The 144,179-nt window shown below is 38.1% G+C and overlaps 8 protein-coding genes, 3 long non-coding RNA genes, 3 other non-coding genes and 1 pseudogene across 15 annotated transcripts; 7 read left to right on the top strand and 8 right to left on the bottom strand.

Moving 5' to 3' along the window:
- Positions 1–32,494: 32,494 nt before the first annotated feature.
- Positions 32,495–35,880, top strand: LOC110911302 (UDP-glycosyltransferase 85C1-like). The gene is made up of 2 exons (XM_035979436.1): positions 32,495–33,064; positions 34,770–35,880. The coding sequence occupies exons 1-2, from the start codon at positions 32,557–32,559 to the stop codon at positions 35,705–35,707; spliced, it is 1,446 nt and encodes a 481-aa protein (XP_035835329.1). The 5' UTR covers positions 32,495–32,556; the 3' UTR covers positions 35,708–35,880.
- A 4,160-nt stretch (positions 35,881–40,040) lies between these two features.
- Positions 40,041–41,913, bottom strand: LOC110886480. Its single transcript, XM_035980298.1, has 2 exons — positions 41,013–41,913; positions 40,041–40,654 (listed from the first exon to the last, which is right to left on the bottom strand). The coding sequence occupies exons 1-2, from the start codon at positions 41,911–41,913 to the stop codon at positions 40,041–40,043; spliced, it is 1,515 nt and encodes a 504-aa protein (XP_035836191.1).
- Positions 41,914–42,685: 772 nt separating this feature from the next.
- Positions 42,686–44,976, bottom strand: LOC110902269. Its single transcript, XR_004871753.1, has 3 exons — positions 44,848–44,976; positions 44,255–44,308; positions 42,686–42,819 (listed from the first exon to the last, which is right to left on the bottom strand). It is a non-coding gene; the product is annotated as an uncharacterized LOC110902269 (long non-coding RNA).
- A 1,402-nt stretch (positions 44,977–46,378) lies between these two features.
- Positions 46,379–52,311, top strand: LOC110886470 (annotated as a pseudogene).
- A 3,875-nt stretch (positions 52,312–56,186) lies between these two features.
- On the bottom strand, positions 56,187–87,486 carry LOC110886461 (NADPH-dependent oxidoreductase 2-alkenal reductase). Its single transcript, XM_035979435.1, has 5 exons — positions 87,256–87,486; positions 57,962–58,139; positions 57,313–57,479; positions 56,791–56,873; positions 56,187–56,697 (listed from the first exon to the last, which is right to left on the bottom strand). The coding sequence occupies exons 1-5, from the start codon at positions 87,481–87,483 to the stop codon at positions 56,316–56,318; spliced, it is 1,038 nt and encodes a 345-aa protein (XP_035835328.1). The 5' UTR covers positions 87,484–87,486; the 3' UTR covers positions 56,187–56,315.
- Positions 87,487–95,815: 8,329 nt separating this feature from the next.
- TRNAS-UGA lies at positions 95,816–95,897 on the top strand. Its single transcript has one exon. It is a non-coding gene; the product is annotated as a tRNA-Ser (tRNA).
- A 44-nt stretch (positions 95,898–95,941) lies between these two features.
- On the bottom strand, positions 95,942–101,568 carry LOC110936079 (CBS domain-containing protein CBSCBSPB1-like). The gene is made up of 15 exons (XM_022178428.2): positions 101,412–101,568; positions 101,128–101,317; positions 100,022–100,190; positions 99,807–99,939; positions 99,555–99,725; positions 98,985–99,063; positions 98,752–98,865; positions 98,597–98,663; positions 98,388–98,493; positions 97,618–97,676; positions 96,902–97,011; positions 96,691–96,821; positions 96,470–96,555; positions 96,295–96,384; positions 95,942–96,220 (listed from the first exon to the last, which is right to left on the bottom strand). The coding sequence occupies exons 2-15, from the start codon at positions 101,274–101,276 to the stop codon at positions 96,032–96,034; spliced, it is 1,653 nt and encodes a 550-aa protein (XP_022034120.1). The 5' UTR covers positions 101,277–101,317; positions 101,412–101,568; the 3' UTR covers positions 95,942–96,031.
- Positions 101,569–102,566: 998 nt separating this feature from the next.
- On the top strand, positions 102,567–102,638 carry TRNAH-GUG. The gene has a single exon. It is a non-coding gene; the product is annotated as a tRNA-His (tRNA).
- A 916-nt stretch (positions 102,639–103,554) lies between these two features.
- On the top strand, positions 103,555–103,956 carry LOC110934525. The gene has a single exon (XM_022177509.2). It carries the CDS (start codon positions 103,632–103,634, stop codon positions 103,839–103,841), a length of 210 nt encoding a protein of 69 aa, XP_022033201.1. The 5' UTR covers positions 103,555–103,631; the 3' UTR covers positions 103,842–103,956.
- A 530-nt stretch (positions 103,957–104,486) lies between these two features.
- Positions 104,487–109,233, bottom strand: LOC110865355 (CBS domain-containing protein CBSCBSPB1). Of its 2 annotated transcripts, none has more exons than XM_035979433.1 (11): positions 109,074–109,233; positions 108,789–108,980; positions 107,672–107,840; positions 107,458–107,590; positions 107,206–107,376; positions 106,624–106,702; positions 106,394–106,507; positions 106,239–106,305; positions 106,054–106,159; positions 105,287–105,345; positions 104,487–104,706 (listed from the first exon to the last, which is right to left on the bottom strand). In XM_035979433.1, exons 2-11 carry the CDS (start codon positions 108,935–108,937, stop codon positions 104,665–104,667), a joined length of 1,089 nt encoding a protein of 362 aa, XP_035835326.1. In that variant the 5' UTR covers positions 108,938–108,980; positions 109,074–109,233; the 3' UTR covers positions 104,487–104,664. The 2 variants fall into 2 exon arrangements, with proteins under 2 accessions (XP_035835326.1, XP_021970288.1); XM_022114596.2 differs by having other exon boundaries at positions 104,487–104,690.
- Positions 109,234–125,807: 16,574 nt separating this feature from the next.
- LOC110926656 lies at positions 125,808–128,652 on the bottom strand. The gene is made up of 3 exons (XR_002585332.1): positions 128,510–128,652; positions 127,223–127,322; positions 125,808–126,009 (listed from the first exon to the last, which is right to left on the bottom strand). It is a non-coding gene; the product is annotated as an uncharacterized LOC110926656 (long non-coding RNA).
- A 2,780-nt stretch (positions 128,653–131,432) lies between these two features.
- LOC110926655 lies at positions 131,433–134,340 on the bottom strand. Its single transcript, XR_002585330.2, has 3 exons — positions 134,198–134,340; positions 132,919–133,018; positions 131,433–131,709 (listed from the first exon to the last, which is right to left on the bottom strand). It is a non-coding gene; the product is annotated as an uncharacterized LOC110926655 (long non-coding RNA).
- A 966-nt stretch (positions 134,341–135,306) lies between these two features.
- On the top strand, positions 135,307–135,378 carry TRNAH-GUG. Its single transcript has one exon. It is a non-coding gene; the product is annotated as a tRNA-His (tRNA).
- A 908-nt stretch (positions 135,379–136,286) lies between these two features.
- On the top strand, positions 136,287–136,753 carry LOC110926654. Its single transcript, XM_022170384.2, has one exon. It carries the CDS (start codon positions 136,392–136,394, stop codon positions 136,599–136,601), a length of 210 nt encoding a protein of 69 aa, XP_022026076.1. The 5' UTR covers positions 136,287–136,391; the 3' UTR covers positions 136,602–136,753.
- Positions 136,754–137,337: 584 nt separating this feature from the next.
- LOC110926652 (agamous-like MADS-box protein MADS4) lies at positions 137,338–140,604 on the bottom strand. Its single transcript, XM_022170382.2, has 8 exons — positions 140,346–140,604; positions 139,804–139,885; positions 139,472–139,539; positions 139,290–139,389; positions 138,871–138,912; positions 138,739–138,780; positions 137,938–138,098; positions 137,338–137,564 (listed from the first exon to the last, which is right to left on the bottom strand). Exons 1-8 carry the CDS (start codon positions 140,528–140,530, stop codon positions 137,483–137,485), a joined length of 762 nt encoding a protein of 253 aa, XP_022026074.1. The 5' UTR covers positions 140,531–140,604; the 3' UTR covers positions 137,338–137,482.
- Positions 140,605–144,179: the final 3,575 nt, after the last annotated feature.

Here is a 144,179-nt window from a genome sequence, read left to right as displayed (position 1 = left end):
GGTGTTGTGTTCGTGAAAGACCAAAACAGGAGGACGTCTTTTCAGCTTTCGAATCCCAACTTTGTAATGCACTGAGCATCAACTTCACCCTAGGGTACGGGTGATCTAGCGGTATACCATGATGCTTCGAATCAGGATCCCAGTTACACACGGATGCAACGCGAGAAGGTTATTGCTTACGCCTCTCGACAACTTAGGACGCACGAAAGGAACTACACAACGCTTGATTTGGAACTGGGAGCAGTGATCTTCGCACTTAAGTTATGACGGCATTACCTATACGGAACCAAGTGCGCCACCTACACCGACCACAGAAGTTTAGAACACATATTCAAGCAGAAGGAACTGAATATGCGACAGCGACGATGGGTCGGACTGCTGAATGATTACGAGTGCTCTATCAGGTATCACCCGGGCAAGGCCAATGTAATGGCAGACGCCCTCAGTCGGAAGGGCACTACGCCTAAGCGCGTAAGAGCTTTACAACTCACGATCCATTCTAGTCTACCTTCGCAAATACGAGCTGCTCAGATAGAAGCACTGGAACCAGAGAACGTTAGAGCTGAAGCCCTACGCGGGTCAAGGCAACGCTTAGAACAGAAGGAAGACGGTGCTTATTATGTAACAGGACGCATTTGGGTCCCACTCTATGGCGACTTACGAGAACTTGCGATGGATGAAGCGCACAAATCTCGCTACTCAGCACACCCTGGTTCGGACAAGATGTACCACGATATTAAGACTACGTATTGGTGGCCTAGCATGAAGGCCCACATAGCAACTTACGTCAGCAAGTGTTTGACTTGTGCGCAAGTCAAGACGGAATATCAGAAACCCTCAGGCCTACTCCAACAACCAGAGATACCACAACGGAAATGGGAGCAAATTTCCATGGATTTCGTTACTGGCCTACCTAGATCACAGCGCGGAAACGATACTATCTGGGTGATCGTGGATCGACTCACGAAATCCGCACACTTCTTGGCAATCAAAGACAACAGATAAATTCTCCACTCTGGCGGAGATATACCTCAAGGAAGTTGTTCGAGGCACGGGGTGCCCACCTCTATCATCTCTGATCGAGATGCACGTTTTACTTCGGAACTGTGGCAAGCAATGCACAAGTCTTTTGGCTCACGTCTAGATATGAGCACAGCGTATCACCCACAGACGGACGGGCAGTCCGAGCGAACTATTCAAACCTTAGAAGACATGCTTCGCGCTTATGTAATCGACTTTGGCAACAGCTGGGAAAGGCATCTGCCACTCGTGGAATTCTCGTACAATAACAGCTACCACACCAGCATTAAAGCTGCCCCGTTTGAGGCATTGTACGGACGTAAATGCCGGTCACCTCTTCGTTGGGCAGAGGTGGGGGGATAGTCAAATCACTGGTCCAGAACATGTGGTAGACACTACTGAGCGGATTGCTCAAATACGACAACGCATGGCGGCCGCTCGTGACCGTCAGAAGGCCTACGCCGATAAGGGCAGGAAACCACTTGAGCTCCAGGTTGGGGAGCGGGTATCACTCAAAGTTTCACCCTGGAAGGGTGTGGTTCGTTTTGGTAAACGAGGCAAACTCAACCCACGGTACGTTGGACCTTTCGAAATCCTTGAGAAAATAGGCAAGGTGGCCTACAGACTGAACTTACCAGCAGAACTCGGTGTAGTTCACAACGTTTTCCATGTGTCGAATCTGAAGAAGTGTCTGTCAGATGAGACGCACGTAGTTCCTCTGAAGGAACTCACAATCGACGAACAGTTGAAATTCGTCGAAGAACCTGTCGAAATCACGGACCGGGATGTTAAGGTCCTCAAGAGCACTAGAATACCTCTTGTTCGAGTTCGTTGGAACTCACGTCGCGGCCCAGAGTTTACCTGGGAGCGGGAGGACCAGATGAAGTCCAAGTATCCCAGTTATTCCCAAACGAAAACCCCAGCACTGAAGCTACAACCGAATTTCGGGACGAAATTCCAAACTAACGTGGGGATGATGTGACACCCCGTTAAAACACGCTAGCTTGGCAGTGGCTGCTTCAACTTTCGGGACGAAAGTTCTTAAAACTTGGGGATAATGTGACACTCTAGGTTTTTCCGAACGAACACCTTGTAATATTTTGTGTATATAAATATTATTAAATGGAAACGTGATCTTTATTTGCTTAATGTGTGTTGAATGTACGTATTATATATAAATGTACGTGAGTCGAGACCATGACTCGCAACCGGGCGGTTGCGAGTGGGCCTTTGGGCCGTAACCGGTTTGGGCCGAAACCACCCTTAGCCTATTTGATGCTTGTATATAAATCCCCACTTTCCTTCATTTCCTTCATTTTACACAACACACCAACACATACACTCCTTATTTTCTCTCAATTAAGAAAACCCTCAAACAACATTACCATCTCCTCCAATTTTCGGTTCAAGCTCAAGGATCTCGGACAAGGACTCGGTCAAGACCATCACTCGGACACTCCATCTTCTCGGTTCCTTTCTCTTTGTTTTCGGCTCCTTCTTCTTCTTCACAACCGGTTAGTATTATCCTTGTGCATAGGATTTATGTTATGTTGAATGGACTTGTATGCTTGGTTCATAGTGTTATGTATGAATTTAGGATGATTTGTGAAGTTGAATATATGTGATAACATGTTTAAATGGCAAGAAAAAGGGTAGTTTAAAAGTGTTCATAGCCAAACATATTATGCTTTATTATTCTTGCAAAATGATGTTGCTAGACTTAAGATTTCGGCTACAAATAATATGTTTCTTGTTCTTACATGACAATCTTGTTTGAAATATATGATTTTTGGTTCAAAATGTGTGATTATGTTGGCATGAAAACCCTAGAAAACTAAGAACATAAGATGAACTTGTTGAATATGGTTTGAAGGTTTTAAAAATGGCAAAGTTTGATCTATTTGGTTTAATGGTCAGATTTGGAAAAGTGTTTGTAGAAACCTTATTGGTAGTTTCCTAATCTGGGTCTGATTTCATATGTACAAATTGGACTGTCATATCTGCATCATCACGTGTACATGAAAGGGACAGCTTCCGACTCGCAACCACACGATTACGACTCGAGACCACGCCGTTGCGACTCGCAACCAAAGCGTGACAACTCGAAACCACACGGTTGCGACTCGCAACCATAGCAGGACAACTCGAAACCACGAGATTGCGACTCGAGACTACGTCGGTTGCGACTCGCAACCACAGCATGATGACTCGAGACCAAACGGTTGCGACTCGCAACCATAACGTGACAAGCCGAGATCTCCTGGTTGCGACTCGAGACCTCATGGTTACGACTGGGCTGTCCATTTTGGTTATTGGGCCATTATGTGTTATGGGCTATCTGTTGACTGGGGTTATGTGTTACTGTTGACTGCTTAATTGTTTAGGCCGGCCCAATAACCCCATGACTGTTTGTATTGTTTTGCATGTTACGTGCCAGTTATGTGTATAGTTTTTACGCGATTGCTTGTGCACCAAACCTGACCTATACCGGTAACCATGTTAGGACGTGGTGACCAATGTGATTGACAAGTAACCTAAACCTACCGAGCAACCCAAGGTGAGTTCACAACTTAAAAGCATGCGTCCCGGTGGTTTGGGACACGAGACTAAAACAACCCTATCCCCTGGTAAAAGGGGATACCATTTACATACCTTCCCTGGTTATTGGGAACAAAACTACTTTTCCTTCCCTGGTTATTGGGAACAAAACTACTTTTCCTTCCCTGGTTATTGGGAACAAAACTACTCTTCCTTCCCTGGTTATTGGGAACAAAACTACTTTTCCTTCCCTGGTTATTGGGAACAAAACTACTTTTCCTTCCCTGGTTATTGGGAACAAAACTACTTTTCCTTCCCTGGTATTGGGAAACCTTTTGGTTAATTACTGTTTATACGGATTGCAACTAACGGCACTAAACGAAACTCTATCACTCAAGTCCCTACTACATAATACCGATTAGTCGCCGGGGCCAGGCGAACGGGTTATTAGTTGATAGCGCTATTTAGGTGTTTACCAGCCTCACACCGTGCCCTGGTTTGGGATCGGTCGTGAACTAATAGACTCAGGCATCCGTCAATGATGATAGAACATTGGCAACGGGGCATCCTGCGGATACGCAACGGTTACCTAGTGTTCGGTATTGGAAAAACAGTTTAGTCGCTAACTTTTGGGGTAGCTCCCCAGGGCATGTATAAACGGGTAAATTAACCGGTGAAACAAGTTTTTGGTAATTAAAACTGGACAACTAGTGAACTCACTCAGCATTATTGTTGACCCCTTACTGCATGCTTTGCAGGTAACCAATGATTCAGGAGCTGCTGCTTGGGGATGTGTAGTGTTCGTCAAACCCGTGTGTCGGGATAACTGTTTTGAACAATGAACTGTCTTTAAAACTATTTTGGTTTATGCTTCCGCTGTTTTGTTAAACTAATTACCGAATCTAAACTCTAATGTTGCTAATTACTCCGGATATTAAATACTTCTACTATTAATTAAATGCTCAGTATAATTGGTGGCTGGATCCTGGTCAGTCACGCCCTCGAAGCGGGTGTTATCCGCAGGAGGAATTTGGGGGTGTGACAGGCGGGCGCACCCCGGGGGAAAAAAAGTTTAGTGCTAAGTTCCGTTGAAAATCCCGTCCACACCCCTTGGAATTTTTCGTCCGTGAAGAAACACTGACCTTAACAACTCCAAAAGCTTCAATGATCAGTGACTCGAACGTGTGGCTGCAAAACAGAAACACCGTTAGGACTCGTTACAGGAATGGGGTTATTCCTGTAACCACCCTCCGGCGTGAGAATAAGTATTCGTTTATGGGAGAAGTATGTGAAGGGAAAAGTATATGGGAATTCGATGATCATACCTTATGTATTTGTCTCTATTTATAGGTTCTCCATTAGGGTTTCCCTTATTTTAGGATGCGTTCCGATAAACTGGAGATTTACACGATCTTCCCGAAAAGTGGGAGATTTAGTTGTGCACCTTCCTTATAGATATGGAAGGTTCTAGAATAAATCTTTGTATTTATGTTAATATAAAAGGTTGTAACCGGGTCGGGTGATCGATGCGGGTCACACCTCGTCATGTCCCCCCAGTCCGAGCTCATGGAGGGAGTCCATTAGGTCGGACTAAGAAAAAGAAAAAAGGTGAACTTATAATGATTTGTGTGACGACCTTTGGAAATTACGGCGAAAATATTGGATGTGACAGTTGGGTCATCGTGTCAATGACAGCTGTCTTTTCCCGTGGTTGACACGTGCGTCAGTTCGTACACATTTTTGAATTTGAAAAGTTTCCGTAGCTTATAAAGGACGATGCCTTAAACGGGGGTCAAGAAATCTCCCCCAAATTACTTCGTCGTCATCCTCTCTATTCCATGGCTTCGAAAACAACCGAATCATCTTCCGCCACTGCCGCCTCCACAGACGTACTACTTTGCAAATGGGGCGTGACATCCTTCAACAATTTGGTCCATGATTATGGCATTAGGGCTGAATGGAATCCCGTGTTGCCGTCAAAAACTGACACTGCCTTTCCCCTGAAAGTAGGTAAAATCACTTTATTTAGTGATTTTTTCAAGTTTTGCAACTTCCGACTACCCATCACCAAATTTTTGAAATTGGTGCTTGATTTCTACCGTATCCACATTTCTCAAGTACATCCCCTTGGCCTTGTGAAACTTCGACAATTCGAGTATGCCTGCATAGCTCTTGGTCATATCCCAGAACTAGTTGTTTTTAGGGCTTTCTTCGTACTTGTGTGGAAATCCCCTTTCTTTACTTTTGATCGGAGGGATACAGATGTATCGTGTCTGAGGGAGATCCCTACGAGTTCTAGAGACAAGGATTGGAAGAAAAAGTTCTTCTACCTGGACGCCGGTGCTATTCCCGGGGAAATGCATTGGCGAGAGAAAGGACCGAAGGATAAAGTGAAGGATGATGCTCCCCCTGCAGATTTGTACGCGTCGAACGCGTTGTATGTGAAATTGTGTGGCCGCCCCTTTGAGTGCACTATCATTCCAGAAGGGGCCCTAGTGATGGCCGGCATGAGCCTGTTATGGCCGGATATAAAGCGTTATCCCTCGTTTCACCGGGAAGATGGAGGTATGTTGACATTACCACGCCTGATGAACATGTTTTTAGCTTAGGTATGTATTATTATTTTTTAATCACTTATTTTGCGCAGGGGAGTGGGGGATGTTTGACTTTATCGATCCACCACGTCATCTTGCGTTGAAACCCAACGACCAGAGGCTTGATGATGGGGAGCCAAATGTGTTGAAAGTGCATCTGGAGCAATTTCTTCTACCGGCTGTGCCAGCGGATCCCTTGGAGTATATCGTTCCCTTATCGGGTATGGCGACAGCATCGTCAGAGAAAAAACCTATCCGACTAAAACTGTCTGGGAAAAAACACGCAACAACTTCTGTGAGTGTGCCCGCGATGGAGGAGACGCCCAACATGGGTCGTGAAGTTTCCTTGGCTACCGATCTGACCAGTCCTGGCCGTGTCTCGAAGAAGAGGAAAATTTTTGTGGCACCTACGCTGAGCGCGTTTCAGGCGGTGCAAGCCGCGTGTGCTATTTCACCAGGTATCTCATTTTAATTATCCTTATGACATATTGGTGTCCATACTGATAACGTCCATCTGGGCTTGTGGTGCAGGTACCTTTGTGGGAATATCATCCGGGGTTGTGACCTCCACTGTGGTTCCGACCGTGGCGGCGTCATGTTCTGGTAGTGATGTCAGCATATCTATAGGTCCACAATTTTTAGCTTCCGTTGCTCCCGCTATGAGCTGCGTCATGCCCATCCCTAGTTCCACAGTATCCATAGCTGTAACTTCCGAGCCGCTATCGTCGCTTCGGTCAGGCGGTCTTGACGCAGTTCTTCTTGACTCGCCCGAAGACATGTTTGCTGGTTTCGACACAAATGCTGCTGCTGTGTCGACCACGCATGAGGCAACTAGCGTGGGTGGAGGTGACAATCGTGCGTCGAGCAGCGGCATTGCTGACGATGGTGCTCGTTTGATTGACGACCTGTTTATACCTACCGTTTGTTGGGATCCTCATGCCCAGGATAAGCGTTACCAGCCTCAATGGAAAATTGCTGAATCTTCCCGACTGATCTTTCCTCCAGTTGTCCAACATTGGATTGAGAGGGCGTACCCACCCGCTGAAGGGGCGTATGTTGAGGGTTTAAACAATGAAGATTTGATGAATTCGTCCATATCAGACTCTGTGACCCTACCTCGCCGGTTGGTAGAGATACGGCGCCGATGGGTGCGTGATAACGCCCAACTTCATGAGGCCCGAGCCATTATCCAAGAGCTGAGGGATGACAAGCATCGCCTCGAAAGTCAACTGCAGACCGCTGGTTTGAAAGAGGCCCGATTTTTGTCAGAGAAGAATAAAGCCGAGGAAGATTTGCGAAGGGTAACTGAACATCTTGCCGAGGAGAGGATCTTATGGGCCCGCGATATGGCGGAAAAAGATCGGGTGTTGGCTCAGGCAAAAAATGTGCAAGAGGAGTTAGAACGTAAGGCTGTGGCGGAAGCTCAGAAGGTGAGACACGAGTTATCAGCCCAATTGGAAAAATTTCGTGTTGACACTGATTTTGTGTCCCAGGTGCAGGAGCGGTATCAGGATTTGACAGCTGAAGTTGAAGCCTGCCATACCAAGATCCGACTGATGCAAGGAGAGCTGGAGGAGCGTGAAGCAAAATTCAAGGAGATGCAGGATCATTGTGACTCCCTTGTTACCCGAAACAACAAGCTTGCCGCTTCGTCGTCTTCCAAGTTAAAAGAAGTGGAGAACGCGCTGGTACAATCCAATGCAGAGATTGATGATTTGACCAGTCAGCTGGCGGCTATGCGGGGAGACAGGAATTGGTTGATAACCAATGGGCTAGTGGGGGCGTTCGAATATCTGCGTGAGTCGCCCCATTTTACTAGCCTGATTGACCGTCTGTCCGCCGCGGCCTACCAATCCGGGCATCATGATGGTGTACTTAAAGGTTACATGGATTGCCAGCAGATGGAGAGAGTGCCGCCGGATTTCCAAATTACAAAAAATAAGTTGCAGGCTGATATGGCGAGTGCTCTTGAAGCGGCGTATACCGAACCTTTACCGTGTTATGGCGATCTGATGGATAAGGTAAATGAGGATGGCATAGAGTCCCTTCATCTGATGCTGGACCCCGCGGATGAATCTGAAGAAGAATGACTGCTCCGTTATTCACATTGTTGCTTGTTGTGTACTCTTGTTAACACTGTTTGAATTGGGTTTAGTGCCCATTTCCTGTTTTGATTTGACAGCTAAATTAATGCAAATGTCATGATTTCTGACACCGCCGGCTTGTAAAGTATGACTTTGTGGCTCGTGATGATTATTTCTAATTAATATATCTGATGTCATCACTGTCAAAACTTTTTTAACTGCTACTATAGATTTACCCTTCGTTTCCATTTTTGGTTATGTTTGTGCAATGGAAAGAAAACGATACAGGCAAAGACTTTCTGAAATTTTTCGGGTGCTTGATGCTGCCGACGGCCTGTTGATGCTACAGCATCCGGTAACAAAATCAATGCTTAGGGGCCGGAGACCCATCCCAAATGCTGCTCCGGTTCGTGCCAACCGAGCATGCCAAAGCCTTGTTGTTCTGGATCCTCCACCGGAGGATCCCGGAGTGCAACTGTCAGCTGACACACTAACTGGCTTAATTCCGGTGGACCCTGAACGACGATATCGTCTGACATACCAACGTCAGTCCGGTAGTCGGAGGAGGCAGCAGGTGGATGGCTCTGGCTTGGAGCCCCAAGTGGTTAGTGGTTCATCTGTCAACCCAGTGGTGGTGATGGACGACAGTGATGGTGATGATGTGGGGGTGCCTACCCCTGCAGTGGTGATGGCACCCAGCCTTCCTTAATAGGTGTTTGTGAACATGTTCTGTATTTTGGTTCCCTTATGTTTGGTTTTTGTAAAAACAGGGACAAGTACTTGGTTTGTAATTTTTTTTTTGAGATAGGTTATGTATATGTCACGATGCCTATCTATTTTTGGGGCGGTTTATGTATCTATGACCAAGATACCCGCCGTAAGCGCTTGTAGTGGTTACCCTATGACTTATAATGAAAAATATTTCGTGTTAAGGGTTGTGTTTTTGTTTTTACCGGTTAATGCATTCATTGTGCGATGGTAACTTTTGTAGCAGATGAACTTGAAACTTTATTGAACTTGCATTAAGCAAAACAGAAAAAATAAGTAGAAAATCCCTTGACGGGTTACAAATGCGAACTGGAAAAGGTAATTAACTCTTGCTGTTAGAAGCAAGGCATTACAGGTAGCATTTCTTCAGCTGGGCGATGTTCCAACTGCGTGGGATCGGCGTGCCGTCTAGTCGGGACAGGCGATAGGCCCCTTTGCCCAAGTCTTCTTGGATGACATAGGGACCTTCCCAGTTGGGGCCTAGTTTTCCCGCTGGTTCCATTCGACTTGCTTCGTTGTCGCGCATGACGTAATCGCCTACCTTGAAACTTAGTTTGGCCACCCGTTTGTTGTAATATTTTTCCAGAGCTTTTTTGTATCGTGCCTCGCTGATGGCAGCCGCCTCGCGCCTCTCTTCCAACAAATCTAGGCCTTCTCTCAGCGACTGGTCATTGTTGTCGTTTACCTTGAGGCGGCGTAACGACGGCAACCCTGCTTCAGCAGGTATCATAGCCTCCATTCCATAGGTAAGGCTGAATGGGGTTTCATTGTTGCTAGTCTTGGGCATTGTTCGATGCGCCCAAAGGACATGTGGCAACTCTTCCACCCACGAGCTTCCCTCGTGACCCAACCGTTTTTTGATACCATCTAGCAAGCTCCTATTCGTCCGCTCTACCTGCCCGTTACCCTGTGGGTGTGCTACCGACGTGAAGATCTGCTGAATGTGGAGGTCAGCGCACCATTCCTGGAAAATTCTATCCGTGAACTGCGTCCCGTTGTCACTCACCAGGTAGAGTGGTAAGCCAAACCTGCATACAATGTGTTCCCAGAGAAACTTTTTGGCGTTTTCTGCCGTTATCTTAGCCAAGGGTTTTGCTTCCACCCATTTGGTAAAGTAGTCAACCGCCACGATTAAATATCTCAACTTCCCGGGGGCTGGCGGGAAAGGTCCCACGATATCTACAGCCCATTTCTGAAAGGGCCATGCTGATGTCACTGGTATAAGGCTATTTTTGGGCCGAATTGTTTGAGGGGCGAACTTCTGACAGCTGAGGCATCTTCGCAATTCTCTGACGGCGTCTTCGTGCATCCCGGGCCAGTAATACCCCGCGTTATGAATTTTGGCAACCACTGCCCGAGGACCCGCGTGTATACCGCATATGCCCTCATGTATTTCGCTGACCAGATATTTCGCTTCTACCGGGGAGACGCATCGCAGTAGCGGACCTAGGTAAGATTTCCTATATAGGACGCCATCGTTGACCTCGTATTGCAACGCTTTTGTTTGTACTTTTCGTGCTTCGCCTTTGGCGGAGGGCAACTCGCCTGTTTTCAGAAAAAGTAGGATCGGGGTATACCAACAGGGCTCTTCAATTGTGACGGCGGAAACACTCCGTGGTTCGATTGAGGGGGTCTGTAATGTTTCAACTTTGACTTCCCTCTCCATGCCGGAAGTGGCGAGTTTGCTTAAGGCGTCTGCTATCTGATTCTTCCCTCTGTGCACGTGGTTGAGTGTGACTTTGTCGAAAGAATTCATGAGCTCTTTGGTTTTTGCCAGGTATTTTGCCATTGCTTCGTCTTTTGCTTCATATGTTTCGTTAACTTGATTGTTGACCAGCAGCGAGTCGACGTACGCGTCTACCCTGGCTGCCCCCATGGATTTTGCCATTCGTAAACCAGCCAGTAACGCCTCGTATTCCGCCTCGTTGTTAGAACACTCGAAGTCAAAACGTAAGGCGTACATTAGCCTGATTTGGTCCGGACTTATCAGCATCAGACCTGCCCCAGACCCTTTTCCACTAGACGATCCATCTGTGTACAACTTCCAAGTCTGCCTCGCTGTGCTGGTCTCTGGTATATCTTGGACAACCGGGTCCGTAACTATCTCTCCTTCTGGTATTTCGGCTAAGAAATCAGCAATGACTTGTCCCTTGACTGCTGTTCGTTTCTGGTACTCGATATCTAGGGCTCCTAGCTCGATAGCCCACTTGGCCAACCTACCCGAGACCTCCGGTTTGTGCAGGATCTGATGTAGCGGGTAGTTAGTTAAGATCTGTACGCGGTGTGCCTGAAAGTACCTTCTTAATCGCCTAGTGGCGTGTACTAATGCCAATACCAGCTTTTCCAGCGTAGGGTAGCGCGTTTCAGGCCCCGCCAGTACCCGGCTTATGTAGTATATGGGCGTTTGTTTTCCTTCTCGTTCGACCATGAGCACAGCGCTTACCGCTGTGTGGGCCGCCGCCAGATACATTTTTAGCACTTCACCGTGTCTGGGCGCGGTCAACGTGGGTAGCTTTTCTATGAAACGCTTCATTTCCTGCAAAGCTCGTTCCGCTTCATCGGTCCATTTGAAATTCTTTTTGTCGAGACAATCTTTCAGCGTTTTTATAAATGGCAGTGATTTTTCGGCATGCCTTGCTAGGAACCTGTTGATTGCGACCAATCGTCCGTTTAGGGCTTGAGCTTCTTTCAGCGTTCGGGGGGAAGGCATTCGCGATATGGCGGTTATCTTCTCTGGGTTAGCTTTAAAGCCGTCGCGGGTAACTACTACCCCCAGGAACTTCCCCTCTTCCACCCCAAAAGAACACTTTTTTGGGTTTAATTTTATGTTGTATTCTCTGAGCCGCTGGAAAGTTTCCTCTATGTCTGCCAGCATTTGTTTTTCTTCGCTGCTTTTTATTACCAAGTCGTCTACATAGACTTCCAGGTTTCGCCCGATCTGTGTTTCGAACACTTTGTCCATGAGCCTCTGATAGGTAGCTCCTGCATTCCGTAGCCCAAAGGGCATTTTGGTGTAGCAAAAGATGCCAACGTCGGTGTGGAATGCTGTTTTTTCTTCATCTTCTCGGGACATTTTGATCTGGTGGTAACCCTTATACGCGTCCAAAAAACACTTGTATCGATACGGTACCAGGGAGTCAACCTTTAAGTCAATTTCGGGCAACGGGTATGCGTCTTTTGGACACGCCTTGTTCAAATCTTTAAAATCGATGCACATCCGCCATGTGCCGTCTGGTTTCTTAACCATGACCGGGTTGGACACCCAAGTATGGTACTGCGTTTCTCTGAGGATTCCAGCTTCCACTAGCTTGCGTACTTCTTTAACGACCGCTGCCCGACGATCCGGGGCCATGCTGCGTTTACCTTGGGCGACTGGCTTAACGCCTGGGAGCGTGGCGAGTTTATGTTCTGCTTTATCACGGGGGACTCCCGTCATATCAGCGTGCTCGAAAGCAAAAATGTCTGCGTTTCTTTTTAGCAATTGCTTCAGATCGCTCTTTATCTCTGGGGACAGAGTGTCGCCAATGGTGACCATTTGGTCCGGGTGGCGTGTGCTCAGTACCCACCTTTCTGGTCCTGTGGCTCCCGCAGGCCCTTGGCGACATCGTTTAGTATCCAATATCTCTCCGATTCTGTCACGAAACACGGTGGCGATACCTTGTGGCGTTGGAAACTTCATAAAACCTCTTGCTGTGGAGACTATGGCGTCTAACTTCCCCAAGGTGAATCTTCCGATGATCACATTGTGATATGATTCGGCGCGGACCACAAGGAACGTAAGTAGTATTGTTCTCTCCTTGGGTGCCTGCCCGAAAGTTACCGGGAAGGTGATTTGGCCGATAGGATCCACTTTTTCGCCTGTGAAACCTTTTATAGGAGCATGCACTGATTCGAGCATCTTTTTATCCTCTGGTTGCATTCTATCAAAGCAATGCTCATAAATGATGTCCTCCGAGCTTCCGGTGTCGACCAGAATTCGCCTCATACGGTAATCTCCTACCGCCGCAGAAATGATCAGGGCGTCCGTGGTAAGATGCAAATCTTCCATTCGTGGTTCGATGGTCATTGTTGCCAACATCCAAGGTTCGAGGGTGGAGAAACTCCGCTTAGCCCCTCTTCCTATACTGGCATGAACCATGTTCAACTCGCGCGGCCTTTTTCCTGCCGCCTTGTCGTTCTCCTCCTTGACCACGGGTGGACCCTGCTTAATATCTCGCACCAGATGTGCCAACTTTCCTGATTTTACGAAATACTCGATCTGTTTCTTAAGCTGGAAACAATCGTTAGTGTCGTGTCCGCTTCCCTTGTGATACTCGCAATATTTGCTCGTATCCTTGTTCGGGTTGTCTTTTAGCGGTTTTGGCGGGTTGAGCCTGAGGTTTTCTGAGGCAAGAATTTCTGCCGGGGTCTTGCTTAAATTGGGATATTCAGACCGAGGTTTTGACGTCTCATTTCTTGAGTAGGAGCTCCGATGTTTGTCGTACCGCGAGTCTCTGTCGTTTCGCTGATATCGGTCTCCCCTGTGTTTGCTTTTAGACCCCCGGTTATCCTTTTCCTCCTGGTTTTTCAGGGCTTCTTTCTTTCTGTTAGCCGCGTGGCTGGCCGCTACCGCTTTTTCCTGTATAACGTATACTTTGGCAATCCGCAATATCTCGTCTATGGTCGGGGGTACCCCGTCCCTTCCGTGCAACGTTCTCAGTAACTCGTCATCATTAACCCCTTGGAGGAAAGCTCCGCATGCCAAATCATTGGTGACGCCTGGTATCGCCAGGCTTTCTTTGTTGAATCTGATGATGAAATTTTCTACTGTCTCGTTGTCTCGACGACGGATATGGAGTAGTTCGTTCCTATCTTTTGTATGTCGGCGCTGTTGACTGAACTGTAGGATGAACTTTGATTCCAGATCTTCAAAACTGTCTATCTCGCCCGTGGGCAAGCTGTCCCACCATACTCGTGCTGCTCCCACTAAGGTTTGCACGAACATTTTGCACCATAGGGGCATGGGCCAACAAGCCACTTCACCCGCGCTCTTAAATAAATTAAGGTGATCATCCGGGTCAGTGAGGCCATCGTACTTACCGACTGTTTGGGGCATCTTCGGTTTTTCTTTAATAGGGGCTTCGGCGATCCTACGTGTGAATTTGGATCGGAACGTTGCATCTACTGGCTTGTACGGCTTGGTTAACTCGTCATCTTCTACGTTCACTGTCTGTGCAGGTGGGACGTTTATACCCGGGGCGGGACCTGTTCCTGGACCAGAGGTTTCTAAAGGAGTAAACCGGGGTCGGACCGCGTTTTCTCTGTCGTGTACAGGTTCAGTTGGTGCTTGGGTATACATTGGTTGTGGACTCGGAAAGTTCCACCACGGCGGCATGTAAGCCGCGTATGGCGATTGTGAATTCCCTTGTGCCGTTCCCTGAGGGGGATAGGCTGTTCCCCCGTATGAGGGTAAATACCCGAAAGGGGGCGCATAGCAATATCCCGGGAAATACATTTGGTTGCCTGGTGTGACAGGGGCATTCATTACTCCAGTTGGCATGATGACCGGCTGATGAGGCGGGGTAGATAACGCCGCCGTAAGCGCGGCTGAATACAATGGTGGCATTGGACTGGAGACCAACGGTTGGTAGTATTGGGGAGTGTTGGTTCCAGATACTAAGATGCTGGGACTCGCCGAGGTAATGACTGGAGTGGAGTAAAGGCGTGAAGTCTGCGAGAAAACAGCAGCCCCTGGGACAGAGGTGTTACCACCCGTTCCCTCCACCCTTCCGGGTGGTGTTTGTGTGGGCATATAAAGGAAAGGGTTTGTAACCACGGCCTGGGAAGAGACGGTGGTGACGTTATCAAACCCCGGTGGTGGCCCTTCCGCCTCGAACTCTGGATCTAACGACCTGGTAACGGCCGGGGATGATAATGGGGCGGTTCCGCTTCCCGCCCCTAGCGCCAAGTTATTATTTGTCAACCTTTGACCAGCCATGTTCTGATCACTTGCCATGAAGTTCTTTGTTGCTCTTGACGGTCCCACGGATGGCGCCAATGAAGAAACACTGACCTTAACAACTCCAAAAGCTTCAATGATCAGTGACTCGAACGTGTGGCTGCAAAACAGAAACACCGTTAGGACTCGTTACAGGAATGGGGTTATTCCTGTAACCACCCTCCGGCGTGAGAATAAGTATTCGTTTATGGGAGAAGTATGTGAAGGGAAAAGTATATGGGAATTCGATGATCATACCTTATGTATTTGTCTCTATTTATAGGTTCTCCATTAGGGTTTCCCTTATTTTAGGATGCGTTCCGATAAACTGGAGATTTACACGATCTTCCCGAAAAGTGGGAGATTTAGTTGTGCACCTTCCTTATAGATATGGAAGGTTCTAGAATAAATCTTTGTATTTATGTTAATATAAAAGGTTGTAACCGGGTCGGGTGATCGATGCGGGTCACACCTCGTCAGTCCGCACCCCTTGGAATTTTTCGACCGCACCCTTGAAATTTTTCGTCCGCACCCCTTAGGTAAAAAGTGTTATTAATTTATATTTTAATTTTTTTAGTACTCTTATTTTAAAAAAAAAAAATACTACCTAAATTATATAACTTTTAATACCTAACTAACTAAACCCAAATACCCAAATACCCATACCTTTACCCACTTATAATTCCTAACTAGCTAGCCCACTAAGTCTTAGCCCATTAACCAAACCTAACAATATTTCAAACTATAATAAAATAATTAAAGCCCAAAACCTTTAGAAATTATCTCCCGCTCTCTCTCTCTCTCTTGCGTCCCTGCACTGCTGATGCGTGTCGGTGTGTTATATTTTTAGATATATATTTAAGCCCTTTTTACACTTTTAGCCAAGTTTTAAATTTATAAAACACGATATTTACTAACACTAAACACACATATGGGCAAGTGCACCCATCGTGGACGTAGTATAGTGTTGGTAAGATACCGAGGTCGTCCAAGGACACAAGAGCTTTTAATACCGGTTTATCCTCAACGTCTAATCAAATCAAAAAGTTAGAAAAATGTTTTAAACTAAGAAAAATAAAAACTAACTAAATGCTGAAAAATAAAATAAAATAAAAACAGATAGACAAGATGAATCACTTGGATCCGACACGTGTATTAGTATAACCTTTGATTATTTTCGCACTTTTGCACTTGTTTAAGAGATTATCTTAGTTATTGTAGTAGGCCCCTCTTTTGAAGGCGACGTTACCCTCAACCCAGTAGTTTGAGTCAGCAAGGATACAATCCTAAAGGGTCGGATTATTGAAAGATAATGAATTAAGTTATTAATGCAAATTATGGTAGGCCCCGCTTTTGGCGGTGACGTTACCCTCGGCTAAGTAGTCTGAGTCAGCAGGGATACAGTCCTAAATAGCCGGGTTATAGTATTAATAGTAGTTAGCTTATGAGGGGGTCAAAGAGTTTGGATCCCCGCCATCCAATACCTATGGGCATTGAAGGAGATCCTACTAAATTTGACCCAGGTCCCAAGCAGGACCTCTAAACGCTGAACAAGGGCAAGACCTTTACCAAACCGTTCCCTTAACCCCCGACCAGGTAGCCAACATACCTCCATATAGACCGTGGAGATATGAATGGTGAAAATCTTTTATTTTATATAGACAGTAAAATAACGCCAAGACACCACGGACAAACGATAAGGAAAGATCACCTTCAACATAAGTAACTAGTTATTAAAGTCATTAATACAAAACCAAATAAAAAGTGCAAAAGATTAAAAATAAAAAGTATTATACTAAACACTTGTCTTCACCAAGTGATGTAAGAGACTTAGGCAAACATGGCCTTGATTGTCAAGAACTCTTACGATCAATCTTGGATCCCGAGACGACTCACACACTCTATGATGGACAATGGATGATGGTGTTATGGTGGTGGTGGGTGGTGGATGAAGTGTGAGAGAGGTGGTGTGCCAAGGGATGAGAGAGAATGAAACCAAGCTCCTCTATTTATAGGCTGAACAGAACGCTGGACACGGCCCCGTGTTCGCTGAACACGGCCCCGTGCCCGTCTGACATTCTCTCTCTTCATTAATTGTAATTGCGAATTACAATTAATGCGCCTGCTGTACTTTCAACACGCCCCCGTGTCCGCTGGGCACGGCCCCGTGGTGAGCAATGGAAGCTTCTACTGGTTTGTCTTTTCTGCTGCTTCCTGGGCACGCCCCCGTGTTCACTGGACACGGGGCGTGTTCAGGCTCTGTTCTTCTTCTCTTTGTCTTGGGAGGTGCCGTTGAGGGTCCGGGCAGTTCACTTTTGTTCCTTTTCTTGTATTTATGGTAGATTTAGTAGTCTTTTTGCTTCTTTTGTGATTTTGAGCTCATTTCATCCTGAAAATACAAAAGGAAGACAAAAACACTCTTTTTCCAACATTAGTACTTAAAAAGGGTTAGTTTTATGCCTTAATTGATGTGTTTTATATGTTGCATTTTACACACATCAAATACCCCCACACTTGAACTTTTGCTTGTCCTCAAGCAAAACTCTTTTAATGTGGCTTACACTCCCAAATGGAATAGGTAGAAGAGAAGTTTTTTTTTTTTTTTTTTTTTTTTTTTTTTTTTTTTTTTTTCGTCACGTAAAGGGTATGTTTATGAAAAACCGAGTTTGTCACTAAAATAAAGGTGAAAAAATGAAAAAGGTTTTTGGTGGGTAGAAAATTGTTTTGGGGGTAATGAAATGAAAGGTTTAGGCTCAAAGGGGTTTTCTAGGGGGATTTTGGGTAGGTAAAAAAAATGAAAAATAATGGTTTTGAAAGAAAAATAGTTAGTCCTAATGCCTCCATCATTTACTTACTTGGGTTTAAGTTGGTAAGGACCGGGAATGTATCGTCGTGGCAAGTTCTAGATTTGTAAAGACCGAGCGGCTATTCACACAAGAAACGAAAAATGAGCATTTAATCTAAATATGTGTATTTTTATGCTCAATAAAGGCTCAAAACTCACTTTTTGTGGGAATGGGTTTTTAATGTAACCAAGCATATATAATCGAATTTTAGCTAGACTTGTTATACCGTTTCATAATTTTCTTATGTTAGTTCTTTTTATCACGACGCTATCGGTTGTAAGTTTGTAAAAATATAACCCTTTTATGACTTGTTATTCCCAACTTAAACTAAGACAAGTAAATAAAAAAATGAAAAAGTTTTTGAAAAAAAAAAAGTTTGGGGTGTTTAGCGGTTCCAATAGAGTTTTGTGTAAGGCTTGTTTTAGGATTTTGCAAAATTCCAAGGTTTTAGCATCCCCCCCACACTTAAATTACACATTGTCCTCAATGTGTCCAAAAATAGAGTTTTTTGGTTGATTAGAATATGTAAAAGTGTGTTTGAAAACAAAGATTTGTGTTACTGGCGCTCTGGACACGGCCCCGTGTTGACCGGGCACGGCCCCGTGGTCAAGTGCCAGTAACAAAAATTATAGAATTGAAACAGAAGCCTGGACACGGGGGCGTGTTCGCTGAACACGGCCCGTGTCCAGTTACCTGAACTGGGTGATTTCCTGCAGGGGGCTCAGCACGGGGCCGTGTTGGTTGGGCACGGCCCGTGTGGAGCCTTCTGTTATGGAGATTTTTGTCGGTTTGTTCTGTTCTTCTGCATGGTTCCATTTTTTTCTCGTTCCCTTTTTCATCCATTACCACCATGAGTCCATAAATCATAAAAACCATCATAACATTGCTAATAGAGAGATAATACATAAAGATAAAAGTTACATAGATAGTAAGCTTATGGAGTTCTAGCCCTATGTTTTATTTTAATTTTAGCAAAATTTCCAAGAATCTACTGATCCTGGTTAGATAAGGCTTTGTAGAGCTCCAACTTTCGGATGCGTTTTCTCCTCATATGTCGGCAAGCCACTCCTCTACCTCCCTTGGAAGGAGGAAGGAAGGCTCGTTCGCATTTGTTTGAGGAGTTTCAACTTCCGCCGGGACTTCTTGTGGGATTTCCATAGGAGGTTCCGCGGGGATGTCTCCCCACCCGGTAGGGTTGTTAATACCGAGTGCTAAGTTCCAGTCTTGTTGCGGAAGGACTGGTTCCATAGGAGGTGCCACCAAAATGTTTAACCTTTGGTGCAAAAGGTTAATCTCTTGGAAGCTGCTTTCCAATCCCATTGTAAGATCGTTGATACGGTCAATGAGGACCTCCTCTACGGACGTCATTTCGTCGAGAGCCTCTCTTAGTGCTATCACGTAGTGCACAAGTGTGGCTTCAACGGAGGGTCTCCTTCCCCTTCGGCTGTTTGAGGAATGCACGGATGATGTTTCGCTGTTTTCACTCGCCATTCTACGAAAAATAAACCAAAAATAGTTTATAAGACGAAACAGTTTCTGGACACGGCCCCGTGCTCACTGAGCACGGCCCCGTGTTCATCTTTCTGCAGAATTTTGGAGCAAGGAACCTTGGGTTTTCGAGTTATTTTCTGAGTTTGTGCAAGCTTTTTGACAGTAAATAACTCTAAACAATGTTACATAACATGTTTTTACCAAGATTCCATGATCAAAACTCCTTGTTTCCTACCATAAAGATTGAAAATTCAAACTTTTCATGGTGGCTTTTGAAGAAAGATGAAGAAGAAGGAAATGTCTAGAAGAGGAAAGGACAAGATGAGTTGTTGGAAACTTCTTTTAGACTTACCTAGGATTGTTTGAGAGAAGATTCCTTCAAATCTCTGTCCCCAAGTTGGTCCAAATGTGCAGGATTTTTGGCTGCATTTATAGAAAATGACAGCCTGCTGGACACGGCCCCGTGTTCGCTGAACACGGCCCCGTGTGCAGAGAAAATTCTGACACAGTTTGTCCGTATTCTGACGTCATGATCAGAAGGGAATCTTTCGATGGACACGGGGGCGTGTTGGCCGAACACGGCCCCGTGTCGGAAAGCTGATTTATGAAGTTTTGTCTTTATTAAGGAGCTAATTCTTATCGGGTGGCTCCTGACTTGTTGGAACAACCCCATAGTGCCTAAGATACCTTAATTGTCCTATACTAAGGCGAGAACGCAAGAGGTTGTCGGTGAGGGTAATTCCTATTTTCATTCTAGGTGGACAAGTCCAACCCTTTCCCGGGCTCTCGTTAAAGAAGGTGTATGCCGAATCGCTCAGGTCTATATATGCACCGAACGAGGTCGATGGGGAGTCCTTCACGGCACAATCGGCACAGGGACGACTATCGTCCATGTCTTGTCTAGGAAGAAAGGTATTTTTTGGAGCAACGAGGTTGTCAGAATGCGGTTCCAACATTTCCTCATGGTCATCGTCTTGGGATGGATCTAAGAAATCCTTCCTAAGTTCTTTTGACCAATTTAGAAGTAGTTCTTCTAGTTGAAATAGCTCGTCAAGGAGCATATCTCCTAGAATATCCGGTTGGGCGCATTCGAGGGAGAAATAGTGTTTATTTTTACTTTCGCCCCTCTTAAGGCTACAAGGAATTGGTGGGTCTATATAGTGTGGCCTATAAGTGAGGAAGAAACATTTTAATTCCTCGTGTTCGCCTCCACATATTTGACACCACAAACCATAAGAGTGCCGAAAGTAAAAAGAATCACTATTACTCATGTTTGTATCAGAAGTTACCAACCGCCGGGATCAAACGGTTCTGTTTTCAGCAACTGAATCTTGGGCACGGGGGCGTGTTGAGTGGACACGGCCCCGTGTTCAGCCTACTGTCTGATATAAAACAGGATTGCCAGTTCCAATGATTGGGCACGGGGGCGTGTTCAGCGGGCACGGCCCCGTGCTGAGCTCTGCAGAAGCTGAAAAATCTAAAAAAAATCCTAAAAATTAAAGAAGAAAAAAAAAATAAAAAAAAATATTAGGCCGTTGATTCCTAACTTTCTTAAAATCCTTGTGTCCCCGGCAACGGCGCCAAAAACTTGATGTGCGTGAAGTGTGTTATATTTTTAGATATATATTTAAGCCCTTTTTACACTTTTAGCCAAGTTTTAAATTTATAAAACACGATATTTACTAACACTAAACACACATATGGGCAAGTGCACCCATCGTGGACGTAGTATAGTGTTGGTAAGATACCGAGGTCGTCCAAGGACACAAGAGCTTTTAATACCGGTTTATCCTCAACGTCTAATCAAATCAAAAAGTTAGAAAAATGTTTTAAACTAAGAAAAATAAAAACTAACTAAATGCTGAAAAATAAAATAAAATAAAAACAGATAGACAAGATGAATCACTTGGATCCGACACGTGTATTAGTATAACCTTTGATTATTTTCGCACTTTTGCACTTGTTTAAGAGATTATCTTAGTTATTGTAGTAGGCCCCTCTTTTGAAGGCGACGTTACCCTCAACCCAGTAGTTTGAGTCAGCAAGGATACAATCCTAAAGGGTCGGATTATTGAAAGATAATGAATTAAGTTATTAATGCAAATTATGGTAGGCCCCGCTTTTGGCGGTGACGTTACCCTCGGCTAAGTAGTCTGAGTCAGCAGGGATACAGTCCTAAATAGCCGGGTTATAGTATTAATAGTAGTTAGCTTATGAGGGGGTCAAAGAGTTTGGATCCCCGCCATCCAATACCTATGGGCATTGAAGGAGATCCTACTAAATTTGACCCAGGTCCCAAGCAGGACCTCTAAACGCTGAACAAGGGCAAGACCTTTACCAAACCGTTCCCTTAACCCCCGACCAGGTAGCCAACATACCTCCATATAGACCGTGGAGATATGAATGGTGAAAATCTTTTATTTTATATAGACAGTAAAATAACGCCAAGACACCACGGACAAACGATAAGGAAAGATCACCTTCAACATAAGTAACTAGTTATTAAAGTCATTAATACAAAACCAAATAAAAAGTGCAAAAGATTAAAAATAAAAAGTATTATACTAAACACTTGTCTTCACCAAGTGATGTAAGAGACTTAGGCAAACATGGCCTTGATTGTCAAGAACTCTTACGATCAATCTTGGATCCCGAGACGACTCACACACTCTATGATGGACAATGGATGATGGTGGTGGATGATGGTGTTATGGTGGTGGTGGGTGGTGGATGAAGTGTGAGAGAGGTGGTGTGCCAAGGGATGAGAGAGAATGAAACCAAGCTCCTCTATTTATAGGCTGAACAGAACGCTGGACACGGCCCCGTGTTCGCTGAACACGGCCCCGTGCCCGTCTGACATTCTCTCTCTTCATTAATTGTAATTGCGAATTACAATTAATGCGCCTGCTGTACTTTCAACACGCCCCCGTGTCCGCTGGGCACGGCCCCGTGGTGAGCAATGGAAGCTTCTACTGGTTTGTCTTTTCTGCTGCTTCCTGGGCACGCCCCCGTGTTCACTGGACACGGGGCGTGTTCAGGCTCTGTTCTTCTTCTCTTTGTCTTGGGAGGTGCCGTTGAGGGTCCGGGCAGTTCACTTTTGTTCCTTTTCTTGTATTTATGGTAGATTTAGTAGTCTTTTTGCTTCTTTTGTGATTTTGAGCTCATTTCATCCTGAAAATACAAAAGGAAGACAAAAACACTCTTTTTCCAACATTAGTACTTAAAAAGGGTTAGTTTTATGCCTTAATTGATGTGTTTTATATGTTGCATTTTACACACATCAACTGCCAACGAACAACATCACCCAGCGACAACAGTCCAGCAGCCGGCGACCACCTTAATCAGCCACCATACCACGTTCGTTTGACATCAAATCTAACCGGAATCCGAACACGGGTAAGTTTCTTTGTTATTTTGATGATTTTGGTTGATATTATAGGAGAAAATGGGTAATAAAGTTGTTAAATAGGTTTGAAATTTTGTGTGTTTTGACGTTGTTTATGGTTGTTTAGATGATTTTTAGGGTGATTGTGTTGTTTATATATTTTTAGGGTGATTATGTTGTTTATATATTTTTAGGGTGATTACAAATTATGTTATGATTTCTAAGGCTAGAATAGTTGAAAATTAAAATTGAAACATTATGTTATGGAGCGATGAACTTATGTTATATAGAGAAAGAATTGCTTAAGAAATTAGTTTTAGATGATGTTTTGGATAGATTTCAAAAAATGAAAACCCGTAGGGCGTCGACGTTTTAAATATGTTTGTAACAAGGTTTGACATGTTTTTGATGATTATATAAATTTAGTTTGATGTTCGTTTGTTTTACATGACCCGACTCGATACGAACCGATTTTTATACTTATATACATAGGGGCCTAAATTTTTAAAAATGTTCCGCACCCCCATGAAAAAAACTGCCTAAAACTCCTATCATTATATCTTGGGTTGGGTGAAAAATAATCACTTATCAATAATTCATGTGCGGCGAACTGATCGCGTATTATATATTTCCTCCTTTTGGGTTGTGAACTCCCGTCATCTTCAAATATATACCGAACGACTTTCTGAACCAATGATATTATTAGTTCCTTCCCTTGTTAGATGAAGATAAAACAAACTTGTCAAGCGAATATGATGATTATGAAGATGATGAACTAATTGAGGATTGCATTTTTTTTTAAGTGAATGAGAAATTTAAGAGTGAAAGAAGTTGTTTGCATTGAGAAATAGGTTGAATAGGTTGTGTTTTTTCAAACAACTAGTCGTTTTATCATCGACCAACCACGAAGCGACACTCCTCATAGTGCCCCATGCCAGTGAAGATCTCCAAGCCCAAGCCTCCATGCCTCCTTCAAACCCCCCTCCTACCGGGCGGTGTTCCGGTCGTGGAGGGGCTTGCCACACCCCTTTTCCAGCCCCACTCCGGGCATTCTAAAAGATGGTATTCAAGTTAATTTACATCTAGGCCCCTCTAGTCTTAACATGGAGCTTCTTATGCCTAAACTAATCTAAATTTACACTAATGTCCCAACAAGACTTTCCATGGTGCCATGAGTCGCCTAATTTTGCAATTATCATAAGTTTACCAAAGGTTTCATCAAGTTCCATTACGAGGCAATTATTTCTCCATAGTTGTTTAGTCGACACGCCTCCGTAAATAGAAAAAAAAAAAGTTTCCCATCACCAACGTGTGACGAGTAACAGTCCACAAAGTTCTATCTTGATATGAGTTAGTAGAGAAGATTTGTCAAGATATGATTAATTCTAAGAGTTTCCAAATTGCCATATCTTTAAGCTTAAATAAGACCACATTCAATATAAGGCCTAGCATGTTGTAAGTTAAAATTTGAGGTGTTATATTTAAACTCTTCACTTGCACACCCTTTCCCTCAAGTAGATGATGATCCATATGCAGTTGGACTTGGTGTAGGACTGCACCATGACTCAACTAGAATTTGATCGACTACGACTTGGGGGACTCAAACAAACTTCAATACAAACCCACTTGTCACAAATCTCCGTCCAACACAAGTCGTACCTAGCTGGGCAGAAGGTACGAAACTGACATGGCTGAAGAATACGTACCTAGGACGAACGAAGAATTGGTTTATCAATCTTCTAATGACCCCAGACACCGTTGTTGTCACGAGGTGTTGGAAAGTCGTGATAGTGATCGTAGTGTGTCATCTCTTTTGTCCTTCCTAGGTGATTGGGATGAGATATATTAGCGCTAATGTGTGTTCAATTAGGATTTATTATGATAAAATAATGTTTTTGTTAGGTTAGTGTAATATTTTAATTAGGTTTCTGTAATATTTTATTTAGGTTTATGCAATATTTTAATTAGGGTTGCGTAATATTTTTAGGTTTATATAATTTTGGTTTAATTTAATTATATGTAAAGTTCTTTTTTAATTAAAACACAGAAAGGTTTTTGTTTTTTTTTATTTATTTAAAACACAATTTTTTCCAAACCATTTGGGGGGGGGGGGGGTTTGTTTTGGGCGAGGTGAAGGGTAGCATCGTTGGAGGTGCTCTTTAAGGCTATACGCCACATCAGAGCCACGTAGACCCACATAGGCGACACATGAGCGGAGGTTTATCGTTAACTTATACGTGTTGAATAAAGCCACCTATAACAATATCGATCAATATATAATTAGAAAAAAAACACAAAACTGATTGGTCCTTTGCATGTGGCCCCACCATTCTATTCTTGCGAAGCCAAAGATGGCGCCCTTGTTTGGCTGAGGAGGGGTGGTTTAGGGACGCCACCCATCTGATGTGGCTAGGATTGTTGGCCCCACAACGTATATCCTAAAATAAAAATAAGAGAGTAGATATTTTTTTTGTAGAAATTCAATTTATTTAATATGGAGGTTTTTTTTTATAAAGTCAATAGAAAATTAATACGGTGTTAGTAATGGGATTTTCTAATCGAATCTAATCTTGAATTTTTGAATTGTTCGAATCGATTTTTTCGAATAATTTATGTTTTGCTTGAATTCATATTTGAATTCAGTTCTAATTAGACTAAAAATTCGAAGTCGAATCGAATTCGGATAAATTCGAATAAATTCGTTTTGATTCAAATTCAGTTAAAATGTGTAACAAATTCGTTTAAGTTATGGGCTTTGTAATGGGTTTAGTAATGGGTTATTTTAATACTTCGAATAAATTTAGAGATTAATTTATAATATAGCCCAATAAAAGTTATATATGTAACAACTGTCACTAAAATCAATAATTAGGACGATAATTAGTCAATAAGAAAACCCTAATTGAGACACCCAATTAATTCTACACTAGCCCTAAAATTTTCAGGACAATCGGAATTAGGATCAGGGCCCCTAAAACTCAAGGGGGGTAAACCCTAATTGGATGTTTATCTATTAAAAACGTTGTTAACCTCTGATTGGTTAAAATTTTTGACTCATCCAAGCTACTCCCGTGCATGGCAAGTCTAGGACATTTAGGTGTCCCTTACGGACCGTAAGGGACCAGGCTTACGGTCCGTAAGCGAGGCCAAATTTTGGCTATAAATAGCCGACCTTGGGTCTTGCACAGAACCATTGAAACGACGCTCAAATACTGTCTGTACGTCGAATTAGCCTAGAAACAATACAATTAAACACACACGATCACGAGGTGCTGCCACAATCAGGGCAATAACTCGATCGCTATTACGATTCAACGTCCGATCGATTATAACTATCGAACGATTGTCCGAGTGCTGCTCAAATTGAGCTTATACTTTGATTACTCGTCGTGATTTCGACTTGAATAGTTGAGTGCTGTTCGAATTCGGACTATGCTCTATTATTCGTTGTGAATCCGATTGAACTATTAAGTATTGCACTTGTTAATCATTGTGAGGGTTTGATCTCGTGAATTGACGTAACTGCTGAATTAGTTACTAACCTATTGTGTGTGCATTATTATTAAATTAGGTTAAATCAAGGCTAATCAGTAAGCTTATACTTTGCCCGTTAAATCTGCAATGTGAGTCATTCCTCTTTTATAAACTCTTTTCTCACAGTTTGTGAGTCATTCTCTTTTTCTCAAAGTGTTTTACAATACTCCAAATTATTTTCAAAACGTTATAATTACAGGGATTAAGTCGTGGTTATCTTGACCGCTGGTTAGTGGGGTATTGTGCACATTACTAATTTCTCACCGTTAGGCAATAAGCCCTAACATGGGTTAGGCTAATAAGACCTAACAGTGACAAAACGTCACTAATTGGGTGACTGGACCCAATAGTGGTATGACCATCGTCACACGGGTGGCAAGACCAGATATTAATTAAGATACTGCCATAGTAATCGCTCTTATGCTGTAATTTATAACTATGTGTCATTTTTATCAAAATGAATGATTCACTCAGTATTTCACCGCTGACAAAACCTTTTTACAACATGTTTCAGGTGACCTACTGAATTAAGTACACGTGCTACGGAGCACTAACAAGCTTGAATAAATAAATAAACATGTTTGTAAAATAATGAAATTATGATACTTACGGGGTGTATCCCGAAAGTGTAAATAAATAATACTCGGGCATTTTTTTCAAAAGTAAAAACGATTCTGTTAAGACTTCCGCTATAAAAATAAATACCACGGGATTTTCTGTCCCGCGGCTCATGGACCAGGTCAAACCGGGTACGGGGGCCGTGAGAGAAAAAGGTGGTATCAGAGCCACTGATCAAGCCACTGATTTAAGCTTACTATTGATTTTAGCCTATTAAAGTAATTGAAAAATACTTAGGAACTTCTAATTGTTATTTGATGATTATGTGCTTTATTATCTGACTAATTATATACAGCATAGGGCAGATCTTTATATGCTAGCCAACATAGCAATTAATACAAATTTTAAATAAATTATACCAAAGTTTTAGTACCTTTATTATTCATAGTCTAGAAGTCTTATTCAGTAAGTAAATAAACTTACAAATAAAACCTAGGGTATTTTAAATTTTCGTTGTTTTGGCAGTATGAAATAATATTTCAAAGTTTTCTATCAAATTTGTTATAACTTCTGACTTAGTAACTATGTTATGTTAAACAGCATGAGTAACTTGTCTGACGCCCTTCAGAATTTAAATCTCTATCCAGTAAGAATAGAAGTTTTCAGAGATTTCAATAGATATATAGCAGAAAGAGAAGAACCTATAGAATTCAACGTTGTACCTCTCGAAAAACCCACACCTAAGAAAATAGAAATCGGGGAAAGCTCTAGGCAAATTGAGGGGTTACCATCCCAGGAAGAATTTGATTTTTCATTGACAGATTATAATTCTATCAAGTCTATTAATGAAAAACAACTAGTAATAGATGTAGAACCAGCTATTCCAAACCCTTCGATCCACTCGCAACCTTTAGGAATAGACGAATGGTTGACTAATGAAATACAGATTCAAAATTTTCCCTATAAGCTTTTTCCTCAGTTCGATCCAGAACCAAATCCACTAATAAGTAACCGAGAATATAGCTAGACTCCGCCATTTTGAATAAAGAATTAATGAATGTTGGGAATAGGATCCAAGAGATTGAGAAACAGATCCCCTGGAAATACGATCAGAGGAAACACCATTACTAGAATATTATTTGACAAAAAGATAGGAGATTTATAAAAATGATTGTATAATAGTAAATAGTAAAATTAGTATGTGTAAAATAAGTAATGGGACGGTTGTATATAGAAGCATAATACCATGAAAATTTTAGAAAATTTACAACTTTTGGCTGTTTACGTAATTATGTGCAATTAAGGGTGACGTTGAAATTACTTCTATACTAATTATTTATCTATAAATTAGTTATCCAATGGAAAACACTAATAATGAACCTGTCAACGAGGTCAATCAATCCGAGCAACAATCAGGAGATCAATATATGACTAGGCAGGATATAGAAAATATTGTTGCTCAAGGAATAGCTAACACTATTCCAACAATGATAGCTTAAGGGATAGCCAACGCTATTCCAGCAATCGTTGCTGCTGTTAAAAATCCAATAGAACCACAACAAATCATTCCTAGCAAACGTATTTCTGAAGATAACTTCAGTAATAGCGTAAATGGGGGCAATGATCATGTTAATCATGATGAGGGACTACGACAAGCTCCGCTCTCTAAGAAAAAGAAAACTGCAACGCCTGGTTGCACTTACAAGGAGTTCCTTGCCTGTAAACCTGTAGAATTCGCAGGCAGTGAAGGGGCAACAGCGGCACTGCGTTGGTTAGAGAAAACCGAGGCAGTGATCAGAATAAGTAAATGTGTTGAGGAAGATAAGGTTATGTACGCTTCGCACCTTTTCAAAGAAGAAGCGTTAGAATGGTGGAATACAGTGTTACAAGCTAAAGGAAGTGACGTGGCCTATCCATGAGTTGGGAAGAATTTAAGCAAATAATAGAACGAAAATTCTGTCCCGAATATGAAAAAGAGCAGATGGCGAATAAGTTTTTAAGTCACCGAATGGTAGATGTAGATTGTCGAGAGTATACTTCAAAAATCTTTGAGTATGCCAGAATTGTACCTACTTTGGCTTCGCCAGAACCGGTACTTATCTCTCGCTATATCTGGGGTTTGATTAGCGAAATTCGTGACATTGTCAAAGCTGCGAGACCCCGCACGATTGACGATGCGGTAGAATTAGCTAACACTCTAACTGGCGGATTGGTACGCACTCGGGAATAAAATAGGAGGAAGGATTTAGCCCAGAAAATTTCCCAAGAATTTCATATAGGTACTAGTAACAATTTCAAGAAAAGAGAAATTGGGAGATTTTCCACTATTCCATTTTGCAATACTTGCAAGGGAAAACATTTTGGAAAATGCAGAGGATGCTGCAATTACTGCAAAATTCCAGGACATCAAGAAGAGGATTGCAGGAAAAAGAAGGCAATAACTTGCTACAATTGTGGAGAACCCGGACACTTCAGAACAAGCTGCCCGAAATTAGGCAATCCAGCAAACGAAAAGACTGCAGAAGGGAGTACCAAGAAAAACGCAAGAACTTTTCAATTAACTACTCAGGAAGCTGAACTAATTCCTGACATCATAGTTGGTACGTTTTAGTTCACTAACGTTTATGCAAGTATTATTTGACTCTGGTGCAAACCAAAGTTTTATAAATACTTCATTCTGCCAAGCCCTTAAATTATCCTTAACCAGCCGTAGGCAGACTTTTACAGTTGAAACGATAGATGGAAACTCCGTTAGATTAAATAAGATTTTGCGAGAAGCAAAGATAAAATTAGGACACATGATGAATCATGAATGAATTCACTTAAGATCCTGCTAAGATAACAACAAATTACTAAATGGAAGATTCCGCAATTCCTAAAGAGAAATTAGGAATTATGTGAATTAAGACAGATGCTATAGGCAGTTTATTAGGAATATTTCTCAGATAGATATATCCCTAACTAAGCTAAAACAGTTAAGTTTAAATGAGAAACCTCAACCAGAAGAAACCCTTAGGATCTTAAAGTACAAATTAACAAAGGTTCCACTTCTAGCCTTACCAGAAGGAACAGAAAATTTTAAAGTATACGGTAATGCTTCAAGGCTAGAATTTGGATGCAACACAAAAAGGTAATTGTGTATGCATCAAGGCAATTGCAAAAGCACGAAGCAAGCCATACCATTTGTAAACCTAAACTTAGAAGCCATAAGTTTACCCTTAAAGATTTGGAAACATTATCTGTAGGGAGGTAAGTTTACTATCCATACGGGTCATAAGAATTTAAGATACATATTGAGTAACAAGAATTAAACATGAGGAAAAAGAAAATCCTAAGTAAATACGACTGTAATATTTAGTATCACGAAGGAAAGAAGACGGTTAGAAGAGTTATACAAATAATAAACGGAAGTCGTTGGAGTTCGAGTTGGAGACAAAAAGGCTATCGAAAGTATTTCCTTGGAAAAGAGTTATTAGAGTTGGTAAGAAAGGAAAGCTAAGTCTAAGGTACATAGGACCATTCCAGTAACTCAACGAATAGGACCAGTAGCTTATCAACTACCAGAAGAGTTAGCAAGAGTACATGATGTGTTTCATGTATCCAATCTCACGAAATATTTAGCAAGACGAATCCCTGCTAGTACCTCTTCAAAAGGTAGAGGTAAACGAAAAATTAAAGTTCGTAGAGAAACCACTACAGATAGAAAATAGAAGAGTTAAGTTTCTTAACCATAAACAACTAGTATTAGTAGGACTCAAAGGAAGGACCTGAATATATCTGAAAACTGGAATTAGAAATGAAGCGAAAGTACCCTCATCTATTTCAGTAAATCTCGAGGACGAGATTTTTCTTAAGGTGGGGAGAATGTAACAACTGTCACTAAAATCAATGATTAGGACGATAATTAGTCAATAAGAAAACCCTAATTGAGACACCCAATTAATTCTACACTAGCCCTAAAATTTTCAGGACAATCGGAATTAGGATCAGGGCCCCTAAAACTCAAGGGGGGTAAACCCTAATTGGATGTTTATCTATTAAAAACGTTGTTAACCTCTGATTGGTTAAAATTTTTGACTCATCCAAGCTACTTTCGTGCATGGCAAGTCTAGGACATTTAGGTGTCCCTTACGGACCGTAAGGGACCAGGCTTACGGTCCGTAAGCGAGGCCAAATTTTGGCTATAAATAGCCGACCTTGGGTCTTGCACAGAACCATTGAAACGACGCTCAAATACTGTCTGTACGTCGAATTAGCCTAGAAACAATACAATTAAACACACACGATCACGAGGTGCTGCCACAATCAGGGTAATAACTCGATCGCTATTACGATTCAACGTCCGATCGATTATAACTATCCAACGATTGTCCGAGTACTGCTCAAATTAAGCTTATACTTTGATTACTCCTCGTGATTTCGACTTGAGTACACGTGCTACGGAGCACTAACAAGCTTGAAGTGGTGGCTCAAATAAATAAATAAACATGTTTGTAAAATAATGAAATTATGATACTTACGGGGTGTATCCCGAAAGTGTAAATAAATAATACTCGGGCATTTTTTTCAAAAGTAAAAACGATCCTGTTAAGACTTCCGCTATAAAAATAAATACCACGGGATTTTCTGTCCCGCGGCTCCTGGACCGGGTCAAACCGGGTACGGGGGCCGTGACAATATATGTATTATATATAAAAATAATAAATAAATATGTATAATTTTAATTCGAATTTCGGATCGAACTTAATTTAAAACTAGTTTTTTTGACGTCGCGCGTTGCGGAACCGAGCAAATGATAATGTAAAACAAACGTGATTTGAAAATAAAGCATGTTGTTTAAAAATGCAAACCATTAGAACGATTTAGTATATCATTGTACCGTTTATAATACCAAATAAACACTTTATTTTGAGAACAACTTCGTTTTTAACAAAACTTATAATGGAATGTCGAGGGAAAAAATTAGGTACAACTGCGTACTTAAGTTTTTAGAAAAAAGTTATAAACGTAAATTATTAAAGAAGTATCAAATTATTTAATAAATTAATATGTGTTCTACAAAAAGAAATTAAAAATGGTAAAGGAGATATATGATTTAAAAAAAAAAGAAAAAAATTAAAATATGTTATTGAAAGTAAATGTAATAATAAAATATTATAATATATTAAATAAAAAATAATAAAAACTACATATTATTTTAAAAATAAAGTTACTATTCATCGTCACTCGTTAAATATATGTATAATTATAAATTCGTATTCGATTTACTGGACTCGAATTGAATCGAATTCGAATTTTTAATAATCGAAACAATTTTTTAATAATCTAATCGAATTTCGAATTTTTCGAATTCGAAACTAATTATGAAAAACTTTAGGTGTTATTGTGTTGGTAACTTGGTGTTAATTGTATTTTAATTGAAAAAAATAAATACGCAACCACCATGGTGAAGAAGTCAAATTAGAAGTTTTGGATTAAAAAGGTTACTTGATCCAAAATTCGTGGAATAAAACCTTGGTTTACTTTTTAAAATAAGAATTTAAAACTTTTCTTTTAATATTACACTAGCACGTTTTTTTCATTATTTTCTTGTAACACATTTTTTATATTAAACGTTTTTTTCCATCTAAACGGTTTTCTTTTTAAATTTATTTATATTTATTTTTTTCTATAAGAAAACATCCTCCTTTAAAAAAAAACACTGCCCCTCGTCATATATATTCACCTTCTATGGTATCTTATCCAAAATACACACATAAAAATGGATGCATTGCATAAAAATAACGAGAAGAAGCCTCATGTAGTTTTTGTACCATATCCAGCACAAAGCCACATCAAGGGTATGCTAAAACTAGCAAGGCTACTACACCACAATGGCATTCAAGTAACCTTTGTTAACACGCAATCGAACCACTACCGCCTCTTTAAGTCTACTGATCCCAATGGTCCTGGTTTTCAGTTTAAAACGATTCCAGACGGCCTCCCTTCTACGGGTGATGTAAGCGAGCATGGACAAAACCAAACCTTGCGTTGTGTCTCCTCGTATCTTCACATCAATTTCTTGGATTCTTTTCTTGATCTTGTGTCACGACTCGAAAGTCCAGTCACGTGTATCATTGCTGATGGCTTGATGACCTTCGCGAACACTAGTGACGCGGCTGAGAGGCTCGGAGTCCCTGTGATGCATTACTGGGCACTTGCTGCTTGCGGCTTTATGGCGATTTACCAAGCCAAAGTTCTCGTGGAAAAAGGAATTCTCCCACTTGAAGGTTAGTTTTTGGAGTCTCACTAAAGTTTTATTAGTAAAAAGAATTAAAGAATACAAAATTATAGGCAACTAATATTAAGCACCCCCGCGTTGCGGCGGGGGTGAACACCAATGTCTTACTACTGTCAGTGATCACCAGCATTGAAGTTGAGGCGTGTTAATGCGAAGAAGCTAAACCGAAACGTAAAACATATAAAAGAATAACTAAGTAGATCTAGGACCCTCACGTTACGATGAACCTGTCAAACGAGAAAAAAATAAATAGACGACGTAAGAACGTTTAACCACACACGCACTTTGCGCCGTTTTTACCCGCAAAATTTAGAACGGAACGTAAAACGAAAATTTTGCGAAAAATGAAAAGTATAGAGGAACAAAGTTCAAAGTAAAAAGGTTGTGAGATTAAACTGTAAAAGATGAAATGTTTTGGGTTAAAAATAAAAAAAAAAAAATCAAATAGTTTTAGGTTAAAAGTAAAGATAAAAAGTTTTAGGGTTAAAAGTAAAGAAAATAAAAAAGATTTAGATTAAAAGTAAAAAATCATTTTTTTAAAACTCTCAAAGCATAAGTTACAACACATATATACCTAAAAATGTTGCAAATTATACTTTTGGGTAATAATTAGCCCATTGGGGAAGAATTTTATTATTCGGACAAATTTTGACAAGTGACAAATACAGAATTACTCGGTAGGGGCGAAATATGTGTCGGATAAAACAGAACAAATGATATAATAAAATAATATTAAACTATGCCAAAATAAAAAGGTTAGTAGTGGTTAAAAGGTAAGCTAAAATAATTCTTTTATTGGTGTAAACTAAAATAAATTACCAAAAGGAAGCATAAGCACAATTGATAATATTAAACTATGGCAAAATAAAAAGATTAGTAGTGGTTAAAAGGTAAGCTAAAATAATTTTTTTATTGGTGTAAACTAAAATAAGTTAACAAAAGGAGCATAAATTTAATTAAGCGGTATATAGTCTCTAGTGGGGCCGTATAAGAATTAAGTTACTTGAAATTAAGCATTATATAAAGTCTAATTAGTACAATATAATAGTCTCTAGTGGGGCTCCTATAAGAATTAGGTTAGTTGAAATTAACTATTATATAAAGTCTAATTAGTGCTAAAGATGTTTGTTAACAGCCAAAAAACTCAAGTCATCCAGATAAATCCAATGGTGAAATGTTACCTACATCCGTGAACAAGCTTATAACCTAGCCCGCCACTATTTCAGATAAAATTATCGCCTGAATGCCCACTGTAGTAAAACCCTGACTCAACCCTAAGTATTTTGTTCTACACAAGACTCGAACACATGACTTTCACATTAGAAGGCCATGGGGGCACCAGAAGGCCATCGGCTAATGCACTAGTTAAGTAAGGTAATTATGCATAACTTGTGTTTTAAACCGATGTGTTTGTTCCATGCATAACAGTACGACTATGTATAAGTATGTGTAATGTTACGTTAAAGGGTTAACAGTGTACCTCCAAGTCCCTTAACTTTTGTTTATTGTGCCCCCAGTTCCCTAAAGTTAGACTAACGTTGAAAACTTCCACGCTTTACGTAGGGGCCAGGGTGCCTCTCACCCCTTGTGATGCATATAATATTTAATACCCTAAATAAAAAAAAAGTTCAAAATTTAAGAGATTAACTCATCAGGGAACATACGAATTAATCCTTGTTGTTTTGTTTTTGTAGATGAAAGTTATTTGACAAATGGGTACCTTGATATGGCGTTAGATTGGATTCCAGGAATGGAAGGAATCCGGTTAAAGGATCTACCAAGAAATATGCTAGTCACGAAAGATGATCCTCGGATAAATTTTTGTCTAGGAGCAGCTAGGATGGCTGAGAAAGTCTCACACATCATTCCTACTTTTTATGAATTAGAGGCTACTCTCATCGATGAGCTTCAATCCATTTTCCCTCATATCTACTCGGTTGGGCCTCTACAGTTACTTCTGAACCAGATTACGCAACCAAAAACCAAGAATTCGAGCTTGGAAACCTATAGTTTATGGAAGGAAGAATCCGAGTGTATCGACTGGCTCCAAGATAAGGAACCCAACTCTGTGGTGTATGTCAGTTTTGGAAGTGAGACAATAATCTCTTCACAAGAGTTACTAGAACTTGGTTGGGGACTTGTTAATAGTAACCATTATTTTATTTGGATCATCCGGGAGGATTTGGTTAATGGGAAGGCTGCGGTTTTGTTACAAGAACTTGAGGAGGCGATTAAGAAGAGAGGCTTTATTGCAAGCTGGTGTCCACAAGAAGAGGTACTAAACCACCACTCGGTTGGTGGGTTCTTGACACATTGCGGGTGGGGTTCATTGATTGAGAGCTTGTCTGCTGGGGTTCCGATGATATGTCGGCCGGGTGCTGCTGATCAACCGGTTAACTGTAATCAGATGTGTAAGAAATGGGAGGTTGGCATGGAGTTAAGGAACGTTATAAAGAGAGATGAAGTAGAAAAGCTTGTAAGGGAGTTAATGGGGGGAGTTGAGGGTGACAGGATGAGAAAGAAGGCTTTGGAGTGGAAGAAAATGGCAGCAATGGCATCAGGTCCCAGTGGATCATCATCTCTAGAGATCCAAAAACTTGTTGATGAAGTTACTTTCTTGTCAAGAAAGTAAATTCCCTTTCTTCTTTATGTAACCTTTTTGTCTCAAACTGGTTTATGTTGGTTGAATCACATTTTCTGTATTAATAAAGCTTGAAATATTAGTGTTGCAGAAGTGTAATTCAGTGAACATTCTTAGCCGTAGAGCGGATATCCTTCAACTATTAATAACAACTAGCAATGTTTCACATATGACTCTGGGTTTAGCTGAAAAGTTTATTAATAACTTATGATTAGATGTTTTGCCCATCTCCATCTCGAAGAAACATGTCATATATATATAACACTATTTTAAAAATATGCATATAAACATTAAGTATAGAGTTTTTAGATTCATAGCATCCACTAAAAACCGAAACAATATGCCAATAGTAAATTGAGACGATATAATCAATGGAAACAGTAAATATAATAGGCGTCATACGTGTGCTAAAGTCATAGCATCAGTGAATTCAAGCGGGTGCGATAAGAGTTGTAACATTCACATAACTTAGACCAACCCTTGATTATGAAAACCTTAGAAGAAATTGTTCTTACTGTGATAACCAAGAGCCAATGTTGAAATGACTCTACAAATGAAGCATGAAAAGGTTTTTAGGTGTTATGATAGTCAAATCAAAGCTTAGAATTGTCATTATATTAGACAAAAACATGATTAGATTTAAGTTGAAACACATTTTAAGGTCGGGTCACCAAAATATTTTATTTGTTAGAACAGGTCGGGCATTGAAAAATCTATCGGTTGAGCATAGAAAAACATACCAGAATAGGTACGATCTCCTTTCTACTTTTGTGCAACTTGAAGTTCTATTTTCACCGATATCTATTAACAGAACATGTAAAATGAATTTTAGACCATGACATACCATCAAAACAATTTCACCTAGAACATAAATATCAAAACAAGTTGACTATCATAAACACCGGTGGAACACCAGGAAAGATATAATCTGAAACACCCCTTCCATAGTCATGCTTGAAACGTCACAACACGACACTTAACCAAATCGCCAAAATAAAAATAAAAATTTGGGCATGACCCGTTCGCAAATTTGAACAATCTCCCTGTTATATGTATATCAAAATACTCAAATAACGACACCTTTAGAAAAACATACGAAAGACCATAACATTTAAACTACTGTTTCAAACATCAAGTTTAAGTTTTCACAAACATCTAGTTAAAACATAAAACTTCAACACTACTAACTTTGACAAAAGCCTTTAGCTAACAAGGTTACTACAAAGGTTGCAGAAGCGTATCACGGGTGATCAAGGTGTGTTCGTTTCCGAGCGACGCAATGACAATCATACGGGTGCTTTACCTACAACCATTCAACAAAATAAATTAGTGTGGTACACATAACGTTTTCATCCTATCACAATACATATTCTCGGATTTACAAGATAAGTTACCATTTGATCTTATTTCATGCCATTTCATTCTAGTCAAGTGATACAACTCTTTCTCATTCGCTTCCAATAACCCGTTTAGCACGGATCAAGGAGAAAACTTCCATTAAATTCCTTCTCATCCGAACCCGAACCGGCCCAATCACTATGGACCGATACGGATTCCTACTTTCACATTCTCATTTGAGATATTTACCTTAATTGAATATCAACTAACAAAAGAAACCATATCAATAACTCACAACTAAACATGTAAGTAACGAGCTTACCTCGATCTTGTGCCTTTGTTTGTGATTCGGAACTAGCTCCTTCTTCTTTCGATCCTACATGAATTCGTTCTTATTTAGATCATAATCCTTACAATCATAATCATACTTTCAAGCATCAATGTCACTTATATAACAATTAACATTGCATTAACTTTCAACATACAAAACCATTTGCTCATGATTTATTCAAGACTACTTAGATTGTCATTGAGGCATTTAATCAAACACCTAACATGCGTACTACTTATCAAGCCTTATGTACATGTATCTTATGCATAAATTCACTAGAATACATCACCTTTCACATAATCAACCACTCATGTTCAAATATTCATTCTACACAATATAATCTACCAATACTCTATCATTCATACAATTTTATTTGAAGATTTACTCAACTAATCAACAATCTATTCACTATCATGCTAGAACAAGTGGGTTTTTCCCCAAAATCTTTAGTAAATCGAATTCATGCACAATATACCTTCTACATGATGATTCTAACTCACATGCAATCTAATTTCATACTAATTCACGAATTGGTATGAACGCTAGTTCATCAACAAACATCAAATTGTGAGATTTTATCTTACCTTATGTTCAAAACACTTGGATTAGAGAGTATTTAGACACTAGCATGCGATTTATGACTCTAATCCTTCACAATCTTGCTGAATTTTGAGGTTGATTGATGCAATTAGGGTTCCCCCCTTTCTCCTTTCTCTGGTCGCGACCACACAACCCAGAACATTCTGGGTTTTTGTTTTACTATTTAATTTTTATTTCACATGTTATTAAAATGTTACACAAACAACCCTCAAGTTTGGTTTATGAACCCTTATAACCCATCCCATAGTTTTGTAAACTTTCTTTAGATTTTTAATACAATTACCACAACTTATTATATAATGCTTGTAAATGTTGAGGCATCCTATTTTATAAATTATGGGATGTTACAAATCTACCCCCCTTAAAAGAGGTTTCGTCCCCGAAACCTTAATACGTACCAAAAAGAGACGGGTAGTGCTTTCGCATTTCATCTTCAGATTCCCAGGTTAGATCCGATCCTTTCCGATGCTGCCATTGCACTAAAACTTGTCGAATGGCCTTGTTTCGTAGATGCTTTATTTTGGAATCTTTGATAGCTACCGGCCTTTCAATATAATTCATTTTATCATCCAATTCAATGTCATCAAGTGACACATGTGCTGTATCATCCGCGAGGCACCTTCTTAGTTGAGACACGTGAAACGTATTATGGATTCCATCCAGAGCTGGAGGTAATTCTAGCTGGTATGCCACTTTACCAACACGAGCCACTATTCTGAACGGTCCGATATATCGAGGACCCAATTTTCCCCGTTTGCGGAACCGTATTATTACCTTCCACGGCGAAACCTTTAAAAACACACGATCACCTTCTTGAAATTCAATAGGGCGCCTTCTTTTATCTGCATAGGATTTTTGCCTGTCTTGCGCCGCCTTCAAACGAGCCCGGACTTGATCAATCTTTTCATTCGTTATTGCCACAACATCTTTAGGCGCGAGTTCCCGTTGGCCGATTTCTCCCCAACATACAGGTGTTCGACACTTTCTACCGTACAACATTTCATATGGCGCCATTTTGATACTACTTTGATAACTGTTGTTGTACGCGAACTCTACCAACGGTAAATGGTTATCCCAATTACCCCCAAGGTCTATAACACAAGCCCTCAACATATCTAGCAACGTTTGTATAGTTCTTTCCGACTGTCCATCCGTCTGCGGATGGTACGCGGTACTCAGTCGCAAGTTTGTGCCCACATCTTCGTGAAATTTTCGCCAAAAACAAGACGTGAATCTTGTGTCACAATCCGACACAATAGACACGGGTACTCCGTGACGAGCAATTATTTCATTCATATAAATTTCCGCCAATTTTTCGGATGAAATAGATTCTCGTATGGGTAAAAAGTGAGCACTTTTTGTAAGTCGATCGACAATAACCCAAATAGCATCGTGACCTCGTTTCGTTCTGGGTAGCTTTGTAATAAGGTCCATGGTTATGTCTTCCCACTTCCAAACTGGTATTTCTAATGACTGTAATTTACCATACGGTTTTTGGTGTTCCGCCTTCACTTGGGAACATGTCAAGCATTTAGCCACGTACTTAACAATGTCGCGTTTCATTCCAGGCCACCAATACCCTTTCTTTAAATCTTGATACATTTTTGTAGCCCCCGGGTGTACCGTATAACGAGATTTGTGAGCCTCCTCTAGCAATAATGATTTCACCTCGGATAACCATGGTACCCAGATTCGGTCATACCTGGTCATGACGCCATCGGCATTCATCTTTAATTCCCCAATTAGGCCTTTCATTCTTTCCTTCTTTGGATCACCATTTAAGGACTTTATTTGGGCTTCCTTGATCAACTCCAAAAGTTTAGGGGTGACAGTCATTTTCATTGACTTAACTTGTATGGGTGATGGGTATTCCTTCCGGCTTAACGCATCTGCTACAACGTTGGCTTTCCCCGGATGATAAAGGATTTCACAATCATAATCCTTAATTAATTCTAACCACCTTCGTTGTCTCATATTCAATTCTTTTTGTTCGAAGAAATACTTGAGACTTTTGTGATCCGAATATATGGTACATTTAGTTCCGTACAAATAATGTCACCACAGTTTCAACGCGAATACTACCGCAGCCAACTCTAAATCGTGTGTTGGGTAGTTACTTTCATGTGGTTTAAGCTGCCTTGAAGCATATGCTATCACTTTACCCCGTTGCATTAAAACAGCCCCCAAGCCCTGATGTGAAGCATCAGTGTATACTACCAAATCTTCTGAACCCTCGGGTAGGGTTAGAATTGGGGCGTCAGACAGCTTACTCTTCAAGGTTTGGAATGCCCTTTCTTGCTCAACTCCCCACACAAACTTCTCATTCTTTTTGGTTAGTCTGGTTAAAGGTAACGATATTTTGGAAAAGTCTTGTATAAACCTTCGGTAATACCCAGCCAAACCCAGAAAACTTCTCACTTCACTCGGGTTCTTAGGAGGAACCCAGTTCACAACAACCTCTACTTTAGTTGGGTCTACCAAGACACCATCTTTATTAATGACGTGGCCAAGAAATTGCACCTCTCTAAGCCAGAAGGCACATTTGGAAAACTTAGCATATAACTTCTCTTTCCGAAGAATCTCTAACACTTCACGCAAATGATTTGCATGTTCGGCTCTACTACGAGAGTACACAAGGATATCATCTATAAACACTATAACAGACTTATCTAACATGGGCCGACATACTCTATTCATTAGATCCATGAAAGCGGCCGGGGCGTTAGTCAGTCCGAATGGCATTACTAAAAACTCGTAATGCCCATATCGGGTCCTGGACGCAGTTTTCGCAACATCTTCTTCCCGTACCCGAAGTTGGTGATATCCCGAACGCAAATCGATTTTTGAAAACCAACTTGCTCCTTGCAGTTGGTCAAAGAGATCATCTATTCGAGGTAAAGGGTATTTATTCTTCACGGTCAACTTGTTTCAAATCTCGATAATCTATACACATGCGCATCGTGTCGTCTTTCTTTTTCACAAAGAGCACCGGGGCTCCCCAAGGCGACACACTCGGGCGTACGAAACCCTTATCGAGTAATTCCTGTATCTGTGTCATTAGCTCTCGCATCTCAGTGGGAGCTAATCTATAAGGAGCTTTAGCCACTGGCTTGGCACCCGGGTTTAATTCGATTCGGAATTCCACCTCTCGCTCAGGTGGCAATCCCGGTAATTCATCCGGAAACACATCCGCATATTCATTCACCACTTCTACTTCTCCAATTTCAGGCACCTTCTGTCTTGTATCCACTACATAAGCCAAGTAAACCTTACCCTCATTCCTTGCATGCTTCACCGCCTCGACAATCGTGCACAGTTTTGTCTCTAACTTTCTTTCCCCACAAATGTTTATTCGAGCCCCACTAGGTGAGAATACATGAATGACTTTCGCCTCGCATCGAATTTCCGCGTGATAGCGGGATAACCAATCCATCCCTACTACCACCTTGAATTCCCCCAAAGTCATAGGAATGAGATCTATTTCAAATTCTTCGTTTTCTATGGTTATCTTGCAATTCTTACAAATTTCACATAACAAATAACTTTTACTATCCGCTACTTCTACTTCTAAGGGTACAGGCATTCGTTCCTTTCTAAAAGAGGGGTAACACATAAGTTCGTCTGACACGAAAGATTTGCTAGCACCAGAATCGAATAACACATTCATGGGTATTTGGTTGATTAAGAAAATACCTGACACGACATTCGGTGAGGCCTTGGCTTCCTCGGTAGTGATCTGAAACATTCTTCCCCGAGCCTTCTGATTCTCATTCTTCTTTTCATCCTTCTGCCCTTGTTGTTTAAGCTTTGGACAGTCTGCTTTTACATGACCGGGAGTGAAACAATTGAAACACGTCCTCACGGGACTAGGGCACTTAAAGTAAGGATGTCCCTCCTGACCACAGTTGTAACACCCCTTCTTTCCCATTAGACATTATCCAGTGTGAAGCTTTCCACAAGTTTTGCATGGGGGAATACTACCCTTAGATCCTCCTTTAGTTCTAGTGTCGTGCTGCTTAGGCTTCTTAGACGGATTCGTAGTTGACGGCTTTTCAGCAACTCTTTTCTCTCCTCTTTCCACTTGTCGCTTCAGTTCTATCTCCCTATCCCAGGCTAAATTGATAAGTTCACTTAGAGTTTCACACTTCGAAGGGGTAATGAACTCCCTATATTCGGCCTTCAACATTCCATAATACCGGTTTATCTTCATCCTTTCTGACTTGACGAAATCATCACAGAACTTTAACTAATCGAAGAATATGTTGGTAATTTCATCAATGGACTCATTCTGTTGGCGAAGATGCAAGAACTCATCTTGTATTCTATCAATTGCCGATTGCGGGCAATGATATTTTAAGAACAACTCTTTGAATTCCTGCCATGTTAAAGTTTGGAGTCTCATTTCCCCTATCTCTTTACTTTGGGTATCCCACCAATCTTTGGCTTGTTGCTGAAGTTGACCCGTAGCAAACATTACTTGATCTTCTTTCTCATATCGGCTACGTACAAATACGGCTTCAATGTTTGCTATCCATCTTTGACACTTTACCGGATCCACCTCCCCATTATATGAAAAGGGATTACATGCCATAAAATCCTTATATGTACACCTTCGTTCCTTACTTTTAATCCTGGACCCTTCAAGCATTTCTTTTAACTCCTCAATCTTGCTTGTCATCATCTCATCAACAACCCCCAAGACTCGGCTCTCGACTTCTTGAGCTAACTTGGGAAGGTTGGCATTCATCACTTTTTCTGCCGCTTCTATCATCTTATTATTGATTGCCTCTTGACGGGCTATTTCAGCATCATCTACATTACTTGTGTCCGTCATCTACATAAAACATTCATTCTATATATTAAAATTCTCTTTTTATACATCTCTCTTGACACATACGTATTCATTCTATCACGTATTTCATTCTGTTTACTATTCATACTTTGCACATTATCATATTAAATCATACTTTCTTTCTTATTAGACATTTTCTTTCAACCTTCTTGATGCAATATGACCTTAGCAAAGGATTACAGGGCCTTAGGAACTAATTAAAACAAACCCCGTACTCAAACAAACAACATAAAAAAAATTCAGCAACTTTAATAGTCACCGTAAGCTACGGTGAGCACCGTAGCTTACGGTGCTGAATTATGCTTTACGGTGCTTCCCTCCTGTCTTACGGCAGCATGATTTTTGCCCAGTGCCTACCGTAGCTTACGGTGGCCACCGTAAGCTACGGTAGTGCCCAGCGAAAATCACCCCAAACTTCATGTTTTTGACCATTCCGAATCGTTTTTCGCGCACGGTTTCAATTCTACTAACCCCTAATGTTCCAATGCACCATTTACTACTATTGCTATATTCAAAACTCATTCTAACACTTATAACTTATAACATTAATTACTATAAAACTTTCTTAAAAGTTCTTACCTCTATTTGCGTCTCGGAGCGAACACACCCATTCTTTTGAGCTTTCGGTTTGAGTTCGGGCACTACATTGTGTTCGAATCCCTCAAACCTAGGCTCTGATACCAACTTGAAACACCCCTTCCATAGTCATGCTTGAAACGTCACAACACGACACTTAACCAAATCGCCAAAATAAAAATAAAAATTTGGGCATGACCCGTTCGCAAATTTGAACAATCTCCCTGTTATATGTATATCAAAATACTCAAATAACGACACCTTTAGAAAAACATACGAAAGACCATAACATTTAAACTACTGTTTCAAACATCAAGTTTAAGTTTTCACAAACATCTAGTTAAAACATAAAACTTCAACACTACTAACTTTGACAAAAGCCTTTAGCTAACAAGGTTACTACAAAGGTTGCAGAAGCGTATCACGGGTGATCAAGGTGTGTTCGTTTCCGAGCGACGCAATGACAATCATACGGGTGCTTTACCTACAACCATTCAACAAAATAAATTAGTGTGGTACACATAACGTTTTCATCCTATCACAATACATATTCTCGGATTTACAAGATAAGTTACCATTTGATCTTATTTCATGCCATTTCATTCTAGTCAAGTGATACAACTCTTTCTCATTCGCTTCCAATAACCCGTTTAGCACGGATCAAGGAGAAAACTTCCATTAAATTCCTTCTCATCCGAACCTGAACCGGCCCAATCACTATGGACCGATACGGATTCCTACTTTCACATTCTCATTTGAGATATTTACCTTAATTGAATATCAACTAACAAAAGAAACCATATCAATAACTCACAACTAAACATGTAAGTAACGAGCTTACCTCGATCTTGTGCCTTTGTTTGTGATCCGGAACTAGCTCCTTCTTCTTTCGATCCTACATGAATTCGTTCTTATTTAGATCATAATCCTTACAATCATAATCATACTTTCAAGCATCAATGTCACTTATATAACAATTAACATTGCATTAACTTTCAACATACAAAACCATTTGCTCATGATTTATTCAAGACTACTTAGATTGTCATTGAGGCATTTAATCAAACACCTAACATGCGTACTACTTATCAAGCCTTATGTACATGTATCTTATGCATAAATTCACTAGAATACATCACCTTTCACATAATCAACCACTCATGTTCAAATATTCATTCTACACAATATAATCTACCAATACTCTATCATTCATACAATTTTATTTGAAGATTTACTCAACTAATCAACAATCTATTCACTATCATGCTAGAACAAGTGGGTTTTTCCCCAAAATCTTTAGTAAATCGAATTCATGCACAATATACCTTCTACATGATGATTCTAACTCACATGCAATCTAATTTCATACTAATTCACGAATTGGTATGAACCCTAGTTCATCAACAAACATCAAATTGTGAGATTTTATCTTACCTTATGTTCAAAACACTTGGATTAGAGAGTATTTAGACACTAGCATGCGATTTATGACTCTAATCCTTCACAATCTTGCTGAATTTTGAGGTTGATTGATGCAATTAGGGTTCCCCCCTTTCTCCTTTCTCTGGTCGCGACCACACAACCCAGAACATTCTGGGTTTTTGTTTTACTATTTAATTTTTATTTCACAAGTTATTAAAATGTTACACAAACAACCCTCAAGTTTGGTTTATGAACCCTTATAACCCATCCCATAGTTTTGTAAACTTTCTTTAGATTTTTAATACAATTACCACAACTTATTATATAATGCTTGTAAATGTTGAGGCATCCTATTTTATAAATTATGGGATGTTACATAATCAATTGAATATCATGATCGTACAAGTGACAATCACGTTGAGGCATTTAGTCGAACAACTAGTAGCCCAAATTGAAGAACCAATCTCTTCGCATCCTAAGTACAAGGGTTGTTCTGTAAATAATATATAGTTAGTTTGTATTGTAATTAGATTAAGTAAATTAGTGTGATGACCGGAAGTGACAAAGTGAAAGATAGTCACCTATAACTAAAGGAATCGACACAAGATGCATCGATTCAAAGGGCAGCAACATCACAGGATTCATCAGACGCGACGTTTCAAGAGGAGATACATTCATTCATCACACTTTTTAGATTAGTATAAATAGGGAATTAGATTTCTCAAATGTAATCACATTCATGTACAAACATTCAGATTATATGAAAATTATTTCCTTGTTTTGGAGATCAAAGATCGAGTTCTAGGCAACAGTTGGTATCAGAGCATTAGGCCCTAGACATCGGGAATCCCAAGGCAAGTCGCAGGAATCATTCACGATCAGGTTTTAATTTTTATTTGCAATTTCATTTTAGCTCTAGGAGTCAAACCAGGATTATGTTATGTTCGAAATCTAGGGTTTTGATTTCGTGGTTGTAGTGTGAATTAGATAAGTCACAGGAATTCGGTATTACGCATTTCAATTATTCGCGGTTTAAAGATTACAAGTTTTATTGAATTCAAGGAAATTGAATTTTACCGGTATAGTGGTTTATATTGGTGGTCAGGACTTTTAAGAAACAAGAAAGTAAGGTTGCTATTGCAAGTTTTGTTAAAGTGAAAATCGTTCGGTCAGAAATCATGTCAGGAACAACAGGACCAAATCAACAAATTGTAATTCAAAAGGAAGGAAGTTCGTTTTCCAAATTTCAATGCCCAGTTTTAAAATCTACAAATTACACCATTTTGGCAATTCGCATAAAAACCATATTAGAAGGGAATGGACTTTGGGAAACGATTGAACTGGCGGAAAATACACAACCAGATTTAAAGAAAGATAAGTCGGCAATTGCATTTTTGTTCCAAGAAATAGCAGAATATGTTTTATTGCAAGTTGTAAAACTGCAAAAGAAATTTGGAACATGTTGAAAACAAGACACATTGGTGTTGATCGGGTACAAAAGGCTCATTTACATACACTAATGCAAGAGTTCGAGTTATTGCAAATGACGGAAGACGACACTGTGGACTCTTTCTCTGCAAAGATAAACAGTGTTGTTACTCGGGCAAGTGAATTCGGAACGATACTGAGACAACCGACTCTGGTACGCAAACTCCTAAATGTTGTGCCAAATAAATTCACTCAAATTATCACCTTGATGGAACAATACTTCGATCTAGAAATAATGATGCTAGAAGAAGCTGTCGGAAGCTAAAGACTTACAAAGAGAGACTTAGGTTAAAGAAAGGAAACCCAAGAGATAGCCAAGACAGTTTGATGTTTACACATCAAGATAACAATTCTGGCAGAGGAAGACAGTTTGGAAACCGCGGCAATGGTAGGTTTAACCAACCACGTGGAAACTTGCGAGACAATAAAGACAAGCAAAGCACTAAGAGTGAGGGATCTTCATATATGCCTAGAGGTGGAAATTCTAAGAATTGGAGAACGTTTGCAAGGAACTAAACAGACCCAAGCAAGATCCAGTGTTTCAAGTGTCAGAAGTTTGGACACTTTAAGAAAGACTGTCCCCGAAAGGATGTCGTACAAGAACATTTATATCTTTTGGAGGATGATGAAGTACCAACACTTCTAATGGCAGAAAATATTGTTCAAGAAAGGGTTCTATTATACGAAGAACGCATAGAACCAGCAAGGTATGCTACAAGAGATGAAAGTCTACGGTACTTAGACAACGGGGCAAGCAACCACATGACAGGTGTGCGAAGTTACATTAGAATTAGATGAAAAGGTAACAGGTCAAGTAAGTTTTGGTGACTGGTCGCACGTACAAATTAAAGGCATAGGTTCAATACTACTGGAATGTTAGAACCATGAACAAAAAATTATTTCTCAAGTCCACTACATTCCAAGTCTGAAAAGCAACATATTGAGCATCGGACAACTCATCGAAATTGGCTGCAAAGTAATAATGGACGAAGACCTACTAACACTCCCTGATAGAAATAGAAAGTTACTTACGCGAGTCAGGAGAACAAAGAACATGTTATACAAGATGAAGTTGAAGATTGGGAAGCCAATCTGCCTGCTTTCAAACACTAAAGATTTAGCATGGTTATGGCAAGCAAGGTCAGGCCATTTACACTTTGATGCTATCAAATAGATGACTCGAAAAAACTTGGTACATGGAATTCCTCAAATAAACCATGATAGTCAAATATGTAATGCATGCTTATTAGGAAAACATGGTAGGACACCATTTCCACATCAGGTGAAATTCAGATCTTATAAAACCTCTGGATTTAGTCTATGGAGATCTGTGAGGTCCTATATCCCCACCAACACATGATAGGAAGAAGTATATATTTCTACTTGTAGAATATTGCACTTGCTACATGTGGGCATATCCACTAATTTCTAAGGATTAAGCATTCGAAACTTTCAAGGAGTTCAAAAAAGGTAGATGTCACGGCCCTTGCCCTAGTTTGACCAGGTCCAGAGCCGCGAGGCAGGAAATCCTGTGGTATTAAATTTTAAGTGACAGCGGAAGTATTTTTAAAACAGGATCTTTTAATATTAAAACTGCTCGTTTACATAATTTAAGGATAAAACCTTGTAATTTACAATAGGGTAATTTCACTGGGAAATCTTTATTTTACAAAACATGTGTCTTTTATTTATTTACATTGAGCCACTTTTCTAAGCTTGTAGTGCATCACGGCACCTTTCTTTGCTCACAACAGATCACCTGAAACATGTTTGAAAAAGGTTTTGTCAGCGGGGAAATACTGAGTGAATCATTCAGTTTACTGAAAACGACACATTTGTTATAATTTACAGTATTAAGAGCGATTACAATGTTTCTGATATCAAACCAACTACCCACGGTACTTTGTCACTCGACCCATTGGCCCACCTGTCCAATGGCGTCTGTGATTATGGTCATATCACCCATTGGCTGCCCCAATGGTGAAGATTATCAAGTAATGTATACAAAACCCCACATACCGGCTGTAATTTGGTGATTACAAAGACTTAATCCCTGTAATTATAACTTTGAAAATAACTTGGAGTTTTGTAAAACAGTTGATAAAAAGAGAATGACTCATATTGCAGATTTAATCGAGCAGAGTATAAGCCTACTGATTAGCCTTGATTAACCTAATTTAATTCACAATACACGCAAACGGGGTTAGTAACTAATACAACAGTTACGTCAATTCACGAGATTAAACCCTCACAACGATTAACAAAGTGCAATACTTAACAATTCAGCGGATTCACAACGAATGACAGAGTATAGCCCGATTTCGGACAGCACTCAAACATTCAAGTCGAAATCACGATGAATAACAAAGTATAAGCTCAATTTGAGCAGCACTCAAACAATCGTTGGATAGTTTCAATCGATCGGACGTTGAATCGTAATAGCGATCGAGTTATTACCCTGATTGCGGCAGCGTTTCGAGATTAGTGTGTTTTGTGAACGATTTCTGCTATAACTCAGTGTATATTGTGAATTTGTACGTCGAACGAACAGCAAACTGCAAGTGCCAGGCCCCCTAGTTATACTGAATTTTTGTCCCCCCCCCCCCCCCCCCCCGCGTGTCGCGACAGAGGACATAAGTCCTGTCGCGTGTCGCGACGGATGACAATCTACCCTAGGGTAGCCCCGTCACCTGCATAGCCTTGCTGAGTTGCTGGATTCGTGAAATTTTATTTCGACAACGTTTTATTTAGATAATCGTAACTTAGGGTTTATCGCCCCCCCCCCCCTGAGTTTTAGGGGCCCTGATCCTGATTTCCAATTGTTCTGAAAATTTTAGGGTTTATGCAGAATTACTTGGGTTTCTAAATTAGGGTTTCCTTAATAGTCAATTAACATAATAAGTATTGATTTTAGTGAGAGTTGTTACAGTAGAGACAAAAACACGAACCAAGTTAAAGATGCTAAGGACAGATAGAGGAGAAAAATTCACATCGGTTGAATTCAACCAGTACTACAAACATAACAGCATAGTTAGACAGCTTATAGCGCCATATTCTCCATACCAAAATGGAGTACTAGAGAGAAGAAACAGGACGATGTTATCCACTACTCGCAATATGCTAAAGGCAATGAATATGTCACATAATTTTTGGGGTGAAGCGATATGACTGTAATATATGTATTAAACAGGGTTCCGATGAAAGCCTTGGTGAACAAGACACAATATGAAGCATTGAAAGGAAGAAAGCTGAATCTGGAACATTTAAAGGTTTTTTGCTGCACCGCATACGTTAAGGTACTACCAGTTCAACAAAAGAAGTTAGATGATAGAAGCATGCCTATGGTATATCTTGGAATAAAAAAAAAGGATCAAAAGCATTTAGATTATATGATCAGGAAAAGAACAAGATATGAATCAGTAGAGATGTAGTGTTCATGGAAGGTCAACCACTAGAATACCTACATGGAAGGGGTAGAATCAGGAAATCCCGAATGGACAAACTTTTTCATTCAAGAAAATGATAACCCTCCAGAATTAGAAGAAGACGCACCAAGTAGTCCTAGTTGGCCACATAATGAAGATTCAGGAGTGAATCAGTCAGAAAATAATCCAGACTCCTACATAACCCCGCCAGCACATTCGTACAATCCGAACTCATCATGAAGATCTAGCAGCTTATCATCAAGTAGAGGTCCATCTACATCTGAAAGCAGAATTGGTCTGGTATTTTACTTTGGAGAATCACCTATAACATAGTGCATGCAAAAACAACAAACAGTGGCACTTTCATCATGTGAATTAGAATTCATGGCAACCATTGCGACAACATGCCAAGCACTATGGCTTAATAGATCGTTAAGTGAAATTTCAGGCTGGAAGATAACATTAAGGGTGGATAATATTTCTAAAATAGCACTCATGAAGAATCCAGTCTTTCATGGAAGAAGCAAGCACATTGATACACGCTATCATTTCATAAGAGAATGCGTGGAGAATGAACACATCAATGTGAAACACGTCAGTGGAGAACTACAACAGGCAAACATGTTAACCAAGGCACTAGCAAGAGTCAAGTTTGCTACAATACGAGAACTGCTTAGAGTTCAAGACTTATAACAACTCAAGGATGTTCGGGATTAGGGGTGAACGAAGAACTAATCTCTTCACATCATAAGTACAAGGGTTGTCCTGTAAATAGTATATAGTTAGTTTGCATTGTAATTAGATTATGTAAATAAGTGCGAGGACCGGAAGTGACAGAGTGAAATATAATAACCTACAACTAAGGGAATCGACATATCTCCAGGAGACACAGTGTTTCAAAGGGCGGCAACATCACAGGCTTCATCAGATGCGACGTTTCAATTGGAGATACATCCATTCATCGCACCTTTAGATTAGTATAAATAGGGCATTAGATTTCTCAATTGTAATCACATTCATGTACAAACATTCAGATTATATGCAAGTTATTTCATTGTTCTAGGGATCAAAGATCAAGTTCTTATCAACATAAATATATCCATACTTCATTTTAGCATATTTAAACAATTTTCATCATTGATTACCATCTATCATCTTAGATTCTAGGAAACCCATTTAGATGGAGGCAACCAAGTAACCAAAGAATATGAAAACTTGAGGATAAAAAACAATCAAACCTCTAAAGGCAAGTTTCTTGTTCAGGCCTCCTCACATGATAAGCGTTTGACGAGGATGTATTATAAAGTAGTATAGATAAAAAAAATTTAATAGGATGAAAATTTTCATAAATTCATTCATGCAAATCCTTAACCTCAAATCTGATGAAGTTTGTATTTGATCCTAACCCATGTCCCTCAAAGTCAGGCTAAAACTAAGTTAGGAAATTAATCGGTCTCTTGAGAGATCGCCATCTGCTAATGGTAACAAACCTTATTTTCAGTATTTTACCCCTTGTGATGCAAGGAATATTTAATCCCATAAATTAAAACTAAAGTTTAAAAATATAGGCAATTAACTCATCGACGAACATATCGACTAATCCTTCTTGTTTTGTTTTTGTAGATGAAAGTTACCTTGATATGATGATAGATTGGGTTCCAAGAATGAAAGGAATCAAATTAAGGGATCAACCTCGTAATATCCTAGCTACAAAACATGATGATCCTCGACTATATCTTTTTATGGGAGTAGCGAGGATGGCTGATAAAGTCTCACACATGGTCATTCCTACTTTTTTTATGAATTAGAGGCTAATCTCGTCGATGAGCTTCGATCCATTTTCCCTCATATCTACTCGGTTGGGCCTATACAGTTACAACTGAATCAGATTACGCAAGCGGAAACCAAGAATTCGAGCTTAGATACCTATAGTTTATGGAAGGAAGAATACGAGTGTGTCCAGTGGCTCCATGAAAAGGAACCGGACTTTGTGGTGTATGTCAGTTTTGGAAGTGAGACGGTAATTTCTACACAAGAGTTATCGGAATTCGGCTGGGGACTTATTGACAGCAACCATTATTTTGTTTGGATCATCCAGACGGATTTGGTTGATGGGAAGACCACAGTTTTGCCTCAAGAACTTGAGGAGGTTATTAAAAAGAGAGGCTTTATTGCAAGCTGGTGTCCATAAGAAGAGGTTCTAAACCACCACTCGGTTGGTGGGTTCTTGACACATGGAGGGTGGGGTTCAGTGATTGAGAGCTTGTCGGCTGGGGTTCCGATGGTATGTTGGCCAGGTACCAATGATCAACGGGTTAATTGTATACAGATTTGCAAGGAATGGGAGGTTGGCATGGAGTTTGGGAATGTTGTGAAGAGGGATGAAGTGGAAAAGCTTGTAAGGGAGTTAATGGGGGGGGGGGGGCTTAAGGGTGACAAGATGAGAAAGAAGGCTTTAGAGTGGAAGAAAATGGCAGCAATGGCAACAGGTCCCAATGAATCATCGTCTCTGGATCAGGGGCGTACCCACCCTAAGCCAAGGGTGGGCGGGCGCACCCCATGAAAAAATATTTTTTTGGGTTATTTTTCGTCGGAAATCCCGACCGCACCCCTTGGAATTTTTCACCCGCACCCCTTGAAAATTTTCAACCGCCCCACTTAGAAAAAAAATAATTATTAACCACTTATTCACTTAATTATTTAATCCAATCAAAGCTCAATCTGCAATCAATTTTTATTAACACAAGCCCAAACCCAACCTAAAGAAATTTGAACTAAATAAAATAACCCAAACCCATCCACCCATTCCATTTTCAAATCTCGCCCCCAAAAAAACTCCCGAGTGACTTGACGCCACTGCTCACGACCTGGTGGCTTTTTTTCCGGAAAAACCAAAATTCTGGTTGGACCGACCCATATTACGTTAGAATTCCAATATAGAACTAGTACGGTTTATTTATTTATTTATTTATTTTGTTTTATGTGATGATTAGGAGAAAATATAGATGTGTAAGGGTTTAATCTTTTTGTATTTTTTTGATTTTTTTGTTGTTCTAGACTTGTAGTTAAATGATTTTGTTGTTTTATTTATAGATGTGTAAGGGTTTGAATGTTTAAAAATATAACTGAAAGTTATGGGTTGTGGTTGAACATGATTGTTTATTTTGTTTAAGTGTTCCGTGTTGTTTTATGAACTTATGAAGCAAATTATATGTGTTAGGAACAATGAGTAAGAATGTAATGAACTTATGCGTGTTTAGTATCTTTAGATGATATTTTGGATATATGTCAAAAAAAAAACCTGTAGGGCACAATTTTAAATAGGTTTGTAATTTGTAATGACGTTTGACGTGTTTTTGATGATTTATAAATTTTAGTTTGATGTTCTTTTGTCTTACATGATCCAACCCGACCCGCTATGAACCGATATTTTTATACAACTAGGGGCCTAAAATCTTTGAAAATATTCCGCATCTTCAGGAAAAAATTTCTGGGTCCGCCACTACTCTGGATATCCAAAAACTTGTTGATGATGAAGTTACTTTCTTGTCAAGAAAGTAAATTATCTTTGGTCTTTATGTAATCTTTTGTTTAAAGCTAGTGTGTGTTGGTTGAATCACATAATATGTATGAATAAAGGTTGAATCCTTTCAAATCCAAACAAATGTCATTATCATAATCACCACAACTCATTTTCAACAGAGTAAACTGCTATTTTGGTCTTTGAGGTTTGGTTATTTTTGTCACGTTATTCCAAAACTCAAATATTTTGCATCTGGGTCCCTGTGGTTTCAGTTTTATTGCCATTTTGGTCCAAAAAATGAAACCAGGTCATATTTGTCTTATAAAATCCTGCAATTTTGTCATTTTCCTTAGGGGCAAATCAGGTCATATTTGTCTTATAAAATATTGTATTTATTTATAAAAAAGAAATGATCATTTTGCCCCTGCGGAAAAGGACAAAATAGCAGGATTTTATAAGACGAATATGACCTGATTTCATTTTTGGACAAAAATGGCAATAAAACTGAAACCACGAGGACCCAAATGCAAAAAGTTTAAGTTTTGAACTAAAGTGGCAAAAGTGACCAAACCACAGGGACCAAAATCGCAGTTTACTCTTTTCAAAATATGAAATCACCAAATGAATGCCATTCATTATCTTACTCATGCATGTTGACGGAAGACACAATATAAAAGAGAAAAATGATATAAAAACATAGGGTTAATGTGGACCACCGAAGTTTTAGACATATAGAATAGGACGCGTATGAATCAAATTAGCTGTCTAGAAAAATTGTGTAAGTTACTTAAATCAAAGATACATGCATGTTATTACAATATAAAAAACAGATAGTCCTTTTTGTTTACTCAAAATAACACCTTTGAGGTCTAAATGTTTTGAGTTGCGAGTTTGGGGTTTATGGTTTTATTTTCGTAACGAGTTTGAGGTCTAAAGCTAACTTTTGTTAACCTTTATGTTAAGTTAAGTTTGTGTAAGATGGGAGAACGACAACCCCTTTTGAATAACAAACTTTGTGAGACGATCTCAAACCTTGATAAAATGGTACGTAAATATTCCACCTTCTGGATCTTAAACCTTTTTTTTTTTTTTTTTTGCATTTTTCGTAAGTATTGTTTGTGTTTTTGCAAGTTGTGATCAATCAAATACACCCACTAGTCATTTATAATGAAGTGGGATTGCAAAATGGTGATTGGGGGGGGGGGGGGGGGGGCTAGATTTGAGCCCCAAACAGTCGAATGACCATTTCTTTAACGGTTGGGACGATCTCAATGGTAAAAATTGATTCAAAGAATTAGGTCGGTTTGGGGACTGGCTTTGGCATGTAATCGGTTCTGGTCGATTTTGAAGTCCATGGAGTGAAGTCGGTCCGGAATCGGCGATTTTAATCGAGTTGGGACCGGTTTGGGTCAGGTTCATTTGTCGGTTCCGGTTTGGAAACTTTTTTTTTTTTTTTTTTTTTGCCAACTCTAGGGTAAAATAGTCATTTCATACAAATTTAACATAAGTTAGTCTTAGACCCCAAACTCATTTTGAAACCACAAACCCAAAAACTTGCAACTCAAAACCCTTAAACCCCAAATGTGTTATTTTGGGCAATCCATAACGACTATTTGTGTAATTAACTCCATAATTAATTATTAAATTAAAAGTATTACTCATGGAAAACCATTACGTTTAGATTTGAAGCTCTAGATAATGAAAATAGATCCAGAGGCCTTGTCACATAGTTCAACCTCTTGAAAATTCTTTAGTACGTATGCCCCATAACTCCAAGGGTAGCACAAATTATGTCTCCTAATTTGTGCCTTTTCAAGGGTTTAATGAACTTATCGGCTGTTAGGCTCCTATGTGAGACAAAACAAAACAAAACTTGACCTCTACTTCTTTTCAGCGACTGTTGCATCTTCCTGACCATATCCTAGCTCCAGAAGCAGCCAACAAAAAAAATTCAAAAGTTGTAGAGTTAAGATGCAATATATTTAGCCTCGCAAGTGCAAAGTGCCAGTGTCATACCCCGACCGACAACAGAATAGGTGACCGGGGCGTGATCTGAGTGTTCACAAAGTGTTAAGGTATAATATTATTAATAATCAATTTGTCACAATACAACTAATTCAAATAACAATTGAAATACGAACATGACACAGCATCCTTTTTATTCTACAAGGCATCATCCCTAAGTGTCATCATCCACATCTTCAACCTATTCACATGTATCATGTGTAAAAATGTTTTTTGGATCAACATAAATTGGTGAGCATATCTAAAAGTTTTAAGTAAAACAGTTTTTGTTTATTTGTTTATAAATAAATAAATAATGACATGCAAATCAATGGTAATTAAGTGAATAAATCCACACAACAAATAACCAAATGGACCACACAAATGACCAAATATGAATATGTAAACTATTGTAAACGTACTTAATACTGAATATGAGACTCTAGCCAACTTGCACACCCCTTGCATCATATAGGCTTATACATGACGTATAGGGTTACATCAAACTCAATGTCTGACTGATGTCAGTTTTGTTCTAGCTGTTCCTATACGCCGCAATGCATATATAGGCCCAGGGGCGGATGTACATTAGTGTAAGGGGTGGCGTCCGCTACGGCTTGGCGTTCCGGCGGTAGTGTAAAATTAGTGTAAATTTTGGAAAAATTTAACGTTTTTTCGATTTCGTTACCACTTATTTATAAAACGTTACCGCTTTGCGCGAATCCTAGATCCGCCACTGTATAGGCCTATACGCCCTGTATAATACAGCGCGTATAAGACCCCTTGTATTGGTCTCATATGTGACCCATGTTTTAAGAAAAACTAAACACCACTTGTCTTCTAACTTGTAAGTTATACCACTTGTGACATATAGCTTTATTTTAATGTTTTAACTAGACTTAATAAAGTTTTCCTAAACAATTACAATGTGGCATCCAAAGGTGCATTGTATATAATATCATTTCTTGATGTTGAATAGACACATAATACATAAACAATCACAATTTCTTCTCACAATCTTCAGTTGATATATATTCATTTCATTCTTTTGCAATTTGAACAATCTTCTTCCCAACATTATCACCTCGGAACAAGCCGACAAAAGCAGAAGGAATGGTCTCTATGCCAAAAGAAATGTCTTCTGGAACACTCAATTTTCCAGCACGAACATAGTCCTTTGTCACGGACATGAAGTCATTGAAATCATTTGAGGTGAAATCGGTGGCTAAAAAACCATGGATCATGATTCGCTTGTAGACGACATCTACCATGCTTAGCGCGATATGTTTCTTTGAATTTGTGTAGCCTGAAAGCACACCACAGGCAGCAATTCTACCAAATGCATTCATGTTAGCAACAACAGCCTCTAGCATCTCTCCGCCCACATTGTCAAAATATATGTCTATCCCATCAGGAAAGTACCTATATTTTTAAAAATAACATTGATATATATTGAAAGCTATTCTTTTTTGTAAATTAGTAACATGAAATTATTTAATGTTGCTTTGTTCTAACCTTTGGAGAGTAGAGTTTAGGTCTGTTTCTTCTTTGTAATTGAATGCCTCATCAAACCCAAGCTTCTCTTTCAGAAAATTTACCTATAATCCAAACAAAATGATACATCTTTTTACTTTTTTTTTTTTTTTATTTTGTAAACGTGAAATAATGAATTTCAATTTATAAATGATTTAATTTCCTAAAGTCAAGTTTTGACTTCTTTATGGGAGTATATGTAATAAGGGGAAACTATCAAAATAAACATGTGGACCAAAATAATAACAAAATAATTTACTTTTAGCCTTTCCAAATGTAGTCATTTATAAAAAATAAATAAAAAAATTAAAATAAATAAAAACCAATCAGTAGAGGACAAGTAAGCACCATCGGTTAAGATGATAAAGGGTGAGCTAAATTTTAGGCAACGTAAAAAAAACAAAAAAAAACTTTGAAAAATACAACGGGGTCGACGAATAATCAATCAAAATAATACACGTGTAAAGTGTGCGTTAATTGTAATCCTAGATGAAAATTTAAAACCTTTTGTTTTGTCCCTGCACACCCGACAACATAGCAACCAAACAACTTTGCATATTGGCCAACCAAATTACCAACGGATCCAGCAGCTGCCGAAACAAAGACTTTGTCTTCTTTCTTAGGCTTGCATATTTTGAAGAATCCTCCATAAGCAGTGAGACCGCTAAACCCTGTAAAAACAAGTGTGTGTGTGAGAGAGAGTGTGTTATATGAGTTAGAGTAAACTGTTAAAATGATCTCTCAGCTTTGGTTACTTTTGTCACTTTATTCTAAAACTCTAACATTTTGAATCTAGGTCCTTATGGTTTCAATTTTGTTGCTATTTTCATCGAAAAGCAAAATCTGGTCAGATTTTTCAGTTAACATCCAGTTTTTTTGTCTTTTTCCTCCCTTTTAATGAAGGGCAAGATAGTCATATCTTTTTAATTTTTATAATAAAACGTTAAAAGACCATTTTGTCTTTCATTAAAAGGAAGGAAAAAGACAAAAAAAACTGAATGTTAACTGAAAATCTGACCAGATTTTGATTTTGAATGAATTCAAAATGTCTTGGTTTCGGACTAAAGTGACAAAAATGATCAAACCTCAGCGACCATTTTGGCAGTTTACTCTGAGTTAATTATGGAATGAAGTTAAAACCAATATAATTTACCGAAAATCCCAACATAGTAAGACAATGGAAATTCAATGGTGTCAAGTTTCTTTAACATGTCTTGAGTTTTCACTATTGTATATTCTGCCCAATTGATTGTTCCATGTACAATATCATTTTTCTGATAGTCCGGGTGGTTTGAAGCCACAACTCTCCCCAATCCCAGGCAATTTATTGTCTATCAAGATAGAAAAAATGAAAACTAATTTTAATTAAAGAAGCCACACATAAACTAGTATCCAATTATAAGACTAATAACTAGATATTTGTTACATGCATAATAATCTGTCATGATATATAAACTATATTTGCCTGCTTATATGGTGTTACTTTTCTATATCGATTTTAAAATCCTAAACAGGAAACTGAAAACGAAAAAAACTATAAAGTTATAGTTAATGATGGTTTTTAAAGTCGAACTACTAACTATAGTTAGGTTTGACGGTTTGAACCATTTTTTCAACATAGTTAATTTTATAAACATGATGAAAAGAGAGGAAAAAAACAAAAAAACTAGATGATGCAAAAATGTTGTTTTGGATGTATCATATAGTCCTTCACTTTTTGGGATTTTACATACATATAACAACATAAATTCCAAAAAAAGGTAACTGTAAATATACTGGTTCGGTATATACGGACGGATTTAAGTTCCAAACCTTTAAATCCAGTAATCTGCACTAAACATCATAATGGTATAAATCTCAAACTAGCCGAACGGTCAATTTATTTCCATTTATACGGCTTAGGGGTTTCAATAGTTGATATAATTACTCTTTGAGTAAATTGCCAATATCGTCCCTAAGGTTTGGGATATTTGTCATTTTCATCCAAAAGAACTTTTTTGTACAATATAGTCCTTCACTTTTGAGTTTTTTGTCATTTTCATCCAAACGTCTGACTTTTTTGACAAAGAGAAATTCCAGCAGGTGTTTGTTGGACTTCTATTCCCAGAAAAAAAAACGCATATCTTCAAGATCCGTCATGTCGAATTCTTGTTGCATTGATCTTTTGAACGTTGCACACATCATGCTATCGTAAATCGTCAACATACAAGCCCACTATAATTACCTTGTTCCAGACACGCTTGATGAATAAAGTGTGATCATACTTGCTCTTCTTGAAACCTTTTCGCATGAAATAGGCTTCTATACAATTGAACCAAGCTCTAGGTGCTTGTTTCAAACCGTATAAAGTCTTATTCAGCTTATATACCTTCGTTTCCTCTCCTTTCTTGGTGAATCCTTCTGGTTGGTCAACATATACTAATTTTTTCAATTCCCCGTGCAAGAACGCACTTTTTATATCAAGCTGAAAGTCTCTTTGAGCAGCAACCGCAAGCAATGTACGAATGGTATCCCACTGAGCAACAGGAGCAAATATCTCGTTATAATCAATGCCTTTCCTTTGTGTGTAACCTTTAACCACGAGCCTAGCTTTATATTTATCGACCTTTCCATCTCCATTAAACTTGGTTTTGAAAACCCATTTAACACCCATTGGTTTTACTCCTTCCGGTGCCTCTACGAGATCCCAAGTATGGTTCTGTTCAATTGCTTTGATCTCATCTTCCATAGCTATGACCCATTTACTATCTTTGCATGCATCTTCATAATTAGTAGGGTCACCCGACATACTATACATAGCAAAACCTACACCTTCAACGTCTTCATCAGATAGCCCTTCTCCAGAATGTTAATCTTCCATCCAGGTTGGACTTTTGCGAACCCGTGTAGACGGACCTATTTGATTTTCGGTGGCTTGGGTCTCCGTCTCATTTGTATCAGCACTATCAAGATTATTTGAATCACTAGACACATCATTATTGTTAGAAACAGTACCTTGTTCAGTTGGGAGTTGAGAGTTTGATGCATCTGATGTACTTGTGTTCCCATTAGTCTGATCAATCAGAGGCGAGTTAGCATTTTCTTCTACCACCAAAGTATCATTGACTTTAATTTCATTCCCAACAATCAGGTCTCTTTCTTCAAGTTCCTTTTCACTCCAGTTCCACTTTCCATCTTCATCAAATGCGACATCTCGACTGATGACGACCTTCTTTAGTAACGCGTCAAATAACTGGTATGCCTTTGATTCTGTGCCAACTCCAAGTAAAACACATTTGTGACTTTTGTCATCGAGTTTGGTTCTCAATTGAGATGGTACATGAACATACCCAATGCAATCGAACACGCGAAAATAATCAACTGTTGGTTTGATTCTGGACCAAAGCTCTTCCGGTACTTGATTGTCTAAACTTCGACTGATACACCGGTTCAATACATGACATGCCATTTGGTAGTTTCAGCCCATAGATATTTCAGCAATGATTTCTCTGCTAAAATACATTATACCATGTTCATGATAGTACGGTTACGGCGTTCCGCCACTCCATTATGTTGAGGAGTGTAGGCGGTCGTTAGTTGTCTTTTTATACCATGCCTTTGACAAAACTCATTAAATTTCTTTGATGTAAGCTCCCTTCCTCTATCACTTTGAAGGAATTTAATTTTAGCTCCCATTTCAGTTTCTACCATGGCTTTAAATCTTGTGAAGACCTCAAACGTTTCCCCTTTGTGTAACACCTCGAATTTTTGCGTCCAATAATGTGTTAACACGTGTCATTTGTTTACACGTGGCATTGATATTAAATAAAGGACTAATTTTGACAAACCTTGAAAGTATATAAATTCGAGGGTTATAAATGTCAATAAGGGTAAATATACTGTATAGTAACCCTAAATAAATGCTTGAACCTTCAAACGAATGAATCTTAGATCGTACGGAATCGAAACGCGAAAGAAAGTGAGAGGTTACAAGCTACAGGGGTTAACTGTGTCAACATGTTTAATTATACCTCTGAGTGGCCCTTTAACGTTCCCAAGGCTTGGTAACGGTATTATACGCTCACTAAAATATAATATATAAATTTCGCGAAGTTTCGTTATGAAACGAGAAAGTTACGATCGAATCCGTATGAGAAGGGTTAAAAGCGTCAATAATGAAAGTTAAGGCTTTCTGAATAATTAATAAACTAATCGGGGACTTAACAACGCGGGTAAATAACACGAGGTCCTTAGTTGTAATTAACCGAGGGCCAAACCGCAAAGTTACCCCTTCAAAACCGAAAGGTCAGGTAAATCATTACGAAAGATTTCGTTATTAATTACCAGATTCTGATAATCATTTCAAAAGATTTAAAATTTCTGGAAACCAGGCCTCTCGCGACCCGCGTGATGGTTATGGTTAAGTTGAGGCGGGCCGCGAGCCTTCTCTTTTACACGCCTGATATTCAAATCTTAGGCGACCCGCATTAAAATGGCATGGAACTCCCATGCGGGCCGCGTAAAACGCCCAGATGCAGAAAGTTAGTAACTACTTGCCTTTTGAGCTTGTGAATGATCAAAACCTTAATCAATGAGGCATGGGCGCCCCCTACTCGACCCATATCACTTAGGGGCACCTGCCCATCATCCATACTCATTGTAGCATGTGTTGTAATGATCCTAGAGCCCAAATTTCACTATAAATAGCCACATTATGTGCATAACATTCACACAACACAAAACACATTCATCTGATCATTCCAAGAGCTCTCTAGCACTCTCTTCTGCTCTCTAAGCAAGATACCACTTCTGTAAGTCGTTCATAACCATTTTGGTCTTACATTTCCATAGTTCTAGCTTATAAACCCAACCGTCATAACTAACGGTTGTCATTACAATAACTTGCAAATGGTTCAGTCTTATGACGGATCAAAAGTAGTTATGAGTTGGTATTTATGTGGGTAATAAACCTCTAAAAGGGTTCCCCCTGATCACCACTCTAACTATGTCAAATATCGAGTCAAACGCGCACTTAAAAAGTCAACAGAAAGCTATTTTAGCGATTTATGCATAATCTGTAATGTACATACTAAGAAACCTGTTTTGACACTCATAAAATATGATATTAAGTATATAAACTTGTTTGCGCTCGTTTGAATCGACCATTTGCTATATTAACCTGGTTCGGAGCCGAATGTCGCAAAAGTTTGACTTTTGCATTGACTTCAGTTCTGACCCGTTTTAGTGAGGTATAGATATACCTTAGGACTCTCTTAGGACCAGGTTACATGATGGTGTAAACCTCTGTGATCGGTTCATGAGTTATCCGAGTCTTTTACGCATTTCCGTTAACCGCCTAAAAGTTGACCGTAACGGCCTTTATAAAATAAAACGAGTGTTTCGGACACGTGAACGGACCATAACCTTGCTTATTAAATTATAAGCATGTCCTTAAAGTTTCACGTCAATCCGAGGTCTAGAATGAGAGTTATGCTAAAAAGCGCAATTGAAGTAAACTTTAGTAATTAACGGCGCGATTAGCATAACACCTATCTAAACCAAGTTTTCGTCACCAAAACTTTTACCCACTGTATTAAAATAATATTTTGGGAGTTTTAAAGATTTTTAATAATTTTTACCTCGCTCATAACCTGCGGTTATGGCTACGGTTCGGTAAATACCGAATATGCCCTTTTCGGCCAAAACATGAGTTCTACAAGGTCTTTTGACCCGATTCCAGTTGCTACTGGTTCCAAATAATAAATAAAGTATTTTAAGCTTTATAAGCTGTTCGGGAAACTCAGATTTCCTGTAGAACTCGAAAAGCTCTTTTAAAGTCTTTAAAATGACCAAAAAGCCCCTACGGGGCATAATATTAACTTAAACTCGTTACGGGCATCACGGAAGGTATCCTACTGATACCACAACCTCTTTAAGGCATATTGACTTAGGAAATAAGCGTACGACTCTCATGGTTAACCGTTTCGCCTATTGCGCGCACGGTTCGGCTTATGAAACTAGTTTTCATAAATTAGCCGATACGGGTCAAATTATATTATTTGAACCCCAAATTCCAGAGTGTGAACCATAAACCCATATAAAACAAGTCTCTGAACTTGTTGGGTCAGAATCACACTCCATTCTCGGTTTTCGCCTTTTCGCGCGATTAAACCATATCTATATATATCGGAACCAACCGGTCTAGGCTACGGCCATTATAACGACTCGTTAGGATTCTAAGAGGTTAATTAAAACCTTCGTTCCAGATTAGGAGCCCCAGTAAAAGCTATCGGTGATTTAATCCAAATTAAGGAAATATACTTGCAAAGGTAAATACTTTAACTTATTTCCCCTATATGGGCTTGGGTTACGGTATATTAATACCGCTTGATTGAGCATTATATTCTTCCATCGCTTAGGTGGTTAATTAAATAATATGATCGGCTCATTTAAACAGTTTTGTTTCTTAAAAGCCTTTGGGGGGTTTAATGACCGTTGTCCCGGATATCCTTGGCATCATTTTACGAAATGGCCACGACCATCGACATCCCGGTGTAGGCGTACACCCGGTATATATTGTCGACATTAAATTAAAAGACGTAGCCGTTGGTTTTTATACTACGGTTTTACGCAATGTGGTGTGTCTATAAATCTTTAACCCGGCACGACCCGGGCTACTGAACGCATAAAAGAACATGTAAAACGTTCACAAGATTTTAATAATTTTCCCAAGTTATAAAAGAGTTTGTGCCTTGTGCATTCAAATCAATTTTAATAAACATTTTCAAATGTGTCAGTTGAATGTATTTACCAGTGTAAACTGACGTATTTTCCCCAAAAAGATTAAGTGCAGGTACTATACGAAATGGGCTGGTATAGGCGTCCTAAGCATTGTACATAGTCTCGCAAACTTGATGCTGCATCTGAATGAACAATATTTATTACTTTTTGATCCGCTGTGGATATATTCAACTTCTGTAATACATTTGATATTACAACCAGAGGTTGAAGTTTATATATTTATCTTAAGCTTCCGCTGTGCATTATATAATTGTGTGGTTTGACTATATTGTTGCCAACATCGTCACGGTAATCCCCCACCGGGCCCACCGGTGAGACACGTGGAAATCAGGGTGTGACAGGTTGGTATCAGAGCCAACATTGAGTGAATTAAACACTATCCTATTGTGCTTAATCTCAATGACACAATTGCACATACTTGAGTCTAGACAAGAACTTAGGACAAATTCGAATTGTTATTCCAATTTTGTCTTTTCTTTTATTATTGGAATTTAAAGTTTTATAAAGCAGGAAAAATGCCACCTGTTATATTCCGAGGAAGAGGAAGGGGAAGAAGAGGCAGAGGAGAAGTAGTGACACATCACGATAACGAAGCTGGACCATCTGGTACAAGACATCCTTCGATGACACGGAGCGAAGAGCCACAACGACGAAGAGATCTTTACGAACCCGCGAGGCATTCCACCTCGCACAGCTCGACGCCATCCTATCGGCACTCCTTTGGGCCAAACTCAGAAAATGATCCCAACAACCCACAACCTTCCTTCATACCTCTACAACGTTCGGTATCGCACCGAAATTACGACGACCCTACTCCATACTTCATAGGTCAGTTTAATCCGGCTGACTACATACAGGAACCTTCAGGTTTTGTTCCACTAGGGCCACAAGATCATTTCTCCGAGGACCATATGGATGAAGATACTGATCCAGCTGAACCTGCGCGTGGTACGCCCACGCATCCGATAGAAGTCTCTGATGGGTCATCCTTCCATGGCACACCCTATCAGGGACCAGACAGTTTCCAAGCGTTGTTCGACCGACATGAGTGGTACTACACGCCACCCCAACAGACATCACAACAACCGCGACATCCACAGGATCCCTCTGAGGATTCACGCTTTGTGGCAGTTACGCCACCACCTCCGCCACCGGCGCAACCAGTAATACCTGATCCGCCAAGGCGTAGGAGGACAAATGCTCGTATGTCTACACGAGGAGGAAGGGGTATCCACTTCAGCACTCCTCGACACTCTAGTAGTAGCCACTATCCGCCACTACAAGAAGAAGGACCTTCAAGTCCTATACAGGAGGCGAACTCCGCACCAGCTGCACCAAATTCGCCACCATTTGGGTATGACCAACCCATACCTGCTTACACGGGTCCAACGGCTTACAACCCGTTCGAACCGTCACAAGCACAATACAACTACGGCTATGAGCGCGACCCATATGTGGTGTCGGCAAGATATAATGCGCGCTACCCTGACGGAGCACATGGAAACATGGGACCACCGGACTACTCAGCTCATGGGTATCCAATACCTCCCAGACCTCCAGTTCCGCATCAAGCGCCACAACCACGTTTCTCTCCTCCTGAACAGGAAGAGATACTCCATCGACTAGATCGTGTGGAGAGAGAGCTCGAAGAAGAGAAAAAGAGCCACCGAGGATTTCTCAAAGGCTTGGCGAACCTACTAAAGGGCAAGAAGAAGAAACGTGACCACTAGCCCTTAAAAGCTGTATTAATGTAATTTCTACTTTGAAATAAGTCCCTGCGTGGACACTTATCGTATTTCAGTCCCTACGTGGACTTATCTTTTAGTCCTTACATGGACACCTATCTTATATCAGTCCCTGCGTGGACTTTCACTTATTTTAAAACCTCTATGGAGGTATGTACTATTTGAAAGACCCGTTTAGGGCAATATGTAATTGTATTTGAGATTATGGAATGTATGTTATGAGTTTTTTTTTAATATGTATAAAATAAATCAAAACCATTCCTTTTATATTGATCTGCCTAGATAAAGAATCTTAAAAGGTGAAACCTAGCTTGGTGTCTTTTAAGATCCAGTCAAGATGGTACGACCTAATTGAAAAGATTCTGATTCCCTGTTAACCTCTGTACGCATGTTAACAATCATGGCAGATGTGATTCGTTAAAATCACGCACGTCATTCTTATACAATAATCCTTTAAGGATTTCAAAACCCAACTAAATGATTTATAAATCGTGGGTTAAATCACCAATGAAGGTGACCAATATTATTAAAACATCCATTAGTGATGTAGTGCCTACGGGCCAGTATTATTAAAAACATCCATTAGTGATGTAGTGCCTACGGGCCAACCTTATCAAAACATCCATTAGAGATGTAGTGCCTACGGGCCAACCATATTAAAACATCCATTAGAGATGTAGTGCCTACGGGCCAACCATATTAAAACATCCATTAGAGGTGTAGTGCCTATGGGCCGTAATAATTGTCTTATAACGACAAAAGGCAGTGGTGGTCTATGACTCCCTGTCAGAAAGAGATAAAAGAACTACGGTTCAAATCTCTATGCCTTTGATTCTCTGAAATCTCGGCTAAAATTATAAAACATCCTCGTGATTAGGCTTTATGCCGCCAATACTATTTATATAGCTGAAATAGGATATATTCAAATCCTAATGTTTAATGAAGTAATAAGTTAACCAAATATGGTCTCTGTTACCATGGTTGACAAATTGTCATAAAAGACAATTATATAATAATCTCCTGAATAAAATTTTGTTATCTTCTGTAGCAGATCCAAGTTACAATGGCGGATCCCAATGGAGAGAACAGCCACACAAATGAAGATGACTACGACAATACGCCAGTGCATTTGACAGGCGCACAACTGAAGGCTCTGATTGACAATGCTGTTCAGGCAGCTCTTGATCGTCAATATACTGAGTCCCAAGGCAGAACCGTGTCAAAACCACCCTCTAAACCAAAGACACACTCCAAACCACCCTCTCAACCCAAGAAAGATGACGACAAACACTCGTCCACTGAGAACAGCGTTCATCGCGATAGAGAATATACTGATGCATCGAATGCTAAGGGTTGCACCTACAAATACTTTGTATCTTGTAAGCCCCGGGAATTTACAGGGGAGAAAGGTGCTGTGGATTGTATCACCTGGCTAGATGAGATGGACACTATTGTGGACATCAGCGGGTGCGCAGAGAGGGATGTGGTGAAGTATGTGTCCCAGTCATTTAAGGGCGAGGCCCTGGCATGGTGGAGAGCGTTGGTGCAGGCATCGGGTAAGTCTGCTTTGTACAAGATGACATGGGAGGAATTTATTGCTCTCATTAAGGAAAACTACTGCCCTCAGCATGAGGTTGAGAAGATCGAGGCTGACTTTGTGTCACTGGTGATGACGAACCTGGACTGCCAGGCATATTTGACGAGTTTCAATACAATGTGTCGTCTCGTCCCATACCTTGTGACACCAGAACCCCGAAGAATCGCTCATTTCATTGGGGGCTTGGAGCCTGCGATAAAGGCGAGTGTAAAGGCCTCTCGGCCAACGACCTTCAGGTCAGTTACTGACCTCTCCTTGTCTCTCACCTTAGACGCTGTCCGTCTGAGGACACTAAGGAACAAGGAGGCTGAGAAGAGAAAACGTGAGGATGATACCTCACGAAGATCTGGAAAGAAGCACCGTGGAAACGGTGACGGCAAGAAAGGGGCTGAGACGAAGAAAGATGGGCAAGCTGGTGAAAGGCCCACCTGCAAAATCTGCAAGAAACCCCACTCTGGGAAATGTAGATTTGCATCGAACTCACAGTCGCAATCAAAGACTCCTTCCTGTGGACTATGCAAGTCCAAGGATCATAAGACTGTGGAGTGCAAAAAGATCAAGGATGCAACCTGCTATGATTGTAACGAAAAGGGACATCAAAAGTAACTGCCCTAAGTATGCCAAGAAGGCGGAAGAGACCAAGAAGTCAAATGCGAGAGTTTTTCGCATGGATGCAAAGGAAGCGGTCCAGAACGACAACGTGCTTACAGGTACTTTTCTCGTAAATAATATATTTGCAAGAGTACTATTCGATTCTGGCGCCGATAAATCCTTTGTAGACCAGAAATTTTGCCAACTACTAAATATGCCTATCAAAACCCTTGATGTGAAATACGAAGTAGAGTTAGCAGACGGCACTATCGAAACCGTCTCTACTGTTCTAGAAGGATGTGAAATGTCCATTAGGAACCATTCTTTTCCTTTATCTCTACTTCCCTTCAAATTAGCGGGTTTTGACATTGTGCTAGGCATGGACTGGTTATCCCGTAATCAGGCCCAAATCATTTGCGGCAAAAGGCAGATAGTCTTAAAGACTCCGAGTGGTGAATCTCTTACCATTCGAGGAGATACGCAGTACGGGTTACCCGAGGACGTATCTATGCTCAAAGCTTCAAGGTGTTTGAACAGAGGCTGTGTAAATTACATGGCTCAGGTGATAATAGAAGAGCCTAAGCCGAAGATAGAAGATCTTCCTGTCATTTCTGAATACCCCGAGGTTTTTCCCGAAGAACTACCTGGTTTGCCACCAGATAGACAAGTGGAGTTCAGAATAGACATCATTCCTGGAGCGGCTCCGATAGCTAGAGCACCTTACAGGCTAGCTCCAACGGAAATGAAAGAACTGAGGACCCAGTTGGATGAACTGCTGGCGAAAGGTTTTATCAGACCTAGTTCATCTCCATGGGGAGCACCAGTCCTATTCGTAAAGAAGAAGGACGGATCGATGCGGTTGTGCATCGACTATCGAGAGCTAAATAAAGTGACCATAAAGAATAGATATCCTTTGCCGAGGATCGATGATCTATTCGATCAGCTGCAAGGAGCAAGCTATTTCTCAAAGATCGACTTGAGGTCGGGCTATCATCAGCTAAGGGTCAGAGATGAAGATGTACATAAGACAGCATTTAGGACTCGCTATGGTCATTACGAGTTCCTGGTGATGCCTTTTGGGCTCACAAATGCACCGGCTGCGTTCATGGATCTCATGAATCGCGTCTGCAAGCCGTATTTGGACAAATTTGTCATAGTCTTCATCGACGATATCCTTATATATTCCAAGAACCAAGCTGACCACGAGAAGCACCTCCGTTGCATTCTCGAATTACTACAGCGTGAGAAACTCTACGCCAAATTCTCGAAATGTGAATTCTGGCTACGAGAGGTTCAGTTTCTAGGTCACGTTGTAAGTGAGCGTGGTATCCAAGTGGATCCCGCTAAGATAGAGGCAGTCATGAACTGGCAAGAGCCAAAGATGCCTACCGAAATCCGTAGCTTCCTGGGGTTAGCAGGATACTACCGGAGGTTTATTGAAAATTTTTCGAGGATTGCTGCGCCCTTGACTTCCCTAACCAAGAAGAAAGAAAAGTTTATTTGGGGCCCAAAGCAGCAAGAGTCCTTCGAAATACTGAAGCAAAAGCTAAGCAACGCACCTGTGTTGACTTTACCTGAGGGTACAGATGAATTCGTAGTTTACTGCGATGCATCACACACGGGCATGGGGTGTGTGCTTATGCAGAAGGGCAAGGTTATTGCCTACGCTTCACGACAATTAAAGGTGCATGAAAAGAATTACACCACTCATGATTTGGAATTGGGTGCCGTTGTATTTGCACTAAAATTGTGGAGGCATTACCTTTATGGTATTAAATTTGTGATTTATTCTGATCACAAAAGCCTCCAGCACCTGTTCAACCAGAAGGAGTTGAACATGAGGCAGCGCCGTTGGATGGAAACCTTGAATGACTATGATTGCGAGATCAGGTACCATCCCGGCAAGGCGAATGTAGTCGCTGATGCCTTGAGCAGGAAGGAAAGGGTAAAACCTATTCGAATCAATGCCAAGAGCATTGAAGTCAAGAACAATTTGATTGAGAGGATATTAGCTGCACAGCGAGAGGCTGTGTTGGAAGCTAATTATCCTAATGAAAAGTTAGGAGTAACTGAGGAGCAGTTGACTCTTAGCAAGGATGGAATCCTTAGGCTGAACGGACATATATGGGTTCCGATTTATGGAGGACTACGAGATGTTATCCTCCAGGAAGCCCATAGTTCCAGATATTCAGTCCATCCTGGTGCTGACAAAATGTATCAAGATTTAAAGGCAAATTATTGGTGGATAGGCTTGAAAAAGTCTGTGGCCGCCCACGTAGCAAAGTGCTTGACTTGTGCTCAAGTCAAAGCCGAGCACCAAAAGCCATCTGGCTTGCTACAACAGCCTGAGCTTCCCGAGTGGAAGTGGGAATGCGTAACTATGGACTTCATAACCAAGTTACCCAAAACCAGGAAAGGAAACGATACAATATGGGTCATAGTCGATAGGCTGACTAAATCAGCTCATTTTCTACCCATCAAGGAGACGTATAGCTCCGATATGTTAGCCCAACTTTATGTAGATAAGATTGTAGCCTTACACGGCATACCTGTGTCTATTATCTCCGACAGGGATACTAGATACACGTCTCATTTCTGGAAAAGTTTCCAGCAATCTTTGGGCACGCGTTTAAACTTTAGTACGGCTTACCATCCACAGACGGACGGTCAAAGTGAGCGTACTATCCAAACGCTAGAAGACATGCTTCGTGCATGTGCGATCGATTTAGGTGGTAACTGGGATAAGAACCTACCCCTAATCGAATTCTCCTACAATAATAGCTACCACACCAGCATAAAGGCGGCGCCTTTCGAGGCATTATACGGTAGGAAATGTAGATCACCTGTTTGTTGGGCGGAAGTAGGAGAGGTCCAATTATCAGGACCAGAGATTGTTTTCCAGACAACGGACAAGATTGTCCAGATCCGGGAACGTCTCAAGGCTGCCCGTGATAGGCAGAAAAGCTACGCTGATCCAAAACGTAAGGATCTTCACTTCGAAGTAGGTGAAAAAGTGTTGCTTAAGGTATCACCCTGGAAAGGGGTGATGCGTTTCAGCAAGAAAGGCAAACTGAGTCCGAGATACATAGGACCTTTTGAGGTCATTGAACGGGTCGGGTCAGTCGCCTATAAGTTGAACTTGCCTGAAGAGCTCAGTGGAATTCACAATGTGTTCCACATCTGCAATCTCAAAAAGTGCTTCGCCGATGAATCATTGGTGATTCCACACACAGATGTGCATATAGATGAGAGCTTAAAATTTATAGAAAAACCTTTGTCGATTGAAGATCGACAGGTGAAGAAACTTCGAAGAAAGCACGTACCGATTGTAAAGGTCAAATGGGATGCTCGTAGAGGTCCCGAATATACGTGGGAAGTCGAAGACACAATGAAAGAAAAGTACCCCTATTTATTTGAGTAAATCTCGGGTCGAGATTTATTTTAAGGGGGTGAGGATTACCTCGAATTTTTGCGTCCAATAATGTGTTAACACGTGTCATTTGTTTACACGTGGCATTGATATTAAATAAAGGACTAATTTTGACAAACCTTGAAAGTATATAAATTCGAGGGTTATAAATGTCAACAAGGGTAAATATACTGTATAGTAACCCTAAATAAATGCTTGAACCTTCAAACGAATGAATCTTAGATCATACGGAATCGAAACGCGAAAGAAAGTGAGAGGTTACAAGCTACAGGGGTTAACTGTGTCAACATGTTTAATTATACCTCTGAGTGGCCCTTTAACGTTCCCAAGGCTTGGTAACGGTATTATACGCTCACTAAAATATAATATATAAATTTCGCGAAGTTTCGTTATGAAACGAGAAAGTTACGATCGAATCCGTATGAGAAGGGTTAAAAGCGTCAATAATGAAAGTTAAGGCTTTCTGAATAATTAATAAACTAATCGGGGACTTAACAACGCGGGTAAATAACACGAGGTCCTTAGTTGTAATTAACCGAGGGCCAAACCGCAAAGTTACCCCTTCAAAACCGAAAGGTCAGGTAAATCATTACGAAAGATTTCGTTATTAATTACCAGATTCTGATAATCATTTCAAAAGATTTAAAATTTCTGGAAACCAGGCCTCTCGCGACCCGCGTGATGGTTATGGTTAAGTTGAGGCGGGCCGCGAGCCTTCTCTTTTACACGCCTGATATTCAAATCTTAGGCGACCCGCATTAAAATGGCATGGAACTCCCATGCGGGCCGCGTAAAACGCCCAGATGCAGAAAGTTAGTAACTACTTGCCTTTTGAGCTTGTGAATGATCAAAACCTTAATCAATGAGGCATGGGCGCCCCCTACTCGACCCATATCACTTAGGGGCACCTGCCCATCATCCATACTCATTGTAGCATGTGTTGTAATGATCCTAGAGCCCAAATTTCACTATAAATAGCCACATTATGTGCATAACATTCACACAACACAAAACACATTCATCTGATCATTCCAAGAGCTCTCTAGCACTCTCTTCTGCTCTCTAAGCAAGATACCACTTCTGTAAGTCGTTCATAACCATTTTGGTCTTACATTTCCATAGTTCTAGCTTATAAACCCAACCGTCGTAACTAACGGTTGTCATTACAATAACTTGCAAATGGTTCAGTCTTATGACGGATCAAAAGTAGTTATGAGTTGGTATTTATGTGGGTAATAAACCTCTAAAAGGGTTCCCCCTGATCACCACTCTAACTATGTCAAATATCGAGTCAAACGCGCACTTAAAAAGTCAACAGAAAGCTATTTTAGCGATTTATGCATAATCTGTAATGTACATACTAAGAAACCTGTTTTGACACTCATAAAATATGATATTAAGTATATAAACTTGTTTGCGCTCGTTTGAATCGACCATTTGCTATATTAACCTGGTTCGGAGCCGAATGTCGCAAAAGTTTGACTTTTGCATTGACTTCAGTTCTGACCCGTTTTAGTGAGGTATAGATATACCTTAGGACTCTCTTAGGACCAGGTTACATGATGGTGTAAACCTCTGTGATCGGTTCATGAGTTATCCGAGTCTTTTACGCATTTCCGTTAACCGCCTAAAAGTTGACCGTAACGGCCTTTATAAAATAAAACGAGTGTTTCGGACACGTGAACGGACCATAACCTTGCTTATTAAATTATAAGCATGTCCTTAAAGTTTCACGTCAATCCGAGGTCTAGAATGAGAGTTATGCTAAAAAGCGCAATTGAAGTAAACTTTAGTAATTAACGGCGCGATTAGCATAACACCTATCTAAACCAAGTTTTCGTCACCAAAACTTTTACCCACTGTATTAAAATAATATTTTGGGAGTTTTAAAGATTTTTAATAATTTTTACCTCGCTCATAACCTGCGGTTATGGCTACGGTTCGGTAAATACCGAATATGCCCTTTTCGGCCAAAACATGAGTTCTACAAGGTCTTTTGACCCGATTCCAGTTGCTACTGGTTCCAAATAATAAATAAAGTATTTTAAGCTTTATAATCTGTTCGGGAAACTCAGATTTCCTGTAGAACTCGAAAAGCTCTTTTAAAGTCTTTAAAATGACCAAAAAGCCCCTACGGGGCATAATATTAACTTAAACTCGTTACGGGCATCACGGAAGGTATCCTACTGATACCACAACCTCTTTAAGGCATATTGACTTAGGAAATAAGCGTACGACTCTCATGGTTAACCGTTTCGCCTATTGCGCGCACGGTTCGGCTTATGAAACTAGTTTTCATAAATTAGCCGATACGGGTCAAACTATATTATTTGAACCCCAAATTCCAGAGTGTGAACCATAAACCCATATAAAACAAGTCTCTGAACTTGTTGGGTCAGAATCACACTCCATTCTCGGTTTTCGCCTTTTCGCGCGATTAAACCATATCTATATATATCGGAACCAACCGGTCTAGGCTACGGCCATTATAACGATTCGTTAGGATTCTAAGAGGTTAATTAAAACCTTCGTTCCAGATTAGGAGCCCTAGTAAAAGCTATCGGTGATTTAATCCAAATTAAGGAAATATACTTGCAAAGGTAAATACTTTAACTTATTTCCACTATATGGGCTTGGGTTACGGTATATTAATACCGCTTGATTGAGCATTATATTCTTCCATCGCTTAGGTGGTTAATTAAATAATATGATCGGCTCATTTAAACAGTTTTGTTTCTTAAAAGCCTTTGGGGGGTTTAATGACCGTTGTCCCGGATATCCTTGGCATCATTTTACGAAATGGCCACGACCATCGACATCCCGGTGTAGGCGTACACCCGGTATATATTGTCGACATTAAATTAAAAGACGTAGCCGTTGGTTTTTATACTACGGTTTTACGCAATGTGGTGTGTCTATAAATCTTTAACCCGGCACGACCTGGGCTACTGAACGCATAAAAGAACATGTAAAACGTTCACAAGATTTTAATAATTTTCCCAAGTTATAAAAGAGTTTGTGCCTTGTGCATTCAAATCAATTTTAATAAACATTTTCAAATGTGTCAGTTGAATGTATTTACCAGTGTAAACTGACGTATTTTCCCCAAAAAGATTAAGTGCAGGTACTATACGAAATGGGCTGGTATAGGCGTCCTAAGTATCGTACATAGTCTCGCAAACTTGATGCTGCATCTGAATGAACAATATTTATTACTTTTTGATCCGCTGTGGATATATTCAACTTCTGTAATACATTTGATATTACAACCAGAGGTTGAAGTTTATATATTTATCTTAAGCTTCCGCTGTGCATTATATAATTGTGTGGTTTGACTATATTGTTGCCAACATCGTCACGGTAATCCCCCACTGGGCCCACCGGTGAGACACGTGGAAATCAGGGTGTGACACTTTGGCAAACCTTTAACCATTTGCCTATACTGCATGGTCCATAACGCTTTGTGATTCACATGAGCTAAACGTTTATGCCTATACTGACTTGTAAACAAGCTAGTGAATAAGGTTTCGATATCGCATGTACGGGAAACATGCGATTCCTTGTCATTCTAGAAGAGATGATCAGACCCTTGTGAGGGTGATAAACCTTACACATTCCTTCCTTGAAAAATAAATGAAACACCTTTTTCTTGCAACTGACCCATACTTAAGAGATTTGAAGTAAGCTCAGGTATATAATAAACATTAGTGATTACCTGAGTTATCCCTTCCACATTAAATCTGACTTTAACCATGCCTTTTACTCATAACCAGTAATCATTGCCTAACCTCACCGTCTGAGTGTATGTTTCATCTAAGTGCACAAACCATTCTTTTGCTCCCGTCATATGATTTGAGCAAGCCGAGTCAAGAAACCATGTTCCCTCCTTCATTGGCGATACATCATCAACCAAAGCCATCAATAGTAGCTCATCATTTTCATCGTGCTCCATATAGTTCGTTGAGCGGTCACCGGTGGGACATTCGTATTAAAAATGTCCATTTGGTGACATTTATAGCACTACACTATTGATTTTTCGAATGAACCACGTCCTCTTCCTCGCCCTCGACCACGGTTTGTCCCGAATCTGCCACGTCCACGACCTCTTCCAACTGAGGGTTCATACTCAGCTTTCATCACATTCTCATCTGGAACCTTACGTTGAAGCTTCTATTCATGCACCAACAATGAACTTTGCTATTCATCAACTGAAAACTCATCACGGTCCTTTGATTCTTCAATTGTGCACACCACGAAATTAAAATTCTCTGTCAACGTTCTAAGAATCTTCTCAACAATCTTCACGTCGGGCATGTCTTCTCCACAAACCCGCATATCATTTGCAATCACCATACCTCTGCCAAAATATTCTGTAACCGATTCACCAGTCCTCATCTCTAGAGTCTCGTATTCCCTTTTGAGCCGCTGCAGCTGTGCTCGTTTGACTCTTGCACTTCCCCGGTATTTGATCTTCATCGCATCCCAGATTTGTTTCGTCGTATCTTTCTGGGTAACTGTCTTCAAGATGTGCTTATAAATTGATTGAAACAAATAGTTTCGAGCCTTCAAGACTTGAAGCCGCCTGGCATCAGCAATTGTCTTCTGAGCGGCTGGTATCTCCATACCTGGTTTTGGTGTCGTGTACCCTTCTTCGACCACCGTCCAAAATTCTTTCGACCGAAGAAGATTCTCCATGACGAGACTCCTCTGGTCATAATCCCCATCAAACTTGGGCACACTGACTGATTGGAAATTGCTAGATTCTTCTGCCATCTTCTCTTCTTCTTGCGCTCGTGAAAGTGATCTCTCTCTCTCTCTCTCTCTCTGTGTGTAGTTTGCTCTGATACCACTTGAAGAATTCAAGATGAAATCACCAGTAAACACAAAAATTCATGATACTTTATTCAATCAACAAACGGCTTTATATATATAGCCTACAAACCAACGTTCACCATAAAAGTAGTGACAAACCCTACGACTCGCACTATTACTGAAGACTCGATCAAAACAGAAACAAACTTGATTGGACCTATATAACTCATGTGGGAATATAACCCATTATTCAAATGGACTAGACTAGCCCAAGACCAACACAAAATAAAAAGGCCTAAAGACTCTAAGGTTCTGTTTGTTTTTGCTTATAATGTCTGTAAAGAGCTTATGTCTGCGGGCGGACAGACATACCCTTGAAGACTGTTTGTTAAAAAAAAAAAAAGATCTTAAAATAGTAATAGCTTCAAAAAAAAGCTATGTATAATAGCTTCAAAAAAAAGAAGATCTTCACCCAGCCATCTTCTTCCTCTTCTCCCCTGCCACCACCTCTCCTCCCACATCACCTCCACTTCCCCTGCCGACACCACCTCCGCCACCATCACCTCCACCTGCCACCACATCTCCGCCACCACCTCCTACCTCTCAGCCACCACCTCCACCACCACCATCGTCAAAACCGGACCGTAGAGAGAGAGAGATATTTGTGAGAGAGAGAGAGATCTATGAGAGAGAGAGAGAGAGAGATCTGTGAGAGAGAGAGATCGTAGAGAGAGAGAGACCGTAGTGAGAGAGAGATCTGTGAGAGAGAGAGATCGTAGAGAGAGAGAGACCGTAGAGAGAGAGAGATCTATGATGGCGGTGGTGTGATGGCGGAGGTGGTGCGGTGATGGTGGTGGTGGTGCGGTGGTGGTGGTTGTAGAGAGAGAGAGAGCAGACCTGTTGTGTGTGTGTTGTGTGTTGTGTGTTGTGTGTGAAGTTGTTTTTGAAGGAAAAAAACAAACTCTCTTCTCCTTGCAGACTGCAGACATTTGGTCCACATCTTCTCTTGCAGATGCCTGCAGATGTGGTTCGCAGACTACAGACATTTTACGTCTGAAAAAACAAACAGCACCTAAATAAACCCAACACTAGAAACCCTGAAATTTGAACGAACCGAATTCATATCTATACTATATAATAAAAGAAACCATTTTTGGGACAATTGTCATCGTATTAGGCAATGTCTTATGGATAATTATTATTTTAATTTAATTTCTTCTAATTAATTATAGATAATCCTCCTACTAAATATCATTTAGTTTAATTATTACTTTTATATTTATCTATTTACTTCAAATTCAAACTTAGTTATCTAATTTGATATTAGAGTAAATTACGATTTGACCCCTTGTGGTTATATCACTTTTATCTTTTTAGGTCAAAAAGGAATTTTTTAACATTTGAACCCTCAACATCTTTTTTTTTCTAACCCTTTTGGACCCCAATGTTTTTTTTTTCTAACCCTTTTGGCCCCCAAAAGTAAATGGATGAGGTTAGTGTTAGGAGCCGAAAGGGTTAGAAAAAAGACGTTGGGGACTCAGATGTTAAAAGATTCATTTTTTGGGTAAAACGGTAAAAGTGAAATAACCACAGGGGCCAAAGTTGTAATTTACTCTTGATATTAATTATATATTTGAACGTTTTGTTTAGTTTGGAATCAAATATATTTTACAAAACTTAAAATAAAATTAAGTAATATTAGTTATCATTTCTACATTTACAAATTTTAATACACATGGTTTTTAAAGATATAACTTTTTTTTCAGATTTATTCAACACGTGTAATATACGGGGTTTTAAGGATGCAATTTTTTATTATTCGGTAGATTTATTCAACCCGTTTATACACGAGTTTTTTTTAAGATACGCCGTTTTTAGTATTTAGTATACAAAATTACATTTATTTAATCTGTGTAATACACATGATTTTCAAAGATATAACTTTTTTATTATTTGATATATAAAATTACATTTATTTAACCCGTACAATATACATGGTTGATAATGATATAATTTTTTATTATTTAATATATAAAATTACATTTATTCAACCCGTGTAATACACGGGGTTCTAACCTAGTAACAAATTATTTGAATTCGGGTTCCAATCGGTTGGTTGAGAATAGTAAAATACAAAAAAGGTGTGTTGAGTTGGTTAAAAGATAAAAAAAAAAAAAAAAACTATAATGGGTTCTTTATACGAATCTTATTTATAATTAGGCTTTTGAATCGAATAGGAACCTATGAATTTTGAAGAGACCCGGTTATTCGGAATTGAAATATATAGTTTTTTATATCTTATAAAAAATACATGTATACTGATGTTATTATTTTTTGCTTATTGTACCTGATTAATTAATATAATAAAATATTTATAATGGAACATTAGTTTACAATGTGAGGTCAGGGGTTGAGATCCTGTACAAACACTGCTAATTATAAGAACCGTAAGAACATATCTGAACCATTGATAATTAAAATCAAGGGTTGATATCGATTATAAATAAAACCCTTATAATTAAAACTTACTACTAACAAATTATGGGTAATTTTGTAAAATTGCTAGTCATTTGAGCATTTTCCATTAAATACAAATTCCACCAAGGTTTTTTAAACTAAAATAACTTTTATATACTTCATTATTTAAAAAAAAAATATATACCGTAAAATCAAGTATTTTTTTATCTTTAATATGAGTACCATATTGCTATACCTTTTTTGTATTTATAAAAGTGATTTTTAAAAAAAGTTAACAAAAGGTGTTTTATAATTGTGCTGATAACGTGCTGATTATGTGTTAATTACAAAATAATACAAACAAACATCAAAAGTAGATATAATCAGCACATCTGGTGTGCTGATAATGGAGAATGATTGAGGATGTTGTGCTAATGTCGTTTATGTTGATAATGAAGAACGATTTAGGACGATGTGCTGATAATGAAGAACAATTAAGGATGTTATGCTAATTATGTAGTGTTGTGCTGATTATATTTTTTGTAATTATTTTTAATTAGTTATAAATAAATATGGTCAAAAGGTCTAAATTACCCCTAAACTAATTTTTTATTAATGGACACTTGTCAATTATGTGTTAGTTCTTACGGTTCTTACAAACTTAAGTGTTTGTATTTGATCCCATTCCGTGAGGTCAGATCCGAATAAGATTTGAGTTCAACAATTTGCTAATTAAAAGAAACTAGAGTTAATTACTGTTTTCATCCCTGTGGTTTGTCAAAAATCACTCTTTTAGTCCAGTAGTTTCAAAATTGCGATTTCAGTCCCTGTGGTTTCACCTTCGTAACCATTTCAGTCTTTATACTAACAGAATAAATGGATTGAAATGGTTACGAAAGTGAAACTACAGTGACTGAAATGGTTACGAAAATGAAACCACAGGGACTGAATCGCAATTTTTAAATTAATGGACTGAAATAATGATTTTTGACAAACCACAGGGACGAAAACAGTAATTAACTCTTTAAACTATGGAAGGTTATTTATCTTGTTTTTTGTAAGATCCATACAATGACATATGACATAGAATAGATAGTGAATGAAGCCTAAGAATTTTAAAGGAAGAATAGATAGTGAATGAAGCCTAAGTCTTTAAAGGAACTATTTGGATAATAACTAGAATTGAGATCCGCCGTCTAGGACCCGTACGTTATGTTAAACCTGTCAAACGGGAAAAAAAATAGACAATGTTCACCCACACACGCACGTTGCGTCGTGTTAACTCGTAAAATTTAGAACGAAACGTAAAAAGGTTAAATCAAAGATGCACGTTGCGATGTGTTAAGTCACAAAATTTAGAACTAATCATAAAGCGAAAAATTTGCGAAAAATGAAAATTATAAAGGACCAAAGTTGAAAGTAAAAAAAGTTGTGAGGATAGATTACCAAAGATAAAAAGTTTTGGGTTAAAAGTAAAAAAACAAATAGTTTTGGGTTAAAAGTAATTTATGAAATACTTTTGGGTGAAAAGTAAAAAAAATCATTTTTTTTGGAAAACCCGCAAAGCCAAGCTTACGACAACCATATGTATAACCATTTTTTTGGGAAAACCCTCAAAGCACACCCAGCGTTGCGGTGGGGCGTAAAATGGTGTCAAATAGTACTAATGTCACACAACCGTTATCGACCACCAACACTGACTCGACCTAGAATTTGCATGTTGCGACGAACCTGTCAAACATGAAAAAATAGAAGGTAAAAACGTTGAACCACACATGTACGTTGCGCCGTGTTAACTTGCAAAATTTGAGAAAAAAACATAAAAAATGTTGAACCACACTCGTATGTTGCGTCGTATTAACTTGGAAAATTTAGAACTATACGTAAAACGAAAATTTGCCAAAGATGAAAAATATAAGTGAGAAAAGTTACGAAGTTAAATTGCAAATAATGAAAAGTTTTAGGATAAAGTTAAAAAAACAAATTGTGTAGGGATAAAATTGAAAAAGTTAGAAACTTTTGGGTTAAAAGAAAAAAAGTCAAGTTTTTTTTTGAAAAACACCCAAAGCCAAAAGTACAAGTCACTCAAGCTCAAAGTAGTTGCTAATTTATATAGGTTTTAATGGTTAAATTAATAACTATTTAGTGAAGTTTGGTTAACCAATAACATTAGGAGTAAGAAGTTATATAGTAGAATTAAAACGCTATTATAGTAAATATTTTTTTTCCACCAACACCATTTTTTTACAAAAGAAAACACTTAATAAAAGTGTTAAATATTTTTTTTCACCAACACCATTTTTTTACAAAAGAAAACACTTAATAAAAGTGTTTGATTGTTAACTAGTATTTTATCAAAAACAAAATAAAATATTAAGTTAAGACTAATACGTTTTGGAAAAATGCAAACAAGGAAACTACAGATTATTAGATCAATATAAACAAAAGTTTCTTTAAGACCATAGGTAATGGTTAATGCCCACTAAGGGGCATTTTTCACCACATCATCATCATAATGCTCTTTTAAAAAAGGTGTAATGGTTAATGCCCATTTCATTAATTACTTTCCATTATTTTTCTTCTATTTGGACATTATTATAGAAATGTCCCACCCTCTTCATGCCCTTATAATGCCCAAAGGGGTGGTGTTGAGGGCATTATCAAACCTTTTCATGCCCTTATAATGCCCATTACACATGGTCTAAGAGAACACACTTTACTTTCATATAAACTAGTGGGATTCCCCCACGCTATGCAGCAGGAATTCAATTGATATCGGCTTGAATTGGTACTAGGGCCGTTCAAATCGCTCGCCGCTCGTCGCTCGTTTGGAAATTGCTCGGAAAATGCTCGTTCGATTTGACTCTCGGTTGTAAACGAGCCGCTCTGCTCGGTTCGGTTTGTAAACGAGCCAAGCATGAGCAAAGGTTCGCTCGGCTCGGTTCGGCTCGAATTATTATTTTAATTAGTATATATATACATATACATATACACATACATCTATAAACATGTATATACACATGTATATACACAAATTTAAATTATACACACACTTACACATACATATATACTTAAATATAAATTAAATTTATAGTTTTATATGTACCAATCTATTAGATTTTGGTCAACTATATACAAATTTACAACTATTATACGTACTAGCCCAACCACGCCAATAAAAAAATTAAAATCAAAACTAAAAGTTAAACCCTAAACCGATAAACGACAGTCTGTTCATCGCCTCAATGTTTCATGTGGTTACCCTAAGTCGATCGTCTCCTGCTCTCAACGTAATTGTTTGTGCAATATGAACATCGCCTCGTCAGCCACAACATTGTTATTCATAAGAAAAATATTATGCCATGAAATATGCATGTTTTTAAAGACATAAAAACTTGAGACCCAACATTGTTACTATCTCTCAGCAAATTTAAATTGGGCGACACGGTTATCCAAATCGCTCGAACTTCGCTCGACGCTCGCTCGGAATTTTTACTGCTCAAAAAATGCTTGCTTGATTTGATGCTCGGTTTTAAATGAGCCGCTCCGCTCGGTTCGTTTGAAAACGAGCCAAGCACGAGCAAAGGTCCGCTCGGTTCGGCTCGGCTCGTGAACAGCCCTAATTGGTACGGTACTGTCACTCGTTATACCAAATTATAGAGAAAAACAAAAAAAATAAAGTCGTGGAATGATCAAAAGGATATCATGTTTTACATAAATCGAAAACTATAAAAACAAACACTGGTACCGATTTCGATAATACACATATATATACGATGTTGTTGGGTCATAATCGGTTTGCTTCATCACAGTATACCTATACTAAAGAAATAGTCTATTTGAATACAACACCGTTTTCAAAAAATTAAAAAAAAAACATATAACAGAATGTCGAGAAAAAAAAAAGTTTAAATAGGACTACATATTCAACTTTTTTAAAAAACTTAAACAACAGAAGTTAATAAAATACACAATTGTTTATCAATATTAATAAAGTAATATCAATAAATGCTCGTTCGTCACTTGATATAATAATAAAAAACATTCATAGCGCGAAGTCAATTGGTATCGGCTCGACTTGGTACAGTATCGTCACTCGTTGTACCAAACAAAAGAGAAAAACAAAAAATAATAAAGTTGTGGAATGACCAAAAGGATATATCCTCGCATGTTTTACATAAATCGAAAATCATAAAACCAAACACTAGTATCAGTTCCCATAATACACATACATGTAATGTTGTTAGGTCATAATTGGTTCAGTTCATCACAATACTTATACCAAAGAAATATTCTATTTGAATACAACGTGGTTTTCAAAAAACTAAAAAAAAAACATATATTAGAATGTTGATAAAAAAAAGTTTAAATACAACTGCTTTTTTAACTTTTCTAAAAAAAAACTTAAAAGAACAAAAGTTGATAAGAAAATAAAACTACATATCAATATTAATAAAATAATATAAGAATTAATTTAATTTGATATACTAAATGTTCATCACCTATGATTAATAACAATTATTAAATGTTCATCATTTAAAATAATAGTGAAAAATTTTCAAAACATTATGTATGGCAAGTTTCTGATAATATATATATATATATACATATATATATATATATACATATATATATATATATATATATATATATATATATATATATAATGGAAGTATCTATAGAAAACCCTTATAATTTAGAAAACTTGGGAAACTCTAACCTCCCGATTTTTTTTAAAAAAAAAAATTACACATGTTATATACATGTTTTAAGGGTTTTGGGCAAAAAAAAATCAAAAAAGCACCGAGTGGATATTTTTTAAAAAAAATAAACAAATTTCTGGGGTAACATATGTCAGATGAATGTAACATATGTTACACCAAAACTTGTTTATTATTTTTTTTAAATATCTACTCGGCGCTTTTTTGATTTTTTTTTTTTTTTGCTCAAAACCCTTAAAAACATGTATATAACATGTGTAATTTTTTTCAAAACAAAAAATCGGGAGCTTTGAGTTTCCCGAGTTTTCTAACCACAAGTGGGTTTTCTATACACCCTTCCCCTATATATATATATATATATATATATATATATATATATATATATATATATATATATATATATAGGGTGAGAGTTGGCTACAAAGTCATTTTTTCCTATAAAGTGTAGGAAGTGTTTTTGTGATGACATGTGTCATCTCTAGTATTTTAATAAATGGGTATAATTGTAATTGACTAAAAAAGTTATTTATGGAAGAGATAATTCTTATTAACTAATTGAGATTTTTATGGAAACTCTTATGTCTTGAACCTACCATTGATTTTGTACACCGCATTAATAGCAGCATCCTTCATCTAACATTCATCCCATCCTTCATCTAAAGTTCGAAACATAAAACACCTTATTTATTTCTTAACGTTGTGTTTTATTAGTTTCTGGTTCTTTACATTGTGTTATATCAATTTCACAATAAAACATAGCATCTTTCATCTGAAGTTCGCAAGATAAAACAAATTAGTTATTCTTGACGTTGTGTTTTACAAGTTTCTGGTTCTTTACACTGTGTTATATCAGTTTCTGGTTCTTTACACTGTGTTATATAAGTTTCTGGTTCTTTAAACTGTGTTATATCAGTTTCGGCAATTAAGCACACACCTCACGCATTTCGAAACATAAAACCCATTCATTATTTATTGACTTTGTGTTTTATCATTTTCTTGTGTTCTTCACATTGTGTTATATCAGTTTTCATATTAAACACACTCCAAACATCTGTAACACATTTCTGGTTCTTCTTACCCCCAACAATCATATATATATATATATATATATATATATATATATATATATTAGAGAATATAATATAGTCATAATAATAATAAGATGTTATCATGTTAGTGTTATTATCGATGATTCGATGCAGACCACTAATAAGAGGGTATCGATCAAGAGAAAAAGTATGTGTTATTACTATAAAAGATTTATATCATCAATCATATACAAGGCTCTGAATAGAATTAAATAATATTGAAATAAAATCGCTAATTGCATCAAAATAACATACACGGGATTTAATACTACGAAAAATAATAGATTATTAAAAGATACCATCGTGTTCCGTCTAGAATCAAATTTGAAATAGAAACACAAAATATGTACATTAAAATAGAAATGATATATAATTCTGCCAACAATCGAAATCATAATAAAGTTGTGTCTTTCTCTTGAAATGATGATAAATTACTAAACCCAATTAAAACGAAACAAATATTTGCATAGCCTTTGAAGTAAATTTCAAAACACACAATAAAATCATCCACAAGTTGTGGGTTATCGCCACTTAAAAAAAGTTTTAAACTGAAACTTACAGTTGTATTGTGATATATGATTTTAGGAGATTTTATATTTTTTAGTATAGAAGATGATAAGTGCGAAGAGAGAGATGGATGTTTGCAAGATTAAGGAGTAGTTTATGGAATGACAGTTATTTGTGTTTTTTAAACCTCATCAAAAGACTGTTTTGCCCTCCATCAATCATATCAATCCTTATTTAAAACATAAATATTACTAAAATGCCACCAAGATGATCTTAACCATTAAAAACAATCATCTAATGGTCCAAAACACTTCCTACACTTTGTAGGAAAAACACACTTTGTAGAGGAACCTTACCCTATATATATATATATATATATATATAGGGGAAGGTTCATTTGAGAAGAAAATTTAATTGAGAAGAAAAAGAACAAAGGGTAATTTTGTAAAACATTAAATAGTTTTTTTACTTATCTCCTTTATTATCATTTTTTACTAATTAATTAGTCATAAAGACTATTATCCTCCACACTAACTTTTTTTGCCTACACACATCAAAAGTTATCCTACATATTTCGAAATTCATCCTACACATTGAAATTTATCCTACACAACTCGTAATTTATCCTACACAACTCGTAATTTATCTTACACTTTAAATTATTTTATTTTTTTGGAAAAAATATATATTTTGAAGATAAGTTACAAAAAATTTAATGTAGTTAGCTATTAAAGAGGAAGACTACAAATTAATGACCTATTTAGATTTACCAATGTACCCTTATAGTAACATTAAATACTTATATTAAATGAAGTTAAATAAATCATTCTTATTGGTTGAAATTTCTTCTTTTTTCTTCTTATAGAAAATTTCTTCTCATTTGAAATCTCCACTATATATATAGGGGAAGGTTCATTTGAGAAGAAATTTAATATGATAAAAAAAGAAGAAAGGGCATATTACTAAAATACTATTTCATTTATAACTCATATCATTAATTTTTAACTCTTTAATTAATTAGTCAACTAACCATTAATTATCCTACATATAATATACAAAACCTACACATATCAAAATTTTTCCTACATATACCCTACACATTATAGAATTTTATCTTCCACAGTCGAAATTTATATTACACACCTCGAAATATATTCTACACAACTCGTAATTTATCCTACACATCTAGTAATTTATTGTACACTTTAAATTAAGGTATTTTTTTTATTTGGAAAAAGTATATATTTTGAAAAAGAGTTACAAATTTAATTTGGTTAGTTATTAAAGTGGAAGAATACAAATTAATGATTTTTGTAAGTTTACCAATATACCCTTATATTAAAATTAAATGCAAATATTAAATGAAGTAAAATGAAGCATTCTTATTAGTTGAAACTTCTTTTTTTTCTTTTTACAAAAAAATTCTACTCATTTGAACCCTCCACTATATATATATATATATATATATATATATATATATTCATCACCTATTATTAATAATAATTATTAAATGTTCATCACTTAAAATAATATTAAAATTTTTTAAAACATGGCAAGTTTTTGTTAATATATATAAATATAAATAAATATAATAATAAGATTTAAAACTACTTCTAAAGACGTCCGAAAAGGATAAAAAGTTATCTTACCTTTTTTAGGAATATGTACCTTTTCTTTGATATATGAAAAAGATAAAACATACAAACAATGCTGGGTTGCGGATTGTATAAATTCTGATCATAATGGAGTCAACTGGATATGGAGATGGAGAAATAACACTTTACTGTTGCTGATGCTCTTGAATGGGGCAGTCTCGAGTGCATGCTGGGTTCGGTTATCATCAAGGACAGAAGTGACACGTGGGAGTTTCAAGGCGCAAATGTGGATGGCTTTCCGGTTAAGAATATTAAGAAAATTCAGCAGGATTCTTTGGATTAAGCACGCGATACGTTATGGAATGAAGTCGATGGATTCCTAAGAAGTGCAATATTTTTGCATGGAGGTCAGAGATGGATAGACTTCCTACAGTGAAGGCGTTAAGGAAGAGAAACATCATTGTTAGCTCGGATGGATGTGTTTTTTGCGGTTGCAGGCAAGAGACTTCAGACCATTTATTTTCGGGTTGCATGGTGGCAGCGGTGATTTGGCAATGGGTTAGTAATTGGTGTAAGATCCCTAATATTTTCGGCTTCTCAGTTAGAGATCTGCTGGAGTTCCATAATTATATGGTCCTTGAGAGCTCAGGAAAAAAGTTGTTCATGGCATTATCATCTTAGCATGTTAGTGCATTTGGAATTCTGGAAACGAGAAGATTTTTTCGAATAAAGACCGGAGAATTGAAGACATCACAAGTAGCATTAAATCTTATGATTTTCTACGTTTCAAGAATAGATCTAAATATAAATCTATTTCTTGAAATGGTTGGTGTGATTTTGACTTTGTATGATTCTATTGTAGTTCCCTGTTGTGTTTTCCTCGCGTGTTTGTGAGGCGGTGGTTTTTAAATGAAGTATACGTTTTGAAGAAAAAAACATACAAATGGTTCTAAAATAAATATTCTATATTTAAAACATGATTAAAAACTTATATATGTATGGGGATTCTGACCCAAAAATATATATATTAATGGTTCAATAAGTTTCTGTGTTCAACATTAAATTAACTAGTCTATGAAGTATGCGTGCATGAACAACAGTAGTATGTTTGTGCATGGGCTCACCATTCCAGGGGTGATTTTGGATGCTGCAGCAACAGAATTCTGGGATGAACTTCGTGACTTCATGCGGTTAATCTGGTACGGGTCAATCGAGACATATAAACATTTGACAAGAACATCATGTTCATCCAAAGGAGGAAGTGTTTGAGTTTTGATTTCAAACATGGATTCGTGTGGTGCCTCTTCTATATCTGTTTTAATGGTGATGAACTTGTTGTTTAGCATTTCCATTTGTGTCTCACCAAAATGATTTTCAAACTCTTGATGGAGGGTCTTTTTATAGGTATAATAATCTCATCTCAATTTGGTTGTGGGTAAGAAATGTGTGAATACCAATATTTGTGGTGTTAAATTGACTTTTTTTTTAACATCAATGAACGACGTGCCAATCACCGTGCCACCGGACGTTGTGGCCAAGATTGATTACTCGATCACCGCCAGCCCTTTGGCTCTCCCAGATGCGTGGAAACCCGACCACCCGCCTGAAGGCACGACAGTGGAATAATCGGTAAAACCTCGTCTCCCATCCAACACGAACGGACGCCACCCGCAGGGGCGCAGGATTTAAGGGGCGGGGAGGGGCGCCCGACCCCCCGAACTTTTCGGTCAGTAGTGTTATATATGTACGTTTCGTATAAGATTTTGTAGGTATATACGTTTTCGACCCCCCGGTTTTATAAAAAAAATTAGGTATATACGTTTTAGACCCCCGGTTTTAATTTTTTTTATTTATATAGCCCAAATAAAATATTTAATTAGCCCAAATATTATAGCCCAAATCATTATATTTGGTAGAATACTAGAATGTATATTATATAACCCAAATCAAATCATTATATACCCCACCCTATCCAAAAAAACCAAAATTCGTTTACTTTGGGACATCGTCCAGAAGAACAGAAGCCACAAGCCAGAACTGCAGAAGGGGGGGAAACGTAGGTTCCAGAACTATTCGACTTCAGCTTCTTGTTCGGGAACAGAAACTAAAACGCGGCTCGTTGTTGTGGTCTTGTACTCTTGTTCGACTTCTTCAATCTTCATAAGGTTAAAAGTATGTGTTTTTTTATCTTTAGGTTTAATTTAGAACTGCAATTTATGTGATTTAGGATGAAATTAGGGGTGAAATTGGTCCGAATTTTTGCCCTAAACTTATTGAATCTTTCTGTAACTATGTCTAATTTTATTTGTTTAATCTTATTGTGATTTGATTTAGATAGAAATTAGAGTTAAAATTTAGGGTAATTTGTTAACTTGTTTTGTTATTAGATTATGCTATGGGGAAGAATAAAATGATAACTTCTTTTTTCAAAAGAAAGAATGAAGATTTTTTTTAGAATGAATAAAATGTTTTGGTGTCTTTGTTCGTTTGTTTGTTAAACAATGTCTACGTTTTAATGTATGAGAACGTTTTTCATTTGATATTAATGTTTGACCCGACCCGAATCGAATCACCGACGTCCGGCCCGAACATACACCTCGAAACTACGTGATAGAAATTTTTTTTAGGTCCGTTATATTCCGACCACCCGAACTTTTTTTTTCAAGCTTCGCCACTAGCCACCCGTATTCACCCTTCACCTAGATACCATAGAAAAAAAAATAGGGAGAGTGGAAGTCGAACCTGAGACACAAGTAACATCAAGTATTTCCTCAACCACTCTGCGAGTACTTCATTGGTGTGTTAAATTGACTTGATGTGAGTTAGTATATATGCATTGTTAAGGAAGTACCCTATTGGATATACCAATTTTTGTACTATAGCTTATCGAGCACATGACCTCATGACCCCCCATTTCAACATACGACTTCCTTCTAGAATATATCAATGTCAGGAGTGAACATTTCAAATTCAAGTGGAATGTGTGGGTTCTAAAAAACAGTTTTATTTTTTTGCTTGGAAAGTTTTTACAGGGAGTATACCGGCAAAATTAGAACTTGCGAAACGTGGGATCCGGATTGAAGACACGCACTGCAGCTTTGCGGTTTTGGAGAAGAGTCGATAAACCATCTGATGGCAGATTGTGTTATGGTGAAAGCAGTATGGTGGCACGTGTTCGTGTCTTGGAAACTCACGGTTGTCACTGGTGTCGGGTCTTTACGAGACGCGGTGAAGCAAATGGATGAGTTAAAAGTAAAGAAAATCAAATAGTTTTTAGTTAAAAGTAAAAAACTCATTTTTTTAAAAACTCTTAAAGCATAAGTTACAAGACCTGTATACCTAAAAATGCTGCAAATTATAGTTTTGGGTAATTAGCCCATCGGGGACGAATTTTATTATTTGGACAAATTTTGACAAGTGACAAATACAACATTATTCGGTAAGGGGCAAAATATGGGTCGGATAAAACAAAACAAATAACATAATAAAATAATATTAAACTATGCCAAAATAAAAAGGTTAGTAGTTGTTAAAAGGTAAGCTATAAAATAATTTTTTTATTGGTGTAAACTAAAATAAATTACCAAAAAGAAGCATAACCACAACAGATAATATTAAAATATGGCAAAATAAAAAGGTTAGTAGTGGTTAAAAGGTAAGCTAAAATAATTTTTTTATTGGTGTAAACTAAAATAAATTACCAAAAGGAGCATAAATTTAATTAAGCTGTATCTATATAGTCTCTAGTGGGGCTGTATAAGAATTAAGTTAGTTGAAATTAACTATTATATAAAGTCTAATTAGTGCAATATAATAGTCTCTAGTGTGGCCCTATAAGAATTAAGTTAGTTGAAATTAACTATTATATAAAGTCTAATTAGTGCAATAGATTTCTGTGAACAGCCAAGAAACTCAAGTCACCTCGGTAAATTCAATGGTGAAATGTCACCCATCTCCGTGAACAAGCTTGTAACTATGGGTGCAAACGAGCCGAGCCAAGCCGAGCCCGAGCTCGATCAGGCTCGAGCTCGAGCTCGAGCTCGGCTCGATTCGAGCTTTATTTCTAAACGAGCTCGATAAGCGAAGCTCGGGCTCGTTTACTAAATGAGCTTGTTTTTAGGATCGGGCTCGAGCTCGAGCTCGTTTAAGCTCGGCTCGTTCGAGCTTTTTTTCGAGCCGAGCTCGAGTAGCTCGCGAGTAGCTCGGCTCGTTTGCACCCCTACTTGTAACCCAGCCCGCCACTATTTTAGATAAAATCACCGCCTAAATGCCCACTGTGGTAAAACTCTGACTCAACCCTGAGTATTTTGCTCTAGGCAAGACTCGAACCCATGACCTTCACAGTGGAAGGCCATGGGGGCAACCAATGCACCAGAAGGCCATCGGCTAATGTACTAGTTAAGTACGATAATTATGTATAACTTGAGTTTTAAACCGTTGTGTTTGTTCAATGCATAACAGTACGGCTATGTATAAGTATGTGTGATGTATTACGTTAAAGGGTTAACAGTGTGCCTCCAAGTCCCTTAACTTTTGTTTATTGTGCCCCCAGTTCCCTATCGTTGGGCTAACGTTGAAAACTTCCAGGCTTTACGCAGGGGCAGGGTGCCACTCACCCGTTGTGATGCATGCAATATTTAATACCCTAAATAAAAAAAAAAGTTAAAAATTTAGGAGATTAACTCACCAGGGAACATAGTAATTAATCCTTGTTGTTTTGTTTTTGTAAATGAAAGTTATTTGACAGTTGGGTACCTTGATATGGCGTTAGATTGGATTCCACGAATGGAAGGAATCCGTTTAAAGGATCTACCAAGAAATATGCTAGTCGCGAACGATAATCCTCGGCTAATTTTTTGTCTAGGAGCAGCTAGGATGGCTGAGAAAGTCTCACACGTCATTCCTACTTTTTATGAATTAGAGGCTACTCTCATCGATGAGCTTCATTCCATTTTCCCTCATATCTACTCGGTTGGGCCTCCACAATTAAGTCTGAACTAGATTACGCAACCGGAAACCAAGAATTCGAGCTTGGAAACCTATAGTTTATGGAAGGAAGAATCCGAGTGTATGTGTTGCTCAGAACCCTTATGAACACGAACATAGTGATAAACTACAAACAATCGAACGAATAACTATATTGAAGGTGAAAGTATAAGAGATTCTTACAAATGAAACATACAAACCCTATTTATACTAAACGAACAGGGCACGAACGACTGTAATCTTGAACTTGTGGATGTGATTGAATGATGAAGAGGTGTGTCTCCTTGTTCTTGTTTGAAGCTGTCGATGTCAACAGGTGCGACCCAGGGATATGTCGATCCCTTAAGGGTGTTGGTTATCACCTTTCGTTTATTCACTTTTAATCCCCGTACTTGCATAACTTATCTAATTACAAAACTAAACTATTTGATAACTAATTACTAAACAACCCTCGTACTTTAGGATGTGAGGGATTAGAACTTCATTCACCCCCTAATCACGAACATCCTTGAGTTGTTGTAGGTCTTCAACTTGCTTGACTTGCAACAACATTGGTTCTTCTTCCAACGCAAGATGAGCCTCTTCGTCCTTCTCTTTTTCCTCATCTTTTCGCTTGCTACACTCGTATGCGAAGTGACCAAATTCACCACATTCGTAACACTTGAACTCGCTCTTGTCTCTATTTCCTCGATCCATATTTCGTCGACGTCCTCTTCCTCCTCTAAACGAACTCCTCTACGTCCTCTACCATGATTTTGATCGCCACGTCCTTTTCCATGATGCCAATTTCCGGAATGATTGTCTGAACTTGCCATTAAGAGATTGTTATTCTCCGGTTCGTTTTGGCTCTTGAGGCGTTCTTCAAATGCTGTAATCCTACCCACTGCTTCTTCAAATGTCATTTTATCTATTTTATGAATACTGCTTGATGGATGCTACAATCGGTAGAAACTTCTTCCGAACAGAGATAAGTAATTTCGATACAATCTTCTTATCTTTAATGGTGGTACCGAGGCTTTTAAACTTGGATTTTATACCACCCAACTTGCTTGCAAAACTACTTATTGTTTCATTTTCTCCCATCTTTAAGGCTTCTAATTCACTTCTCAAAGTTTGCAGACGCGCTTTCTGAACCATATCGGCTCCAAGATATCGAACTTTGATTGCATCCCAAACTTCCTTTGCACTCTCATATTGCACAATTTGCATTAGAATATCTCCCGGTAACGTTTGGAATATCATTGCTTTCGTTGTATGAGCCTTTTTTCTCATCTACCCCTTCCTTTGAAACAACCGTATCCAAAAGACTATATACCTTTAAGATCGTTTCCATCAAGATTGCCCACTGAGTGTAATTCGATTCAGTCAACTTTGGGCATTGAAGGGATATATTTCCTTGCTCGCGAATTGACGTTGATATGCTTTCTTTGTCGTCTCTTCCTGACATACTTCCTTTCTGATTTGCTTTCTTAGACTTTTTCTTTCCTATCTTCCTTGCATTACTTCAATCTTTCTTCTTGCTTGCACCACACAGGTTTTAACTTGTTTGTACCACACAAGTTTTGTTTGCCACACAGGTCTTGATTTGCCACACAGGTTTTTCTTTTCTTGCTTTGCCACACAGGTATTGTCACCACGAAGGTTCCTGCACCACGAAGGATTTTCCACCACGAAGGTCTTGTACTACGAAGGTTATGACCACGAAGGTTGTACCACGAAGGATTTTGTACCACACAGGATTTTCGTACCACACAGGATTTTCTCGAATTTTTAACTTGCTATTCGTTTTGAATTACGTTTTTTTCTAAAACATATTTTATGTTTCTTTTGAAAAAACAGATTTGATTCGAGATTGAATTTCAAAAAAAAAAAAAAGAATTCAAACAAACGAAATCTTTGATTACTATCGATCAATTAATCAAACTGCAATTCAATTTTGAAACGAATACAAAACCTAAAAAATAAATTCGAGAGAACCTGGTTATGATGTTCCAATCGGTTTCTTCTTCTTCTTCCCAGATTTGAAACATGTGCTCTGATACCACTGTTGGTCAGAACCCTTATGAACACGAACACAATGATAAACTACGAATAATCGAACGAATAACTATATTGAATGTGAAAGTATAAGAGATTCTGATGATTACAAATGAAACATACAAACCCTATTTATACTAAACGAACATGTGCGATTGTAGAGACGTGTCCCTTCATGAACGGTTGTGACTCTTGAACTTGTGGATGTGATTGAATGACGAAGAGGTGTGTCTCCTTGTTCTTGTTTGAATCCGTCGATGTCAACAGGTGCGACCCAGGGATATGTCAATCCCTTAAGGGTGTTGGTTATCACCTTTCGTTCTTCTAGTCCCCGTACTTGCATAACTTATCTAATTACATAACTAAACTATCTAATAACTAATTACTAAACAACCCTCGTACTTTAGGATGTGAGGGACTAGAACTTCAGTATGGTATGGACTGGCTCCAGGATAAGGAGCCCAACTTTGTGGTGTATGTCAGTTTTGGAAGTGAGACAATAATTTCTTCACAAGAGTTGCTAGAACTTGGTTGGGGACTTGTTAACAGCAACCATTAATTTCTGTATTAATAAAGCTTGAAATGGTAGTGTTGCAGAAGTGTAATTCAGTGAACATTCTTAGTCGTAGAGCGGATATCCTTCAACTACTAATAACAGCTAGCAATGTTTATAAAATATTGTCACATATAACTATGGGTTTAGCTGAAATATTTAGTAATAACTTATGATTAGATGTTTTGCCCATCTTCGTCTTGAAGAAACATGTCATAAATATAACACTATTTTAAAAATATGCAAATTAACATTTCATGACAATTCCAATACTTTCCATTCTAAAAATCTATATGGATTTTGCTTAGATCTTAAGCTGAGAGTTTTTAGATTCATAGCATCCACTAAAAACTAAAACAATATGCGAATAGAAAATTGAGACAATATAATCAATGGAAACAGTAAATATAATAAGCGTCGTACATGTGCTAAAGTCATTGCATCAGCGAATTCAAGCAGACGTGATATGAGTTGTAACATTCACATAACTTAGACTAGCCCTTGATTATAAAAACCTTACAAGAAAATGTTCTTACTGTGATAAGTGAAACCAAGAGCCGATGTCGGAATGACCCTACAAATGAAGCATCAAAAGCTTTTAAGTGTTATGACAATCAAGTCAAAGCTTATAATTATCATTATATTTTAGATTTAAGTTCAAACACATTTTTAAGGTTAGGTCACCAAAATGTTTTTTTTTTTTTTTTTGTTAGAACGGGTCGACATTGAAAAATCTATCGCTTGAGCATAGAAAAACATACAAGAATACTTGCAATCTCCTTATTACTTTCCTGCAACTTATCTTTCGTATATTTGCCTTCTCGCTTTGAGATTTTACCATAGCATGACGCCACCCGCCACAACGCGCAGGGCTTAGTTCTAGTTCAATACAATCGGTAGAAAAGATGGTTAAATATTTAACTTGTTGTGGCTCATTTAAGCACATGAGGCTACCCAAGCTCGATATATGAAATTCGACCGCAAGCTCATTTAGTAAAAGGCATGATTCATAACACATCTAGCCCAATCCAATACCAACAGCACACATCTAGCCCAATTCATAACACAGTTCATTATTTGCAACCCCTGTATAAATTGTCTACTAGAATTGTGGATAATCGTATTAGGGCGAATAGGATTTGGTTTGTCACTTTGTTGGACCATGAGGTGGGGTAATCGGTCATGGGCTTAACTGGAAAATGCTTGAAAGAGCTTGGGCTCAGAGTTTAACTGGGTTACGAGATTATAAGGGCTCGGTCTTTTAAAATAAAAAAGGAGTAAGCCCGTTAGTCTATTACATTGTTAATATTCAAATTCGATTCTTGTCCATTTTCTTCGTTTCTGAATGGGTAAGTGTTGAACCAGTAAGATGTCTGAACGATTAAGTGTTGAATCAGTAAGAGGTCTGAACCATTAAGAGCCAGTATAATGTTTAACTATTCAGAGGCAAATGTCTGACCAATTCAGATAATAGGTCTTAACCATTCAGACTCAGTATAATGCTTAACCATTCAGAGATAAATGTCTGAATCATTCAGATATCTGCTCACGAAACAAATATACTAACCATTAATAACTAAACAAACAGCCCCTAAACCTAACAAAGTGGTTTAGTTTTGGTTAGTTAAATTGCTTTAACTAACCAAAATAAAACATTTTAATGTCACGATATAAACAAAATAATCGTACAATATTAAAAAAATAGAGTTAATTATTGTTTTCGTCCCTGTGTTTGTCAAAAATCACTATTTCAGTCAATTAGTTTAAAAATTGTGATTTCAGTCCCTGTGGTTTTACTTTCGTAACCATTCCAATCCATTTATTATGTTAGTACAGGGACTGAAATCGCAATTTTTAAACTAATTGACAGAAATAGTGATTTTTGACAAACCCGATGGACGAAAACAATAATTAACTCAAAAAAATATATTATAGTTATATGCTCTACATAAGTCTTCATTAATTTGTTTTTAATAAATAACATATTATGCATTTACACATTCAAACATTTATTTATCCCATGTCTAAAGCAAATCCAGAAATATTTTCATTTTCAAAACATGAAATATTACAATATATAAATTATTTTAGTACTTGCTAATCAAAAAGTCGGTATGTCCGAGTGGTTAAGGAGACAGACTTGAAATCTGTTGGGCTTCGCCCGCGCAGGTTCGAACCCTGCTGTCGACGATTTATTTTTACATCTATTTTTATAATAAATACTTTCACTAAAAAATCATAAAATCCAAAAGTATTGAAAAATGAAACCATAAATATATTTTTTTACATTCACAAAACTATATCTTTACATCCAAATAATGTTTTCAATTACCACCACCCCTTCTCAAGAAAGCTACCATGCCTAAACCGGCTACTAATGCGGCCCCGGCTGCAACCGTGCTGTATGCAGTGGTCCACGCGTCTCTTTGACCGTAGTCCAGACCACCTGATCCAGTTGATGACCCTTTTCGGCGTTTAGGTACTCCAGAATAATCTAGATGCAACTTTAAGCCCTGTATATACACATAATATTAACAACATTATATTGCGTATACTATGTGTTGTTCGGGTAAAAGTCGAAACACACCTTCCACCCAGATAATCTTGCGTACTCGACAGCTGCAGAAAGATCACTGTCTGTCGCAATTACAACGTTGTCATGGTCTTCGTCTTCATACTACACGAGAAGAGGATAATTTGGATCACTAAAAACATAAAACCGAAAAATAGTGAATATTTTTTATATACATTAAAAATAATACCAGAATCTGTGGGAGGTTTTTGCGGTTGATTTCACCTCCTACTCTTTGAAGTATTGCGGTTATAAGATCTGCCAAACTTCGAGTATCTGTACTCGAAAACAAGAACCCGATAAATCAAAACTTTTTTAGAACACAAAAAATGGTTTGTTTAATCATATTTGATACACTTTGTATTGAAAAGTTATATATTTCGGACAAAAAAAAAAAAAAAAAAAGCATACCGCAAATAAATCTATGCATCAGGCCCTTTTTATCTTGGATTTTGAAAGGGAATGTATAAGGTAGTGATGACGAAGGATAAGGAAGCGATTTTATTGTTTCTGCGTCGTTAATGAATCTGAAGGAATTTTCACTGCATTATCACAAATTTTAATTAGATTAACTAACAGAAAATTTAAAAAAAAATGTAGCAATAACGGCACAGCTAATAACCTCCTCGTATCATCATCTTCGGCTACAGGACTTGTTGCCATTGCCGAATCCCAAAATTTCTGCATCATTGAACTTGCGGCTTCGTTATCTATACCAGCTGTATTTCCCACCTGATGCATTTTGATACTATATTAGATTCAAGAGTAAAATGTCATGTTCGTCCCTGAGGTTTGGCTACTTTTGCGACTTTCATCCAAAGGTTTGTTTTTTCGCATTTGGATACAGAAGGTTTGAAATGTTGTCATTTTCATCTGACTCGTTAACTCCATCATTTTTAACGTTAAGTCAGGGGTATTTTCGTCTTTTTAGATATTTATGTGATGATTAAAGGGTTTGGGTAGGGAGAAAGTCAGCAGAGGTGGATCTTTATTTCTTATAGTGTTTTTTGTTTTAATAAAAAAAGTCTAAAAAGATGGAAATGCCCTCTTTTAACAGAGAAAAATGGATGGAGTTAACGAGTTGTATGAAAATGGCAAGATTTTAAACCTTGTGAATCCATATGCGAAAAAACAAACCTTCTGATGAGAGTCGCAAAAGTGGCTAAACCTCAGGGACAAAAATGACATTTTACTCCACATTCAAACAAGAAGTGTGCGTTTGGTACCGAGAAATACAGAAAAAAATAATGAACCAGACAATGAGAAAAAAAATATCGAAATAAAAATCAACGATGACAATTTTATAAGCCTATAAAAATGAGAAAATAGTTTACTTACCGTGGTTACTGCGGCATGAGTTATGTGAAGAACATCAACAATGGCAACAATAGCTCCCTCTACATCAAATGGTCTGCTAGTTTTAGATGTTTATGAAATTTATTTTATCATTAATCAACAATATATTTATATATGTGTAGGGCCGCAAACGAACTGAACAAAAACGAACACCAACAAAATCTTGTTCGTGTTCGTTTATTAAGGAAATATATGTGGTCATGAACACTTACCGAACTGGATTTTATGTTCGTGTTTGTTCGTCAAGGAAATGAACGTGTTCGTTTGTTAATTTTAGGCAACAAACGTTCATGAACACAGATGGAAACAAACGAAACACAAACAAGCGTTTATAAACAAAATATATAATACACTGATACTTATCAAAAAATTTATTTGTCCGAATTTTGAAGTATTTAAATAAAACTATAAAGACTAAAAACAGTAATGAACTGTTGAACACAAACGAGCACGTTACCGAACGTTCACAAACATAAATGAACGAACGTGGCCTCTGTTCATGCCCATTCATTTAACTAAGCAAACAAAATTTCTTGTTCATCTTCGTTCATTTATTAGACGAACGAACACAAACGAACTTCCAGCTGAATGGTTCACGAACTATGCCCTGAACGTTCAGTTCGTTTGCAGCCCTATATATATGTTAACCAGTCAATGGTCTAGATGAGTTCTATGTGTTTAACACATGGCGCGCGTGAGTAAATGAGTGAGTTTTAACATGATCATATATATATATATACACACACACACACCTTTATCAACAACCGGAAGATGTAAATACTTTCCATCATGCATATTATGCAGGGCATTGAGGATAGGTGTATCAAGTGTAGCACATTCTGGATTTTGAGTCATCACCTACAAAAAAAAAAAAAAAAAAAAAAAAAAAAAAAACAATTTTGAAGCATGTATAACATATTAGTGTGCTCGTAAATGATACGCGAACAAAGTAGGTAATCACCTTCTCAACTAAGATCAATTCAGGGCGAAGATCTTGTGCTATCACTCTCATTAAGATATCATTTGATCTAATATAAGGAGAAATTTCATGTCATGGTATTGTTTTTGTTTTAATTTTTTTAAATGCATAGTAGTTGTTATATAATCAAAACTCACGTTAAAATGCCAACGGGCTTATTATCAACAGTTGCGACAGCAGAGCTCGTGTGACCCTCGAGCATCTTTTTTGTTGCGGCTACCACTGTGTCCAATGGCGAAACTGTGACAACCCTGGTAAATGCTCAATTTGATAAACAAAGTAACTAGTATTATTATGTGGGAATCATAGATATGTTTCCATACAAACAAATACATTAAAAAAATAAAAACAAAGTAAAGGTATTACCTACTTTGGATTCTCGGAGAGTATGGTGGATAACGATGGCCTAAACATCCTCTCGCGAAGTGATTCCACAAACGTGTTGGAGCCTGTATTGTTATCATATGGTGCACAAGTTAAAAAGAGTAGAAAGTTACTTTAAAGAGTAAATGCCGTTTTCGTCCCTGAGGTTTGGCCAGTTTTGCGACTTTCGTCCAAAGGTTTGTTTTTCCGTATCTGGATCCAAAAGGTTTGAAATCTTGCTGTTTTCATCTGGCTCGTTAACTCCATCCATTTTTCTCTGTTAAGTCAGGGGTATTTTCATCTTTTTTTGTTAACTTAAGTGGCTATTCGATCTTTTGAATACTTGTACATCATGCTAAATGCTTGTACATAAATAGAAAAAGACCGAATTGCACTTTAAGTTAACAAAAAAGACGGAAATACCCTTGACTTAACGGAGAAAAATGAATGAAAATGGCAAGATTTCAAACCTTTTGGATCCAGATGCGGAAAAACAAACCTTTAGACGAAAGTCGCAAAACTGGCCAAACCAAACCTCAGGGACGAAAATGGTATTATCCTCATTATTTCAGTTAACCTGAAACAGAAGATCCCCAATGCCTTTCAACACCCTCAACGGCAGCTGCAATGGCTTTCCCTTTTTCAGCAGCTCGTTCCATACGCGCGATTGCATCGTATAAACATTTTTCTATGTCGAGTAAAGCAATAACTTGTCCATGTTCTACAACCGGCAAATGTCTAAATTTTCCTGCAATATTTGAACATTTTAATTTGTTAGATTAGCAAGTTATTCAGCATACGTTACTGCGTATTTCATGACGATGCTGACCTTGGACCATCTTTTGAAGGGCTTCGACTGCAAGAGTATCAGCGAGTACAAAAACCGGGTTTCTTGTCATTACTTTTGACACGGGTGTGCTCTCGAAATCAAGTTCACGAGCAATAACTTTTGTTGCAATGTCCTTTAATCATCACGGTTGACAGTTATTAAGTATCAATAAGCGAAATGAATTGATTTTAAGTTAAAACGGAAAACAAACTAACCTTGTCTGTCAGTATCCCACAAAGTAAAGATCTTGAATCCGTTACCAAAAGAGCGTCAACTTTTTTAGCAGCCATTCGTCTGCATGCTTCGTAAATGCTTGTGGTTTCAGGTGCGGTTATTGCCTTTGAGAGACGTAAACGCTTCACTGTACGCTCGCCTGTTAATCCCCTGTGTATTATACATGCCAACATGTAATCTAAGTGTATATTCTGAACCATGTTATTCCTTTCGAAAGCGAGTTTATTGTTTTATTTGGAAAGTATGATTAATGACTAAACAGTTGTAATACAAATGAGCTGCAAATATATAGTGTTTGGAGATGCTTTTCCTGTTAAAGATTTGTGTATGTATTCAACAAATTCTATTTACTGATAAAAGTAATACGCAGAACGACCAGTGACGATATTTTTGTTAAAAAAATGAGATTCTTCATGTGTAGTAATGTTATGACTCCGAGATGTAGTTTTTAAAAGATTGGTTTTGTTATTTAAAAAGGGGTAGTGGCGCAGCTTGTTGCCCATTTACCTTCGATTTCGATGTCATTTCCATTGTTAATATGAAATAAAATACATAGAAATTAAATCATAAGCATAATTTGTCTATCCAGATATTAAAAAGGCGTTGCTAAAGAGACACCCCCCCCCCCCCCACCCCCTTACTACTATACACCATTCCACCTGTCACATCATACAAGCCGTATGACAGACGAAAACATCAGTGGACATCAGTCATTTCTTTCTTAGTCAAAACATGATATGGTCAATATGATTTGGCACTCGTACAAACAATATGACCATTTTTCATTGTGTGATTATCATACGGCCTCGTCATATCATACAGGCCATATGACACGTCAGCAGTGTTTGTATAGCAACAACTTATTAAAAATTCGTTTGCTTCGACTTCAAAGTCAAATTACTTAGATAATCAGTTTCATAAACCAATGATTTGATACGATGCAACCTAAAACTAGTATTTGATTAGCTAACCAACACTACTGACACACTATCCAAACATCACTAACGCATCTATGATAAGGATTAAACATTAAATTGAGCCTCAAAAACCTTTCGAGATTCTTTTTTAACGAATGAGGAGAACATACATGAAACGAGCAGAGCTAAAAGATCTACGATGATGATCGGGTAGTCCGTTTGGAGGAAGCGTTTTCTTATGCGAGGACGAAGATGTTAACGCCATGCTTCGGCTTCTTCGAGAAGAAGAAGAAGAACCTGCATGACTCGTCGTCGGCATCTTCACCACGTATATCAATCGCAAATTACCTTAGCCGTAACCTACATGATGAAATAGCATGAATGAACGATTTGCATATTAATTATGCAACGAGATTACTATAATTATGCAATGATTACATGATGAAAACATTACCAAATGTTGAGAGATTGATTTGAAGGAGGGAGATGATGAGTTTCAACGTGAAGGAGGAGAATTCTCCATGAAATCTGTGCTCGTTATTGTTTCAATTTCAGAGGATGAATGAAATGAGGTGTGTGTTTATCTGTAGAATATAGAATAACGATAAAAACTAAAGTCATTTTCCTGAAAATTGTTTTTTTGTCTAAATAGTTATGTAAAAGAGAAAAATAAATAAGTAATAAATAAAAATAGGTGATGATGTGTTATTCTTAGGGCCGCAAGGAGCTTCCGGGAAGAAGACCACTTGACTCAAATAGCTCCACGTGACATGACTCATGCTCGGGGGAAGATATGAGGAACCCTGACCCTTCCAAGCGAGGGGTATCTTTGGTGGCGGACCATGAATTTTTTTTTAGGGTGCGGATGAAGGGTGCAACCTTATTTTTAAGGGTGCGATCGAGTTGTTTTTGTCTAAAAAATACACTAAATGTAGATTGGCGGGAAACAAAAAGAGTGTGGTAATTGTCAATGTTTTAAAAACCGGTTCAAACCGGCCGGTAGAACCGCTAAACCACCTGATTGAACCGTCCGATACACTTGATTAAGTTGTTTTTGAGCCAAATCTGGTACGGTTAAATCGGGTTGTACCGGTGTAACACACAGCCATTAAGTGGTAAATCAGTTGGGCTTCATCTCATTGAGCCCATGACCATCTGCCGCTATTTTCTTTGATACATCAAAGTCCTTAATAAACAAATTACACACTTCGTCCTAATGGTTATCAATATTAAGGTTGTAGACTTTTTGCTATTCTTTAAATTAGTGACTACAAAATGTATTTACTTCCATTACACCCATGAAACAACAATTAATTTTGAATAAAGAAAGGTTAATTTATAAGGCAAAAGAAGGGGACAACTACAAGTAATGCATAATCTATAAAATTATCCCAAACTATATCAACTTGCAATTAAGTATTTATGAAAAATAAAAGTTTTAAAAGTTGTTTTAGTAATCGTTCGGTTAGGTTATTTCACTATTTATTATTTCAATCATTAATAAACTTATTATAACGATAGATAAACCACTATACACCCAAACGAATTAATATGCCTTACATTGACATTATTGTTGTTTTATATATTGACAGTAAGAATAAAACATATTGTGGCTGTAGTTTAGTGGTAAGAATTCCACGTTGTGGCCGTGGAGACCTGGGCTCGAATCCCAGCAGCCACATATTTTTTAATTTTGTTACTTTTTAAGTTTAATGTTTTAAATACTGGTTTAAACCAGCCAGTCGTACCGGTTAAACCGTTTTTGAGGCAAATCCGGTACGGTATAAAAACCAAATTTTAAAACATTGAATTTTTTGTTAGATTTTGTTCCAGATTTATTATTATTTCATCAATGAAAACAGCCCAGTTTCTGCTGCCTGGCTTTTATAAATGAACCCGGCCCATTGGCAAGTTCCTGCTAGTTGACTGCCTTAATTTTATGAAAGCTTGAGTAGGGATGAGCATTTGGTATCGGGTCCGGTACCGTACCGGTATTTATGGGTAAAACACCAGTGCCCACTTTTCCTGTTTTTCGCGCATCCCTAAGCTTGAGCACGAGTTTTACTTGTTGATTGGACTAAATGACAAAACTCAAATAACTATTATTTGTTATTCTGTTTATTCGAATGTTACCGAAACCAAGTTTTCGGAAACGAATGGCTAATTCGTTTTCAGTTTAAAACCGAATCAACTAAAAAGTAAATATTTATAATTCGGTTTAGTTTTAAACAGTTTTAGTTTGATTTAGGTTTTCAGTTTTTTTTTTTTTTGAACAGCAAGGAATGACGTGCCAACCACCGTGACACCGGGCATGTGGCCCGCCGCCAGCCCCTTGGCTCTCCTAGATGCGCGAAAACTCGACCTCCACCCACCTGAAGGCACGACTGTAAAATAATCAGTAAAACCTCGCCTCTTATCCAAGACGAACCGGCACCACCCACCCGTATTCGCCGTTGACGTTAAAAGACTACATCATTCTCAAATATCGCACAGCCCATAGACACCTCACGTGAAAACATCACAAAATTCGCACAACCCACGTCCCAATATCACCTCACCTCGTGATACTCCAATTTCACCATCTTTAAGAATTTCACTCACAACTCACAAATTTAACAAACTACAATTAATCAAAACAATTGTTATATTCTTACACCATCGTTAGTGAAGATATATGGCGGATTGGGGGCCGGTTCTGGTGGCGGTGGTGCTATTCGTGCTGTTAACACCGGGGTTACTGTTCCAGTTGCCGGGTCATGACCGGGTGGTGGAGTTTGGCAGCATGAGAACCAGCTGCGCTGCGGTGATCGCTCATGCGGTTATCTTTTTCGGCATACTTGCACTCTTTCTGGTCACCATCCGGGTTCATGTGTACACCGGCTAGTAATTTGAATTAAAGGAGTATATTTAAGAGTATGTTAGTTTGCCGTTAAAATATATGTTTACATTTAGCTCCCTGCTTCTTTGGTTTAATTGCTATGTATACCCTTTATTTTCAAGAGGTGTTTGCAACATGTGGTAATTTAATTCGAATTTTATTTGAATTATTCAGGTTAAAAGAGTTATATTTAAAATAACATAAGGAATTATTGTAGGAAAACTGATAAATGAAATGAATCTGAAGTTATTTTCTTATGGTCATGATAATAAATACATTATTTAAGGATATATCTTTTTTTGACCATTGTTAGTTGGGTCATGGTTGCGTAGTTTTATACTTTTATGGTTGGTTTAAAACAGTGTTTTTGGAAACAAATCGGCCGGTCGGACCAGTAACCATCGATATAGTTTGTCTGATTGTCTCAATGAATACCCTTGAACCATCTATCAAAATTTATTAGGTTCACTTACTGTTTCTAGAATGTTATTTTTTTTAACGGCGTACGGTTAGGATGACGCTAACCGGGTTAGTAGTTAGTATGTTAGTATCACCAAGTTAGTATTAAAATCTCTCATGCCTGGATTTGAACCCAGGACCTCCAAGAGAAGCACCTCCCCTTGACCACTACGCCAAGAGATCATTGGTTTATTTAGTTCATTAACTATTTCATCATCAATATTTTCTTTAATTCTGGCTTAACATTTTGTTATCGTTACAAATTTACATCAAAAGATAGAAGTTATATATTTTGCTTTACGTTGGTTAAATGTACTTTTTATTTTTGTTATCGTTACAAAATTTCTGCATCATTGAACTTGCGGCTTCGTTATCTATACCAGCTGTATTTCCCACCTGATGCATTTTGATACTATATCAGATTCGAGAGTAAAATGTCATTTTCGTCGTTGAGGTTTGCCTACTTTCGCGACTTTCATCCGAAGGTTTGTTTTTTCGCAGAAGGTTTGAAATGTTGCCATTTTCATCTGACTCGTTAACTCCATCATTTTTTAACGTTAAGTTAGGGGTATTTTCGTCTTTTTAGACATTTATGTGATGATTAAAGGGTTTGAGTAGGGAGAAAGTCAACAGAGGTGGATCTTTATTTCTTATAGTGTTTTTTTGTTTTAATAAAAAATGTCTGAAAAGATGGAAATGCCCTCTTTAACAGAGAAAAATGGATGGAGTTAACGAGTTGCATGAAAATGACAAGATTTTAAACCTTGTGAATCCAGATGTGAAAAAACAAACCTTTGGATGAAAGTCGCAAAAGTGGCTAAACCTCAGGGACGAAAATGACATTTTACTCCACGTTCAAACAAGAAGTGTGTGTTTGGTACCAAGAAATACAGAAAAAAATAATGAACCAGACAATGAGAAAAAAATATCGAAATAAAAATCAACGATGACAATTTTATAAGCCTATAAAAATGAGAAAATAGTTTACTTACCGTGGTTACTGCGGCATGAGTTATGTGAAGAACATCAACAATGGCAACAATAGCTCCCTCTACATCAAATGGTCTGCTAGTTTTAGATGTTTATGAAATTTATTTTATCATTAATCAACAATATATTTATATATGTGTAGGGCCGCAAACGAACTGAACAAAAACGAACACCAACAAGACCTTGTTCGTGTTGTTTGTTAAGGAAATATATGTGTTCACGACAGTTCATCAACACTTACCGAACTGGATTTTATGCTCATGTTCATTCGTCAAGGAAATGAACGTGTTCGTTTGTTAATTTTTGGCAACAAACGTTCGTGAACACAAATGTATAGAGACAAATGTTCATGAACACACATGGAAACAAACGAAACACAAACAAGCATTCATGAAGAAAATATATAATACACTAATACTTATTAAATATATTATTTGTCCGAATTCTGAAAGTTTAAAAATAAAATATAAAGACTAAAAACACTAATGAACTGTTGAACACAAACGAGCACGTTACCGAACGTTCACAAACATAAATGAACGAACGTGGCCTCTGTTCATGTCCATTCATTTAACTAAACAAACAAAATTTCTTGTTCATCTTAGTTCATTTATTAGACGAACGAACACAAACGAACTTCCAGCTGAATGGTTCACGAACTATGCGCTGAACGTTCAGTTCGTTTGCTAGTATATATGTTTAACACATGGCGTGTGTGAGTAAATGAGTGAGTTTTAACATGATCATATATATATACACACACACACACCTTTATCAACAACCGGAAGATGTAAATACTTTCCATCATGCATATTATGCAGGGCATTGAGGATAGGTGTATCAAGTGTAGCACATTCTGGATTCTGAGTCATCACCTACATAAAAAACAAGTTTGAAGCATGTATAACATATTAGTGTGCTCGTAAATGATACGCGAACAAAGTAGGTAATCACCTTCTCAACTAAGATCAATTCAGGGCGAAGATCTTGTGCTATCACTCTCATTAAGATATCATTTGATCTAATATAAGGAGAAATTTCATGTCATGGTATTGTTTTTGTTTTAATTTTTTTAAATGCATAGTAGTTGTTATATAATCAAAACTCACGTTAAAATGCCAACGGGCTTATTATCAACAGTTGCGACAGCAGAGCTCGTGTGACCCTCGAGCATCTTTTTTGTTGCGGCTACCACTGTGTCCGATGGCGAAACTGTGACAACCCTGGTAGATGCTCAATTTGATAAACAAAGTAACTAGTATTATTATGTGGGAATCGTATATATATTTCCATACAAACAAATATATCAAAATAAAAACATAGTAAAGGTATTACCTACTTTGGATTCTCGGAGAGTATGGTGGATAACGATGGCCTAAACATCCTCTCGCGAAGTGATTCCACAAACGTGTTGGAGCCTGTATATATTCGTATAGTAAAGAAAAATAGAAGTGCACAAGTTAAAAAGAGTAGAAATTTATTTTAAAGAGTAAATGTCGTTTTCGTCCCTGAGGTTTGGCCAGTTTTGCGACTTTCATCCAAAGGTTTGTTTTTCCATATCTGGATCCAAAAGGTTTGAAATCTTGCCATTTTCATCCGGCTCGTTAACTCCATCCATTTTTCTCTGTTAAGTCAGGGGTATTTTCATCTTTTTTGTTAACTTAAATGGCCATTCGATCTTTTGAATACTTGTACATAACAAGAAAAAGACCGAATTGCACTTTAAGTTAACAAAAAAGACGGAAATACCCTTGACTTAACGGAGAAAAATGGATGAAGCTAACGAGCCGGAAGAAAATGGCAAGATTTCAAACCTTTTGGATCCAGATGCGGAAAAACAAACCTTTAGACGAAAGTCGCAAAACTGGCCAAACCAAACCTCAGGGACGAAAATGGTATTATCCTCGTTATTTCAGTTAACCTGAAACAGAAGATCCCCAATGCCTTTCAACACCCTCAACAGCAGCTGCAATGGCTTTCCCTTTTTCAGCAGCTCGTTCCATACGAGCGATTGCATCGTATAAACATTTTTCTATGTCGAGTAAAGCAATAACTTGTCCATGTTCTACAACCGGCAAATGTCTGAATTTTCCTGCAATATTTGAACATTTTCATTTGTTAGATTAGCAAGTTATTTAGCATACGTTACTGCGTATTTCATGACGATGCTGACCTTGGACCATCTTTTGAAGGGCTTCGACTGCAAGAGTATCAGCGAGTACAAAAACCGGGTTTCTTGTCATTACTTTTGCCACGGGTGTGCTCTCGAAATCAAGTTCACGAGCAATAACTTTTGTTGCAATGTCCTTTAATCGTCACGGTTGACACTTATAAGTATCAATAATCGAAATGAATTGATTTTAAGTTAAAACGGAACACAAACTAACCTTGTCTGTCAATATCCCACAAAGTAAAGATCTTGAATCCGTTACCAAAAGAGCGTCAACTTTTTTAGCAGCCATTCGTCTGCATGCTTCGTAAATGCTTGTGGTTTCAGGTGCGGTTATTGCCTTTGAGAGACGTAAACGCTTCACTGTACGCTCGCCTGTTAAGCCCCTGTGTAGTATACATGCCAACATGTAATCAAAGTGTATATTCTGAACCATGTTATTCCTTTCGAAAGCGAATTTATTGTTTTATTTGATTAATGACTAAGCAGTTGTAATACAAATGAGCTGCAAAGATAGTGTTTGGAGATGCTTTTACTGTTAAAGATTTGTATTCAACAAATTCTATTTACTGATAAAAGCAATACACAGAACGACCAGTGACGATATTTTTTGTTAAAAGAATGAGATTCTTCATGCGTAATAATGTTATGACTCCGAGATCTATGGATGTAGTTTTTAAAAGACTTGGTTTTGCTATTTAAAAAGGGGTAGCAGCGCAGCTTGTTGCCCATTTACCTTCGATTTCGATGTAATTTCCATTGGTAATAGAAATAAAACACATAGAAATTAAATCATAAGCATAATTTGTCTATCCAGATATTAAAAAGGCGTTGCTAAAGAGACGCCACCCCCTTACTATACACCATTCCACCTGTCACATCATACAAGCCGTATGACAGACGAAAACATGTCATGCGGTCCGTATGTTTTCGTCAGTGGACATTAGTCATTTCTTTCTTAGTCAAAACATCATATGGTCCATATGATTTGGCACTCATACCAACAATATGACCATTTTTCATTGTGTGATTATCATACGGCCTCGTCATATCATACAGGCCATATGACACGTCAGCGGTGTTTGTATAGCAACAACTTAATAAAAATTCGTTTACTTCGACTTCAAAGTCAAATTACTTAGATAATCAGTTTCATAAACCAATGATTTGATACGATGCAACCTAAAACTAGTATTTGATTAGCTAACAAACACTACTGACACACTATCCAAACATCACTAACGCATCTATGATAAGGATTAAACATTAAATTGAGCCTGAAAAACCTTTGGAGATTCTTTTAAAGGATAACCAACCGAATGAGGAGAACGTACATGAAACGAGCAGAACTAAAAGATCTACGATGATGATCGGGTAGTCCGTTTGGAGGAAGCGTTTTCTTATGCGAAGACGAAGATGTTAACGCCATGCTTCTGCTTCTTCGTGAAGAAGAAGAAGAACCTGCATGACTCGTCGTAGGCATCTTCACCAATCGCAAATTCTATTTAAATTACCTTAGCCGTAACCTACATGATGAAATAGCATGAATGAATGATTTGCATATTAATTATATGATGCAACGAGATTATTACTATAATAACAATAATTGAAAAGATTACCAAATGTTGAGCGATTGATTTGAAGGAGGGAGATGATGAGTTTCAACGTGAATGAGGAGAATTCTCCTTGAATTCTGTGCTCGTTATTGTTTCAATTTCAGAGGATGAATGAAATGAGGTGTGTGTTTATCTGTAGAATATAGAATAATGATAAAAACTAAAGTCATTTTCCTGAAAATGGTTTTTTTGTCTAAATAGTTATGTAAAAGAGAAAAATAAATAAGTAATAAATAAAAATAGGTGATGATGTGTTATTCTCAGGGCCGCAAGGAGCTTCCGGGAAGAAGACCACTTGATTCTAATAGCTCCACGTGAGATGAGGAACCCTGACCCTTCCAAGCGAGGACTTAGAGGGGTATCTTCGGTGGCAGACCCATGAAGGGTTTAACCCTATTTTCAAAGGGTGCGATCAAGTTTTTTTTGTGTAAAGAATACACTAAATGTAGATTGGCGGGAAACAAAAAGGGTGTGGTAATTGTCAATGTTTTAAAAAACCGGTTCAAACCGGCCGGTAGAACCGCTAAAACCACCTGATTGAACCGTCTGATACACCCGATTAAGTTGTTTCTGAGCCAAATCTGATACGGTTAAATCCGGTTGTACCGGTGTAACACACAGCCATTAAGTGGTAAATCAGTTGGACTTCATCTCATTGAGCCCATGACCATCTGCCGCTATTTTCTCTAATACATCAAAGTCCTTAATAAACAATTCAATCGAAGTCTCAAGACTTTAATAATTACACACTTGGTCCTCATGATTATAAATATTAAGGTTGTAGACTTTTTACTATTCTTTAAATTAGTGACTCTACAAAATGTATTTACTTCCATTACACCCATGAAACAACAATTAATCTTCTATATATAATAAACAAAACCTATTGTGAGACACGTGTAATGCTGTGAGCCTATCTAAAACTTTGTTTTCCCGCTCAAACACCCAACTCTATTTTTTTTGTTGTGGCCCATTTACTCGACCCGTGAACATAGATGTTTCCCCTTTTGTTTGCTTTTATTCCATTCAAAACCCTAAATCTTCATCTTCAACAATGGACGGGCCATCATATCTTTAGTTTTCATTTATTATCTTCAATTAATTTATGGTTCCAACATTAGCATGAAAAAGGAGGACTAACATCAGAGATCATAATTGGATTTTACCAACATGGATGTTCTCGCCTACTCTACAGACGCCCCTGTGATGGACATTCTAGGGTTTGTTCTTTTCACGCTTCAGCTATTCCTTTCGCATGCTTCATTTATTTCCACTAATTCTATCAAATCTTTGTCTCTTTTTCACGAATTTTGACATTTGTATGAATCGTTGACTACCTAAATCACTGATGTAAACTATTTTCCTTCAATTGTAAGATTGGTTTTCAATTTGTAATTTATGCTTTCGTTTGATCTCCTTTATTGTTCTCCCCTCTTATTTCTGAGAATAATTACAAGAAAACATACACATATATATATTTGGACGAATGTGTATCTATTTGAGTAGATGTTCAAATGTCAAATGTGAACAAACTTGTAATATCTAAACTGTTTAAAACAATACCTAAAGTAGTAAAGTGCCTTAACTTTCACCATGTCACACCCCGATTTCCACGTGTCTCACCGGTGGGCCCGGTGGGGGATTACCGTGACGATGTTGGCAACAATATAGTCAAACCACACAATTATATAATGCACAGCGGAAGCATAAGATAAATATATAAATTCCAACCTCTGATCATAATATCAATGTATTACAGAAGTTGAATATCCACAGTGGATCGTAATTAAATATAAAGTATTGTTCCATCAGATACTGCAATCAAGTTTGCGAGACTTATCCCGACGCTAGGGAGCTAATACCAGCCAATTACGTTTAGGTACCTGCACTTAATCTTTTTGGGGAAAATACGTCAGTTTACACTGGTAAATACATTCAACTGACACATTTGAAAATGTTTATTAAAATTGATTTGAATGCACAAGGCACAAACTCTTTTATAACTTGGGAAAATTCATAATGATATCTTGTGAACGTTTTACATGTTCTTTTATGCGTTCAGTAGCCCGGGTCGTGCCGGGTTAAAGATTTATAGACACACCACGTTTGCGTAAAACCGTAGTACAGAAACCAACGGCTACGTCTTTTAGTTTTAATGTCGACACTTTATACCGGGTGTACGCCTACACCGGGATGTCGATGGTCGTGGCCATTTCGTAAAATGATGCCAAGGATATCCGGGACAACGGTCATTAAACCCCCCAAAGGCTTATAAGCAACAAAACTGTTTAAATGAGCCGATCATATTTAATCAATTAACCACCTAAGCGATGGAAGTATATAATGCTCAATCAAGCGGTATTAATATACCGTAACCCAAGCCCATATAGGGGAAATAAGTCAAAAGTATTTACCTTTGCAAGTATTAATCCTTAATTTAGATCAAGTCACCGATAGCTTTTACTGGGGCTCCTAATCTGGAACGAAGGTTTTAATTAACCTCTTGGAATCCTAACGGTCCTTGTATTAGCCGTAGCTTAAACCGGTTGATTCCGATATTTATGGATATGGTTAATTCGCACGAAAAGGCGAAAACCGAGAATGGAGTATGATTTGGACCCAACAAGTTCAGAGACTTGTTTTATATGGGTTTATAGTTCATACTCTGGATTTTGGGGTTCAAATAATATAATTTGACCCATATCGGCTATTGCACGAAAACTAGTTCCATGAGCCGTACCGTGTGCGTAAATAGGCGAAACGGTTAACTATGAGAGTCGTACGCTTATTTCCTAAGTCAATATACCTTAAAGTATTTTGGTATCAGTAGGATACCTTCCGTAATGCCCGTAACGAGTTTAAGTTAATATTATGCCCCGTAGGGGCTTTTCGGTCATTTTAAAGACTTTAAAAGGGCTTTTCGAGTTCTACAGGAAATCTGAGTTTCCCGAATAGCTTATAAAGCTTAAAATACTTTATTTATTATTTAAAACCAGTGGCAATTGGAATCGGGTCAAAAGACCTTGTAGAACTCCTGTTTTGGCCGAAAAGGGCATATTCGGTATTTACCGAACCGTAGCCATAACCGCAGGTTATGAGCAAGGTAAAAATCATTAAAAATCTTTAAAATTCCCTAAATATTATTTTACCACAGTGGGTAAAAGTTTTGTTGACGAAAACTTGGGTTAGATGGGTGTTATGCTAATTGCGCCGTTAATTACAAAACTTTCTTAAAAGTGCGCCTTTTAGCATAACTCTCATTCTAGACCTCGGATTGACGTGAAACTTTAAGGACATGCTTATAATTTAACAAGCAAGGTTTTGGTCCGTTCACGTGTCCGAAATACTCGTTTTAATTTTAAAAGGCCGTTACGGTCAACTTTTAGGCGAATGACGGAATTGCGCAAAAGACTCGGATAACTCATGAACCGACCACAGAGGCGTATACCAACATGTGACCTGGTCCTAAGAGAGTCCTAAGGTATATTTATACCTCACTAAAACGGGTCAGAACTGAAGTCAAAGCAAAAGTCAAACTTTTGCGACATTCGGCTCCGAACCGGTTCTATATAGTAAATGATCGATTCAAACGAGCGCAAACATGTTTATATACTTATTATCGTGTCTTATGATTATCAAAACAGGTTCCATAACATATATATTACAGATTATGCTTAAATCGCCAAAATAGCTTTCTGTTGACTTTTTAACCGCACGTTTGACTCGACATTTGACATAGTTAGAGTGGTGATCAGGGGGAACCCTTTTAGAGGTTTAATACCCACATAAATACCAACTCATAACCATTTTTGATTCGTCATAAGACTGAATCATTTGCAAGATATTGCAATGACAACCGTTAGTTACGACGGTTGCGTTTATAGGCTATAACTATGGAAATGTGAAACCAAAATGGTTATGAACGACTTACAGAAGTTAACTCTTGATTAGAGAACAGAAGAGAATGCTAGGGAGCTCTTGAAATGATCAGTTGTAAGTGTTTTGTGTTGTGTGATTTGTTATGCACAAGGTGTGGCTATTTATAGCCAAAGGAAGCAACTTATGATCATTACAAGCACTACAATCAGTCCAGAGCTGATGGGTAGATGTCCCCTAAGTGTATGGGTTGAGCATAGGGTGCCCATGCCCCATAATTATGTGCATGATCGTTCACAAGCTCCAAAAGCCAAGTAGTTACAACCATTCTGCATCTGGGCACTTTACGCGGCCCGCATGGACATTCCATGCAATTTTTACGCGGGTCGCTTGGGATTAGAAGTTCAGACGCGTTATTGAGGAGGCTCGCGGCCCGCCTCAACTTATGTTGAAACCTTACGCGGGTCGCGTGAGGTTATATTTTCTGGATTTTTCAAATCTTTTATAATTATTACAGAATCTGGCCATTAATAACGAAATCTTTCGTAATGATTCGCCTGACCTTTCGGATTTGAAGGGGTAACTTTGTGGTTTGGCCCTCGGTTATTTACCGATAGGGGCCTCGTGTTAATTTCCCGCATTATTAAGTCCCCGGTTTATTTATTAATTATATTGGAAAGCCTTAACTTTCACTGTTGACGCTTTTAACCCTTCTTCTACGAATTTGATCGTAACTTTCTCGTTTCATATCGAAACTTCGCGAAATTCATATATATTATTTTAGTGAGGGTATAATACCGTTACAAAGTCTTTGGAACGTTAAAGGGTCACTCAGAGGTATTATTAAACATGTTGACACAGTTAACCCCTGTAGTTTGTAATCTCTCACTTTCTTCCGCGTTTTATTTTTATACGATCTATAATTTATTCGTTTGAAGGTTTAAGCATTATTTAGGGATACTATACAGTATATTTACCCTTGTTGACATTTATAACCCTCGAATTTATATATACTTTCAAGGTTTGTCAAAATTAGTCCTTTATTTATTATAGATGCCACGTGTAAACAAATGACACGTGTTAACACATCGTTGGACACAAAATTTTGAGGTGTTACATCCTCACCCCCTTAAAATAAATCTCGACCCGAGATTTACTCAAATAAATAGGGGTATTTTTCTTTCATTGTAGCTTCGACTTCCCACGTATATTCAGGACCTCTACGAGCATCCCATTTGACTTTTACAATCGGTACGTGCTTTCTGCGAAGCTTCTTCACCTGTCGATCTTCAATCGACAAGGGTTTTTCTATAAACTTTAAGCTCTCATCTATATGCATATCTGTGTGTGGAATCACCAACGACTCGTCGGCGAAGCACTTTTTGAGATTGCAGATATGGAACACATTGTGAATTCCATTGAGCTCTTCAGGCAAGTTTAGTTTATAGGCAACTGATCCGACTCGTTCAATGACCTCAAAAGGCCCTATGTATCTCGGACTCAGCTTGCCCTTCTTGCCGAAACGCATCACCCCCTTCCAGGGTGATACCTTAAGTAATACCTTTTCACCTACTTCGAAGTGAAAATCCTTACGCTTTGGATCAGCGTAGCTCTTCTGCCTATCGCGGGCAGCCTTGAGACGTTCCCGGATCTGGACAATCTTGTCCGTCGTCTGGAAAACAATCTCTGGTCCCGATAACTGGACCTCTCCTACTTCCGCCCAACAAACAGGCGATCTGCATTTCCTACCATATAATGCCTCAAAAGGCGCAGCCTTTATGCTGGTGTGGTAGCTATTATTGTAGGAGAATTCGATCAGGGGTAGGTTTTTATCCCAGTTACCACCTAAATCGATCGCACATGCACGAAGCATGTCTTCTAGCGTTTGGATAGTACGCTCACTTTGACCGTCTGTCTGTGGATGGTAAGCCGTACTAAAATTTAAACGCGTGCCCAAAGATTGCTGGAAACTCTTCCAGAAGTGAGATGTGTATCTAGTATCCCTGTCGGAGATAATAGACACAGGTATGCCGTGTAAGGCTACAATCTTATCAACATAAAGTTGGGCTAACATATCGGAGCTATACGTCTCCTTGATGGGTAGAAAATGAGCTGATTTAGTCAGCCTATCGACTATGACCCATATTGTATCATTTCCTTTCCTGGTTGTGGGTAACTTGGTTATGAAGTCCATAGTTACGCATTCCCATTTCCACTCGGGAAGTTCAGGCTGTTGTAGCAAGCCAGACGGCTTTTGGTGCTCGGCTTTGACTTGAGCACAAGTCAAGCACTTTGCTACATGGGCGGCTACAGACTTTTTCAAGCCTATCCACCAATAATTTGCCTTTAAGTCCTGGTACATTTTGTCTGCACCAGGATGGACTGAGTATTTGGAACTATGGGCCTCCTGGAGAACAACATCTCGTAGTCCTCCATAAATCGGAACCCATATACGTCCGTTCAGCCTAAGAATTCCATCCTTGCTAAGAGTTAACTGCTCCTCAGTTACTCCCAGCTTTTCATTAGGATAATTAGCTTCCAACACAGCCTCTCGCTGTGCAGCCAAAATCCTTTCAATCAAATTATTTTTAACTTCAATGCTCTTGGCATTGATTCGAATGGGTTTTACCCTTTCTTTCCTGCTCAAGGCATCGGCGACTACATTCGCCTTGCCGGGATGGTACCTGATTTCACATTCATAATCATTCAGGGTTTCCATCCAACGGCGCTGTCTCATGTTCAACTCTTTCTGGTTGAACAGGTGCTGAAGGCTTTTGTGATCAGAATAAACCACAAATTTAATGCCATAAAGGTAGTGCCTCCACAACTTAAGTGCAAATACAACGGCACCCAACTCCAAGTCATGGGTGGTGTAATTCTTTTCATGCACCTTTAATTGCCTTGAAGCATAGGCAATTACCTTGCCCTTCTGCATAAGCACACACCCCATGCCCGTGTGTGATGCATCGCAGTAAACTACGAATTCATCTGTACCCTCAGGTAAGGTCAACACAGGTGCGTTGCTTAGCTTCTGCTTCAATATTTCAAAGGACTCTTGCTGCTTCGGGCCCCAAATGTACTTTTCTTTCTTCTTGGTCAAGGAAGTCAAGGGCGCAGCAATCCTTGAAAAATTCTCAATAAATCTCCGGTAATATCCTGCTAATCCCAGGAAACTACGGATTTCGGTAGGCGTCTTTGGCTCTTGCCAGTTCATGACTGCCTCTACCTTAGCGGGATCCACTTGGATACCACGCTCACTCACAACGTGTCCTAAAAATTGAACTTCTCGTAGCCAGAATTCACACTTCGAGAATTTGGCGTAGAGTTTCTCACGCTGTAGTAATTCGAGAATGCAACGGAGGTGCTTCTCGTGGTCAGCTTGGTTCTTGGAATAGATAAGGATATCGTCAATGAAGACTATGACGAATTTGTCCAAGTACGGCTTGCAAACGCGATTCATGAGATCCATGAACGCAGCCGGTGCATTTGTGAGCCCAAAAGGCATCACTAGGAACTCGTAATGACCATAGCGAGTCCTAAATGCAGTCTTGTGTACATCTTCATCTCTGACCCTTAGTTGATGATAACCCGACCTTAAGTCGATCTTGGAGAAGTAGCTTGCTCCTTGCAGCTGATCGAATAGATCATCGATCCTTGGTAAAGGATATCTATTCTTTATGGTAACTTTGTTCAGCTCACGGTAATCAATGCACAACCGCATTGATCCGTCTTTCTTCTTTACAAACAGAACTGGTGCTCCCCAGGGAGATGAACTAGGTCTGATAAAAACTTTCGCCAGCAGTTCATCCAACTGGGTCCTTAGTTCTTTCATTTCCGTTGGCGCTAATCTGTAAGGTGCTCTTGCTATCGGAGCTGCTCCAGGAATGATGTCAATTCTGAACTCCACTTGTCTATCTGGTGGCAAACCAGGTAGTTCTTCAGGAAAAACCTCGGGGTATTCAGAAATGACAGGAAGATCCTCGATCTTCGGCTTTGGTTCTTCTATTATTACTTGAGCCATGTAAATTACACAGCCTCTGTTTAAACACCTAGAAGCTTTCAGCATAGATACGTCTTCGGGCAACCCGTACTGCGTATCCCCTCGAATGGTAAGAGATTCACCATTCGGAGTCTTTAAAACTATTTGCCTCTTGCCGCAAATGATTTGGGCCTGGTTATGGGATAACCAGTCCATGCCTAGCACGATGTCAAAACCCGCAAGTTTGAAAGGAAGTAGAGATAAGGGAAAAGAATGGTTCCTAATGGACATTTCACATCCCTCTAGAATAGTAGAGACGGTTTCTATTGTGCCGTCCGCTAACTCTACTTCGTATTTCACGTCAAGGGTTTTGATTGGCATATTTAGTAGTTGGCAAAATTTCTGGTCTACAAAGGACTTGTCAGCGCCAGAATCGAACAGTACTCTTGCAAATATATTATTTACGAGAAAGGTACCTGTAAGCACAGTGTCGTCCTTAACCGCTTCCTTTGCATCCAAGCGAAAAATTCTCGCATTTGATTTCTTAGTCTCCTCCGCCTTCTTGGCATACTTCGGGCAATTGCTCTTTATATGCCCCTTTTCGTTACAATTATAGCAGGTTGCGTCCTTTATCTTTTTACACTCCACCGTCTTATGATCCTTGGACTTGCATAGCCCACAGGGTGGAGTCCTTTGTTGCGACTGCGAACCAGACGCAAACCTACACTTCCCGGAGTGAGGTTTCTTGCAGACCTTGCAGTAAGGTCTTCCATCAGATTGCCCCTCCTTCTTTGCCTCCGACCCTCTCTTGCCCTCACCGTTTCCACGGTGCTTTTTCCCAGACTTTCGTGAGGTATCATCCTCACGCTTTCGCTTTTCAGCCTCCTTGCTCCTTTGTGCCCTCAGACGGACAGCATCAAGTGTAAGAGACAAGGAGAGGTCAGTAACTGACCTGAAGGTCGTTGGCCTAGAGGCCTTTACGCTAGCTTTGATCGCCGGCTCTAAGCCCCCAATGAATCGGGCAATTCTTCGTGGTTCTGGTGTCACCAGATATGGCACCAGTCGTGACATAGTGTTAAAACTTGTCAGATATGCTTGACAATCCAGGTTTGTCATTACCAGTGAGACAAAATCAGCCTCAATCTTCTCAACCTCGTGCTGAGGGCAGTAGTTTTCTTTTATGAGGGTAATAAACTCCCCCCATGACATTTTGTACAAGGCAGACTTACCTGAAGCCTGCACCAGAGCTCTCCACCACGCCAGGGCCTCGCCCTTGAATGACTGGGACACAAACTTAACCACGTCCCTCTCAGCGCACCCGCTGATGTCCACAATCGTGTCCATCTCGTCCAGCCAGGTGATACAATCAACCGCACCTTTTTCCCCTGTAAATTCACGGGGCTTGCATGATACAAAGTATTTATAGGTGCAACCCTTAGCACTGGACGCATCAGTATATTCTCTATCGCGGTGAACGCTGTGCTCAGTAGACGAATGCTTGTCGTCATCTTTCTTGGGTTCAGAGGGTGGTTTGGAGTGTGTCTTTGGTTTAGAGGGTGGTTTTGACACAGATCTGCCTTGAGACTCAGTATGTTGACGATCAATAGCTGCCTGGACAGCATTGTTGATCAGAGCCTTTAGCTGTGCGCCTGTCAAATGTACTGACGCATTGTCATAGTCATCTTCATTCGTGTGGCTGTTCTCTCCATTGGGATCCGCCATTGTAACTTGAATCTGTTACAGAAGATAACAAAATTTTACTTTAGGAGATTATTATGTGATTGTCTTTTATGACAATTTGTCAACCATGGTACAGAGACCATATTCGGTTAACTTATTAACTCATTAAATATTAGGATTTGAATATATCCTATTTTAACTATATAAATAGTATTGGCGGCATAAAGCCTAATCACGATGATGTTTTATAATATTAGCCGAGATTCCAGAGAATCAAAGGCATAGAGAGTTGAACCGTAGTTCTTTTATCTCTTTCTGACAGAGAGTCATAGACTACTACTGCCTTTTGTCTTATAAGACAATTATTATGGCCCATAGGCACTACACCTCTAATGGATGTTTTGATAATATTGGCCCGTAGGCACTACATCACTAATGGATGTTTTAATAATTCTGGCCCGTAGGCACTGCATCACTAATGGATGTTTTAATAATACTGGCCCGTAGGCACTGCATCACTAATGGATGTTTTTATAATATTGGCCCGTAGGCACTGCATCACTAATGGATGTCTTTATAATACTGGCCCGTAGGCATTGCATCACTAAATGGATGTCTTTATAATACTGGCCCGTAGGCATTGCATCACTAAATGGATGTCTTTATAGTACTGGCCCGTAGGCATTGCATCACTAAATGGATGTCTTTATAATATTGATCACCTTCATTGGTGATTTAACCCACGATCTATATATCATTTAGTTGGGTTTTGAAATCCTCAAAGGATTATTGTATAAGAATGACGTGCGTGATTATAACGAATCACATCTGCCATGAATGTTAACATGCGTACAGAGGTTAACAGGGAATCAGAATCTTTTCAGCTAGGTCGTACCATCTTGACTGATCTTAAAAGACCCCAAGCTAGGTTTCACCCCCTTAAGATTCTTTGTTAGGCAGATCAATATAAAAGGAATGGTTTTGATTTATTTTTATATATATTAAAACAAAACTCATAACATACATTCCGAAATTTCAAATACAATTACATATTGCCCTAAACGGGTCTTTCAAATAATACATACCTCCAGAGAGGTTTAAAATAAGTGACAAGTCCACGCAGGGACTAGTACAAGATAGGTGTCCATGCAAGGACTAAAGGTAAGTCCGCGTAGGGACTGAAATACGATAAGTTGTCCACACAGGGACTTATTTCAAAATAGAAATTACATTTGTACTACTATTAAGGGCTAGTGGTCACGTTTCTTCTTTTTGCCCTTTAGCAGATTCGCCAAGCCCTTGAGAAATCCTCGGTGGCTTTTCTTTTCTTCCTCGAACTCTCTCTCCACACGATCTAATCGATGGAGTATTTCTTCCTGTTCAGGAGGAGAAAATCGTGGTTGTGGCGCTTGATGCGGAACTGGAGGTCTGGGAGGTATTGGATACCCATGAGCTGAGTAATCCGGTGGTCCCATGTTTCCATGTGCTCCGTCCGGGTAGCGCGCATTATATCTAGCCGACACCACATATGGGTCGCGCTCATAGCCGTAGTTGTATTGTGCTTGTGACGGTTCAAACGGGTTGTAAGCCGTTGGACCCGTATAAGCAGGTATGGGTTGGTCATACCCAAATGGTGGCGAATTTCGGGCAGTAGGTGCAGAGTTCGCTTCTTGTATAGGACTTGAAGGTCCTTCTTCATGTAGTGGCGGATAGTGGCTACTACTAGAATGTCGAGGAGTGCTGAAGTGGTTACCCCCTCCTCCTCGTGTAGACATACGAGCATTGGTCCTCCTACGCCTCGGCGGATCAGGTATTACTGGTTGTGCCGGTGGCGGAGGTGGTGGCGTAACTGCCTCAAAGCGTGAATCCTCAGAGGGATCATGTGGATGTCTCGGTTGTTGTGTCTGATGAGATGGTGTGTTGTACCACTCATGTCGGTCAAACAAGGCCATAAAGCTATCTGGGCCTTGATACTGTGGACCATGATATGAAGATCCATCAGATACTTCTATCGGATGCGTGGGCGTACCACGAGCTGGTTCAGTTGGATCCTCATCTTCCTCCATGGGATCTTCAGAAAAGTGGTCTTGTGGCCCTAATGGAACAAAACCTGAAGGTTCCTGTATGTAGTCAGCCGGATTAAACTGAGCTACGTAGTATGGACTAGGGTCGTCGTAGTTTCGGTGCGAAACCGAACGTTGTAGAGGTATGAAGGAAGGTTGTGGGTTGTTGGGATTATTTTCTGAATCTGGCCCAAAGGAGTGTCGGTAGGATGGCGTCGAGCTGTGCGAAGTGGAATGCCTCGCTGGTTCGTAAAGATCTCTTCGTCGTTGTGGCTCTTCGCTCCTTGTCATCGAAGGATGTCTTGTACCAGATGGTCCAGCTTCTTGATCGTGATGTGTCACGATTTCTCCTCGGCCTCTTCGTCCCCTTCCTCTTCCTCGGAATATAACAGGTGGCATTTTCCTGCTCCAAAACTTATTAAAAATCAAATCGAAAAATAAAGACAAAAAGGAGTATAAATCCGAATTTGTCCTAAGTTCTTGTCTAGACTCAAGTATGTGCAATTGTGTCACTGAGATTAAACACAATAGGGTAGTGTTTAATTCACTCAATGTTGGCTCTGATACCAACCTGTCACACCCCGATTTCCACGTGTCTCACCGGTGGGCCCGGTGGGGGATTACCGTGACGATGTTGGCAACAATATAGTCAAACCACACAATTATATAATGCACAGCGGAAGCATAAGATAAATATATAAATTCCAACCTCTGATCATAATATCAATGTATTACAGAAGTTGAATATCCACAGTGGATCGTAATTAAATATAAAGTATTGTTCCATCAGATACTGCAATCAAGTTTGCGAGACTTATCCCGACGCTAGGGAGCTAATACCAGCCAATTACGTTTAGGTACCTGCACTTAATCTTTTTGGGGAAAATACGTCAGTTTACACTGGTAAATACATTCAACTGACACATTTGAAAATGTTTATTAAAATTGATTTGAATGCACAAGGCACAAACTCTTTTATAACTTGGGAAAATTCATAATGATATCTTGTGAACGTTTTACATGTTCTTTTATGCGTTCAGTAGCCCGGGTCGTGCCGGGTTAAAGATTTATAGACACACCACGTTTGCGTAAAACCGTAGTACAGAAACCAACGGCTACGTCTTTTAGTTTTAATGTCGACACTTTATACCGGGTGTACGCCTACACCGGGATGTCGATGGTCGTGGCCATTTCGTAAAATGATGCCAAGGATATCCGGGACAACGGTCATTAAACCCCCCAAAGGCTTATAAGCAACAAAACTGTTTAAATGAGCCGATCATATTTAATCAATTAACCACCTAAGCGATGGAAGTATATAATGCTCAATCAAGCGGTATTAATATACCGTAACCCAAGCCCATATAGGGGAAATAAGTCAAAAGTATTTACCTTTGCAAGTATTAATCCTTAATTTAGATCAAGTCACCGATAGCTTTTACTGGGGCTCCTAATCTGGAACGAAGGTTTTAATTAACCTCTTGGAATCCTAACGGTCCTTGTATTAGCCGTAGCTTAAACCGGTTGATTCCGATATTTATGGATATGGTTAATTCGCACGAAAAGGCGAAAACCGAGAATGGAGTATGATTTGGACCCAACAAGTTCAGAGACTTGTTTTATATGGGTTTATAGTTCATACTCTGGATTTTGGGGTTCAAATAATATAATTTGACCCATATCGGCTATTGCACGAAAACTAGTTCCATGAGCCGTACCGTGTGCGTAAATAGGCGAAACGGTTAACTATGAGAGTCGTACGCTTATTACCTAAGTCAATATACCTTAAAGTATTTTGGTATCAGTAGGATACCTTCCGTAATGCCCGTAACGAGTTTAAGTTAATATTATGCCCCGTAGGGGCTTTTCGGTCATTTTAAAGACTTTAAAAGGGCTTTTCGAGTTCTACAGGAAATCTGAGTTTCCCGAACAGCTTATAAAGCTTAAAATACTTTATTTATTATTTAAAACCAGTGGCAATTGGAATCGGGTCAAAAGACCTTGTAGAACTCCTGTTTTGGCCGAAAAGGGCATATTCGGTATTTACCGAACCGTAGCCATAACCGCAGGTTATGAGCAAGGTAAAAATCATTAAAAATCTTTAAAATTCCCTAAATATTATTTTACCACAGTGGGTAAAAGTTTTGTTGACGAAAACTTGGGTTAGATGGGTGTTATGCTAATTGCGCCGTTAATTACAAAACTTTCTTAAAAGTGCGCCTTTTAGCATAACTCTCATTCTAGACCTCGGATTGACGTGAAACTTTAAGGACATGCTTATAATTTAACAAGCAAGGTTTTGGTCCGTTCACGTGTCCGAAATACTCGTTTTAATTTTAAAAGGCCGTTACGGTCAACTTTTAGGCGAATGACGGAATTGCGCAAAAGACTCGGATAACTCATGAACCGACCACAGAGGCGTATACCAACATGTGACCTGGTCCTAAGAGAGTCCTAAGGTATATTTATACCTCACTAAAACGGGTCAGAACTGAAGTCAAATCAAAAGTCAAACTTTTGCGACATTCGGCTCCGAACCGGTTCTATATAGTAAATGATCGATTCAAACGAGCGCAAACATGTTTATATACTTATTATCGTGTCTTATGATTATCAAAACAGGTTCCATAACATATATATTACAGATTATGCTTAAATCGCCAAAATAGCTTTCTGTTGACTTTTTAACCGCACGTTTGACTCGACATTTGACATAGTTAGAGTGGTGATCAGGGGGAACCCTTTTAGAGGTTTAATACCCACATAAATACCAACTCATAACCATTTTTGATTCGTCATAAGACTGAATCATTTGCAAGATATTGCAATGACAACCGTTAGTTACGACGGTTGCGTTTATAGGCTATAACTATGGAAATGTGAAACCAAAATGGTTATGAACGACTTACAGAAGTTAACTCTTGATTAGAGAACAGAAGAGAATGCTAGGGAGCTCTTGAAATGATCAGTTGTAAGTGTTTTGTGTTGTGTGATTTGTTATGCACAAGGTGTGGCTATTTATAGCCAAAGGAAGCAACTTATGATCATTACAAGCACTACAATCAGTCCAGAGCTGATGGGTAGATGTCCCCTAAGTGTATGGGTTGAGCATAGGGTGCCCATGCCCCATAATTATGTGCATGATCGTTCACAAGCTCCAAAAGCCAAGTAGTTACAACCATTCTGCATCTGGGCACTTTACGCGGCCCGCATGGACATTCCATGCAATTTTTACGCGGGTCGCTTGGGATTAGAAGTTCAGACGCGTTATTGAGGAGGCTCGCGGCCCGCCTCAACTTATGTTGAAACCTTACGCGGGTCGCGTGAGGTTATATTTTCTGGATTTTTCAAATCTTTTATAATTATTACAGAATCTGGCCATTAATAACGAAATCTTTCGTAATGATTCGCCTGACCTTTCGAATTTGAAGGGGTAACTTTGCGGTTTGGCCCTCGGTTATTTACCGATAGGGGCCTCGTGTTAATTTCCCGCATTATTAAGTCCCCGGTTTATTTATTAATTATATTGGAAAGCCTTAACTTTCACTGTTGACGCTTTTAACCCTTCTTCTACGAATTTGATCGTAACTTTCTCGTTTCATATCGAAACTTCGCGAAATTCATATATATTATTTTAGTGAGGGTATAATACCGTTACAAAGTCTTTGGAACGTTAAAGGGTCACTCAGAGGTATTATTAAACATGTTGACACAGTTAACCCCTGTAGTTTGTAATCTCTCACTTTCTTCCGCGTTTTATTTTTGTACGATCTATAATTTATTCGTTTGAAGGTTTAAGCATTATTTAGGGATACTATACAGTATATTTACCCTTGTTGACATTTATAACCCTCGAATTTATATATACTTTCAAGGTTTGTCAAAATTAGTCCTTTATTTATTATAGATGCCACGTGTAAACAAATGACACGTGTTAACACATCGTTGGACACAAAATTTTGAGGTGTTACACACCAAAGTTCTTTTCTCCTATGAATGTGGACATGTGGTAGCTATCTTTCTTCCAAAAGAGACCCATAGGTTTGGTAGTTTATTGCAACTTGATTGTTTATATGATTGTTTAAGGGTCACCTAAGCAATTCAACACCAACTGCCAAAAAAAAAAAAAAAAAAAGAGAAAACCTCTAACTAGGATACTAATTTAATAGACTTTAACTTTATTTTTGTTTTCACAAAAATACCCTGTTTGGTCTTTTAGTTTATCTGATTGTTTAAACAATTAGAATTTGCCAAATGCTCAAACATTTAATAACCTAATTATTACAGCTTTAAGAGAGCACATCCAAGGACCATCCTCTATAGTATGTTTTATTATATCTTATTATTTGATTTCGATTATTCTATATCACAGTCACTTTTAAAAACGGACATCCAAACACCTCTGTAGTTTAAACAAGTCATCTGTAGTTATGATTCTAGAGTTCTGCTTATGCTTAGTTAGAACAACCAACATCTATTCCTTCAACAAAGTGAAAGATGTGAACCTGCAGTGATTAATGAACAAAATATTTGAAGTATTGCTGCAACTAGGTTTTTTTATAGAATATATTAGCTTTGTAGAGAAACCTTGCCTACCATGTAGGTGTATGGACATTGATTTTGTCTGTTGTAGGATAGCAAGATCAAAACTAATAAAAACTTCAGTCGTATCATCTTTTGGTAAGACAAACTAGCGCCACACCTTCGAATTATGGAACCGGTACTCCTAGCTATGAAATTTAAAGTCACTGGGTGATCTTGAACCGTCAAACCTTGTGATATTGGGCAAGAAGGCATGTCGTCCCTTACAACATCATGCTTGTAAAGCATTTGTGGAGAAAACGTTATTGCTTCATTCTTATGCCCACAAGTGGTGATAAAAGTCTACGTTACCAAGTTATTATTATATATTGGTATTTCATCTGAAAGGTAAGCAATTTTACATATTTAACCAACATTTATATACTTTACATTATGCAGCTTCTAGCAACGATGCACTCTGGTGTTACCATTGTTATCTCCCCTCTACTTTCTCTCATCCAGGACCATATAATTCCTTTGAACCTCAAGTTTGTTGTAACACCCTAACACGCTTTAATGGAAAAAGACGCAGCGGAATTTCGAACAATAAAATTTCTTTCAATGAACACGTTTTTGCCCTACTTGCAAATTCATTATAAAATACTTTCTTACAACAAGACTAGCTTTTGTACTCATTTACATAACAGAAACATACACTATAACTATCATTTTACATAATCAAGTATTCCCGTACAATCCGACTAGTGACTCGGTCTTTGATCGCTACTCCTTGGAATGAAAAATCTGTGATTCGTACTACCTGCACCCAACACATACAATCGAAACATTAGCACACATTACATGCAAACAAGATTCTTAATTGCGTGGTCTAGATTCGTTCTATCCACATATTCTCTCCATCCGTTAACTTTCTAGATGTAGTCATTCCCTCCGGGTGCTTAATCCTTAACGAACCTCGATGGAGAACCTGCACCACATTTCATTCTCGAGGCACGTTGTTAATATTGTCAATACTTAAGAGTATTGAAAACCACGTATGCATTACATACATAACTACGTACATACATACCTACACACATTCATACATATATTACTTCATACAAGAATACCTACTCACATACTTACCTACATACATACACGCATTACTACATATAAACTTACCTGCTCACATACTTACATACATGCATACATTACGGCATACGACTTACCTACTTAGGTGATTACATTCATACATACATACATACATGCCCTAATCCCTACAAGCATACCTACTCACATACTTAATCCATTACCCCGCGTACACGATCACATGTTTCGAACTAAATCACATGTCACGAATGCTTTTAAAATATCTTTCGGATCTTAAAGATGAGCTTCATACTCATCCATGACCTACCAAGCCATTTAGTAGGGTTAGGGATCATTATAGAGCTTAACAAGGCTTGGAATGGGTTCACGGGGGTCCGCGTTTGAAGAAAAACGAAGAAACTACACAAACAAAACAAGTACATCAGACCTCCACCATAAGCTACGGTGGCTACCGTAGCTTACGGTGGCCTCCAATTCCTTACGGCGGCCCTAACCTGCCTTACGGCAGAAACAACATTCCCAGCACCCACCGTAAGCTACGGTGGCTACCGTAGCTTACGGTGGCCCCTGTATCAGCCTTCCTTTTTAAAATACTAAAACTCGCGTAATTCATTCGTTTTGCGTCCGAATCACTTGGAACTTGTTTCTAATTGTCCGTAAAACATTTCCCTACATCTTATACTAAGAATCCTTACCCCGGGTCCTTAATCTTTTACAAACTTCATCATTGCTACTATACATATACATGATTATTCGACCCGTTTAGTACCACCAAAATTTCCTTTGTTATAACAACTCCTTCGTTATAAGTAACACTTAACTTAAAACTCACAATTATTACATATCCCTTGCATCATTCTTATCCACACATAAAAATATTAGGATTCTACATTTATACTAAGAAGTGAGTCGGAATCACTTACCTTAAGCGTCCGTATTCGTGACCGTTTCCTTGTCTCCTCTTGACCCGATTGCCATTTGTGCTTGCGTCCTCTTGACATGATGCTTATCATCTACACCTCACTACATTCACATTCTTGTTAGCATTCGAGATCTACATGTCACTAATCATGTCTAGTTCATATCTCGCATTTGACTTTCAATAGTCAATTTCAACAAGCACAAGGCATAAATATAACAATGCATCATTCCAATTTACACACTTTAACATACCATCAAGTATGAAACATAATGATTCATCATGCATCATTCAATCCTCCTAGTCTTACAATCATATAATATGATCTATCCATGCTATTCTAATATTTATTTACTTTTCATAAGGTTAACGGTTGAGTATGCAAACTTCCAACTTAGGAACATATATCCATTCCGATGTGGTCGTTATACCAATGACACCATAAACATTTCATACCCATATAGTAAAATACATACGAACATACGATCATCTAGTCACATACAAAATATACACCTACTTATGCTTTCATAACTCTACATTCAACAACCACATTGTTCAATATTCGCACAATCAAATTATCATCTTACCTATGTACATGACATAATTCCAACATTATCACTTATCAATAAACTACGCATCTCACATTCGTATACATTTGCACTTAATCACCATGAATCAAACGCATAAAGTACATGGCGAGCACTACATTATTGGAACTTAAGGTGCAAGTTCCTAATGCATAATTTTACCAAACCATACATTCAAATCCGAATTCTCATAACGATACCACCATAAGCATACTCAACTTATTAATTTGTTATCGGCTACACAATAAGCACCTTCTATACACAATTACCCATAGCCTTCATACAATTTCACAAATTTTGCTCTCTTGGGCATTTCATCGAACACTTGGTGGGTGTACTACTAACAAAGCATTATGTACAAGCTTTTAAAGTGTGATTCCTACTAATTCTTCACATAGTTCATTCACAATCAATCAAGTTGTAACAATATTTCATTCTAACTAGGAACATATGATTGTGACATCAATTAGTCATAACAAAATCATCCACAACAACTAATTAACAAGTAGAAATCTCAAAATTTCTAGTCATTCCTTAACATGCAAATGGGTTTTGCTTAAATTCATGTTCATATTCAAAATTCAACATATCTTGATGTTTACACATTTATGGCAACCATCACTCATACTAGATTCATCATTACATTCATGAATTATACTAAACCCACTAAATCAAACATCACCAAATTGCAAAATTCAACTTACTTGATGTAGGAAATACTTAGGTGATCATTAATCCATGTTCCTTCTTGAATTTGAGCTACAATTAACCCCTCAATTTGGTGATCTTCATGATTAGGGTTTAGGAACCTTCAAGGAGTTCCTGGCTCCTTCTCGAACACATGTACGTGTGTGTGTAATTGTGTGTTCATTTCACATATAATAACTCAACTTTCTTATAATCCCACCTTTAGTCCCTTGCATTAATCACTAGAGCATAAATGGGTATAACTTTAGTCATTTATTACTTCTAACCACAAACACACTTAACTAGGTTAAATAACCTAGTTATTCATTTCGTGCTAAGTCATATAAGAACATATGGCAATTATAAACATTCGGGTTTTGGGATGTTACAAATCTACCCCCCTTAAAGAAGGTTTCGTCCCCGAAACCTTTCTCGTTCCTTCTCTTACCTTTCTAACGTTCTCATTTAATGGGCACATTACAACATAATTCATTCGGGGTTTTGGGCAAAAGTTTGACCATGAATAATTATGATCGTACGCATTATGATCTTCTTAGATTAGTAATTAACTTCCATAATCACACGAATATCAGGGTCCGATCCAGAGCTCTTATTAGTGTCTTCCATTTTACATTGCCAGTTTCTAGTACATACTATCAATTAAATTTTCATTCGGTGAACCCTTTTCCAAATGTATACAATTATTACTGTTTACCTTTAAGCTCTTCAAGAGGGTTTGATATATTATTATGCGCGTATTATAATCATCCTATGACTTATTTTTTACAATCGAAATCACCCCCTTAAAACTCGCTTGTTATACTTACATGAAGACTAAGCATTACTTTCATGGTCACTATTGTTATTTATGCCATGTGTATCTTTTCTACAATGTCTTGCTCAAATGAACATGGCCAACATGTCGAGCATCAAGGTTAGTAGTCAACCATCTTACTCATATACTTCCGACCTATGATCATATACTCATCTAAACCTAGTCGGCCATACTAATGATACCACTTTCATTTCATAATCATGGCGAAAGACACGCATGTACATAAGTACATGATCAACTAATTACATATATGCACATGTATCTTCAATTCACTCATACTAACATATACAACAGATTATAGTTGACAGTTATGTTCAAAAACTAGAGATTTGACATAATCTCAACACCATTCTTTACTAATATGTCTATGTTTCTCATACTTTACCTTCAACTTACCTCATTTGTCCTACATTACTATCCTTCTCAATTCATACATCGCTAAAGTTGCCCACACAAGAGCACGATACAGGTTCTTCATATGCGAGTTTAATCCCATACCCAAAAAAAAAAATTTCGCTCATAACTTATAAAACGTAATTCCTAATGACATGGTTCTCTCCTTATGTTAACTATAAAGGAATCAACCATTACATACTATACCATACTTCTTTCACCATTCAATTTGCTGGGCGATTTCAATTTACCATTTTATACTTATCCGTCATAAATTAAAACACTTTACTTACCTCGTTTTCATTCCATACCACAACGATCTGTAAATCAGATCTGTCCACCTTCTTCACGAGTACTAGCCAGACCAGGCTAGATTCCATTCATCCATGTAATGTGCCTCCATTCGAACACATCTCTTCACCAATTCTGTTGGTTTCATCACACCAAGGATTTTAACATTACCTTCAAGAAATTTAACAGTTAGTACTTTTCATTTCTCACACGAAACTTTTTCATTCTGGTTACTTAGTTCACCAACCTTCATAATTTAATCTTTCGAGGCCAACTAACATTTCTTATTTGTAGTATATGCATCGAGGTATATGTTCGTACTTCCTTCCATTCATACTTACTTACAAAATCATTCATTACGTTATTTCGATACTCATGACCAAGCTTACCCTTTCCATTCATACTTACATTATTGTCTGGGTCATAGTCCGCCCTACATTACAACTATTACGGATCGATTACTAACAGATTTAACATCTAACGGGTTTAAAACTTCTTTCTTTCATTTTTAAATTTAGCTTTGCGAGCCCATTATGATCATCCTTTTGTTCATTTACTTTACATTTATTCATAGAACTCGTTTGACATAACTATGGTCAATTATCGACACAATACTGATGTGTGCAAACTTTACCTTTTATACGTTTCAAATCCGTCTTGTGGATTCAAACATTCCCTTCGAGCCTTTCATTCCTTGAATCCGTCTCGCGGATTCAAACATTCCATTCATATTTTTCATTCCTTACACGTGTTGATTCCGTCTCGCGGATTCAACAGATCATTCATACTTCATTCCTTTCATGCTTCGAGTCCGCCTCGCGGATTCCAGCATATCGTTCATACTTTCATTCCTGAAAGTCTTACATTTCTTTTCATCCACCCCTCACGTCCACCTACTACCTAATTCTAACGGACGTACCTGTAACAATTATCACGGTCTCACGAACATCATATGTTTCTTGTGTACTGGCCAGGTACGCAATCCACATACTAGTTTCGTGCCTTCGCGTAATCGCCACCTTATGTCCGCAGATTTAAGTTTCGGCACGTGTAACATTTTCAAAACTTCCTTATCATATTATTATTATATTTCATTTAAAATTTTCTTTCTCTTACTTAATTATACCATTTCATGCTCCCATAAGCTAATTTTACGTACCTTGATCAATATGTCATATTACATACCTTGGTGCCGGCGCTAGACCGCATTTACGAATCATCCTTTCCAAGCAGTCATACTGTCCTTAGACATAACATACTGTTAGTTATCTTCAAATACATACTTAAACACATACTTACCTTGGCTTCTTTCCTTAGATCTTGATCGAGTCTTAGATTGTACGGGTCATTAGTCACGAGAGCACACCGGTTTGAGTTCAAGTATTTACCTCCTTCTACTTGATTCCCTCAAACCAGGGCTCTGATACCAACTTGTAACACCCTAACACGCTTTAATGGAAAAAGACGCAGCGGAATTTCGAACAATAAAATTTCTTTCAATGAACACGTTTTTGCCCTACTTGCAAATTCATTATAAAATACTTTCTTACAACAAGACTAGCTTTTGTACTCATTTACATAACAGAAACATACACTATAACTATCATTTTACATAATCAAGTATTCCCGTACAATCCGACTAGTGACTCGGTCTTTGATCGCTACTCCTTGGAATGAAAAATCTGTGATTCGTACTACCTGCACCCAACACATACAATCGAAACATTAGCACACATTACATGCAAACAAGATTCTTAATTGCGTGGTCTAGATTCGTTCTATCCACATATTCTCTCCATCCGTTAACTTCCTAGATGTAGTCATTCCCTCCGGGTGCTTAATCCTTAACGAACCTCGATGGAGAACCTGCACCACATTTCATTCTCGAGGCACGTTGTTAATATTGTCAATACTTAAGAGTATTGAAAACCACGTATGCATTACATACATAACTACGTACATACATACCTACACACATTCATACATATATTACTTCATACAAGAATACCTACTCACATACTTACCTACATACATACACGCATTACTACATATAAACTTACCTGCTCACATACTTACATACATGCATACATTACGGCATACGACTTACCTACTTAGGTGATTACATTCATACATACATACATGCCCTAATCCCTACAAGCATACCTACTCACATACTTAATCCATTACCCCGCGTACACGATCACATGTTTCGAACTAAATCACATGTCACGAATGCTTTTAAAATATCTTTCGGATCTTAAAGATGAGCTTCATACTCATCCATGACCTACCAAGCCATTTAGTAGGGTTAGGGATCATTATAGAGCTTAACAAGGCTTGGAATGGGTTCACGGGGGTCCGCGTTTGAAGAAAAACGAAGAAACTACACAAACAAAACAAGTACATCAGACCTCCACCGTAAGCTACGGTGGCTACCGTAGCTTACGGTGGCCTCCAATTCCTTACGGCGGCCCTAACCTGCCTTACGGCAGAAACAACATTCCCAGCACCCACCGTAAGCTACGGTGGCTACCGTAGCTTACGGTGGCCCCTGTATCAGCCTTCCTTTTTAAAATACTAAAACTCGCGTAATTCATTCGTTTTGCGTCCGAATCACTTGGAACTTGTTTCTAATTGTCCGTAAAACATTTCCCTACATCTTATACTAAGAATCCTTACCCCGGGTCCTTAATCTTTTACAAACTTCATCATTGCTACTATACATATACATGATTATTCGACCCGTTTAGTACCACCAAAATTTCCTTTGTTATAACAACTCCTTCGTTATAAGTAACACTTAACTTAAAACTCACAATTATTACATATCCCTTGCATCATTCTTATCCACACATAAAAATATTAGGATTCTACATTTATACTAAGAAGTGAGTCGGAATCACTTACCTTAAGCGTCCGTATTCGTGACCGTTTCCTTGTCTCCTCTTGACCCGATTGCCATTTGTGCTTGCGTCCTCTTGACATGATGCTTATCATCTACACCTCACTACATTCACATTCTTGTTAGCATTCGAGATCTACATGTCACTAATCATGTCTAGTTCATATCTCGCATTTGACTTTCAATAGTCAATTTCAACAAGCACAAGGCATAAATATAACAATGCATCATTCCAATTTACACACTTTAACATACCATCAAGTATGAAACATAATGATTCATCATGCATCATTCAATCCTCCTAGTCTTACAATCATATAATATGATCTATCCATGCTATTCTAATATTTATTTACTTTTCATAAGGTTAACGGTTGAGTATGCAAACTTCCAACTTAGGAACATATATCCATTCCGATGTGGTCGTTATACCAATGACACCATAAACATTTCATACCCATATAGTAAAATACATACGATCATCTAGTCACATACAAAATATACACCTACTTATGCTTTCATAACTCTACATTCAACAACCACATTGTTCAATATTCGCACAATCAAATTATCATCTTACCTATGTACATGACATAATTCCAACATTATCACTTATCAATAAACTACGCATCTCACATTCGTACACATTTGCACTTAATCACCATGAATCAAACGCATAAAGTACATGGCGAGCACTACATTATTGGAACTTAAGGTGCAAGTTCCTAATGCATAATTTTACCAAACCATACATTCAAATCCGAATTCTCATAACGATACCACCATAAGCATACTCAACTTATTAATTTGTTATCGGCTACACAATAAGCACCTTCTATACACAATTACCCATAGCCTTCATACAATTTCACAAATTTTGCTCTCTTGGGCATTTCATCGAACACTTGGTGGGTGTACTACTAACAAAGCATTATGTACAAGCTTTTAAAGTGTGATTCCTACTAATTCTTCACATAGTTCATTCACAATCAATCAAGTTGTAACAATATTTCATTCTAACTAGGAACATATGATTGTGACATCAATTAGTCATAACAAAATCATCCACAACAACTAATTAACAAGTAGAAATCTCAAAATTTCTAGTCATTCCTTAACATGCAAATGGGTTTTGCTTAAATTCATGTTCATATTCAAAATTCAACATATCTTGATGTTTACACATCTATGGCAACCATCACTCATACTAGATTCATCATTACATTCATGAATTATACTAAACCCACTAAATCAAACATCACCAAATTGCAAAATTCAACTTACTTGATGTAGGAAATACTTAGGTGATCATTAATCCATGTTCCTTCTTGAATTTGAGCTACAATTAACCCCTCAATTTGGTGATCTTCATGATTAGGGTTTAGGAACCTTCAAGGAGTTCCTGGCTCCTTCTCGAACACATGTACGTGTGTGTGTAATTGTGTGTTCATTTCACATATAATAACTCAACTTTCTTATAATCCCACCTTTAGTCCCTTGCATTAATCACTAGAGCATAAATGGGTATAACTTTAGTCATTTATTACTTCTAACCACAAACACACTTAACTAGGTTAAATAACCTAGTTATTCATTTCGTGCTAAGTCATATAAGAACATATGGCAATTATAAACATTCGGGTTTTGGGATGTTACATTTGTAGTACCGTTAACTTTTTAAAATTCACAACAGAATACTTCCCAAGCATCTGTTGTTCTCCAAGAGTTAAGGCAAGGCCTTTTTATTTGTATGTTTAGTTTATTGTCTGCCATTAAAACCTATAGATAATTTAGAGACAAAAAGTTGGTTTTCAAGTTTCTTAGCTTTACTGTTAGTTACTACTTATTCTCATTGCTATTACTGGAGTTATTTTCAAGCGTCTTAACTTTACTGTTAGTTACTACTTATTCTCATTGCTATTTATGGAGTTATATTTTGCAGTATATAAATAGTAACACCATTTGGTTCTATATATAAATTTGGGTTGTGTCTCATTTCAAACCGGTCAAACTAGAAGTAGTTATAAAATATTCTCTCTTTGTTTTTTCTGTATAATGATTCTATATTTTGTGAACATACAATACCTTGACATTCTTTGCCATTTGGTTCATATTTACTTTTTGACATTTTCTGTTTTATTCAACCCGTGTAACACACGGGTCAATAACCTAGTTTTGAATAAAGAAAAGTTAATTTATAAGGCAAAAGAAGGGGACAAGTAATGCATAATCTATAAAATTATCCCAAACTATATCAACTTGCAATTTAGTATTTATTATTTCAATCATTAATAAACTTATAACGATAGATAAACCACTATACACCAAAACGAATTCATATGCCTTACATTGATATTATTGTTTTAATATTGACAGTGAAACTAGAATGTATTGTGGCTGTAGTTTAGTGGTAAGAATTCCACGTTGTGGCCGTGGAGACCTGGGCTCGAATCCCAGCAGCCACATAATTTTTTACTTTTTGTTATTTTTTTAAGTTCAGTGTTTTAAAAACCGGTTCAAACCAGCCAGTCGTACCGGTTGAACCGTCCGATACACCCGGTTAAACCGTTTTTTAGTCAAATTCGGTACGGTATAAAAACCAAATTTTAAAATGTTGAATTTTTTGTTAGATTTTGTTCCATATTTATTATTATTTCATCAATGAAAACGGCCCAGTTTCTGCTGCCTGGCTTTTATAAATGAACCCAGCCCATTGGCAAGTTCCTGCTAGTTGGCTGCCTTAATTTTATGAAAGCTTGAGTAGGGATGAACATTTGGTACTGGGTCCGGTACTGTATCGGTATTTATGGGTAAAACACCGTGCTCATCCCTAAGCTTGAGCACGAGTTTTACTTGTTGATTGGACTAAATGACAAAACTCAAATAACCCATTATTTGTTACTGTTTATTCGAATGTAACTCAAACCAAGTTTTCGGAAACGAATGGCTAATTCGTTTTCAGTTTAAAACCGAATCAACTAAAAAGTAAATATTTATAATTCGGTTTGGTTTTAAACAGTCTTAGTTTGATTTAGGTTTTCAGCTTTTTTTTTTTTTTTGAACGGCAAGGAATGACGTGCCAACCACCGTAACATCGGGCGTTGTGACCAAGGTTGACTACTCGACCGCCGCCAGCCCCTTAGCTCTCCTAGATACGCGAAAACTCGACCTCCACCCATCCGAAGGCACGACGGTGAAATAATCAGTAAAAACTCGCCTCCCATTCAAGACGAACCGACGCCACCCGTATTTGCCCTTCACGTTAAAAGACTACATCATTCTCAAATATCGCAAAACCCATTGACACCTCACGTGAAAACATCACAAAATTCGCACAACCCACGTCCCAATATCACCTCACCTCGTGATACTCCAATTTCACCATCTTTAAGATTTCACTCACAACTCACAAATTTAACAAACTACAATTAATCCAAACAATTGTTATATTCTTACACCATCGTTAAGCTCAAGATATATGGCGGATTGGGGGCCGGTTCTGGTGGCGGTGGTGCTATTCGTGCTGTTAACACCAGGGTTACTGTTCCAGCTGCCGGGTCATGACCGGGTGGTGGAGTTTGGCAGCATGAGAACCAGCTGCGCTGCGGTGATCGCTCATGCGGTTATCTTTTTCGGCATACTTGCACTCTTTCTGATCACCATCCGGGTTCATGTGTACACCGGCTAGTAATTTGAATTAAAGGAGTATATTTAAGAGTATGTTAGTTTGTCGTTAAAATATATGTTGTATTTACATTTAGCCCTCTGCTTGTTTGGTTTAATTGCTATGTATACCCTTTATTTTCAACATGTGGTAATTTAATTTGAATTTTATTTGAATTATTATTCAGGTTAAAAGAGTTATATTTAAAGTAACATAAGGAATTATTGTAGGAAAACTGATAAATGAAATGAATCTGAAGTTATTTTCTTATGGTCATGAAAATAAATACATTATTTAAGGATATTATGGCATATCTTTTTTTTTTGAGCATTGTTAGTTGGGTCATGGGTGCGTAGTTTTATACTTTTATGGTTGGTTTAAAACAGTGTTTTTGAAAACAAATCGGCGACCAGTAACCATCGATACGGTTTGTCTCGTTGAATACTCTTGAACCGTCTATCAAAATTTATTAGGTTCTCTTACTTTTACATCAAAAGATAAAAGTTATATATTTTGCTTTACGTTGGTTAAATGTACTTTTTATTTTTAATTTATTTATAACATCATCTGTTTTTTAATGGATCCGACTAGTGGACCTATACAATCGGTTCGATGACCAGTCTGGTTATGAGAACTGTTTTGTAATAGTATCGCTAGACGTGAGTTTGGTCATTTTGGAAGTTTACCCGAAAAGGTTGGCTCAGTTTGACCGTTTAGGACCACATGGTTTTAGCCAAAACATAAATGGTTACACTTCAAATGCAATGGGACATCATAGAGAGAGATTGATAAAAGTCACAACAAACATAAACACATTAACTAAAAATTAGCTAAGACCAAATGTCCCACAACAACACAATATTAATTAAGTCTGGTGATTTAACAAGCAAACATAGAATCTTGTTTCATGCAGGCCAACCCTGCATTTGATGATGATGATGGCTCATGCTCGACGAGGTCGCTCCCGAGATTTGTTCAGTCTGGTACCTAAAATCACAAATCTTGAATCTTATTACAACATTTACAAATAAAAAGAAAAATATAGTTAACATCTTTCAATATATATAGGGCGGGGTTCTAGAGTGAACACTAGTGTATTTGCGAACTGAGTGAACAAATCCTGGCCATTGATCTACACACGTGTATGGCCAGGATCTCATTATCAAATCGTAAAATACACTAGTGTATTTCAACATGAAATCCTGGCTATTGATCTACACACGTGTATGGCCAGGATTAGTTCACTCAGTTCGCAAGCTACACTACTGTTCACTCTTGAACCTAATCCTATATATATATATATATATATATATATATATATATATATATATATATATATATATGATAGGTGTATTCTTACCCGATTTGCAATGTGGTTTCGCAGCCAGTCGGATGATAAAACGCACCATGTGCAGGATGAGACACTTGGTGCTGATGATGATGCCCATAAACCATTCCATTCGCGTGTGCGTGAGCGTGTACATCCCATTGGAGTGCCTCTGCTTGGCTTTCTTCATCTAACTGTGAGCACAAGAACTTTCAACATGTAAATCATTCGTTTTGACTTTGATTTGAGCTAAACGGGCTAGTTTTACACGGATAAATGGGCGAGTCGAAGCGTCTTGTAGGATCCGCATGAAATTAGGGGTGTTCAAAAAGCTCATGGCTCGAGCTTCAGTAAAAAAGCTCGTTTTGTTTTCAAGACGAGCCAGCTCGTTTTGTAATCGAGCTAAGCTCCAGCCAGGGGTGCTTAGCTCGATGGCTCGGTTCTATGGTTTGACTTGTGGCTCGACTCATGGCCCGTATGTATGTGTGTGTGTGTATATATATTTAGAAATGTGTGTTAAATTTTTTATTTTTTAATTTTATGTTATCAATATTTGTAAAAAAATTAATTATTATTTTTTTTTAAAAAGTAACGAGCCGACTCGATTGGGCTCAAGATGGCTCGAAGTTTTAACACGTCGAGCTCAACCTTTCAGCTCGAAAAGATAATCAAGCCGAGCCAAGCTGGCTCGTTTAAGTTCGAGCTTGAGCCCAACCTGGCTCGGCTCGGCTCGGCTCGGCGCTACCTGAAATTTACCATTTTTGACCCGAACCCGTTTTGCAAACTCTACATTTTGTAAAGAAACTAGATACAAAAGATAAAAAGCATGCATACTCTGAGTCGAAGCGTCTTGTTGTACTCGTAAAGTTGGTGTTCCTGTACACCATAAAAAAGTTATAACCATTTCAAATAAAATATATAGTGAAGCAAAAAGTCAAAAAGTCAAATTCCAAAACAAGTTCATACCATCTTTTGTTGTTCGTAAAGCTTATCGATCAGCGACTGAGTCTGCGTACAAGATAAAAGCCGATTACTAACAACACAAAACCGTAACATCATCATGCTATTTATTAGATGAAGAAACATGGGTCGTATACAATAATGTGATTCGGATAGGGGTTTTGGTTGACTTCAAAAAAGTCAAAGTTGCTGACTTTTTAGAGTCAAATTGTTCATAGCTTTTGAGTATGTGTTAACAAGATCATAATCCAAAAAGACAACATTTTTATGCTATTTGGTAGATAAATAAACATGGGTTATTGGGTTAATCAGCAAAAGCAATACGTATACCGGATTTTTGTTGATTTCGCGAAAGGTCAAACATGTTGACTTTCAAGAGTCAAACTTGTAACATTTAAGAACAAATTATAAGCATGAAAATGTACCCTTATTGTCCTAATCTGTTTCAATGAACAATGAAGCTGCCTTTCAAGCGACTCGAGCTCGTTGGTAGTCAACGAGTCAATCTCCTCACCATAGTAATTCCTGAAATTTACAGCCACTTAAAACCAAGTTCGTAACAGAATATTAAAATCGATCACGAAGTTGCACGTAAATGTGTTCTTGCCTTTCGAGTTGTTTCAAAGCATCGTAGCGTTCTTTAAGCCTCATGTATTCCTGGTAACTGCTTTGTTCCTAATCAAATGAAAAACATAAATTTGTTGACTTTTTGTGAGTCAACCATAGTAACAAATTTGACTTTTGAAGATAAAAGTCAAAACAAGTCCATCACTTTTTCCCAGTCCCATGTTTCATTTCAGTTTTATATCAAAACACCATCTTATCAACCATCATTTCATAATGACTAGTGACATAAATTATACAAATAAATAAAAAAATATTGATCAAATCATAAAAATGAAATTATAATAATATTTTAGATTTAGAATCTTGTAATACCTGAAGATCCTCCTTGGCTGGCTTTCTTTGTTCTGGTGGCCCAAAACTACACTTCTCATACCTCTCAAGTGTTTTCAGCATGCTTTAAATTTCCAAAAAAAAAAAAAAAGAATTAGAATCTTGAAATTTTATGAGATTTTTCAAGAAAATATCTTTTTGTTTCATTTGAGATTATCTATCTTGTGTTATAAAAAAAAATTGAAATTATACCAAAAAAACATATAGTTTTACAATACCCATGTGGGAAATTGGATTTAAAGATGAATTATTTATGCAAAAAGAAAGATTTGCAAGAAAGAAACTAGGGTTTAAATTTAATGATACACCTCAAGTGTTTTCAACATGGTTTCAATTTCCAAATGAAAAACATGAAAAAAAAAAAAAAACTTTTAATATGAAAATTGAAACAAAATCCAAAAATATATAAACTTGTTGCAAACTTGCAATACCCATGTGGGAAAATGGATTTAAAGAAGAATTATTTATACAAAAAAAAAAAGAATAAATAAAGAAAGAAAGTAAGGTTTGATGGATGAGAAGACCTAGAGGTGCTAGAGAACTCATAGAGTTTGCCACGAGTGGAGAAGATGATGAGAGCAACTTCAGCATCACAAAGGACAGAAAGTTCATAAGCTTTCTTGAGAAGACCATTTCTTCTCTTGGCAAAGGTAACCTGCCTGTTTATCTTGTTCTCAATTCTCTTCAACTCTAACCTTCCTTTTCCCATATCTCTTTCTTTTATCTTCTCTTCTTTTCTTTTCTCTTTTCTTTTATAACCCACAAAACTTGGCTCTTCAACTTTAAAGGCTAGCTAGCTACTAGTGTTTGAGATTTGTTACCTTTTATTATTATTTTAGCTTTGAGTTAATTACTGTTTTCGTCCATGTGGTTTGTCAAAAATCACTATTTCAGTCCATTAGTTTAAAAATTGCGGTTTCAGTCCCTGTGGTTTTACTTTCGTAACCATTTCAGTCCATGTGCTTTCACTTTCGTAACCATTCCAATCCATTTATTCTGTTAGTACAGGGACTGAAATGGTTACGATGTGGACTTAAATGATTACGAAAGTGAAACCACGGGGACTGAAATCGCAATTTTTAAACTAATGGACTGAAATAGTGATTTTTGACAAACCACAGGGACGAAAACAGTAATTAACTCTGTTTAAAACTAGTAATAGTAATAAGTTCACAAATATCAAACTGATTAGTCCAACCGTTATGTAATGTGTTAACCATATCAAAACGCACGTTTTGACGTATCCGAATGAACTCAATGTATCCTATAGTTGTATTGTGATTGGATCAAAACGTAACATGAATCGAATTTATATCGTACAATCATAACATATTATACGTGGCCCGAGTAATTCGAATTTATATCGTCAAGCCAAAAACTCTCGAGGGGTCAAAGTGGCATTTACAAAGTTCATAAAAAGTTAAGTGGTAAAAAATTGTATTTCCTAAACTTTAGGGCTAAGAAAAAGTAAAGATAAAATTTGTTAAAGTTTGGCTGAAAATGAAACTACGACAAAGTTAGGATGTCAAAAGCAAAGTATTTGTAAAATGGAGTAGTAGTTTAGGAACTAAATTTGTCATTTTATGAAACTTTGAAGGTACCAAAGTCAAGGAACTAAAATTGCAACATCATAAAATATGGAGGAGAGGAGACAATGCCGGTGGGGTTTCCACCGACTTTATGTTTTAAGTTATAGTATAATATATAAATTTTAAGTTGGTTTAAAACTATTTACAAATCATAAGATAAATAGTTAATACGGAATCTTTGCCGTTCAAAAAAAAAATAATACAAAATCTTTAACACTTCTAAATAGGGTGTAAACAAGTCAACTTGTTCGTAAGCTACGTTAAAAGTCTGAGCGCTAGTTTAATTGGATCTCGCCAATGAGCTAGTGGTGGAGTGGTAAGGGAGAGACCTTGTGTTCCAAGTGACCCAAGTTCAATTCCTGCCCCTAGCATTTAGTTTCTGCGGCACCTGGTGATGATGGGAGACTAGGCGAGTAGGCGGCGATCGCTAGTTCGATCCTTGAACTGAGCGGGTTTTACCTCACCGCACTGTCGTGCCTTCGGGCGAGTGTTCACGGGCTTCGGCCCTAGGTGAGGGTTTTCCTCGGTTCGGAAGGCGAGTGTATCCCGATGTGGTGAATTTCGCCAGTAGCCCATTTGGAGGATTCGTTGGCCGTTCAAAAAAAAAGTTTAATTGGATCTCATTTAAAAATGATTAAATGAGTCTATGCCAAGCTTCATATACCAAGTTTCAATTATATATATTATGTAATTGAAAAACACAATAAAAATAATTACTTAAGTACATAATAATATATATTATGTAAATAAAAAATACAATAAAGATTTAATTTATGTAAATAAAAAATTAATTACTTGTTGTAAGGAAACTCAAATACACCTTGAGATACATAGATAATTTCTTTTTGGAATTTGTTTCTGAAAATGTTTCCTGATAATATAATCTTTTTTAACAGCAAAATTCCCCTTCTTAGACACTCCAAGACTAGAAGTCTCACCACTTTGTTAGGAGGAGGATTCTATTGTCCTCATTTGGACCTATCTAGATATAATTTAATATGTAATTTAAATATGATAAGATTAACCAAAAAAATTTTAGAAAAATCTTGTATATTTAAGAAAAAAAAAATACTGAAATTATTTTTTACCGAGTTATCATTTGGACATGTGTAACAAATTTGGATTACTTTTCATATGTTCAAGGGCGGACCCAGGTTTGGACCTAGGTGATGGGTTGATTGGGCGGACGCACCCTTTGAGAAAAGAAATTTAATGAATTTTATAGATGAAAATCTCGATTGCACCCCTTGAGAGTTTGGTTAAAATCTTAGTTCGCACCCTCAGAAAGTAATTTCTGGGTTTGCCACTATGGTATGTATAAGAAAAGAGTATCTGATACTTTTTACACAAATTTATATGTTATATAAATCTCGATTGCACCACTTTTCATATGTTATATAAGAAACTATATTGGATAATAAAATGTTCTTTGAATCATTTGATCTCGATACCTAAAACTAAGGCACTCCCAGGTTTGAGAGTATTTTAAAACTAGTTTTATTTTATTTTTAGAATGAATTTCAAGAATTGTCCTTTATCTTTATACTCATTTTTCAGGCGTTGTCCTTTATGTTCAAAATTGATGAGTTTTGTCCTTTATGTTTTTATATCATACACGTTTTATCATTTAGGTCTAACCCAGTTAGTTTTTTCAGTTAAATTTGGTCATGTGCTTTGTACATGAGAGCATCTTTTGTCAATTCAAAGGTAAGTTCAATGACAGATTTACAGCTCAAAGCTTCTGCAACCTTTGAATTGACAAAAATGCGCTCATGTACAAAGTACATGACCAAATTTAACTGAAAAAACAAATTGGGTTAGGCCTAAAGGACAAAACGTGTATGATATGAAAACATAAAGGACAAAACTCGTCAATTATGAACATAAAGGACAGCGCCTGAAAATGGGTATAAAGATAAAGGACAATCCTTGAAATTCACTCTTATTTTTATCTATAGTGATTTACTCTAAACTGATTATAAATTTGGTTTATAAATCAGAGAAATCGTTTATAAGAGATAATTTTAAACACTCCTAAAGTGTAAAAAAAATAAATAAGTTAATATAATTATAATAAAAACATTGCATATTATTATTATTATTATTATTATTATTATTATTATTATTATTATTATTATTATTATCATTATTATTATTCAATTACTACATTTAAAATTATTAATAGATGTGATGTATGAGTCATTAAAACTGTACAAATCTAAAAAAAAACATAAAATAATGCTTTCAGGCTTTCACCCTACCACCATTGTTTGAAGAATGCCCTAATATATGAGTTTTTCTTGTCCGTGATTCATCTTTCTAGCCGCACAAGGCGACCTACGCCACCTCAGCCACGGACATCTCCAACGGATAGCAATGGAAATGATAGTAAACTAGTTGTAATAGATTAAGCAACTTAAATAAGATGATATTATTCTAGATTTTTTTTTTCTCAAAACTTATATATTAGAAAATTATTAAAGTTGTTTTTATTTTGTTGGATTATATTTTTTAGTTTTTATTTAATATGTAAATTTACTTTTAGTATAATTAAATATACAATTTTATTTTGTTTCTTTTACGTGTTAAAATAAATTTTATTAAAAATAAGTTATATCTCAAAGCGACCCAGAAGTTATCTCCGGTTTCACTTTAAATCATTGTGTCGTAAAAATGGATGTAGTTTAGTTTTGGAAAAAAAAAATATTACAGTATATTAGTATTTTTTCTAAATACTTAAAAAAGAAAAAAAAAAAACTATTCAATCGA

This window comes from Helianthus annuus, chromosome 2 (assembly GCF_002127325.2).
Source record: "Helianthus annuus cultivar XRQ/B chromosome 2, HanXRQr2.0-SUNRISE, whole genome shotgun sequence".
Lineage (NCBI taxonomy): Eukaryota > Viridiplantae > Streptophyta > Magnoliopsida > Asterales > Asteraceae > Helianthus > Helianthus annuus.
This window is presented reverse-complemented; position numbering and strand designations above follow the sequence as displayed.

What these genes read in the sequence shown, in the direction of transcription:
- LOC110926654 (XM_022170384.2), top strand. Translation starts at nt 136,392, where the DNA reads ATGGCGGATTGGGGGCCGGTTCTGGTGGCGGTGGTGCTATTCGTGCTG.
- LOC110936079 (XM_022178428.2), bottom strand. Translation starts at nt 101,276, where the DNA reads ATGCCGACGACGAGTCATGCAGGTTCTTCTTCTTCTTCTCGAAGAAGC. An exon ending in CCTTCAAAAGATGGTCCAAG is followed by an intron (nt 99,726 to 99,806) that starts GTCAGCATCGTC and finishes CAAATATTGCAG; the next exon opens with GAAAATTTAGACATTTGCCG. An exon ending in AAGCCCGTTGGCATTTTAAC is followed by an intron (nt 98,664 to 98,751) that starts GTGAGTTTTGAT and finishes TCCTTATATTAG; the next exon opens with ATCAAATGATATCTTAATGA.
- LOC110865355 (XM_022114596.2), bottom strand. Translation starts at nt 108,937, where the DNA reads ATGCCTACGACGAGTCATGCAGGTTCTTCTTCTTCTTCACGAAGAAGC. An exon ending in CCTTCAAAAGATGGTCCAAG is followed by an intron (nt 107,377 to 107,457) that starts GTCAGCATCGTC and finishes CAAATATTGCAG; the next exon opens with GAAAATTCAGACATTTGCCG. An exon ending in ATACTCTCCGAGAATCCAAA is followed by an intron (nt 106,508 to 106,623) that starts GTAGGTAATACC and finishes AGCATCTACCAG; the next exon opens with GGTTGTCACAGTTTCGCCAT.
- LOC110934525 (XM_022177509.2), top strand. Translation starts at nt 103,632, where the DNA reads ATGGCGGATTGGGGGCCGGTTCTGGTGGCGGTGGTGCTATTCGTGCTG.
- LOC110911302 (XM_035979436.1), top strand. Translation starts at nt 32,557, where the DNA reads ATGGATGCATTGCATAAAAATAACGAGAAGAAGCCTCATGTAGTTTTT. An exon ending in AGGAATTCTCCCACTTGAAG is followed by an intron (nt 33,065 to 34,769) that starts GTTAGTTTTTGG and finishes TTGTTTTTGTAG; the next exon opens with ATGAAAGTTATTTGACAAAT.
- LOC110926652 (XM_022170382.2), bottom strand. Translation starts at nt 140,530, where the DNA reads ATGGGAAAAGGAAGGTTAGAGTTGAAGAGAATTGAGAACAAGATAAAC. An exon ending in AACAGATTAGGACAATAAGG is followed by an intron (nt 138,913 to 139,289) that starts GTACATTTTCAT and finishes TCTTGTACGCAG; the next exon opens with ACTCAGTCGCTGATCGATAA. An exon ending in GAAACCACATTGCAAATCGG is followed by an intron (nt 137,565 to 137,937) that starts GTAAGAATACAC and finishes TTGTGATTTTAG; the next exon opens with GTACCAGACTGAACAAATCT.
- LOC110886461 (XM_035979435.1), bottom strand. Translation starts at nt 87,483, where the DNA reads ATGGAAATGCTAAACAACAAGTTCATCACCATTAAAACAGATATAGAA. An exon ending in CCAAAATCACCCCTGGAATG is followed by an intron (nt 58,140 to 87,255) that starts GTGAGCCCATGC and finishes CTATCTTGATAG; the next exon opens with ACAATAAATTGCCTGGGATT. An exon ending in CTAAACTCTACTCTCCAAAG is followed by an intron (nt 56,698 to 56,790) that starts GTTAGAACAAAG and finishes TTAAAAATATAG; the next exon opens with GTACTTTCCTGATGGGATAG.
- LOC110886480 (XM_035980298.1), bottom strand. Translation starts at nt 41,913, where the DNA reads ATGGGAAAGAAGGGGTGTTACAACTGTGGTCAGGAGGGACATCCTTAC. An exon ending in ACAGGAATTACTCGATAAGG is followed by an intron (nt 40,655 to 41,012) that starts GTTTCGTACGCC and finishes GGCCCATGTTAG; the next exon opens with ATAAGTCTGTTATAGTGTTT.